This window comes from Patella vulgata, chromosome 1 (genome assembly GCF_932274485.2).
Source record: "Patella vulgata chromosome 1, xgPatVulg1.2, whole genome shotgun sequence".
NCBI lineage: Eukaryota > Metazoa > Mollusca > Gastropoda > Patellidae > Patella > Patella vulgata.
Window position 1 is genome coordinate 81,508,088 of NC_065879.2, and position 121,896 is coordinate 81,629,983.

General features: G+C 36.1%; 7 protein-coding genes across 11 annotated transcripts in view; 3 read left to right on the forward strand and 4 right to left on the reverse strand.

The window, feature by feature from the left end:
• The window catches only part of LOC126824073 (PHD finger protein 20-like protein 1), a 22,032-nt gene extending 19,326 nt beyond the window's left edge, over positions 1-2,706 (reverse strand). Inside the window, exons 1-2 of the mRNA XM_050553254.1 lie at positions 2,663-2,706; positions 199-406 (exon numbers count right to left, since the gene is read on the reverse strand). Of these exons, the coding sequence (XP_050409211.1) occupies positions 199-406; positions 2,663-2,701 (247 nt within the window). The 5' untranslated portion in view covers positions 2,702-2,706. The remainder of the gene's footprint in view (positions 1-198; positions 407-2,662) is intronic.
• Positions 2,707-5,387: 2,681 nt separating this feature from the next.
• On the forward strand, positions 5,388-25,920 carry LOC126824449 (protein smoothened). Of its 2 annotated transcripts, XM_056098317.1 has the most exons (11): positions 5,388-6,797; positions 14,453-14,665; positions 16,036-16,214; positions 17,481-17,697; positions 18,950-19,073; positions 19,774-19,866; positions 20,939-21,047; positions 22,092-22,274; positions 22,904-23,040; positions 23,722-23,859; positions 24,839-25,920. In XM_056098317.1, the coding sequence occupies exons 1-11, from the start codon at positions 6,333-6,335 to the stop codon at positions 25,474-25,476; spliced, it is 2,496 nt and encodes an 831-aa protein (XP_055954292.1). In that variant the 5' UTR covers positions 5,388-6,332; the 3' UTR covers positions 25,477-25,920. The 2 variants fall into 2 exon arrangements, with proteins under 2 accessions (XP_055954292.1, XP_050409641.1); XM_050553684.2 differs by lacking the exons at positions 5,388-6,797; positions 14,453-14,665; positions 16,036-16,214 and adding an exon at positions 16,321-16,356.
• Positions 25,921-31,256: 5,336 nt separating this feature from the next.
• Positions 31,257-37,896, reverse strand: LOC126824986 (uncharacterized). The gene is made up of 4 exons (XM_050554431.2): positions 37,612-37,896; positions 36,006-36,170; positions 34,610-35,012; positions 31,257-33,827 (listed from the first exon to the last, which is right to left on the reverse strand). Exons 1-3 carry the CDS (start codon positions 37,865-37,867, stop codon positions 34,618-34,620), a joined length of 816 nt encoding a protein of 271 aa, XP_050410388.1. The 5' UTR covers positions 37,868-37,896; the 3' UTR covers positions 31,257-33,827; positions 34,610-34,617.
• Positions 37,897-42,245: 4,349 nt separating this feature from the next.
• LOC126825038 (uncharacterized) lies at positions 42,246-50,191 on the forward strand. Its single transcript, XM_050554460.2, has 3 exons — positions 42,246-42,543; positions 44,039-44,191; positions 45,808-50,191. The coding sequence occupies exons 1-3, from the start codon at positions 42,282-42,284 to the stop codon at positions 46,044-46,046; spliced, it is 654 nt and encodes a 217-aa protein (XP_050410417.1). The 5' UTR covers positions 42,246-42,281; the 3' UTR covers positions 46,047-50,191.
• Positions 50,192-52,864: 2,673 nt separating this feature from the next.
• On the reverse strand, positions 52,865-77,389 carry LOC126824235 (pseudouridine-5'-phosphate glycosidase). 2 transcript variants are annotated; one of them, XM_050553433.2, is made up of 19 exons: positions 77,318-77,389; positions 75,974-76,159; positions 74,464-74,575; positions 73,673-73,758; positions 73,250-73,341; positions 72,564-72,675; positions 71,302-71,408; positions 70,580-70,709; positions 69,785-69,905; positions 69,294-69,379; positions 67,360-67,514; positions 66,710-66,769; positions 65,952-66,113; positions 65,405-65,533; positions 63,178-63,292; positions 61,484-61,627; positions 59,471-59,607; positions 58,361-58,440; positions 52,865-57,212 (listed from the first exon to the last, which is right to left on the reverse strand). In XM_050553433.2, exons 2-19 carry the CDS (start codon positions 76,122-76,124, stop codon positions 56,972-56,974), a joined length of 2,220 nt encoding a protein of 739 aa, XP_050409390.1. In that variant the 5' UTR covers positions 76,125-76,159; positions 77,318-77,389; the 3' UTR covers positions 52,865-56,971. The 2 variants fall into 2 exon arrangements, with proteins under 2 accessions (XP_050409390.1, XP_055958901.1); XM_056102926.1 differs by lacking the exons at positions 52,865-57,212; positions 58,361-58,440; positions 59,471-59,607; positions 61,484-61,627; positions 63,178-63,292 and having other exon boundaries at positions 65,916-66,113.
• Positions 77,390-78,789: 1,400 nt separating this feature from the next.
• On the reverse strand, positions 78,790-102,519 carry LOC126824558 (isocitrate dehydrogenase [NADP], mitochondrial). The gene is made up of 11 exons (XM_050553796.2): positions 102,359-102,519; positions 99,607-99,701; positions 90,269-90,434; positions 88,155-88,315; positions 86,765-86,905; positions 86,225-86,361; positions 85,294-85,445; positions 84,903-85,015; positions 82,378-82,475; positions 81,696-81,788; positions 78,790-79,843 (listed from the first exon to the last, which is right to left on the reverse strand). The coding sequence occupies exons 1-11, from the start codon at positions 102,462-102,464 to the stop codon at positions 79,759-79,761; spliced, it is 1,347 nt and encodes a 448-aa protein (XP_050409753.1). The 5' UTR covers positions 102,465-102,519; the 3' UTR covers positions 78,790-79,758.
• Positions 102,520-102,728: 209 nt separating this feature from the next.
• LOC126824039 (NAD(P) transhydrogenase, mitochondrial) lies at positions 102,729-121,191 on the forward strand. 3 transcript variants are annotated; one of them, XM_050553192.1, is made up of 17 exons: positions 102,730-102,862; positions 106,249-106,901; positions 107,525-107,712; positions 108,305-108,460; positions 108,856-109,060; positions 109,800-109,867; positions 110,881-111,049; positions 112,043-112,114; positions 112,883-113,113; positions 113,551-113,730; positions 114,570-114,677; positions 115,555-115,800; positions 116,632-116,820; positions 117,362-117,513; positions 118,028-118,292; positions 119,201-119,412; positions 120,029-121,191. In XM_050553192.1, the coding sequence occupies exons 2-17, from the start codon at positions 106,274-106,276 to the stop codon at positions 120,176-120,178; spliced, it is 3,219 nt and encodes a 1,072-aa protein (XP_050409149.1). In that variant the 5' UTR covers positions 102,730-102,862; positions 106,249-106,273; the 3' UTR covers positions 120,179-121,191. The 3 variants fall into 3 exon arrangements, with proteins under 3 accessions (XP_055954453.1, XP_050409158.1, XP_050409149.1); XM_056098478.1 differs by lacking the exons at positions 115,555-115,800; positions 116,632-116,820; positions 117,362-117,513; ... (1 more) ...; positions 119,201-119,412; positions 120,029-121,191 and adding an exon at positions 115,317-115,393 and having other exon boundaries at positions 102,729-102,862; XM_050553201.1 differs by lacking the exons at positions 109,800-109,867; positions 110,881-111,049; positions 112,043-112,114; ... (7 more) ...; positions 119,201-119,412; positions 120,029-121,191 and having other exon boundaries at positions 102,729-102,862; positions 108,856-109,065.
• The last annotated feature ends 705 nt before the right edge of the window (positions 121,192-121,896 follow it).

Sequence of the window (121,896 nt, forward strand, 5' to 3'; positions counted from 1 at the left end):
TAAGAGCTAAATCTGCCTATTGCAGGTCTTTATTCCGGCTTCAAAAATTATTATTTAAATTTAGACATTTATTCACATTTCACAATAACAGATCTCATGATCGAACACACACGTGTGAAACCAATCGGTCACCCAACTCCTCCATTCTGGTTATAATTTATTAATTATAATACATTGTATATCCTTTTAATATTTTACCTTTAGATGGATGTGATTCTTGAGGACTATTTTCGGTGGCCGAGTCTTTCGTTTCTTTTATTTCACCTGTTGCTTCAGTAATAGCTAGATCTGACTGTGATTTACTCCCACTGTTTTCATCTTTTAGGCTAACCTCAGATTTTTCAGTTGATGTACTCACGCCTTCCTGTGCCATTATTTCTTCTGTTTCTCCTGCAGTATCTGTATCCTTTAATAAAATAATCAGATTAAAATACTTTAATAAAGTCATGAAATAAAAACACATGTTAACAAAGTTGTGACATAAAACACTCTGATGAAGTCACGATATCATAAAACACCCTTTAGCAAAGTCAAGACGTAAATCATGTTTTAATAAAGCCGTGACATAAAACACACTGTAAGAAAATTGTGACATAAAACACACTTCAACAAAGTCGTGACATAAAACATATTTCAACAAAGTTGTGACATAAAATACACTTTAATAAAGTCGAGACACAAAAGATGATTTAACAAAAGTTATGACATAAAACACACTTTATAAAGTCATGACATAAAACACACTTTAATAGTCATGACATAAAACACATGAAGCCATGACATAAAACACATGAAGCCATGACATAAAACAATATTTAATAAAATTATGAACTTTAACACACTTTAACATTCTTCAATAAAGTCATGACATAAAACACACTTTCACAAAGTCATGACATAAAGCACCCTCAAGTCATAATACAAAATGCATTTTAATAAATCATGACATATAAAATACACATTAATAAAGTCAAAACATAAAAACACTTTAGCAAAAGGCTTAACATAAAACACACAAAGTCAAGACATAAAACTCTCTTTAATAAAACCACTTTAACAAAGTTATTACACAAAACACACTTTAACAGAGAGTGTTTTATGTAAAACATGCTCTAATAAAGTCATGACATGACTTTGTTCAAGTCTGTTTTTTATATCATGACTTTATTAAAGTGTCTCCAAAATTTATGTAAATATATATTTTTGGATTCATAATGAATGGCAAATATCTCATTGGGCCTTTTTTTTTATTATCAAATATTGAATGGCTAATTTCAGTACAGTGTGGATTAAGCCGTGAAATATTAGATATCGATTTAAAAAATGCAAAAAACAATCAGCAAATTAAATAAGTATTGCTTCCCCTGATTTCAAGATAAACTAATGTTGTTCGTCTGTTCATAACAAACAATTACTTTCCTCCCATTTCAATTTCTGATGACATTTTGGTGTAGAATGCCAGAGGAGTGTTTGAATTTACATTTTTTGACAGGTTTAGGTGAATATTTATTTTGAAAATTACCACCTTCGTATATATTCATTTAACCAGGTGCAGATTTTGTCAGATGATTGTGACATATAGGGCTCTTAGTGGTTATAAAAATTAAAATCATTGGAGTGTTTAATAAACATATAGGCCAAGGAATAAGCATAGAAATTTTCAAATGGTGACGCTTCCCTTTAACCTATTTAACTTTTTTTCTGCTTCAAAAACATTTTAACTGCAATATCATTATGGCTTTGCTTTTACATCTACAAATTAAATTAAACATGCATCAAGCAAGAGCTAAATCTGCCCACTGCAAGTCTTCCTTTGGGCCTGAAATGTTATCTAAATTATTAATTGGACATTAATTAACTTATTCAGACCATAATCAACTCCCGATGCCATCGTTAGCCGGCAATATTTTCTGATTTCAATTAATTTTGTGATGGATAATTTAACATTAAAATGGATGATCGAGACTTAGTTTGTTATCATACCAACGTCAGTATATGTAATGACAACTGAGACTAGCCGAAAATTCAATGGCTAATATCTCGGTTCAGAGTGAAGCAATTGACTGAAATTTTCAGCTTATTTTGTTTTCATTATCTATGTTTTAACTATTATAACAAGGACTGTCAGCTCGTTATCTATTCTTAAATAATGCCCCTTTAATGTTTTACAAAGAAAAATTTGAATTACTTGTCTGAATCCTAATGCATTGCAAAGTTTAGAAATTAATTGGAGTTGCTTCCCTTTAACCTATTTATCACTCTTTACCGATTCAAAAACATTTTAACCGCAATTCATAATCGCTTTGCTTTTGCATCTACAAATTATGTTAATGTTATACAAAAGATAATACATATATATCTAACTACGCGTTGAACAATTCTGGTTGCTAGCGAATAAAAAAAATAATCTAGGCCATAGTACATGTACATGCATTAACCATCATGTTTTCATAATTTGAGAATGACGCACACGCTTCGTTATGGAAAAGAAGACCTTTTGACGAAGTCTACCCCACTTCAGATTTATTTCGACATCTAACAAGAAAAGCTGTGATTCTTTTGTAGAGTTTGTGCAATTACAAGAAAGATCTATTCGGGATGTACTCTTTTTAATGTGATCTGGAATATAATATGGAAATAAACAAAAGAAATCGGCCTTTACCTCGTCCAAACCTTGATCGACTGTCTTCGAGTCCGCCATTTTAGAAGCTTCTGTTGTCATGTCTATCATCTGTTTGGATGGGCCAAAAATGGGGTATTTCTAAAAGAAAAAAAAAATTATTGGTTATCTTGCAAATTTGTTTTAGTTTGAATGAATGTAGGAAAAGTTAAAAGATAACAGAATCACATGTCTGATCTCAAATCTAAGCATTATATCTTTATTGAATTTTTTTTTTTTTTTTGTTCAATTGCATTATCTGTTTAGGCTATTATAGATCCTTTAAATAAAACTGGGCCCAAAAATGGTTAAAAGTCTGTGTATTTGCCACAGAATATCTTTTCTTTTTAAATTATCATAAATTATAAAGGATGACAATCGATCAATCAATGTGACATTTCAGCACGTGGTAAAAAAAGGCGGGAAAAGTTGTGAAAATAAAAATCGACAGTCCATAATAAATTAAAACCTACAATGCAGATGCAGCTCTACTTTATCTTTTCTTAGCCGAACAATCGCTTCGGTTATTCTGGCGTTTGTTGTGTTGTTCTCGGGCATTGTCTGAATTACCTAATTTTAATAGAGAGAGAGAGAAATGGGGTTTAACGTCCACTCGACACAAACTAGGTCATTTCGGGACTAACATATGGTTTAATTTTATTTCAATAATTCGCTTGCGCGTAGGGGGTCTTTAGCAGTGGGAGGAAACCGGAGAAAACCCACGAGGTTGGACAGGCGACCCTACTCCTTGTCACGTACAACCGGGGATTTGAAACCGCGCCAGTTGACTCAATGACAGGCCTTATGATACATCACGCACGTGCTAACCATTCGACCATCCACCCCCACCCCCTAATTTTAATAACTCTATATATAGTTTTAAGTGCACGTCTGTTTGTTGCATTATTAAACACAGGCCCGTAGTCAGCTTGCTGTTGCTGACTGCAGAGGGGCAGTGAAGTTTTTAGGAAAGTGTGTGTTTGTGGGGGGGGGGGGGACACAGTCTACAGCAGTTATTTTAGAGCTATGGTTGGCAACTTTTTTTTCGGGGGGAGGGGGGCAAAACCTTTTTTCAGGGGGGCATTGCCCCCCCCCCCCTCTGGCAACGGGCCTGATTAAACACCTGACAAAATGTTAAAAGGTCTACACGTGATCCATAATACCAGGCCTTAACTTAGATATGTGAAACTGTAGACCAGCGTAGGAACCCGATGCATTAGGGGGTGGGGTGGGGCGATAATAAAATGTATAGAAGCTGGCTGTCCGCCAACGTAGGCTACAAAAGGCGCCAATTACTGGTTAACATGCAACGTTTCGACGATGATTCTCTCGTCATTTGCTTGATAAAGACGAGAGTATCATCGTCGAAACGTTGCATGTTAATAAACCAGTAATTGTTATTCCGTAATTAAAAAGTGGTCCAACCGAATTCCCACTCTTTGGTCAACATGAATTCCAGACAGTCTGTTGCAGCTACGCTCGTCACAGACAGTTATGAAGCTTCCACGAACTCGAGTCGTGGTGAATGCAGGACGAAGAGCATGGAATTCAATTTCTGTCCAGGTACACTGCATAGCGCATGTCCGTCTTCATTAGCCCCGTTGGAGCAGGATTGTAGGGCGTTAAACCCCATTTCTTTCATTCACACCATTTTACACCATTATATTATTTTTTAGCGATCTCGCTCTCTCTCTGTCTGTCTGTCTGTCTCTCTCTCTCCCTGTCTCTCTCTCTCTCTTTAAAAAGAAAATAACAACTACTGTCTGTGTCAATCTTTGTTAAAAGTGAATTAGTTATTAGCCTACAGCTCAGTGCAAATGCAGGCCAATATTTACATCCGTACCCTTCCTATTCATTTTAACAATGGGGAGTGCACTGGTTAACCGGAGCGCCGAATTTTGGATGAAGCCCGTTTCATAGTAGCAATGTCTATCCAGACTTACGAATTTCTATAGAATGTCAATGGGAGTGTTGATAACCCGAACAGAAGTAAAGAGCGAAGGATGGAGGCGACCTACTTCTTTTTATAAAGTTGTAAATTGAAGCCGCGAAGTGAAAAGAAACATGGCGAACCGCTGGAAATGTCAAAACAATAACCAACAACTTTAACAAAATCAATTTGCATCCAGTATCTCGAGGAATATGAACTTCAAAACATGATTTGCACGTGCATTGTGAGCAGAAGTCGAGAATTAGCGGTAAATTGTTCAACTGTAACTGTGAAGCAGGGCACTCAGGACATTTAATATTATGGTTGGATTCGTGGTGAATTGCAATGATTTAAATGATTTAATAACAGTTAAGCCCGAGATATATTTTAATGAATAACTACTTCAACGCATGCTGTTTAGGTTTGAGAATGTTGAAAAGTAATAACGGAAGAGTTAATGTGCAGATTTGTTGTAAGCGATAGATGGGATTGTTCACCGTCGTATATAGCGTCAGTTTATAACACCTTGAGCTAATAACGATTAGTTTATCACACGAAATTGTGTGGGATGATAAATATATCACTTTAAAATTATTCCAGGATATTTAAAGTATATTAATATACCACTCTGCTGGAATGGCATAATCATAGTATATTTACAGAAGACAGGTATATATAACTTTAAATGGGACATTATAATAGGATTATTTAAAATGTATATATACGACAGTGTTGGAATGAGATAAAAGTGTAGTACATTGGATACCGTACAATAGATGCTATCTTTAAAAGGTGCATTATAGTTGCATATTTAAAATAAATTTCAATTCGTTCGTTCGTTTCTGGAGTTTTACGTCCACTTCCACCTAAGGTGATATCGTAGACATCATAAATAAATAGATTTCAAAGTGCTGGAATGTAATTATACAGTTATACACCACAGATGATAACTTTACAAGTGACAAAGGGAATTATGGTTTATTGAACATTACACTAGGATTATTTAAAATATAAGACCACTATTGCAATGAAATAAAAGTGTGGTATAAACAGTTCTATACCACAGGGAATAACTTTAAAAGATGCCATTATAGTTGGATACTTTAAAAGATGCCATTATAGTTGGATATTTAAAATATATACCCCAGTGTATCAGTTGTATACCACAGATGAACATTGTGGAGTAAAAGGGAAATATAGTTTATTGGACATTACACTATGATATTTAAAATATATACCATGCCCAGTGTTGTAATGAAATATATATATGGTATTTACACTTATATATCACAGATGATAATATTAAAAGAGACCACCACAGTTAATTAAAGGGACAAATTATAAACATTGTTGAATTAGAAGAATATCATCCAATATACTAGTATATTTTTAGTATGATAATGTTGTTTTGTTATATGATAAACTATTATCTTGAACACTATTTATAAATGTGTGAAATATCAGTGTACAGTGTTCATATTACATCTAAAAAGACAACTGTTTTAAATGATTAACCCTTCTAAAGTCTATGGATATACAGCGGACTATGGCAGGCTACAATTATGACGTGTGCTTGATTGGTTGTATTTCAAATGAGCCTACACAATATTGCTATAATTTTCTAGTTTTGAAGAAGTTTCGGCATTTGGATCAGACCAATGAAATATTGGAGTAATCTAAGACAGTTTTTTATTTGAACACCCACAAAATTTTGACAGCATCCTTGTGAACATTCCGCTCAACATGGCAATAGATATCTACAATCAAAGATGGAGCAATAATGCTTTATTATTTTTGTGCCTTTTTCTCCAATTTCTGCAGACGACAAGTGTTGAACCCGGACCTCAGTGCTTCCAAAATAATTCAACATGTATACCAATTACTGTAAAACTCTGTCTAGGAGCATCCTTGCCTATTGAAAATACTTCCATTTCATTGGCTGCCGATTCGAACTCACTCGAGGAGATTTACGAAAAACTGAAATTATGGAGTGGATTAGAGAACGCCCCCCAGTGTTGGCAAGTTGTTCAGCCGTTCTTGTGTTCCGTCTATTTGCCGAAATGTGACGCAGAAAATGAGAAGGTCGAGCTGCCGAGCAGAGAGCTTTGTGAGAGAACACGGGAGCCATGTAAAATTGTGGAATCTTTTCATAATGGTTGGCCGGAGTTTTTACAGTGTGATCAACCACATTTTGTCACTGGTTGTACAGTAAGTATTTAAAAGGGAAGGGAGAGACAGAGAGTGCGAGAGAGACAGAGAGTGCGAGAGAGAGAGATAGAGAGAGAGAGGTTTAACTTCCACTTATACAAACTAGGTTATTTCGGGACTAACATATGGTTACATTACTTACTTTCTATTATTCATTTACACATACATGTAGGGGTCTTTAGCAGTGGGAGGAAGCCAGGGGACCCAGAAAAAAACCTACTTCTTGTCACGTACAAGCGATTAATCAAAACCATGCCACCTTGACTCAATGACAAACTTATGATCCAACATACACGTGTTAACCATTCGGCCACCCTTCCCCCCACATGATTTAGGGTTACGGTTTCCAACGACAGAAGTCAGGTTGTTGTTATTAGTTCAAAATACATAGATGAAACCGGGATGCTCACTCTGCCTCAAACATACATGTACAACATTGCTTGTGTGGAAGTTCTAGAGGCTAAAGTTAATATCCAATTGACTTTAAATTTTTACACAGTGTTTAAGGTCATGAGACGAAGAAGCCTATTGATGTTGAACAATTTCGATAATTACTGTCAGACTTATCACCCTTGATCAAACTGAAAAATCTTGTGGACGCTCTTAGAGGCTGAAGTTAAATGTCCGATTGACATTAAATTTATACACAGTGTTTACGATCATGAGATGAAATTTAGCCTATTGCGTTTGAAAATTTTTCGATAATTACTACCAGAGTTGTGGCCCTTGATCACTTGAGAAATCTTGTGGATGTTCTGGAGGCTACAGTTAAAATAGATTTATACATAGTGTTTAAGCTCATGTGATAAACAATCGAAACAAATTCTGATGATTTCTGATAATTACTTAATGGGTTGTAACTCGTAATCAGATTGTAGTGTGTGGTAAATGTTTCCATTACATACAAAAGAAAAAATATGTGACAAAAATGGGAATGGGACAAAAAAAATAAGGCCCTGTGTATACATTGGCGTGCGCGTAAAAGATAACTCGGCAGTTGAAATTCGATATAAGAGTAGGTTGTAGAGCCACTGTTCGGGCAAAATTTCCCTCATAGCACACTGTATGGCGTATGCCATTCTTCTTTAGCCCAGTCGGAGTGGAACAGTAGGACGTTAAACCCCATTTCATTTCATTTCACTTTAGTACAGGTTATTCTAATTAATATATCTGGGTCTTCATTATTTTTTTTTGTACACTTGGACATTTGTTAAAGTCAATCAATGGGACCGACATTCCTTCAATCTAATCGATACCCTTTCAATACAAGTGTATATTGATGAAGTCACACCCTAATACTGGTGTCTTTATTCTAGGGGTCAAACATACGACCTCAATACTAATTTGATTATCATACTCAATAGAGTACTAGACTAAATCTCTAGACGAGATTAGGCCTGATATTTGCCTTTCATGAATTTACATACAAAGAGTTTTGTATAAGTACAATATATGTACATGTATACTGGTTTGACCCAGTACCCTGTTTGGTTCGGTACTTTTATATGTAATTACCAAACATGGTAGAAATACGTACATCGAAGTAAAGAAAAGAATGTGTAAATAAAACAATTTAAAAAAAACAAATTAAAAAGTTGGCTTGTTGAAAAGCTCTCTTACAGACTCATTGATAAACAGAAGTGAATCAATAACATAAATTAAACATACATTATGCAAGAGCTAAATCTGCCTATTGCAGATCTTTCGTTAGGCCTGAAAAGGTATCTAAATTATTAATTAAACATTTCTCTTAACATGACAAGACCATAATAAACTCTTGATGCCATCTGATGGGTCTGATTTCCATTATATTTGAATCAGCATATTCCCATTACATTATCTATTTTTTAACTATTATAGCAAGTAATACCGCTTTAATTGTTTTAAAATATATTCCATATGAAAAACGGAACCAAATAAATAATGTACAGGACGAAATGTTGATTCACTTGAGCCTAAAGAAGCTGAACTTAACAGGGAACCAAGTTTAACTTTGTCATATGTTATTTCTGTTCAGGGCGGTTGGATGGCTTAGTGGTTAGCATGTGCACGCTGTATCATTAAGTCTGTGATTGAGTCAACTGGGGTGGTTTCGAATCCCCGGTTGTACGTGACAAGGAGTAGGGTCGCCTGTCCAACCTCGTGGATTTTCTTCGGTTTCCTCCCACTGCTAAAGACCCCTACGTGCAAGCGAATTATAGAAATAAAATTGAACCATATGTAAGTCCCGAAATGACCTAGTTTGTGTCGAGTGGACATTAAACCCCATTTCTCTCTCTCTCTATTTTTGTTTATGTTTGGTCAAATCATTAACCATCTAGAGCAGTGATTCTCAACCAGTGTGCCGGGGCACACAGGTGTGCCGGGGCACACAGGTGTGCCGAAAGATCTTCCTAAGTGTGCCGCGAAATTTTGAACGGCACACTAAGACAATTTCTCACCAAGGAAGCCAGTTATTTGACTGATGAAATTCGAAACACTGCAATAAAGTAAGTTCATAGCTGTGTTTGACTTTTGAGTCATTCTATGTATCTATGACTAGTCTGTGTCTACGGTTGTATGCCGTCTATGACTTGCCATATTTTTATTTTCCAAAATTCAAATATTTTTCATATATATTTAGCCAGGTGTGCCGCTATTTTTTCATGTGGTCCAGGGTGTGCCGTTGGCACAAAAAGGTTGAGAACCACTGATCTAGAGTCATGTTTACGGAAAAACATGTTTTGGACTGTGATAATTTTCTACCTTTGACATGGCTCATTATAAATCAAAATAAATATAAACAAACAAATCCTGTTTAATCAAATTACAGAATAGCATATTTTGCATCGTGAAATACCAAATTATTTTAATTTTCTGGATGCAAATTGACTGACGATTTGATTTTTCACATGGACTTTTTCAATGCTAGTTGGTAAAAGTGTCCGAAAAGACATCCCAGACTACTGTAGTAGATATTCTTTTAATAAAGTACCTCAGAGTACCGGTTTTAACAAATTGACTAACAAACTGATTTCTCAGTTGGCCATTTTCATTACCATTTGGACATTGACTGATACAACTGTTCGAAAAACAGCTCAGACTAAAGTAGAAGATATTCTTAATAAAGTACTTAACAGTACGGATATTAAAAAATTGACTAACAAGTTGATTTCTCGGTCGGACAATGACTGGTAAAACTGTCCGAAAAGCCAGTCCCAACTAATGCAAAAGATATTGTTGAATAAAGTACCTCAGAGAACCGGCCGGTAGTCTGGGAGTATTGAGAAACTGATTTCTCAGATGGACATTTTCAATGGTGTAACATGGTTGGTAAAAATGGCTGAACAGACAGCCCTTACTACTCTAGTAGATATTGTTTAATGAAGCACATTGTATTCTGGATTACCATTAGACTAGTCACTAGAGTATTGATAAATTGACAATTTGATTTCTCAAATTACCAGTTGGAAATTGACTGGTAAAAATGCCCGAAAAGACAGTCCTAAATAATAGAGTAGATATTGTTTAACAAAGTACCTCGGAGTATCTATAGTATTGAAAAGTTGGCAGACATTTTCATTGCCAGTCGGACATTGTTTGATAAAAATGTCCAAAAAGACAGCCCTGACTATTGTAGTAGTTTAATAAAGTACATCGGTAGTCTGTTATATTGACAAATGATTAACATACACGTTATTCAGTAAATTTTTATGTCAACACTCATCGTGACACTTGTATTGTGTATTGAGATATAGATAATGGTATTGATATACTTGTTGTAATAAACCATACATGTATGTATACAGACAGACATGATTGATAGTTCACAGACAAAGACTTTCTTTCATTAAACACTTAATATCAAAATAGAGAGAGAGAGAGAGAGAGAGAGAGAGAGGTGAATAAAGATTTAGTTTAATCGGGGACTAACATATGGTTCAATTTTATTTCATTAATTTGCTTGCAGAAAGGAAGGGGTCTTTAGAAGTTGTAGAAAACTGAAGGACCCAAAGAAAACAAACAAACTAGGTCATATTGGGACTAACATGTGGTTCAATTTTATTTCAATAATTCGCTTGCACGCAGGGGTCTTTTATCAGTGTGAGGATACCAGAGGAGCTGGAGGAGAAAACTCACAAAGTTGGATGGGCAACTCTAATCCTTGTCACAGACAAAGACTTTCTTTCATTGAATATTTAATATCAAAAGAACTGAATCATTTCCCCAAAACTATTTTCATTTCTCATCTTTTTGTTCTTTAGAAAATATATTCTAACTTGTGAATTAGATGCATAAAGAACTTGATAAATAAGCCTTATAGTTGAGAAAAGAGAGATTGGATGGCTGAATGGTGTATCAAGTCTGTCATTTAGTAAATTGGCATGGTTTTAATTTCTGGGATAAAAAAAAAGAACATATTTGATGCTTTCTGAAAGCAGCTGATCGTCATTTGCATTTTTTGGACAATATCTATTTGATTATTTAACATTTAATTAAAGATGCATTATATAAGATTTAGAGAAAGAGCTGGCCATTCTTGCTATAATACCTGGTAGTTCAAAAATATACCGTAAAACGAGGTGACTTTGGACAATTTTCACACAAAATTAATTCTAAATTTTGGAATTAAATGGATTCCTTATTGAAAATTTCATTCAAATAACTTTATTCTGAGCCAAGTTATCACTGTTTGTAGTTTTGACAAGATGTGTGTATTGATTGTTTATTATCATAACCATGGTACTGGTATATATGGCTGAATGGTTAGCGTGCGCACGCTGTATCATAAAGTCTGTTATTGAGTCGACTGGCGTGGTTTCGAATCTCCGGTTGTACGTGACAAGGAGTAGGGTCACCTGTCCAACCTCGTGGGTTTTCTCCGGGTCCTCCGGTTTCCTCCCACTGCTAAAGACCCCTACGCGCAAGCGAATTATTGGAATAAAATTAAACCATATGTTAGTCCCGAAATGACCTAGTTTGTGTCGAGTGGACGTTAAACCCCATTTCTCTCTCTCTCTGTATATTCAAGGCATAGTATCGCTTCCACATTTGTAAATCAAATCATTAAATGGTTGAACAGTTCTAATGTAGATAAAATCAAGAGTATCCGATGGCATTGAGAGTTGATTACGGTCTTGTCATGTTAATAAATGTCTAATTAATAATTTATATAACATTTAAGGCCTAAAGAAAGACCTGTAATAGACAGATTTAGCTCATGCATAATGCCTGTTTAATTGGCTTTAGAGAATCGTCTTTCACAATATTGCATTTAGCAAGTGATTAACAATCCTTCAAATAACGATCAGACATTTTAATGAGGTCATTGGGTTGACCACGTCACTCATTAGTTATTATCGCCTGTCCAACCTTGTGGGTTTTCTCCGGGTCCTCCGGATAATGCAAGCGCGTTGTATCATAAGGTCTTTCATTGAGTCAACTGGCATGGTTTCGATTCCTCGGTTGTATTTGACAAGGAGTAGGGTCGCCTGTCCAACCTTGTGGTTGTTCTCCGGGTCCTCTGGTTTCCTCCCACTGCTAAAGACCCCTATGCACAAGCAAATTATTGAAATAAAATTAAACCATATGTTAGTCCCGAAATGACCTAGTTTGTGTCGAGTGGACATTAAACCTCATTTCTTTCTCTCCCTCTCATTAGTTATTATTAGCACTGGCCCAGCTAGAACCCAATAGATTCTATTCAATTCACAAGAAGTCCGATCAAACTATGACAATAAAAAGATATATATTGTTCTTTAAGGAGCTCATTAGGTTAACCATCACTGACCCGGAACCCCAAATCTTCCATTCACATCAAATGAAGGCCGAGCCAACCATGAAAATAAAAAAAGGACTTGATATTGTTCCTTAAAATATTGACTAGTAGTACTAACCCAGTTACAATCCAAAAGATTCTATTCATGTTAAATGAGGCCGATCCAACCATGAAAATAAAAAAGTGATTAGTATTGAACCTGTCAATGGATTAAACTTCAATCCCTCAGATGACCATGAGGGACTTTAATGGACTTGTGGAGTTGACCACCTCATTCATCACATAAACAGAAGGCCAATCCAATCATGAAATGAATAAAGATATAACTATTGATCTTTGAAATATGTAATGTTATTATTTTAGACCGATACACATACGAAGGATTAAACTTATACCCCTCAAATACATGATCAGAGGCTTTAAAGTTACAATTTCATAAATTTAAGTTATATTTTTAAAATGTATTAAAATAAAGCCCTAGAATAGATGGTATCTATAAACAGTCCTACCTTGTTAAAGAATAATCCTATTAATCCTATAATTCACTATTGCCAGTTGAGAAATTGGCAAAAATATCATTTTCAACTTCAAGTTCAAACGTTTGAAGATAGCTATTCCATGGTAGGGAATAGAAAAATTATTTCCGGGGTGAAACATTTTTGAGTGTGAGAATGATAACTATGATCGTATAATAGCAAGTTGACAACCTATTGAGCAAAAGACATAGAAATAATTATGTTTTGACTTTCTTAGAAAATATGAAATTCTCACTTTAAAGGATTTGAGAATTTGAGGGGTTGACCACCTCACATAAAATGAAGGCCAATCCAATCATGAAATAAAGAAAAATACTACTACTGATCTTTGATACGAAGGATTAAACTTATACCCCTCAAATGTGTGATCAGAGGCTTTAAAGGATATGTGGGTTTGACCACCTCACATAAATGGAGGCTAATCCAATCATGAAATAAAAAAAGATTCTATTGATCTTTGTATTAAATTATTTTAGACATATTTACGAAGGATTAAACTGTAATAACTCAGATGCATGATTAAGGGCTTTAAAAACTTGTGAGGCTTGCCATTTCTCATCATTTTATAAATGTCACTGACACGGAAATTGAGGCCTATCCAATCGTAAAAATAAAAACGAACTGACCCAGCTAAACCCATGGCTAAGATATTCTGTTCATATCAAATGGGGCTGATCCAAGCATAAAAATAAAACTACTTTTAATATTGGTTGTTAAAATACTGATTATTAGTAGTACTACTAACCCAGATAGAATCCAAAGCCAGGATTCCATTCATGGCAAATGGAAATTGAAAAATGATAATATTGATAAACTATACACATACTCATGGAAAAACAGCTACTTATTTATTTGGGGGAAGTTTCGAAGGGTATTCTCTCAACTTAAACATGCATTATGCAAGAGCTAAATCTTCCTATTTCAGGTCTTTCTTTAGGCCTGAAATGTTATCTAAATTATTAATTAGACATTAATTAACCTATCCAGGCCTACGATCTTTAGTGGATTGTAAGCCGATTTACTGCATAACTTTCCTTCTCATTAAACGATTAAATGGATAATCGAGACTATGCTGTTTATCGTACTGACTTCAGTAATGATGACCGAGGCTTATGGGAATTTCAGTCGCTTAGTTCTCGGTTCATAGTGGATCAATTTGAATGAAATTTACACCAAATTGCCTTCTACCTTATCTAGTTTTTAACTATTATAGTGAGAACTGCCAACTCGTTACCGAATCTCCCATAATGTATCTTTAATCAAACTAATACAGTAATACAAAAATTGCTCTATCCAGTTACTAAATGCCTTTCAAAGAATGATAATATTGATGTTTAAAATCTGTAATGTTATTATTTCAGACTGATACATATGAAGGATTAAACTTCAATACATCCGGAAGATGTGAATATCCGTTGATATTAACAGAGAATAAAGATAGTTGGTTTACGGATGTACCTGGTTGTGGAATACCATGTCAGAATCCACTGTTTAGTCAACAAGAACACGATGAAGTCCATGCTTTTATAGCTGTATTTGGTTGTATATGTCTTGTCTGTACCTTGTTCACTGTGGTAAGTAATTTATGATTTTATAACAGTATTTGGTTCTATATCTGTACCTTGTTCAATGTGGTAAGTAATTCATGGAATGAATGAGATAGAGAGTGGAAATGGTTAGTGCTAAATGATAAGGCCAGTTCAATTTTTCGTCATACTGCTAATCCCATCCCTAACCCTAACCCTGGACCTAGCCCCTATGTTTACCCTAACCCTAACCTACAATCTCGCCAACAATCACATACCCTAACCTTATTTACATCTCAGCGACCTTGACAAAAATTGAGCTGGCCTTAACAAATGGATTTAGCCAGGTGGAAATAGTGTTTTATGATGAGAGAGAGATAATATCTCTGTTTAAGTAGAGAAAAATGAAATGGAAGAGAGTGGAAATATCTTGGTTTGAGTAGAGAGAAATGAAATGAAATGAAATGGGGTTTAACAACCTACTGTCTTGCTCCGACTGGGCTAATATGCCAGCCATACAGTGTGATATTTGAAAAATTTTGCCCGGACAGCAGCAGAAATGAAATGAAATGGGGTTTAACATCCTACTTTGAAGCACTAACTGCACTAATTTTGCCCGTCAGCAGGGTTTCTGGCTGCTATTCGTTGAATTCCAAATGTTAACAGTTCTTTTATGTGCATGCCAATTTGTATATAGGACCTCGACTTTTCATCCTATCTAAATAACTAGACACTGTTTCTTGCCTGGTCCTCCATGTGGGCATTATTGTCAATGGAAAAGCGTGCTGGAAAATTTGAGGAACTCTCTCAGACAACACCAGGATAGGCTCAGGGACCTCATGGTTAGTGATTCAGCATCTAATCTAATTAAGTCACCTTGGCTAGTAAATTCATGAACGTACTGATGACATTTGTCAAAATTTTGCAACACTGTGGCTTAGCGAGTAACTGCAAACACACACATACATACATGTTCCTGAAGCAACGACCGTGAGTTTTACAACATCTAGACATTGCTACACTGCTTTGCAATTCCCGAACTTATAGCTGTGTTATCTCCCTTTACCGCAGACATGTGAACAGTAGCTTCCAATTAGAGGTTGTGACACAAACACACTCAAATGAAATATGGCAACCTTCACAGAAACCCTCACGTTGAACGAACCTTGCACTTTGCAACTCAATTATCACAGGTGACATTTTAGCTTGAAGCATGAGACTGTATTCCTGATGATAGAGGAATCTGATAGGGCCCCAAGCGGGGTCAGCACCCAATCGGAATTAGTGCCAGAATATGCGGGGTATTACGTGAAGGGGTTGATAAGATGTACGGAGTTAAAGCGAGATCAAGCCTTCTATTGAAGATAACACATGTCATGCTTTAACACTAATCACAAATTTTGTTCTTTGTTTTCCAGTTAACTTTTATAATAGATTGGAAGAATGCCAGTCGTTATCCAGCTTTAATATTGTTTTATATCAACGCCTGTTTCTTCGTGGGAAGTATCGGATGGTTGGCACAGTTTGCTGGTGATGCCAGACAGGATATCGTCTGTCGCTCTGATGGAACAGCTAGAATGGGAGAACCGAGATTAGGGTAAAAACATTAGAGTTTTGATTTTGATAAGAATTCACGATTTATAAAATATTATTAAAGATTCCATGCTTAGCTATAGTATTATTGTTATTCTCTGATGTCGCTCTGATGGAACAGCTAGAATGGGAGAACCGAGATTAGGGTAAAAACATTAGAGTTTTGATTTTGATAAGAATTCACGATTTATAAAATATTATTAAAGATTCCATGCTTAGCTATAGTATTATTGTTATTCTTGCAACTGCCACATCAATATGCTCATATTCACTTTACAAAGACATATTAGAGTTCATATTAGTTTTGAATACCCCAATTTCACTGAAGTTGTCTTATTTAAAGACTTGAAAATTTAGAGCTATAGAATCCCTTGAAACTACAATATTGTGAATGTTGAATCTCTAATCAATCTAATTAAAACACAGATCCTATTTCGTTTCGTTTTTTATAGTTCAAAATTTTAATTTTACTTGTCTTTACTACACTAGGATCTGGAAGAGTTGTTATCATTGACATGTTCTGAAAGATGGGAGGGAATAGCTAATGAAACGGTCTGTTCCGACGAGCTTTAGGCGTGTTTTGCCCGAAACTGTGGGTAATCCACTCTAGTAACATCAATGCTGATTGGTTAATCAAATGTCTGATGTCATAGGGTCAAAAGCTGCTCGTATGACCTCTGACATGACCTATCGCTACAACCGGTCAGATCTTCATGTAGTGTAGGGCATCGAAAGTATATAAAAAAAAAAAAAAAATGAAATATAGATCAGTATTTTAATCAGATTGTTCTCTAATAGGAATATCAATCCAACAATGGTTCAATTCCGTTTAGTTTATACAAAGATAAGACGAATTGAAAATTTCCATGGAACTATGCAGTATAGCAATCATATCAATCCAACAATGGTTCAATTCCGTTTAGTTTTTACAAAGATAAGATGAATTGAAAATTTCCATAGATCTATGCAGTATAATAGGTGAAAACTACAATATTGTGAGTGTTGAATCTCTAATAGGAATATCAATCCCACAATGGTTCCATTCCATTCAGTATTTACAAAGTTATGACAATTGAAAATTCCATCGATCTATGCTGTATAATAGGTGATGACAATCATAGCAGAAAACCCTTCACACAAAACTCATTTTATTTAAAAGTATGAAATTTCTAACCTTTAGGAAAAATAAAATTAATGCAGCCTAGCCACCTAGCTAAAATTAGGAATAAGCCATTTAGTCCCAATTCCTGACACATTTGTTTATTTTTAGGTCAGGATCGACGTCATGTACAATAGTATTTTTAATGGTGTATTATACGATGATGGCAGGAGTGATATGGTTCGTAATGTTAGCGTATTCCTGGCATCTCACCTTTAAATCATTGGGAACACCTACAGATTATCTGTCGAGTAAAACAGCTTACTTTCATCTCATCAGTTGGCTACTACCACTAGTATTATCTATAATATGTCTTTCTATGTCAGAGGTTAGTATTATCTAGATTCTTTCATGCTACACCAATTTTACATCTCACTTTTCTAGTATTATCTAGATTTGTTTATGCTACACCGATTTTACCTCACAAGTATCATCTAGATTTTTTCAAGCTACACCAATTATACCTCACAAGTATTATCTAGATTTTTTCATGCCACACCAATTTTACCTCCCAAGTATTATCTAGATTTGTTTATGCTTCACCAATTTTACCTCACAAGTATTATCTAGATTTTTTTATGCTATACCAATTTTACCTCGCACTATTCTAGTATTATCTAGATTTTTTCATGCTACACCAATTTTACCTCACACTTTTCTAGTATTATATTGATTTTTTCAAGCTACACCAATTTTACCTCGCAAGTATTATCTAGATTTTTTCATGCCACACCAATTTTACCCCACAAGTATTATCTAGAATTTTTCATGCCACACCCTGCACTATTCTAGTGTTTTCTATATTTTTTCATGCTACCCCAATTTTACCTCGCAGTTTTCTAGTATTATCTAGATTTTTTTAGAGCTACACCAATTTTACCTCCACGATTCTAGTAATATCTAGATTTTTTTTATGCTATACCAATTTTACCTCGCACTATTCTAGTATTATTTAGATTTTTTCATACTGCACCAATATTACCTCGCACCATTCTGCTACACCATTTTTACCTCAGGCTATTCTAGTATTATCTAGATTTTTTCTGCTACACCAATTTTATCTCGCACTTTTCCAGTAATATATATATATATATATTTGTTCATGCTATCACGGGCTTAACCATGTAATCTTTCTTTTGATTGGTTAATTAATAGCAGTTAATTAATTAACTGACTAGAAATAATAAGATTGGCAAATTGGTTTCAAAGTTATCATATAGTCTCATTTGAACAGCCTGCATAATCAGCAGATTGTTGGTGATAGTCCGAGTGGTATATGATTTATATAATATAGTCTGAGTTGTATATAATATAGCCTGAGTGGTGTATGTTTTATAGTCTGAGTGGTATATAATTTATATAATATAGTCTGAGTTGTATATAATATAGCCTGAGTGGTGTATGTTTTATAGTCTGAGTGGTATATGATTTATATAATATAGTCTTGAGTGGTATATGATTTATATAATACATGTATAGTCTGAGTAGTATTTGATTTATATAATATAGTCTGAGTGGTATATGATGTATATAATATAGCCTGAGTGGTATATGATTTATATAATGATCTATTATTACAGATTGATGGTGATAGCTTGAGTGGTATATGTTTTGTGGGGTATATGAAACATGGTATAAGAGCAGGGTTTGTTTTAACACCTATAGCTGTTGTATTAATAACAGGTCTCTTCTTCCTCTTGAAAGGTAGGCGATAAACTTCTCCTCTGATCTCACAGAATACACAGAGCACATGAATACAATTATTGTTTTCTACTGAGCGACATTTCTATGTGCTTGATGAAGACTTGAGATTAAATGAAATGGGTTTTAATGTCCTACTGTTCTGCTCCGCCTGGGATAATGAAGACAGGCATATGTCATACAGTGTGCTATGAGGGAAATTTTGCCTTGACAGCGGCGCTACAGCCTACTCTTATATCGAATTCCAACTGCCAAGGGATCTTTTACGTGCACGCCAATGTGTACACAGGGCCTCGTTTTTTGTACCATCTGAATGACTAGACAGCTGTACTTGTCCGGCCCGACTGTCCTGCACCACTGACAAAGGAGAACCACGGCAGAAAATCCTGATGAACTTTCTCGGCCAAGAGTGGGAGCAAACCCGCGACCTCCAGACTAGCGAGCCAGTGTCTTACCAACTTAGCATGAGATTGAAACTACACTGCTTAACTCCATAACAAACCTTATGGTCTGAAGCGCACACATTAGACCACTTGGCCACCAAACTACAAGAAATAAATACAGTAATTTATCTCTTGTTCATCAAGATGTTGGTCTTAAAGCTAGTTTAGATATTTTAATATCTAAAAGTCAAATCTTCCATTGTTTTTTTTCTGAACTGTCAACTCCGTTCTTTGTATACAATTCTCTAATTTGATTTCAGGTTTGATAACTCTGATCAAGATACGTAAAGAGGCGAACATATTTATTAGTCCTAAAGCTACGTCCAAAATCAGAGAAACTATATTAAGACTAGGTGAGAACATATTAAAATAAAATTGGTGCCATATAGCAAACTGTTGAAGTCGAGTGTATTAAGGAAATTAGACATCTATACTGGGCTTATGAAGACAGGCTTACACCCTGCAGTGTGCTATGAGGGAAATTCTGCCCGAACAGCGGCTTGAAGGCCTACTCTTATATCGACTTCCAACTGCCAAGGGATCTTTTACGTTAATGCAAATGTGTACACAGGACCTTGTTTATTTTTCCCATTCGAACACCTAGACAGCTGTCCTTGTCAGGTCCTCCGTCCTGCACCATTGACAAGGGAAAAAACGCTGAAAATCCTGATGAATTTTCTCGACCAACACAGGAAGTAAACCCACAACCTCCACGCTAGCAAGCCAATGTCTTACTCACTGAGCCACCGTGGCTCCCTGCTACTTGTATGCACCAACTGGGCTAATGAAAACAGGCATACCATGCATCATGCAGTGTGCTATGAGGACAAGTGAGCCTGGACAGCTGTGGTATGACCTACTGTGCCATATAGCAAACTGTTGGAAGTGTATAAGCGAAGTTAGGCATTTATATGAAATGAGATGGGTTTTTATGTCTTACCTTTCTGCTCCAACCAGGTTAATGAAGACAGGCATACACCATGGGTCAGGTCTAAATTTTATGGCCACCTGCAGATTTCGTCATGGTCGCTAGATGCATGCCAACATGTAGGGTACATGGGGCCGGTATTTTTGTCCCATGCGAACGACTAAACACTATTCCTTGTCAGGCCCACTGACAAGGGGAAATAAAGAATGCTGGAAACATTCTCAGCCAACACTGGGATCGAGCCCAAGACCTGCAGGTTAGCGAGCTAACGCCTTAGTCACTGAGCCACTGTGGCTCCTCTCACCGAGTTCAACTCAACACTGCACAGAACAGAGAAGACAAAACAGTGGCAAGAAGTTTGAATTTGAATGACATCTTGGTTTTACTCGAGACGGGACAAAACAATTGTTTGATATTTTAATGCATTTACATGAAATCTTGACATTAATCAGCAAAAATTTAAAGCTTCATTAATTCTTCTTCATTTTATCTTTCAGGTATATTTTCATGTTTAGCGTTGTTTTTTGTCTTGGTAACATTTTCCGTCCATGTGTATACGTTTGCCAATGAGAATTTATGGCGTGAAAGTTATACATCTTATTATAAGTAAGTATCCTTATATTATTATTTTAGCGTTTACCGAGATTCTATCCGGATTATCTCCCTTATTATTGTTAAATCATCTGACGTTCTAACTCATGATGTCAACTGGCAGACTATTGCCATTCAGAAGACTACCGCCTTCAAAACAGGTCACAATGTTTCTATTTCGTCTTTCTTGTAAAACATTATTTTGTTTTCCATTATGAGAGAGAGAAATGGGGTTTAACATCCACTCTACACAAACTAGGTCATTCAGGGTTCAATTTTATTTCAATAATTCGCTTGCGCGTAGGGGTCTTTAGCAGTGAGAGGAAACCGGAGGACCCAGAGAAAACCCACGATGATGGACAGGCCACCTTACTCCTTGTCACGTACAACCGGGAAATTCAAATCACACAAGTTGACTCAATGACAGACCTTATGATACAGTGCACACATACTAACCATTTGGCCATCCACCCCCCCTGTTTTCCATTATGAATGAAACCTGTATCATTACAGCCCCGGGACTGTACATCGCAATGGATGCTTACGGCTGGCCCCCGGGTCCATTCAATTTATTTGATATCTGTTGATTATTTCTTGCAATGTCTGTGTAGTTTTTCCGCAGGTTTGTCTTGTTGGTTTTGTTTTGAGTGCAGTGCACTTACTATTAAAGTCTCACTGGCGTCATTTTAAACAGACATTATGCAAGAGCTAAATCTGCCTATTGCAGGTCTTTCTTTAGGCCTTAAATATTATCTAAATGATTAGACATTACAGAACTTACCAAGACTATATCCAACTCTCGATGCCATCAGATTTATGCTCTAGTTTTAAATACATTTTCCGGTTAATGATTTGATGTAAAAATGGATAATCGAGACTTTGTTTATTATCGTAACAACAATAGCAATGACAATCGAGGCTATATGTTTCAATTTTATTTCAATAATTTGCTTGTGCATAGAGGTCTTTAGCTGTGGGAGGATACTAGAGATTTTCTATTGAACTTATAGATTCATGAATTTAAATCTTGTGTTAGTACATTATGTTTATCTGTTACAGATGTAAAGCCAATGTAACAATCGCACATTCAGATAATTCTACAGAATCCTGCCATATTGAAAATCATCCAAGTATTGTTGCCATGGAAATACATATTTTTGCATTTTTTGGTGCTGGTATCGTAATGAGTTCCTGGTCTTGGAATAAATCTACTCTCTCCTCATGGGAAAGATTTCTCCGAATGTAAGTTGACCAATTTAACAATAATTTTAAGGATAAAGCGTATTAATTTAACACCCTATCTTCCAGAAGTAAAATCTAGCAAATTTCTATTTATTTTCTTGAAGCCATGAGAAAGATTTTACAGTGTGGTTTCCCCTTTTCAGTGGTACAGGACAGGGGGCCAGACAAGGGACAGCATATATTCAATCGGATGGGATGAGAAATTGAGGTCCCGTGGCAGTTGGAATTTGATATAAGAGTAGACTGTAGCGCGGCCTTGGCTGGGCAGAATTTACCCCATAACAAACTGCATGGCTTACGCCCATCTTCATTAAATATTCAAAAGGTGCCTATTCTAGTGAGCCCAGCTAAGCGAAGCTGATCTTCTCGTGTTGTTAGATGGATCTTGTGATCGCAACAGCAGACATTGTGTTGCTGTTTGGCTGCAATGCCAAAATTTTGCGCTGGGCTTTGGTATGCGAAGACAATTCTTTATTTTGCAGCTTTGCTTAGCGGATTGTAAATCGGCCTTAACAATGCAGCTGTATCTTGACAAGATTAGATATGCAGTGAGACACAGTAACAGGACCAAATGGAGATTCTTCTTATCTCATCTTTGGTTTAATTGTCTTAATTGTCTTTTGTTTCAGGGTTTTCCGCAAGCCGTCCAATAAACCAGTCAAGTTAAAGAAACATAAAATGATCGCGCAGGCGTTTGAGAAACGTAGAGATGTCAATAATGGTCGTATGTCTATAAGTTTTCACAGTACACATGATGATCCATTAGGTAATATATTATAGAAGTATTTCAACTAGTTAAAGGCTCAATGCATCTCGATGCATCATTTGCATTTTCGCTGAAATATCAAATTTCTCACACTAAAAAAGTACTCAGATTGATTATTTTATATTTGATTAAGAAAACAAAATCAAAATACCAGACCTAGATAATCTCCCAGCTTATATTCAATCGGTTAGCCATGGTGGCTTAGTGGGTAAGACGCTAGCTCGCTAGCCTGGAGGCCGGGTGTTCGATCCCTGCATTGGCCCAGAAAGTTCATCCTGATTTTCCGACGTGGTTTCCCCTTGTCAGCGGTGCAGAACGGAGGGCCTGACAAGGACAGCTGTCTAGTCCTTCGGATGAGACAAAAAAACGAGGTCCCGTGTATACATTAGAATGCACGTAAAAGATCCCTTGGCAGTTGGAATTTGATATAAGAGTAGGTGATAGTGCCGCTGCCCGGGCAAAATTTCCCTCATAGCACACTGTATGGCGTATGCCCGTCTTCATTAGCCCAGTATAGAAGCAGAACAGTAGGACGTTAAACCCCATTTCATTTCATTTCATTATTAACTAGGCCCAGCAGGTTTCCCTGCTACCAATAAATCTCCCAGCTTATATTCAATAGGATATGAACTAGTACGTCCATCTTTAAATGTTAAAATTTTATTGACCATTAATTTACAGGTATGAAGTTTGATCTAGACAGTGCCAGTAGTCACGACATGTCATCAAACTTTGCCGCTGCCATGCCAAAATTAGTACGACGGCGTGGTGGGTTGATACACCCAGTGGCTGGAACAGGCAGAAGATACTCAGATTCAGGTTAGTTAGTCACACAAAATTGAAAGAGTCTCTCGTAGACTTTAGAATCCACAATGACAATTGCACTGACCCAACCAGGTCGTTCTGGGGTCAATCACGGCGGGGTTTGGATGGACGAATGGTTAGCGTGGGTGCGTTGTATCAAGGTCTGTCATTGAGTCAACTGGCGTAGTTTCGATTCCAGGTCCTCTGATTTCCTCCCACCGCTAAAGACCCCTACATGCAAGCGAATTATTGAAATAAAATTGAACCATATGTTAGTCCCGAAATAACGTAGTTTGTGTCAAGTAGAAGTTAAACCTCATTTCTCTCTCTCTCATCTAGTCCTTTGGGTGTAGGGGAAAACCAAATTCTTTGAAATTCTAATAGTGTGGCAGTTATTGACAGGTACGTTTTCCAGTCTGTCAATTTCACTGCCAGTCAGGCAAATATAAATGAAATGGAAGCCCTGCTTTGAAGTAAACGAATTTAGGCATTCATTCTCTAAATTTTTTCCTATAAATTTTATGGATCTATGATGCTCGGTGTTATTCACACTGCTAAAAGAAGTTGTCTTATATTTGTCCTTATAAAAACTGCCTATTATAGGTCTTTCTTTATGCATGAAATGTTATCTAAATTATTAATTAGACATTTATTAAAATGACAAGACCATTATCAACTCTCGATGGCATCAGATAGGCCTACTCAAGATTTTAACAAGATTAGAACAGTTTAGCCATTTAATGATTTAATTTAAAAATGGCGAAATGCGGCTAAGCCTCGAATATACCACTACCATGTTTATGATAATTTATGAATACACAATCAATGCACACATCTTGTCAAAACTACAAATATTGATAACTTGGCTCAGAATAAAGTAATATGAATGAAATTTTCAATATATTCATTTTGCATTATCTATTTTTTAACTATTATAGCAAGAACGGCCAGTTCTTTATCAAAATCTTACATAATGTATCTTTAAATGTTTCAGATGTTCAATCAGTCTGTTCTCGACGAATGTCTACAGATTCACAACTTGGTATTGGACCATCATTAGCTGAATTTGTTGCCTTAGTGAACGAAAAGGGTGATTTAAAAAAGAAGAAGAAAAAGAAGCGTAGAAGGTCCAAAAATAATAAAATACAACCGAAAGTGGAATTAAAAAATAATAAAACAGACAAATACGACAGTGATACGTCACTCAGAAGTCAAATGTCCACACACAATGTTCAATTCTCGTTCGAACGTCGGAGTATTGATGCTTTATCTCTGGCATCCAGTGTTCAGATCCCCTCGGATATCGAAGATATAGACATGCCCCCGGAAACAATCAGAAATCCAAGAGATGTTCCGAAACCGAAATACGATATTTTTACCGCTAGTAAATTCCTTCCAGAGAGTAAAGAAGTCTCTAAATTTAGTCGTCATTTACAAACAGTAAATCAAAAACTTTCCGATTTGAAAATAGAAATGACGGACACAAATTTTTTCCAGGGGTTATCTAATCACAGTGGAAAAACCTCCAATTTTACCAAACGTACAAAACGAGAGTCAAAAACAAAACAGCCGCCAAAAGTTCATGAATCTCGACTTAATGTGGAGCCGGAATTAGAATCATTGTCAGATTAAGGACTGTAGCGACGAGGATTCATCTGTGTGACGATGCATTCTTTTGTTAAAATATTTAAAATCTATTGTTACAAGTTCTGGGGAAATCCCCCTTTTGAGATACTGTGTAGCTGGCTAGTGAATAGACTGTAGCAATAAGGATTCATCGTTGTGACAGAGGCATTCTTTTGTTAAAAGATTTAAAATCTTTTGTTACAACTTCTGGGGAAATCCCTTTTTTGAGATACGGTGTAGCTGGCTAGTGAATAGACATATGAATTTGTTTGAGTGATAAGCATATCGTTTTGTTAAGATTTTAAACTTATTGTTAACAGTTCTTGGGAAATCCCCTTTTTGAGATACTGTGTAGCTGGCTGGTAATGTGTCTTTAAAATAGAGACAGGAATTTGTCTGAGTGATGGATGTATTGTTTTAATCTGTTGTTAAAAATTCTAGGGAAACCCCCTTTTTATACGTCCACATTCATAATGTGAACGTATTATGCCGTCGCCCCTGTCTGTGTGTGTGTGTGTGTGTATGTATGTATGTGTGTGTGTGTGTGTGTGTGTGTGTGTGTGTGTGTGTGTCTGTGGTTCGCCTACAGGGCGCAATTCTTCATGGATTTTCTTCAAACTTGGTATACTTATTCCTTATACCCCAAGGAAGATCCCTATTGTTTTTGGTGCATGCCCGACCCCCCGGGGCAGAGCCACGCCCATTTCTAGTATTTGTTTGTTTGTCGTCTACAGGCCACATTTCTTAACTAATAATCTTGAAACTTTGCATACACATTCTTTGTACCCTAAGGAACATCCCTATCGTTTGGGGTGCATGCCCAACCCCCAGGGGCAGAGCCACGCCCATTTTCTTTTCGTGTGTCTTTGTGTCGCCTACAGGGCGCAATTCTTACTGGATTTTCTTCAAACTTGGTATACTTATTCCTTATACCCCAAGGAAGATCCCTATTGTTTTTGGTGCATGCCCGACCCCCAGGGGCAGAGCCACGCCCATTTCTAGTATTTGTTTGTTTGTCGTCTACAGGCCACATTTCTTAACTTATAATCTTGTTTGTGTATGCCCGACCCCCTTGGACAGAGACACGCCCAATATTTGTGTGCCTACTGGCCGCAATTCTTAACATACCTATTTTGAAAATTTGCATACCTATTCCTTATACCCTAAGGATGCCCCCTGTTGTTTTTTTGTGATTGCACAACCCCCCGGGCCAGAGCCACACCCATCTTTTCTTTGAGTCTCTGTGAGTTGCCTACAGGCCACGATTCTTAATGGATAGTCTTTGAACTTGGGATGTGTATTCCTTATAGCCTAAGGACGGCAACTGCATGTCCCGACTACCAGGGGCAGAGCCACTCCCAATTTTTGTGTTTATCGTTTACAGGCAGGAATTCTGAATGGATCAACTTGGTACTTGGCATATGTATGCCTTATAGCCTAAGGGCGTCAACTATTGATTTTGGTGAATGCCCCGAGCCCCAGGGACAGTGCCACGCCAAATTTTTGCCTTTAGCGCCCGAAGGCCACAATTCTGAATGGATTATCTTGGAACTTGGTATACATATTCCTTATACCCTAAGGACGGCAACTATTGATGTTGTCATTTCAATAACAGGGTGGTAACTATTTACATTGTTCCATATCCAACCCCTACGGGCTGAGCCACACCCATTTTTTGTATTTATCGTCTACAGGCCGCAATTCTGAATGGATCATCTTAGAACTTATTTATTTCTTATACCGTAAAGACAGCGACTATTTATTTTGAGTCTTGCCCCGACCTCTTGGGGCAGTGTCACACCCACTTTTTTGTTAGTACTTTGTCTGTAAATTTGGAAAAACAAACCCAACGCCTAGCCTTCTTTGCCTCTGATCACATTACAGCCATTTCATATTTCATTCTCTTCATTTTAAAAAGTACCATATCGATCAAAGCTGGAATGTGGACGTATATTGCAGCGTTAGCGGTGCTCTCGTTGAGATACGGTGTAGTTGGCTAGTAATGTCTCTATTTAAACGTGAAGCCAAAACCTTGGTGTTATATAAAAAAAAGTGCATTAGATAATACAGGATGCTATGAATATTTCTTTTTGTCTTTTATTGATCATTTTATGTATTTCTAGGTGCTTTGAGTTCTATGTCTTCATTTCGTCATACACACAGAAAGAATTTATTTTAGTTAAAAGGAATATATTTCATAAAAAACGGATAACTTAAAATTTAAAAAAATAAACTAAATATAACAAGAAGTATGGCTCTAGTGAGTGCACTATTGTTGGTAGATTTGGACCCAATTTTCCTGGCATCAGTTAAATGAAGTGGTAATCAAATGAAGTGTTTAATACATGGCTTTAGTGATGATCAATTGAACTGTTTAACACATGGCTTAGATGTGATCAAATTAACTATCTAACACATGGCTTAGATGTGATCAAATGTAGTTTCTAAGATAGCATGTGGCTTAAATGTGATTTTAAAAATACAGATGTGACGTCATCCTTTGATGTTGGTGTACCATTATTTCCAATAATGTAAGGGCAACTTCCCAATCGTACATTATCTATACTAGATGAAATATTGGACTCGCGTGACATATTTCATTGAAAAGCATGTGCGGGATAGTGTCTGTATTTTAAGTGGTTTAATGGTCTCAAGCTAAAGACATTGCGTAATATATTGAAACAACACTCGGCTTACGCCTCGTGCAGTATCAATATATTACTTAATGTCTCACTCTCGATCATTAAACCATACTTAAATGAAGTATCTCCGATAGCATGTGGCTTAGTGGTGATCAAATGAAGTGTTTAGTGGTGATCAAATGAACTGACTAATACATAGCTTTAATTATGATTAAATAAAATGCTTCTGTATAATATATCAGTTAAGTATGATATTTCATTGGATTGATACCAGTCGGAAGTACACTTAAATCTTATTCTTCAAAATATATCAGAGAACCTACATAGTTTTTGTCTATATATTTTTATATACATGCTTTCAATATATTAAATTATTTTTCATCTATGGATGTCTTATATACTAATTTTGTTATATTATGCACTGCTTTTTATACCAATTCATATATAATTTACTAAGAAGAAAGATTTACTGTTTCCCTCGAATTATAATGTATATTTCAATCATTTGTAAGTCTTTAAATTTGTCATAATACAGAGTCTGATAATTTGTCATAAGAGTCTGACAAAATGTCTTGTTACAGAATCTGATAATTATCATAATACAAAGAATTATGATTTGTCATAGTACAGAGTCTGATCATTTATCATAATGCAGTGTCTGGTAATTTGTCATATTACAGAGTATGATGATTTGTCATATTACAGGGTGTGATAATGATTCCGAGTATGATAATTTGTTTAATTAGTATGATGAAATCTGAAGTTCTACTTCCATGATGATTTTAATGATAGAATAAAATGTTAATTTGATACATTGTATGATAGTTTTAACACAAATTTCGGTTGAAATCCATCCTCTTGCGTCCATGATGATTTATACAAATGTAGAACCATACATGTACTACATAATTTTGATAAACAGTACAATTTAAAGGTCACCGGAAAGCTTTAATTTTTTTTTAAAATAATGCAAGTGATTATGTCAACATATCCTTTCCACAAGTATAACACGAACATATATGAATAATATTTTTAGCCTTATAATACAAAATTTGATCAATTTTATCTACATAAATAATATGTTAGTTTTTATGCACCCATAATGAAATAAGGTTGTATATTGAATGTTTCGTTGCCTGGCAACCTATCTTGATATCTGTGGAAATCCACCTGTTTGCTTCCATCCAGTTCTACAAATTTGTAATCTGTAGATTTATATATTTTAGTCCCATGTTTTGAGATTTTGTAAAGCATAATAATGATATGTATTTATATTTTAAAGTACAAGTTCTAAGTTTTATATAGCCTTTTTATCAGGTTTATTGAAATTCAAACTGTTCGAGATTTTGTTAAGCATAATAATGATTTATGTATCTTTATTTTAAAATACATGTTTTGAACTTTATATATAAATATTTTATAGCCAATTTATAAAATTTATTGAAATTCAAACTGCATTTACCAGTAAATCTGTTTTATAGAAACTGTGCGAAAATGTGATTGTTTATTATTCGTGTATATTAAGATTGTTTTAAAAGTATGATCAACATTTTGTATGTATACACTGTAAAGTTGATACTGTTCACTTATCAACAAATGACTTTTACTAAAATCTTAAAATACTGACATTCAGCACGAGCTTTTACGTCACATTAGTCCAATATCTCACTGGTTTGAATAAAGTACTATTGGCAAGTTGCCCGTACGATTATTTGAAATAATGGTACGCCAACATCAAAGGGTGACGTCACAACTGTATTTTAATTACTATTAAGCCATGAGAAATTGGATATTTTAGCTTATTGTCTCATCATATTTCAGTATAAAGGAGTATTTATGGTTAGTGAATGGCGTGAAAAATAATATCTGTTTCAACAGATCTTCCATTTAAAGAGATTTTTAATATTATGAATTTTTCTAGAAATTTATTTTATTGCTTTTATTTTATATGTTATCAAAATGTCTTCCAACTAGCAAGATAAATTTTTAAGGTGTAAAAATTACCCTCATCAGCTCATTATCCCAGTTGATAAATAAACTCCCTTTCATCATCCTTTCCAGTGAAACATAGTGCCTTCACAATAGACTTCCATCGATTCCCGTCCAGAATTAACTTTCTTTGCAATCTCCATGAGATTTTTGGAAAGAGCAATCATCCGGAAGAAATAATAAGCAAAAGTTTTAATAGATCTACGTAAACGGTCAAAACTATGCACTGAATGAAGTAATTTTAAATATATTCATTATTTTAAAGATACATTCTGTAGGAGCTAGCTGTTAAAACAGCTATCATGACCTTAGTATGTAATAATAATGAACAGAATATTTTGTTATGTGGGTTATTGTTCTCATATACAATTCTACTGATATTTTTTTTAAATGTATATTAAAAAATAAGAAACTGATTTATGTGAAAATGATTGTAGTTTCCTGCCATGAATTAGCATTTTACATAATATAGTTGAATTAGCATTTTACATAATATGGTTGTTTGTGTAAATTGTTGCACTGTATTTCTATAATTGAGATCTGTTTTAAATTTACTTCCATAGAAATAAAAGCATATTTTATTGAAGTTTTGTTTCATAGTTCTAGTCATTGAATTTAATCTGGTTTCAGCATACCCTGTCATGTGTACTTGATTTTTCCCTACCAAATTGAATCCTGTTGGTATGGGCATTAGTACATGTGCTATATCTATATATTACGCAATGTCTTGCACGAGACCAATAAACAACTTAAAATACAGACACTATCCAGCTCTTGCATTTCAATCAAATACGTCAAGGGGGTCCAATATTTCAACTAGTATAAATAATGTATGCTTGGCAAATTGCCCGTACCATTATTTGAAATAATTGTTGGGCTTCAAATGTAATCTAAGCTATCATTTAGACATTTATTAACATGATAAGCCCATAATCAATTCTCAAGACCATTGGATGGTAGAGATTTAAATGGATTAGAACACTCATGAAATTTTAAGATTTTGCGATAAAATAGATAGTCGAGACTAAGTCTCGCTTGTCCAGAAATACATCTTCCAACAGTCTTCCATCCTGATTTGACCATACCCTTATTCTTGCCAGACTCTCCCTGTCTTACCCCACCGACAAGGGATTATTCATTAACTTAACACACAAATTTTTTAATGTAAGATTTATTATAAAATGATTTTATAAAATGATTTACAATATATACAGATGATTAAAATCTAGAGATTATACAACTTGTTATTATAGAGACCTATATTTGACTGTTACAGCAGAATGAGTCGCAAGTCTTTTACCATTCTGCACACCGAGATCAATTTACTTCATACTTCGAGAATAGATCTCTGCCCTGAACGGCCGCCATATCCAAAATTTAGTGTGCTATTTTGTAATGTAGTTCTATTCCGTTTCATATCTGTCATATGCACAAAGAACAAAGACACATTTTCAGTTTTATTGAATGGGTGTGGAATAACCACTTCACAAAATTCTCAAACTATAGTGTTTTTGACTAAAATCGTCCATTTATGACTTAAAATGTCAGTCAACTAGCTTAGTGTCTGTTCTCAAACGGAGCTAACTGTAGACAGGCAGCCTAGATTTAGTATGGTCTTTTAGCAGGCAAAAGTTTAGATTTTGACTCATTTTGCTGTCACAGGTCATATTTTCTAATTATTGTTTAAAAAAATATATTATATACATTTTAATCATTACAGCCACATTCTGTAAAATAAGGAATCAATATGCCAATACAACCAGGGCTTTCACTTTTAAAATTTCTAGCCATTTCAAAAATTTATTACATCAATTGAATCCAATAGCATTTGAATATTAACCTAGTAAAATCAGCATTGGATGCCAGTACACAAGCCCTGCAGGGACATACCTGGCTCAGAGCAACGAGGGGGGGGGCGGAAAGTGTTCTCAGGGGGTGCTGTAAAATTGACGGACAATTGTTTATATGGTCAACAATTTTTCATAGGGGGGATTGGGGGCGAAACTTTTTGCAGAAGTCCCCCCAAGTTACGGGCCTGAAGCAGTTTAAGATCTAAAACAATTAATATTCAACCCTGGAAGCAATATAAATTTCATTCTGTCACTAAAAGAAAACCTTTTACCTCATATTCTTTACATTATGAGATATTTTTTTTTTGAAAGCTATCAAAAACTATTTAAATCTATAATCAAAGCTATCTGAATATATATACATTACATAATTTACTAATGTATGGCAAGCATTTAAAACAATCATTAATTCAATTTCTACCAGAGAGAGAGAGAAATGGGATTCAACATCCACTCAATACAAACTAGGTCATTTCAGGACTAACAAATAGTTCAATATTATTATAATTTCAATAATTCGCTTGCGCGTAGAGGTCTTTAGCAGTGGGTGGAAATTGTAAGACCCAACCATCTGGTTTCTACCAGAGAACCAATCAATTTGAATGGAATGGAACAGATGGAGTCAACGGTCTCATCAACACAATATTTTGGTAATTTTGAGACAAGAGAGAGAGAGAGAAATGGGGTTTAACGTCCACTCGACACAAACTAGGTCATTTCGGGACTAACATATGGTTTAACTTTATTTCAACAATTCGCTTGCGCGTAGGGGTCTTTAGCAGTGGGAGGAAACCGGAGGACCCGGAGAAAACCCACGAGGTTGGACAGGCGACCCTACTCCTTGTCACGTACAACCGGGGATTCGAAACCACATTTTGAGACAAAATGTCTATTTCTATGCTTACATGCGTAGACTATAATGCTGAGAAAGAGAGAAGTGAGGTTTTGACATCCACATGACACAATCCAGGTCATTTAGAGACTAAAATATGGTTCAATTTTATTTCAATAATTTGCTTAGTTTGTGTCGAGTGGATGTTAAACCCCATTTCTCTCTCTCTTATTTAACTACTTTTAGTTTAGTTTTGTGAGAGAGAGAGAGAGAGAGAGAGAGAGAGAAATGGGGTTTAACGTCCACTTGACACAAACTAGGTCATTTCAGGACTAACATATGGTTTAATTTTTTGATTTCTATAATTCGCTTGTGCGTAGGGGTCTTTAGCTGTGGGAGGAAACCGGAGGACCTGGAGAAAACCCACGAGGTTGGACAGGCGACCCTACTCCTTGTCACGTACAACCGGGGATTCGAAACCACGCCAGTCGACTCAATGACAGACTTTATGATACAGCGCGCGCACGCTAACCATTCAGCCATCCAACCCCCCCAGTTTAGTTTTGTGCGTAAACTCTCAACTGTTGGCTTACTAAGGACCTTAAAATTTAAACATATGCAGATTGTGTACACATTTTGAAAAGCAAACCAACACATAACTAAATCAAATTAGCACTTAATTTTTAACAAAATCCAAAGGATCATTTTAAGTAAAATATTTTACAAGCTATTTCATTTGTCAAGAAGACACACTAACTGATTGGACATTTTAATACCAGTAGGACATTGAGTGGCAACTAAACAGCTCTGGTAAAAAATTACTTCTAAAACAGCATCAGTATATAGTCTTTACTATAATGATATGAAGGGGACTTAAATATATACAGTTAAAAATATTATGACACGGATGTTGATGAAGCCTATTTCAAAATATGGAATGTTTTTAGTTTATGTACAAATATTTTAAATTCAAATAGTCAAAATTTGAATAAATTGCTAAATACTTCATTATTCTTCCCTCTAATATTCAGGGATCAAATTCTTCTGAAAGTGAAAAAAAATGTAAAATTGAAAAGATTACTATTATATTCATACAAGTATAAAAGGAAAAAATATTAATACAAATTTGGCTTCAAACAAATGGTAACTTGATTAGTTTGTCATGCATTTACCAGTATTACTCATACTCCTTGCAGTGTTTCGTTTGATTCGAGAAAATCACACTTAACACTACTGTAATGAAAGCAAATTTCTGTTCCAAACACCTCAGAGTAAACGAAGGGCTGTCATGTTGCTGTACTTGGGATATATTTGATTGAATGGGAAGAACAGACACACTCCCTCAAAGGCTCAAGTATCAGAAGCCAATCCAGCAATGGCCAGAGAGGGATTTCTTGGGCCATTGCTTCAGGAATATGGTATTACTTGATGAAATCCAACATTTTAAATACAAATGGCCATCTTTCATAATAAAAGAGCAGTTTAGAAGCCATTAACTTCTGATTTTAAGGAAACTGGTTTAAATAAAATTGCTGTCAATCAAAAGACAATTTCTATCAATTTTATTCCATGATGTGTGGTGTATAAATTTTGTTTAATGAGGTATCAATTTTGTATCAAATTTGTTCCATCCTGTTTGGTGTATCAATTTTGTTCCATAATGTAAATGTATGGTGCATATATTTTATTCCATGATGTGTGGTGTATAAATTTTGTTCCATTCTGTATCTATCTTGCTCCATGCGTCAGTTTTATCATTTTGTTCCATGCATCAATTTTAATCAAAATGATCAAACAATCATTCAATTGAAACTGTTAAAACAAACCTTTTGTATTAAACAAATGACTCTCCAACTTTAGTCTGTTTAGTCTGTTCCTGTGCAGGATATCTGTAATTGCTACTATCCCCACTTCTTCTCTGCATCTCCTGATCTCTGGCCATCGCCATCTCCTGGGCAATCTCTCGTTCTCTGGCAGCTTCCATCTCCTTAGCTCGAAGTTTATTTTCTCTAGAATTGACTCGATCAGGATTGTCTGCGTAATTTTTTTCCTTATCTTTAAATATGAGGGCGTTGACAAATGAAAACATGCCACCAAAAGCGTTGAAGAACCCGGATAGCACACAGAATCCGTAACCCCAAGACAAGTAATTCATCCAGGGTCTGGGCATCCATTTTGGATCGTTACACATTTCAGCAAACACCAATGCTATCAAAAACACCAATAACGCTGAAAAAGAAAAGAAGAAAATTAGATCAGTGGACTCTGCATTAATCATCTTAAGGTCTGTCATTGAGTCAACTGGCTTGGTTTTGAATCCCGGTTGTACGTGACAAGGAGTAGGTTCGCCTGTCCAACCTCTTGGGTTTTCTCCGGGTCCTCCGGTTTCCTCCTACTGTTAAAGACCCCTACGAGCAAGCACATTATTGAAATTTAAAAATTAAACCATATGTTAGTTCCGAAATGACCTAGTTTGTGTCGAGTGGACGTTAAACCCCATTTTTCTCTCTCTCTCTCTCTCCCAGAGAAAACCCACAAGGTTGGACAGACGACCCTATTCCTTGTCATGTACATCTGGGGAATCAAAACCATGCCAGTTGACTCAATGACAGACCTTATGATATAGAGCGCACGTGCTAATCATTTGGGCATCCAAAACCCCATTTTGAAATGTAAAAAAACGAAATAAAACAGGATCTGTGTTTTAATCAGATTGCTTGGAATTGTGACCTCATATCAAAAATCAAATTCCGTCAATAGATGCGGAATTGTTCAAGGAGAGAGAGAGAGAGAAATGGGGTTTAACGTCCACTCGACACAAACTAGGTCATTTCGGGACTAACAAATGGTTCAATTTTATTTCAATAATTCGCTTGCGTGTAGGGGTCTTTAGCAGTGGGAGGAAACTGGAGGACCCGGAGAAAATCCACGAGGTTGGACAGGCGACCCTAATCCTTGTCACGTACAACCGGGGATTCGAAACCACGCCAGTTGACTCAATGACAGGCCTTATGATACAGCACGCACGTGCTTACCATTCGGTCATCCAACCCCCCTGAATTGTTCAAGGAACAAGCACGTTGAGTTCCATGTCAATCGTTTATCAATTAGTGAAGCCTTACGCTATTTTCAAGAGCGTCACCTAGGCAATGAGAATAACAACAAACAGATGAGTAGCGTCTGGGGCTTAGTTCTTGGACCATAAATATGTAAATGACTTACATGCTAGTAGTAAGGTAAAACTGGCTACAAAATACATTAGTGATCTCTTCTTTTCAAATAATTTCTCATATAAACGATCCGAGAGATATACCACGAGAAATAGAATAGATAAACCATCAAGTATCAGAGTAAAAATAGACAACGCCTGTATACCCATAAACCATGCTGTAAATATACAAATATAACAAATAAAAATACAAATATAACAAATAAGTAAACCATCCATGCTGTAAATATATAAATATAACAAATAAGTAAACCATCCATGCTGTAAATATAAAATAAAAAAATATAACAAATAAGTAAATTATCCATGCTGTAAATATAAAAATGAAATGAAATGAAATAGGGTTTAACGTCCTACCTATCTGCACTGACTGGGCTAATGAAGATGGGCATTCAACATGCAGTGTGTTAAGGGGAAATGTTGCCCGGACAGCACTACGGCCTACTCTAATATCAAATTCCGACTACCAAGGGTTCTTTTCCATGGAAAGAAGGGACCTCGATTTTCTATCCCATCCAAACGACTAGACAGCTGTGGGCCTAGTATTTGACTGTGGTGCTGACAAGTAAAAAGTTCTGCATAATATTCCCTGAGGTTTCTACCCTTCAGTGGTGTGTGACGGAGAGCCAGGTAAGGAACACCACCTAGTCAGTTGGATGGGATGAAAAATCAATTTCTTGTGTACCTGTTGGTGTGCATGTAAAAGAACCCTTTGCGGTTTGAAATCGATGAAGATTATGTAGAAAAACTGATATTCCTGCAATACTTCCCTCATATCGAATTCCAACTGCCAAGGGTTCTTTGACATGGAATTAGGGAGGAAGGGACCTCAATTTTCTATCCCATCCGAACAACTAGACAGCTGGTATTTGACTGTGGTGCTGACAAGTAAAAAGTTCTGCATGATATTCTACGAGGTTCTACTCTTCAGTCAGGTAAGGAACAGCCCCGAGTCAATTAGATGGGATGAAAAATCTAAGTCTTGTGTACATGTTGGTGTGCACGTAAAAGAACCCTTTGTGGTTTGAATTTGATGAAGATTATGTTGAAAAACTGCTGTTCATGCAAAATTTCCCTCATGGCGTTTGCCCATATTCATTGGCCTGATTGGTACAGAAATGTAGGATGTGACAGACCAAATTTTGGACTTCCTGGTTTCTCAAAAAGAACCACTGCCCAGCTATACATGGTAGCCAGATCATAATATATGTAACTCTCATAAAAGTGTCTTCATTAGCCAAGGGGTACAGAGATGTAGGATATCAAACAGCTTGTAAAATTATGAGCTTTATTGTTGTGTGTAGGTGGATATAGTTATCACCTAAGAACCACTGCAATGTGACCCGCAACCTGGCAGCAATATTATCGTTCGAATATAATCCTTTGACAGTTAAATAGATAATTATTATGATTAATTAAAACAAACTTATCAACGGAGTTATCTTTCTTGAATACAAATAACTCGAAATCTGAGTCACCAAAAATCAGTTGTTATATATGGTCAATTTCAAACTGCTTACCTTCACCCCGACCCTTATTCATTTATATTTTAAAATTATCAAAATATATTTTACATTTTTATAAATGATACCAACTTACAGGGCATAAAATATGTCTTTACTCCATCAAATTCCGACGAATGAATCCACCAACAGCCGACATAAGTTTTCATGTTCGGGTCCCCTGGCATCACATAGCCCGCCAAACAGATGTGCCATAGACCAATATTCGAAAATGGGCTGTGAACTCTGGTCCAAGATTTGTACCAATATGGACTAGCGAAGGCAACAAACATCAACACAAACGCAACGATAGCACAGAAAAACGCCAAACGGTAAAACGTTTGCGTCGCCATTTTGAAATTACTGTTTTCACCTGAAGAAGGACAAGTCTATTACAGATAGGTGTGGAGGGGTGACAGGTGATAAGATATTAATTTCATTTGTTATAGAATTAAAACATGGATCACAAATTATCATGGTTTATACTTATTTATTTAATTTATTTTATGATTCTGAATTTACAAATCTACTTTAAAAATTTAAAAGACTTTTTTTTTAATAAGAGACAATAAGGAAAATTAACAGTGACTCGCGTAATGAGTCTCACTTTGTGTATTGCATTCGAATAGAATTTTGAATGAAAGGGCTGGATAATCATTCAAATAATAAATACCTTGAGAATGATGTCACGATGAATCTTGTCTTTGTAATTCACAGAGGGGGTGAACTGGGACGGATTTTCCCTTCTCTGCCTTTTTTATCGCATGACACGGACATTTGGAATTCGTTATAAGAGTAGGCCACTAGCTGTGCCGCTGCCCGGGAAAAATTTCCCTCAGAGCACACTGTATATAACGTATGGCCGTCTTCTTTATATCCCACTCGGAGTAGAACAGTAGGACATTAAACCCCATTTCATTTCATTTTTCCTTTTATACATGTATCTACCCGTACGAAACTTGAAAGTATTTACCCCAAAAGTATTTAAAAATCTGCTAAAGTGGTTATTTTCTGACGAGTTGATGTTATGATGGGCTTATATGGGCCATAAAGGTGCCAAACAAAGAATGTCCTTTAGAAACCAGGAACCGCACCGCACTTACCACGTGACATCCATACAGACTAAAATATTTCTGGAATGTCCGTGTTTGTCATGAAGGTTGCGGATCAGTTAGATTTAATTTCATCAAAGGAGATAAACCGCCTAGTTCCAACGGATATCTAATGCCAGTGATGTAGGAGAGAGAGAGAGAAATGGGGTTTAACGTCCACTCGACACAGACTAGGTCATTTCGGGACTAACACATGGTTTAATTTTATTTCAATAATTCGCTTGCGCGTAGGGGACTTTATCAGTGGGTGGAAACCGGGGCCCCGGAGAAAACCCACGAGGTTGGACAGGCAACCCTACTCCTTGTCACGTACAGTTGACTCAATGACAGACCTCGTGATACAGCACACGCGTGCTAACTAATAATTCCTTCGAAGACCAAAAGTTGTTGTATGGGACTGTGAAAGGATATCTGACAATTCATAAACAAAATTGACTGTCACTGGATAAGAGAACACGAAAGAAAAATAGAAAAAGTCCGTGCATTACCATGTTTTTATAAGTATAGAATGAATAAACACCCGTGAATGTACGAACTGTTTCTATTTTTCTCGTGTTCTCTTATCTAATGACATTCAATTACCTTTTTGAATTGTCAGATATACTCTTACAGTCTCATATAACAACTTTTTATCTTCGAAGGAATTTTTAGTGAGCAGAAATTCGCCCATGTATCTGTTATCACCCGTCACTTCAGCCAGTTTTATAGAGGGATAACTCGTGTTTCCCTTTTGCGTTCGTCACTTCCTATTGTTGAAACATTGATTACTCATCTATCGTAGCAATGATCTCTGTGAAAAAATAATATTTGGAACGTGTTTAACCAGTTCTATCACATATGTGATAATGACTGGCACCAATATTGTCCTTTAAACCCCATTTCATTTTACTTCATTTCCCATTCCGTTCTGTTTATTGAAGATGTATATTCCACTTTGTTTATTAAAGATATATATTCCACTTTGTTTATTAAAGATATATATTCCGTTTTGTTTTTAAAGATGTATATTCCGGTCGGCTTATTAAAGATGTATTTTCCGTTTTGTTTATTAAAGATGTTTATCACCCAATAATACATTCTACAGTAGATATCGCTTGTGTGATATATTTCATAATCTACTGCGATATCTCCTTGGTCAGTTGAAAAGGAACTACTTTTTATTATTTTCAAAGAACAGTTCATTTCTTATTAAAAGTAACATTTTTTAAAAATTAAATATGAACTATTGTTATTCAATTGACCTTGATGGAAACACTGGGTCAATATAAAGGACTTTGCAATGGTTGAATTGCTGTCACAAAATGATGTATCACTACGCCATAATGTTCAGTAAAAGTGAAATCTACAGCAAAGAATTATATTTATCTATTTGTGGACGTAAGAAGGGATTGGGTGATAAATAAAATCTCCTACTCGTCTTTTTTGATATAAGACTGGTAGGAGATTCTCTATGTATTCCGTTTTGTTTATTAAAGATGTGTATTCCGTTCGGTTTATTGAAGATAGGGACCTTTCGCATCGGTACGAAAACGAACACCAAAACGAACATATGTTCGTTTTCGTTTTCGTATCCTCTTACACGCGGTTTCGCAATCCGACGTACGATAATAGCTAGATGGCGTTGATTTCCACTTCATGAACTTCTCGGTCAAGGCAAAGTTTTCAATCGATTTTTTGGCAGATGTACAACAAATCAAGAGGAATATTGCTGTTGAGCACATTCTACGAACTCTAAAAAATGAACAATATACATAAAGCCTCGAAAAATGGTGGAAAATTCAATATATATGAGACAAGAAACATATTCGTTTGCATACCTACGTAAATCCAGCTCCATACGCGTAACGTTTTTCACTGGCCGAACACTCATTACGGATTGACGTCACAAGTACACACGAATCGATGACGTTTTCGTTTTCGTATTCGTTTTCGTACCGATGCGAAAGGTCCCTGATGTGTATTCCGTTCGGTTTATTGAAGATGTGTATTCCGTTCGGTTTATTGAAGATGTATATTCCGCTTTGTTTATTACAGATGTTTATTCCGTTTGGTTTATTAAAGATGCATATTATGTTAGGCTTATTGAAGATGTATACCTCGTTCTGTTTATTAAGGATGTATATTCCGTTCGGTTTATTGAAGATGTGCATTCCGTTCTGTTTATTAAGGATGTATATTTCCTGAATGTACAACATTATTAATGTGTATTGCATAATACCGTTACGTATTCCAAGATGTGTATATTCTGCATAACATGAAATGTGGTTTAACGTAATGTTGTGCACCAGTAGAGCAGAATGGGAGATTTGCACAGGAACGGCGCCTAGTCGCTCGGATAGGACAAAAAAACGAGGCCCCGTGTACACGGTGGCGTGCAGATAAAGGAACTCCTGGCAGTTGGAATTCGGTAAAGAGTAGGCGGAAACGCCTCTGTCCGGGTAGAATTTATCCCACAGCATACTGCATGTTTGTCTTTTTTCATTAGTTCGATTGGTGCAGAAAAATTGGAGGCGTGGTTTCACGAGGGCCTGGCAAGGACAGCTGTCTAGTCGTTCGGATGGGAGGAAAAACGAGATCCCGTGTACACATTGGCGTGCACGTAACATATCCCTTGGCAGTTAGAATTCGATATAAGAGTAGGTCGTAGCGCCGGTGTCCGGGCAAAATATCCCTCATACACATTGTTTGGCGTAAGCCCGTCTTCATTATCCCAGTCGGAGCAGAACAGTAGGACGTTAAACCCCATTTCATTTTACTTCATTTCCTATTCCAACGACCATAGCCTGCATCCGGGGAAACCAACGACTTACCTCGTTGTTAGTGAGCCAACTCACCAATTGAGCCACTGCGAATCCTTCGGTGCATTTTATTTGCAATCATATAAGATGGGTTTTATTAACGTTACTTTACGGTTTGACTATAATCATTGTTAATTATCATAGTAGCCACTTGTCAATGTTGTAGGACAGAGGGCCTGGCAGGGGACAACATATAGTCGTTCGAATGGGACAAAAACGAAGTCCCGTGTATACATTGGCGTTCACGGAATATAAACCTTGGCAGTTGGAACTCGATATAAGAGCAGGCTGTAGCGCGGCTGACCGGGCAAATATTCCCTCATGGCACACTGTATGGCAATTAGGAACAGCGTTTAGTCGATCGGATGGGACGAAAACCCGAGAGTCCTGTGTTCTCCTTTGTGTTCACACCCTTGACAGTTGGAATCCAACTGTTGTCCGGGCACAATAGCTCACTGTACGGTATGGCTTATGCCCCTCTTCGTTAGCCCTGTCGGAGCTGAACAGTACCGTAGAACGTTAAATTAGACCCCATTTCATTTCATTGTCAAATCATCCCAGAAGCCTATATATTGATCGTTAAACCTAACTATGAATTAGTTCCTGTAATTTTTATCCCACGAACATCGTAACGAGCTTTCGTGCATTATTCAACGGATGACACAGTTATGTTGTTATGTTGTTATCAAGGTAAACTGTTACCTGCTCAAGAAAAGTCGACTGGTCCAGAATGTGTCACCAATCTAGTCTCGAATATACAAGTCTTTGTCCTGAATGGAGTTTTACCTGTCGTACTGGAAAATCAAAACTATCTCACCTATTTTAAGATTACAAACGCCTAAACTATCTGTTTCAAAATGGCGTTAAGAAAAACCTTAGTAGGAATTTTTGGACTTATTTTTACGATCCTTGCATTCATATGTCTCTTGGTGGCCTTTGCGACGCCGAACTGGATCGAGTCGTTCCAGGATCGATCCAGGGAATTTGTCAAAATGGGCCTTTGGGAGGCTTGTTTCGACAATTGGACGTATTACAAAGATTACCTGGGAAAAAGATATCAAGGTTGCTGGTGGATTTTCTCATTTGAATACAGACCAATCTGGTCATACCTGAATCCACGTAAGTATCAACTGTCAAAGAGCTGTTTTTGAAGTTTTCATCAGGTGCGCTTTTATTAATTAACCTGGTACAGGTGTAAATTGTCGGTTTTCTTTGAACGCGATATGAGATTTTAAGAAAAAAAACTAATTATTCAAGATGGCTTCCATAATTATTATTTCATGTTATATAAATAGTATTTATATCATCATAAGAAAATGCCCATAAATATTATTTGTTAAAGGGTATCTCGAAAAATATATTTTAAATAAATTTTTAAAAAGGCAGTTTCCAAACCACAAATTTATATGACATATGTGGAAAATGACACGGTAAAATTGTTGGGCTTTAGTTTATGTTTGTGAAATGGAATGAAATGGGGTTTAACAATTAATGCCCCACTTTTCAGTACCAACCAGACTAATGAAGACAGGCATACATCATGTGGTGTGATATGAGGGACATTTTGCCTTGACAGCGGCACCATGGCCTAATCTTATTTCAAATTCCAATTGCCAAGGGTTCTTTTTTGGTCACACCAACGTGTACATGAAACTGGTTTTGCATTCCATCCAATGGACTAGACACTTTCCTTGCCATGTCCTCGGTCCAGCACCACTGACAAGTGGGAACCACACTGGAAAGTCCCAGGGAACTTTCTCGACCAATACCTAGATAGATTCCTAAACCAACTGGTTAGTGAGCTAGAGCCTTATTCACTGAGTCACCATGGGTTTACATTATAATATAACCTGCACAGCCAGCATAAAATAGATTTGACATTTGTACCATTTCTGAATTGAAACGGTATACAGACAACTCATCCCAATATAAGACAACTCATCCCAATATAAGACAACTCATCCCAAGTTAGAAGACAACTCATCCCAACCTTAAAACATGGGTCGAGATATAAGACAACTCATCCCAACAAATGTAAGTGCTAGTTATATTTGTGTTAATACAATTGCTTTCTTCGAAGAAAACTCAGACCAATCTGATTTTGTTATAAAAATCCACGCAGTTGAAGCTGTTCCAACTGTGGAATTCTTATAGAAACCAAACTGTTAGCAACAACCAGTTATTAAAAAGATGTATAGGAATCTATTGAGGGACAAACTGACAGACTAACTGACTGAAGAAAAAACTTATTAAGAAAATGAAGAAAAAAAACAACAGATAAATGTATGTGTTGATGTAATAAAACGTATTATTAAAAAATTGTTGATATCTCGACTCATGTATTAAACCAAACAAAACTAAGTTGGAATGAGTTGTCTTTTATCTTGGGATGAGTTGTCTTCTTTCTTGGGATGAGTTGTCTTATATTGGGATGAGTTGTCTTTGGGATGAGTTGTCAGGTATTCGTTGAAACGTAGCATGTTGATAAAATTCAGAAGTAGTATTTCCAGATTAGTGTTTTAATTTTATTATAGCACAAATAGCCAGCTCTTTATCTAAATCTTAAAGAATGTATCTTTAATTATAATTTGTTGTTGTTTTTTATATATTTCAGCATGGTTATTGGCCGTCCAGGTTTTGCTCACCCTGACATTTTTGTTGATGATGGTGACCATTTTATTCGTGGCATTCTATTTCCTCCATTGTTGTCCATTAGCGAAAGCCAAAAATTATGTAATGGCTGCCACGGTGATGGACTTCATTTCAGGTCAGTATTGTTTGTTTTCAATAAAATTAAATGTAATGGGGTTTGACATCCTACTTTTCTGCAGTACAATCTGACTAATGAAGATGGGCATATGCCATACAGTGTGCTGTGAGTCAGTTTTGCCCGGGCAGCGAGACTATTACCTACACTTATATTGAATTCCAACTGCCAAGGAATCTTTTAAGTGCTTGCCAATGTATACATGGGACCTCGGTTTTTTCTCTCACCCACTTGACTAGACAGCTGTCCTTGTCAGTACCTCCGTCCTACACCACTGACAAGGGGAAACCTTGTCAGAAAATCCCAATGAACTTTCTCGGCCAATGCAAGAATCGATCACCCGACCTCCTAGCTAACGAACCTGTGTCTTACACTTAGCCACCAAGGCACCCAAGAGGTTGAACAGGTAAACCTACTCCAAGTTGTCATGTTGAAGCTTGGGATCAAAACCGCACTAATTGAGAGAGAGAGAGATGGGGTTTAACATCCACTTGACACAAACTAGTTCATTTTGGGACTAACATGGTTCAATTTTATTTCAATAATCCACTTGCACATAGGGGTCTTTAACAGTGGGAGAAAACCGCCAAGGTTGGACAGGTGATCCTACAGCCGGGGAATCAAAATCACACCAGCTGACTCAATGACAGACCTTATGATACAGCTAGCACGCACTTACCATTCGGCCATCCAACCCCCCACCCCCCCTAACTAATTGACTCAATGGCAACCCGTATAATCTAAAGTTCACCACCTCCTATAAATTGTTCAAGGGGACACCTTGGTAAATTGGGGATCACGTGGCTAAGTGGGTAAGACGCTAGCTCGCTAGCCTGGAGGTCGGGTGTTCGATCCCTGCATTGGCCGAGAAAGTTCATCCAGATTTTCCGGCGTGGTTCCCCCTTGTCAGTGATGCAGGACGGAGGGCCTGACAAGGATAGCTGTCTAGTCCTTCGGATGAGACGAAAAACCGAGGTCCCGTGTATACATTGGAATGCACGTAAAAGATCCCTTGGCAGTTGGAATTCGATATAAGAGTAGGCCGTAGTGCCGCTGTCCGGGCAAAATTTCCCTCATAGCACACTGTATGGCGTATGCCCGTCTTCATTAGCCCAGGTTAGGAGCAGAACAGTAGGACGTTAAACTCCATTTCATTTCATTTCATTTCCTTGGTAAATTAAATATAGTGCTGTAAGGGGGAGGGGGCTAATGACATCATTTTTGAAGGTCACTAAATATGCTGTGTAGTAATTTGGATGGGACAAAAAAAAGCGAGGTCCTGAGTATACATTGCCAAGCACTTAAAAGATCCCTTGGCAGTTGGAATTTGATATAAGAGTAGGCCATAGTGTCGATGCCCAGGAAAAATTGCCCTCATAGCACACTTTGTGGTGTATGCCCATCTTCATTAGCCCAGTCGGAGCAGAAAAGTAGGACGTTAAACCCCATTTCATTTTATTTTCCAACCTCTTGGTTTCCTTCCACTGCTAAAAACCCTACGAGCATACAAATTATTGAAATAAAATTGAACCATGTGTTAGTCCCAAAATGACCTAGTTTGTGTCGAGTTAAAGTTATCCTAAGTTTGAAATTCCACGTTTCTTTAATTTTTTCAGGATTGGTGATCGCCATATGCACCATTGTATTTGGTGTGAAGGCAGAAATTGATCGTCAATGGTTACCACAACCCGATTCAAACTACTTGTCATGGTCATTTGGTTTCTGTGTTTTGTCCGGATTCTTCAGCTTGTTTGGAGGAATGTGCCTGTTGGTCGAATCAATGCGTCTGTACGTATCCAATAAAAACGACAGACGAGAAGAAACTTACGGCATGAGAGCATCAAGCCATTGTTAATGAATATCAACTTACCGACCTTTCGAAAGACTTTTTATCATTTTCAGTAAGGTTCATTGTGATTGGACAGAGAGGTTGTCACATGACTTGTAGCTTGCCATATAAACAAAAAGAAATTAGTCAAGTGGATTATAAAGTTGAAATTGGAGAAATTATTTATGTGATGCATTTCTAGAGCACATAGGCCTACATGTACAAGGAAGATTTTATTTGTAACCACAGTATTTAGATTTAGGGCAACTGTTTATTGGGACACTATGGAGATACTCGATTGAAAGTTTCGTAATTAAATTTTTTATATTCCCCAAAAATCAAGTATAAAAGGAGATTTCGGGCTACAATGCATGCACTGGTTACATCAGAAAATATCTCAACTAATCCTAACAGCTGAAATATATTTATTGTGTTTAATTCCGTCACGATTCTTTTCTCAAAATCTGTTAATTCGAGACAATGTAGACTAGCATTCAAGCATCCACCATATGTATCATAAACAAGCAAAAATCCTTAGTGCCTTTAAACAGCTTCAGGTCATTGATGCTTCGAAAGTTTTTACGAAGTACCGTAATCGTAACTCAGACGAGATAATCTTTATTCGTAAGTACTGTGGGGGGTTGTATGGCCAAATGGTTAGCACGTGTGCGCTGTATCATAAGGTCTGGCATCGAGTTAACTGGCGTGGTTTCGATTCCCTGGTTGTACGTGACAAGGAGTAGGGTCGCCTGACCAACCTCGTGGGTTTTCTCCCACTGCTAAAGACCCCTACGCGCTAATTCTATTCAACCATGTGTTAGTCCTAAAATGACCTAGTTTGTGTCATGTGGACGTTAAACCCCCATTTCTCTCTCCCCCTAAATACTGTGTTTATGAATAACCTCTTCCTATATTTACTGTGTTTATGAATAACCTCTTCCTATATTTAACATGATGTGCTGTTAAACGGTGCAAAACATGTTGAAATTTGGGGAAGTTTCATTTCTAAATTAAATCAAATTTAACACTAAGAGACAAAATGGTACATTTATATAGAATTTGAGATTTTACAAAAATTAAGTAATTTTTTACTTGTCCAGAAATTTTTTTAGGTATAAAAATGAAAAAGATGTTTTTTTGAACATTGAAAGACAGAAAAGTATATTTATATATATTAGAATAATTAGGTTTGATTTTATTTTTGATAATATTAATAGTTATAGTGAGTTAGTAAGTTAGGGATGTAGATCTAAACCTATTGACCTCAGAAAATGCTGAAATGCTCATTATTTTAGCATTCTTAACCCTTTAGCTCTTGGTACATATAAATATTGATTATCACAATTCCTTGCAGGGCCAGTTGTTTAAAATGCAGGGCTCAATTTGGGAGGCTCGAAGTTAAAGGAACCCTAGATACAGGCAGTTGATACTACTGTTGCTTAGAACACCCTCAAACCGCACAAGATACATGAAAAGTTCTTTGTGTTCTAGGACAGTATATTAGCTCTTGGGAGGGTGGGGGGGGCGAGAGGAGGGTATCTAAGGAGCCCTCCCATAGTTACAGGCGGACAAGGTGCTAAAGGGTTAGCATGGAGGCAATGCCCTGAAACCTAAAATTGGTGACCACTTCAAATTTTTAGTTGAGTGGGCTACATCCCAGATTGGATCATTATCATTTATAAATAATTCATTTCGCCCAAAAAACACAAAAAAGCTTCATCTTATTCTTCATCCAGTTGAATTATACCGAAACAAAATTACCCTTTTTCTTAGAACTAAATCATTTATACCAATTTCTTTGCCTTTATAAGATGGCAGCAATTGACAGAGGCTTCGGAAATATTTTCCAAAATAAATATTTTTTATTGTATATACTTTTAAGTGCTACTTTGAAGTTATGATTGAATTTCTTTAGAATTCATATAATTAACATTCCAATATTATTCTGTGTAATTTGTCAAAATGTTCAAAATGTTTTATTTATTAATTACCACTTTATGATCAATTCTTAAAATCGCTGATCACCAATATCTAACTTTTCACTTCTTAAACCATGGTTAAAATTGATTATTTAACACTTGGTTAAAAAAAATAAAGAAAATAGCTGCTGGCTTGAATTCAATTAAATTAAAAAAGGCTAACTTTAGGTGGCACTGGCTTTTTGACATTATCTGCAGATGGTGCTGACTTATCAATTCATCATACTAAATAGAATTGAAGCATTATTTGACTGATACTTCTTTTCGAGAATCAGATTTAATAATATTGTAGTTTGCAAGGGATTAAAAATATCTCAAATGGCGATCAGCGTTTTTAATTACTACTTTAATTTTATTTTGATGTAAAACACAGCACTTTTTTGTATAACAATCCTGAAAATCCTGTAGCTGCATTCTAAAAAGAAACAAAAATGTTCATAATAACACAACTCTATGGATTTACTACTTCTTGGTTTATTACATGCAACGTTTCACTACTCTTACAGGTATCTTTATAGTACATTCATGAGTAAAACAATTTAACAATCATCACATTAATTAAGACTTATAACAACAACCATTTTTGTTTTGAATATGACTTTACTCATGATCATTAATGAATAACAAACATACAATTATAGTAGGCTACATCCATGAGTAAAACATTTTAACAATCAAAACATCACATTAATTAAGACTTAAGTAACAATAACCATTACTTTACTCATGGATGTACTATAAATGTATAGTTGTTATTCATTATTGATTATTGCTTGATAAAGGTACCTGTAAGGTAGGGGCAGATGGTGTCTCCCCTAGCAAAATTTAAAAAAAATCCCAACGAAATACACAATTTGGAATATTTCCTAGATATTGGCATCGATGCAAAAGGGGAGAAAATTGGTGCATGGTGCTTGGGTATGGCTAGCATCGAATGAAAAGTACCTATAGAGTGGGGTGGAAGTGGGACATGCACCTTTTGAAAATAAGAAATTGCTATATATGTATGTTTTGTTAGGTTTGTTTGGCATTCTTCCAAATAGTTTATGTTGATTGTAGTTCTCTTTTATTTTATTTTTTTAAAAAAACAACACTATTCTCACATTTTCAGCAAATCACTATTTTATAAGACTGTAAATATTCGAGATCATTTTTAAGAATTTGTGACCCTCTCCCACAAAACCAGGCGCTTGTCGCACAACTTCATTTTGTACTACGGGCACAAAAATTTTTTATAAACTGTATGCCTTCTTGTTGCTGTGAATGAGCCGAACTCAACTCCAGATAATACAACAAATTTAAAAAGAATTGCATTTTTGGAGAGCTTAGGCTGTGGACTATTCAAATATGCTGCCAGCTCAATTTTTACAAAAATGACCAAGAGCCTGGTTTTGTGGGAGCAGCTCACATTTTGTATTGTATTTGCAACCTACTATACATGCTCAGTGAGTGAAAGCATTTAACATATTAACCGACTGCTTCTCATTTACCTTGAGTCAACTAAAATATTATAGCTACCCTTGGTTACTATTTTATCACAATTTGGAGCCAATCAAAAACCAAATCTCATTTTTAGTTACCCTTGGTTACCATAATTGTTGTATTACTGGTTGATTGGGACTATGTATTCGAACACTTTGTGAATAATTTGATAACTATAAAATTGCCTGTTAGGCCACTTCTGTTCTTCCGGAATACGTTACCTATTTCTTGGAGAAAAAATAATAATTCAAAAACCAAAAATACTTGGTTACTTTTCTCGAAAGCTTTTAGCCACATTTTCAAGTTTTGAAATTCTAAATAAAATATTTTTCATGAGACTCAAGTGGGGTTTTATTTATAACTAAAAATTAAATTGACTTTACCATACTAGTAATTTCTGTTTGGACTTCGGAGCTAATAAAAAGCAAGTTTGGTTAGTCCCAAAATGACATAGTTTGTATCGAGTGGACGTTAAACCCCAATTATTTCTTTCTCCATCCATCCTTACTAAGAATAGCTAAAATATTAGAATCACCATGGTAACTTTTTAACTATTTCATTCATTTACTAACCTGTAAATATCTATTTTAAATAGAAAATCGGATGTATATATTATTATGTCTTCTAATAATCCATCTTAATCATAATTATTTTCATCTTATTAATTTTTGTACATTGGTATATTATATATAATTAAACATTTCTTCTCTTCTTCTTTCTTTTCAATTTTTTACGCCCATCAAAATGTTGTGTACTAGATGTTCTCGCCACACCCCTGTCTGTATGTTGGATCGACATACACAATTGGTTGTTGACAGCTATCACCCAAGAGGAAAAAGTTAATTGATTTTCAACTATTTTTTCGATAACTTGAACAGCTCAGTCATCTAATTGATTACTCCTACTTGATTTTTTAAATATTAGCCAAGGAAAAACTAGAAGTCTACCATATTTTAATAATTTCTGATAATTACTATTACTTCATGGGTTGCTGCGATTGATCGGTAATTAATGTCTTGGTGCTCCCATTGCTTAATTAAAGAATCAAAATGTAACACCCTTTATGGACTGCTCAGACAAGTTAACTGCTTTGGAGTTTTGTTCTCAGGCAAACTATCTTTTTGTTTTTTATTTAATCTGCTTTAAAAGCTTTACTGCCTTTATTTCGATTGACCTCTTCAGACAGCTGGTAAGTTCATAAGGATACGGATACGGAATTATTTACATGTAAATATTGTTTTAGTTAAACAATATGCAACTGAACGAATTGGCCTGCTCATTTGAATAGCCTTGCTCTCCATCTTTCTTGCTTCTAGCTATGCTTTAAATTGCCTCAACACGCTTTCCCAGAATTTATTGCAGTACATGCTGCATGTGCTGAATTAAACATACTATAAGAAAGCTAATCGCATAGAAGAAATGACAGAAGGTGGAAAGGGAGGAAGAAAAGCCGTCTCAGAATTGAACATGAAAACCGCCATATATTCCTTATTGGGACGCAGAACAGTATGACGTTAAACCTCATTTCATTTCATTTCCTTATTAGACTATTAGCCCATGGGCCTTGTATTATAAGGTCCATGGTTAGTCGAATCCTCAGTTGCCATTAAGAAAATTGTCACTTCACCTACAATATGGGTCAGTAAGGAGAATTGCAAACATCTGAAGAAACGACGAATGATCTAAAAAGGAGATGGAAGACGAAACCAGCTCCATATAAACCCAAATGAGATCACAGCAAAAGAAAGTCAAGAAGCTTCCCGTCAATCATTTTTAAAAAATCACTATAATCCCGTCATAACTTACTTTAGCAAATCTTGCCTATTAGTGATAAAATATGGCAGTCATTTTTGATGTTACTTCCTAAATATATCGGGTGATTTAAAGTTATGTAATCAGGGTTATGGTTAGTTTTAGTTTCTGCATATATTGAAGTTAAAGAGGGAGTGACAACAAACATGAATGCCAAATATTCTATATTCTAGAAATAACTCATTGGTCAGTAGTCGTTAACTACCATAGCTGGTGTAGCGACCTTAATCCTGTGTATAATTTTTGGTCATTTATCATATGTTAAATATATGTAGGGACCTATTGTTCATCTGTAGGCTATTTAAGTATCTATAAGCCTGGTATGATCTAGAATCGACCAGAAGAATAGGCCTATAAATAATAATTCAAAAAGATTATACAGTATAAGAAAATATAAATAATAATAATAAAATGGGTATTATCTTAACTTTGTTAATAATCATTCAATGATTTGGGCCCTTGGTTCAGTGATTGTTTTTACCAGGGATTGATTCGTTTTTTTATATATTTAAAGACCGGTGCATTTAACCCTTATTTTTTTCTTGTTTCCATGGGGGAATCATGTGGCTAAGTGGGTAAGACGCTGGCTCGCTAGCCTGGAGGTCAGGTGTTCGATCCCTGCATTGGCCGAGAAAGTTCATCCAGATTTTCCGGCGTGGTTTCCCCTTGTCAGTGATGCAGGACGGAGGGCCTGACAAGAACAGCTATCTAGTCATTCGGATGGGACGAAAAACCGAGGTCCTGTGTACATATTGGCGTGCACGTAAAAGATTGCTTGGCAGTTGGAATTCGATACAAGAGTAGGCCGCTGCCCGCGCAAAATTTCCCTCATAGCACACTGTATGGCGTATGCCCATCTGTATGCCCGTCTTCATTAGCCCAGTTTAGGAGCAGAACAGTAGGACGTTTTAAACCCCATTTCATTTCATTTCTTTTCCCTGGTGTTACCAATAAATCTAAAATTTACATATCAAGGGTTAAATATGCATTATGTAAGGACTAAATCCGCCTATTGCTGAATGCAGAGTGCTATGAGTGAAATTTTGTTCGGACAGCAGCGCTACAACCTACTCTTATATTGAATTTCAACTGCCAAAGGATCTTTTGCATGCACACCAATGTGTACACAGGACCTTGTCTTTCCATCCCATCCAAATGACTAGACAGCTGTCCTTGTCAGGCCCTGAATCCTGCACCACAAGGAAAACCCATGGCAGTTGAAATTTGATATAGGAGTATAGTAGGTCACAGCACCACTGTTCAAGCACAATTTCCCTTATAGCACAGCACACTGTATAACGTATGCCTGTCTACATTAGCCCAGTTGGAGCAGAAAAGTAGGACGTTAAACCCCATTTCATTATATTTCAGTTCATTTGATTAAAGCTGCAGTACAAATCGTCTACTATATATTGCGCAGATATATTCTAGAAGTAGATAGTTCTCTGCATTCTGGATTAAAATACATGTACATCCCTGTCAAGTTTATTGCTTGGGGATTACTATCTTTGAGAGAAGAAAACTTTACATCTTAATTAAAATGTACAAATTGCAAAAAAAAACCACTGCACACTTCTTGAATCATAAATTTATTTCATGGATTGATTTGGTTGGCAGTTAAAGATGGGTTCCCAGAAAAGTATTTATCGGGTGGTTATTTCCAATAAAAGTATGGCAATTTTGGTATATATGGAAGGTAGAGATATCCAATCTTACTAGAAAAATACTGGATTCCCCGAAAAAAACTCATGGAGCGTATACAGGACAAAAATGTAAGGGTTCCCCTAATCAACAGCCCGACTATTAAGAGTTTCTGCACGCGTAATGTCAAAGGTCACACGCGAGCATTGAGCACTTGATGTACAAGTTGATAAACTTTATGAAGAGTTAGACAACATCGTCTTATGTATGCAATGAATTCTCCTCTGATTTCCAAGACGTGACGTAAATATGACCTGGTTTGATCGAATTTTAATAGCAGGGCATTCCTTCGCAATTACAATGTATGAGAAGGATTTGAAGCATAATTATGACAAATTAATTAGTTTGAATATGTTTTTAGTCCATATATACCATTAAATCACCCAGTTTGTACGCGGGAACCCATCTTTAAATCATTAAAAATTATAATGCTGTACAATAAAAACATTGTATAGATTGGTCCCTGGGAAACGAGTGCAAATTGATGTGTGATATTTATAATGGTGTTAGATCTTTTTCTTAAGGTCACCTCCTGATTTGGTCAAATGTCGGGAGATGTAAACAGGGTTAGTGCTAATCCCAACCCTAACCCTGGACCTAGCCCTAACCCTTACCCACAATCTCTTCAACAATCACATGCTCTAACCTTGGCGACATCTCAGCGACCTTGATGAAAACTGGAGGTGGCTTAAGAAATAGATCTAGCTATTTATAATGGATTTCAATGAAACAGACTGGTTATGAAAACAACCATACTAGCCCATTTGGGATGTCATTTGCAGTATTGCCCAAATCCAAGGGTTAGTTCTATTTGATAAGGTCAACTTCAAGTTCAGTCAATGCTCACGAGATGTAAACAGGGCTTGTGCTAATCACAACCCTAACCCTGGACCTAGCCCTAATACTTACCCTAACCCTAACCTACAATCTCACCAACAATCACATGTCCTAACCTTATTTACATTTCAGTGACCTTGACAAAAATTGAGCTGGCCTTAACAAATAGATTTAGCCAAATGCAAGGCTGAGATGTGAGCGGAGAAGAACCCTAATACAAATCTAGAATTATAAATTTTTCGTATTGAAATAAGCACCCTGCCGTGCTTGAACTTCTACCCAATTTCCTTGCCTGAACGTCTAACCAACTGGCATGAACATAGATAATTTAACAGTGGTTTATAAACCATGATAGAAAACCACCAGATTATAAAATATTGTGCTAACCAGCGGTTGCCGTGCAATATACGCCCACATTTTGCAAAAGATGGATAGAGAAGAAGCTAAAAAAAAAAAAAGTGATTTTTTGTACAATCAGGGGTCATAATCCAGGACGTTATGGTCCGATATTAACGAATATCAAAAGGAACCAAAATCTTTGGGTTATAAACACACATTTCAAGTTTCATCAAAATTGAACACACATTTCAAGTTTCATCAAAATCGAATAAAAATTGTGATCTCTAGAGTGTCCACAAGCTAACATGATTTTTCGTACAATCAGGTGCCATAATCCATGAAGTTACAGTCTGATGCATGCCAAATTCGACCGGAACCGAGATCTTTGGGAGATAAACCTATATTTCAAGTTTGGTCAAAATTGGATAAAAATTGTGACTTGTAGAGTGTCCATAACAGATGTACAGGGGCGTATAAAAACTGTGTGTTTACTGTCTTTTGTATATCAATATTAGATATTATACAAGATATGTGACTAACCAGGTTCTAAAAACTCTATGAAAAAAGTAGTTTAAACATGCATGGGTGGTTATATAACCATGAGCTCAGTTGTCAAAAGAACATCTTTAACTGCATGAATGTGATCTATTCATAGTCTAAATTCTCATAAAAGAATTTTTAAAAAAGAATATGGCTTGGTGTAGGCTATTTATAGTTATACAAAATATATTGTGCAGGCTATATTTATAGATATATTTTTTGTACAGGCTATATTTATAGCTAAAGCCCCTCTATAAGTGCATAAATATACAGTGAGCTGTTCCACTGTAACCCGGGTATCATCTAATCTTGTGTATCTAGCACTAATCACCCCAAACCATCTAATTTGTACTTGTCTCCAGTTTAAAGCTGACTGATTAATTTAAATAATGAGTGTCCAATTTACAAGTATTTAATTTCCTGATCACTGTTCAAAAATTAATCATTATACATCATTAATCAATTGGGTTGTTTATTTTTTAACAGTAATCAAGAAATAAAACGCTTGTAAATTGGACACTCATTATAAAAATCGAATGGTCAGCTTTAAACTGGACTGAGTACAAATTAGATGATTTTTGGTGATTTTGAATGATTTTTAAACAAAGATTTGATATTAATCGAAAGTGACAGAAATAATGCTAGATACACAAGGTTAAATGATACCTGGGTAACATTGTCAGGTGAGAATATAAAATATTAAAATAATGCTTTGGTCTTTACTGTGTATGTATTTGTCCACTAAATATATTTTGGATTTACATAAAATCAACAATGGTGTAAGGCCAACAAAATAAATACATGTGTTTATGGTTACTTGGCTCAAAACAATAGGGTTGGGTCAGTCAGAAAAAATATATATTTCTTTCGTAGTGTTTATATTATCTGTTTTCTAGTATTTACTGAAATGAAATGAAATGAGGTTTAACACCCTACTCCGACTGGGCTATTGAAGATGGACATATGCCATACAGTGTGCTATGAGGGAAATTTTGCCTGGGCAGCCGCACTATGGACTACTCTTATATCGAATTCCAACTGCAAAGGGATCATTTACTTGCACGTCAGTGTGTACATAGGGCCTTGATTTTTTGTCCCATCCACTGACAATGGAAACCACATTGGAAAAATCCCGATGGAACTTTCTCGGCCAATGCAGGGGTCAACCATGCCACCTCCAGGCTAGTGAGCCAGCGTCTTACCCACTTAGCCACCCCTAGCATTTCTGATTAAGGTTCTGGAAAATAATATAGACACGTCAGCGAGTGTTGGAATTTGTCCACTGAAAACTAGTCAAGACAAGTACAGGGAAAACATTTAGGGTTGGCCGGGTAACCATAAACATAGGTATTTTTTATTTTGGCCTAATCAATTAAATCAGAAACATAACAAAATAGATTCTTTACTGAATCATTGTTGGCATCAAATTATAAATGACTTAGATAATTTAATGACTTAGATAATTTAATGACTTAAGTAATTCAATGACTTAGATAATTGGTGTAAATTATTTATATAAAAATACTGTCAGTGTAATAATAACTATTTGGTCTCAGGATTTCATTTTGTGTGATAAAAGTATTGGTACAAAACAAATGTAAAAATATTATTGCATAATTCATGACATATTAATTTCAATATACAGTTATTATAGATATCCTCTGCGTAATTCATGCCATATTAATTTCATAACGTAATGATTATAGATATATTGTGTAATTCATGCCATATTAATTTTAATACACAATTATTATAGATATACCTTCATAATACATGCCATATTAATTTCAGAACACAATTATTACATATATTCTGTGTAATCCATGACATATTAATTTCAGAACACAATATTACAGATATTCTGTGTAACTGATGACATAATAATTTCTATACACAATCATCATTGATATACTTTGTAATTCATGGCATATTAATTTCAATACACAATTATTATAGATATCCTGTGTAATTCATGACATATTAATTTCAATACACAGTTATTATAGATATCCTGTGTAATTCATGAACCAGTAATTTCAATACACAATTATCATGGATATACTGTGTAGTTCATGAACCAGTAATTTCAATACATAATTATCATGGATGAACTGTGTAATTCATGAACCATTAATTTCAATACACAATGATTACAGATATCCTCTGCATAATGCAATGATCATTAATTTCAGTATAAAGATATTATCGATATACTGCATAATTCATGTCATATTAATTCCAATAACAAATCTGATAACAAATCTAAATATTAACAGATAGAGATTTTAAAGGTTGTGGATTTTTCTGGAAATCTGGTCGGATTAACTTTGGGTTCAATCCTGATAAAGATTTAATCCAGGACTGTGAGAAAATATGAGGAGTAATTGTTTTAGGTACAGCCTCTCTGGATAACAAGGATAGTTTAGCAGCATCCAATCCAACTCTAATACAACTGTCAACATCTAGACCTTGAATCACTCCATTTATAAACGCCGAAGTAAAACTGAAAAATAACAAGACAACTTAGTTAAACACCTGCATCTATGCACACCAAATCCTATGGAAAAAGGGGGGTTGAATGGCCGAATGGTTAGCATGTGCACGTGCTGTATCTCACGGTCTGTCATTCCCCGGTTGTACGTGACAAGGAGTGGGGTCGCCTGTCCAACCTCTCTCCAGCACTCCTTGTTTTATGAGAGGTGTTTGGTGGTGAATATTCTCAAGCTTGTGCTTCATATTGTAGATCTGTCATCAATGCAAATCATGTATTATATCCCACAGGGTGCCAGTTAGCATCTGTCGGTAAATCTGACACTACTAACATTTGATACAGAATTGGAACCCGCACAGCATCAATCAGTCTTATGGATTATAATGTTATTTATACGCCCGTATTGAAATACGAAAGGATGAACCCTGTTGATTTCCAGCAATCTAATATTTTCTGGTACCGAGGGTTAGATGGCCGAATGGTTAGCATGTGCACACGCTGTTTCATAAGGCCTGTCATCAAGTCAACTGGCATGGTTTTGAATCCCCGGTTGTACGTGACGAGGAGTAGGGTTGCCTGTCCAACCTCGTGGGTTTTCCCCGGGTCCTTCCACTGCTAAAGACCCCTAAACGCAAGCGAATTATTGAAATAAAAAATTGAACCATGTGTTAGTCCCGAAATGACCTAGTTTGTGTCGAGTGGATGTTAAACCGCATTTCTCTCTCCCCCTATGGAAAAACTAGGTCATTTTGGGACTAACAAATGGTTAAATTTTATTTCAATAATTCGCTTGCGATTAGGGGTCTTTAGCATTGGGAGGATACCTGAGGACCCAAAGAAATCCCACGAGGTTGGACCAGTGACCCTTATCCTTGTCACGTACAACCGGGGAATCAAAATCACGCCAGTTGACTCAATGACAGGCCTTATGATACAGCGTGCATGTGCTAACCATTCGGCCATCCAACCCCCCTAATTAGCAAAAGGCACAACTAATATAATAGTTTGATGTTTGCACAAAGTGTCACAAAGATAAAGTGTCTTATTCAAGGACACAATTATTTGACACACAGCTAGAGGGAGAATCAAACAATATGCAACCATGTGCTTATGTGGTTTCCTGGACTTATCTTACAATAAACCTGAACCTGTGTACTCACCAATCTCCAGCACCAGAAACACTGACAGGGTTATTGTCAAGCTGAGCAGCAGGATAATGTTTAACTTGTATAACATCTTTCTGTAATACAGTATATAATCAATAATAAAAATCAGGGAAAACCCACGAGGTTGGACAGGACACTACTCCTTGTCGTGTAGAAGTGGGAAATGAAATGAATGGGGTTTAACGTCCTACTATTCTGCTATACAGTGTGTTGTGCGGGAAATTTTGCCTGGGCAGCGGCACTATGACCTACCCTTATACCAAATTCCAACTGGCAAGGGATCTTTTACGTGCACGCCACGTGGGTCCTCGGTTTTTCGTACCATGTTGGAAAATCCCAATGAATTTTCTTGGCCAATGCAGGGATTGAACATGCGACCTCCAGGTTAGCGTGCCAGCGTCTTACCCAGCCTCCGTGGCTTCCCCGCATTCCAAGTAGGAAATTGTTGAACTAGCAGAGTTGGCCAATCGCAATCTGAAAATGACCTTTCGACCAATATCTAGTGTAGTAAACACAGCTAAACGATGAAAATTAATGGTTTAAATAAGTTCAGTTACGATATACATTCATATTGTTGACATATATGTCTGTCTTTAAAGATCATGTCTTACACAATACTAAAACCATCTAGCCATGTCAAACTACCGACAACACAAACAGTTTTCTACCCGTGAGATGGATAAGGACCCCTAACTGGCTATATGGTCACATGACTTACTTGTTCATGACATCCAGTCTGGAGGTCGCGGGTACGATCCCCGTGTTGGCCGAGAAAGTTAATTCGGATTTTCCGACGTAGTTTACACTTGTCAGTGGTGCAGAACGGAGGGCCTGACAAGCTGTATGGTCGTTTGGACGGGACGAAAAACCAAGGTCCTGTGTACACATTGGCGTGCATATAATAAAAATCTCTTGGCAGTTGGAATTAATAGGCTGTAACACCTCTGTCTGGGCAAAATTTCCCTAAAAGCACACTATACGGCATATGTGCATCTTCATTAGCACGGTCAGAGCAGAACAATAGGACGTTAAACCTCATTTCATTTTGTTCACGACATCATTTTATCTTATGTCAAATCTATTAATCACTTATTGTATACATACCCCATGTTGAAACAGCAGAACACCATGTTTACCAAGAGTTACCAAGACAACAGGAACTGTTTCAGCCAATCGTAGACCATGTGGTAAACAGAAGTTGATGACATCATCAAGGCACCGGTCTTCAACACTATATAGATCTGTAAGACAATTAATTAATTCATGATCAGAAGTTCTTTTGTCTAAGTTTCCTCACATTTTAAGCACCCATGACATTTTATAGTATTATCACAGTTGAAGTCATTGAATGCAAAGTTTGTTAGAATGCAACCATACTTCAATCCTCTGTACCATTCTGCACACAGAGATCAATCTACTTCATACTTCGAGAATAGATCTCTGTCCTGAATGGCCACCATATCCAACAATTAGTATACTATTTTGTAATGTGTTCCTACATCCCAAACTTAGGCTGCCTATCTACAGCTAGCTTCGGCTGAGAATAGGCCCTAAGCTAATTAACCGACATTTAAATTCCAACATCGACGATTTTAGTCGAAAACACTGAGTATGCTTTTAGAAAATTTTAAAAGTATTTATTTCTCTTCTATTGTCATATTGAATGAAATTAAATATGTTTATTTAGCCGCTGTGTGTATGAAAGATGTCAAATTAATCAAAGCCGAATCACAAAATAGTTCTCTAATTATTCAATATGGCCGCGCCCATGAAACATAATTTCACAGAGGCGGTTTTGTTTGCGAAAACAAATTTAGGAGTATCTAACCTTGTTTTGAAATATAAACAGATTGAAACTCTAAAGACAGTTTACAATGGTAAATAGTCTATTGCAATATTACCCATAGCACATATTATATATCGCTTTTACGCAGTGTCAGGGACATGCCGTGTTTACATAAAACACACGTGCGTGGGTTATTTTTACTTTGTTGTCTAAACAAAGCGGTGTCGAATCGATAAGTCCCGCCCCAAAATGATCACATGATCGTTTTAAATGGCGGATAATCAGTGCAGTGTCACATTCTGGGAAGTATGACGTAGATGGGTCGCTGCGTGCAGTATGGTGTTCCTACTCCAATTCACATCTGTTCTACAGAAAAGAACCTTTTCAATTTTATTAAATGAAAGCAGAATATAAACTTCTTAAAATTCTCAAAATATACTTAGTGTTTTCGACTAAAATGTCGATTTTGGACTTAAAATGTCATTCAACCACCTTAGTGCCTGTTCTCGGGTAGAGTTAACTGTAGACGGGCAGCCTAAGTTTAGTATGCCTATGTACTTACTAAGAAACTAATTGTACAATTGTGCAGTAAGGGAAATTTTGCACAGACACTTTGCTGGATTAACAATGGTGGGGGCCCTAGGGCCTTCAGCATGTTGGGCTGGGGCCCCCAACCTAACACAAGTGGCCAGAACTTTGGCACTATTATTCCCTACATATGAATCTAACTGTCAATCCGTGATAAACAACGGGGAGACCTTGCAATGGAGAGTCATATCCGCAAAGGCCGTATCAATACGACATAGTATCCAACCCCTCGGAGAGCCCCAGCACTGCAACTAGCAGATGGAGCTTCGACCGACCATTCTCACATCGCTGTTGGGCGTTGGCGCAACTGATATTTTCTGTTTTACAGTAAATGTAGGATAAATATATAACCTGTGGATGTTTTACAGTATATGAATGATAAAGTATAACTTGTGGATTCTATACAGTATATGAATGATAAAATATAACTTGTGGATTCTATACAGTATATGAATGATAAAATATAACCTGTAGATGTTTTACAGTATATGAATGATAAAATATAACTTGTGGATTCTATACAGTATATGAATGATAAAATATAACTTGTGGATTCTATACAGTATATGAATGATAAAATATAACCTGTGGATTCTATACAGTATATGAATGATAAAATATAACCTGTGGATTCTATACAGTATATGAATGATAAAATATAACTTGTGGATTCTATACAGTATATGAATGATAAAATATAACCTGTAGATGTTTTACAGTATATGAATGATAAAATATATAACCTGAAGATGTTTTAGGAGAATCTTGTAGAGCGCCACTCATTATCTGTAATTCGTTTATATTTGGTGATGTATACATTAGTTTTTTATAGGCTTCTGTCTCAAAAACTTCACCGGCCTTTAATATATCAGTTGGCTCAAAAAACACTGAAACATAGATGGCAGCCCAAATAAATGGATACTGTCTATTGGTTACTGCTATTGGGTACTTGATCCCCTAACTGACCGACCCACAAAGCATTCTCAGACTTAAGTTAAGAATATACTCAAAATTGTTCGCCTTATTTTAACTAAACTTTTGTTGTTTTAATGTATCAAATACATCAATAAGAAATTTTTGCATTTGTGGATCAAAGATATTTTTCATAAACAGTGATTGAAGGTTGAGTAAATTCTTAACTTAAGTCTGAGAATACCTTGTGAACTCTTTGGACTGATCAGGGATTTAAGGGCATGGCATAAGTTACTTGTCTTGTTATAAGTAAAAGAAAATGAAATGAAATGGGGTTTAACGTCCTGTTTTGCTCCGACTAGAGTAATTAAAGATACATTATGTAAGATTTAGATAAAGAACTAGCCATTCTTGCTATAATAGTTCGAAAGTAGATTATGTAAAAAGGAATAATTTGAAAATTTCATTCAAATTACTCTATTGCATGCGAAGATATTAGCCTTTGAAGGTTTGACAGACGTGTGCAATAATTTCAACCACCGTACTGGTTGATCGAAGCTAAGTCTCGGTCCTCCATATTTGATTAAATCAAAGTATCGCTGAACCATTCTAATCTATTTAATATCAGAGAAATCTGATGCCATCGAGAGTTGATTAATGCCTGGATCAGTTAATTAATGTCTAATTAATACTTTAGAAAACATTTCAGGCCTACAGAAAGACCTGCAATAGGCAGATTTAACTCTTGCATAATGCATGTTTAAGACTGGCATACATCATACAGAGTGCTATGTGGCCAACTCTTATATCGAATTCCAATTGCCAAGGGTTCTTTTAGGGCACACCAAACGACTATACATTGTCTCTTGCCACTGACAAGGGGGAACCTCGTTGGAAAATCCAGATGAACTTTTTCAGCCCACACCGGGATTAAACATGGGACCTCAAGGTTAGCGAGTCAACGTATTACTTGATGAGCCACTGTGGCTCCCTATAAGTAAAAGGGATGAGAGAACTTACATAGGCATTTGCCTGTTGATCAATCTGATTCAGTTTTTTGAATAAAATATTGTTTAAAGTCATAAGGGATGTTATAAAATAAAAGTCAAATTTTTTATACTGCGTAGTCTAACCTACAGCATCTTCAACAGAAGGCTTGTTCTCGCTTTAACTTTGTACATCTTATCATGTCCTTCACGTAATACCCTGCATATTTCGGTACTAATTGTCTACTGACCCAGATTCCTCGACCATCGCAAATACAAAGTCTTGCGCTTTCCAACTAAAATGTCTACTTGTGATAATCGAGTTGCAAAGTTCAAGGTTTGTTCAATGTCAAGTTTTTCATGGAGGTCGCCATGATGATTTGAGTGTGTTTGTGTCACAACCTCTGATTGGACGCTATAATTCACATGTTGTTCCCATGTTCAGACCAGTCTAGTAACATCTAGATGTTGTAAAACTTGCAGTTGTTGCTTCAGGAACATGAATCTACAATCTATTTCTACTGAACTGCACAACATACCTGGAACATTATATTGTGAACTGATATCACAAGCTGTTTCTATAGCAACTGTTGATATATTACCATCTAGTATCACCATAGCAGCCTCTTTAATATCATCTTCATATTCACAGATCTACAATACAAATGGGAGTCATTTTTAGTTTTGAGTTATATGTGAGAGAGAGAGAAACAAAGATGGGGGTATAACGTCCACTAGGTCATTTCGGGACTAACACATGGTTCAATTTTATGTCTATAATTTGTGTGTGCATAGCTGTAGGAGTCTTTAGCAGTGGGAGGATACCGGAGGACCCAGTGAAAACCCACGAGGCTGGACAGGTTACCCTACTCCTTGTCACCTACAAGCGGGGAATCAAAACCCAACCACTTGACTCAATGACAGACCTTATGATCCAATGCGCACACATTTAACCATTTGGCAACCCATCCACCTAGAGATATATGTGAACTATCTGACAGGTTGTGGCTATAAACAGCAGGTTTTCTTTCTCTTTAAAGTCTGTGCTTGGATTAAATGGAATCTTTTTTTTAATTTACTCACAGGCATCTTGAAAAATGATTACTGAATCACAGGGATGCAGCCATGATTTGGTGAGTGGTGTAAAAATATATTTGGCGAGCGGAGGGAGTCAAAATTTTGCGAGGGGGGCGTGGTCTTTTATGAAAATTAAACCCTTCTTTGTGTATTTTCAGAGCATCTGCTGCCTTTTGTATTTGGTTCAGTGCAAATCAACTTTCCATTTATATATTCAAATTTTACCAAATTCACTTAATTTTCATCAATGATACAGGGATCTAAAAACTTTTTGACACCACCCGACCGAGCATAAAATTGTCCCGCCCCACTCTGTTTCTCTGGATAGATAAGTTGAGGACCTTTCGGTATTTGTTGTTTTGTTGGGGTTTTTTTTTTCAAATATTACTTTATTACTTTGAGATTAAAAATTAAAACGATTCTTAAAACGGTGTTTGTGTTTTATTTGAGTACAACGAACTATGACAACAGGTAGATATTGATAATTAAAACACGTTGTATTATTTAACTTGTTTGTAAAGTTGTACGTGTCTCACGAATATTATTATTATTACGGTGGAATGAGAATCAGGTCAGGCAGAAACTGAGAAAGCTCTCATCGTCCTCCTAGTCCTACTCTCGGGCCGTAGCAAATCCACGGTCAACACAGGTAAGAAATAAAATAAGAAACGTCGTGAAAATTTGCAGGCACGTGTTGGACAATTACAACACTCAAACCTTTAACACTGGAGTGCTGTAAATTGGTCTGGGTGACCTATTTACGGCAAATAAACAAATATAAAGACCGTAGAATAATTGTAAAAGAAATAGACCTAGGCCTACACATCTTCTAAGTATAAATAAACAAAATACCAATACATCTTTCTTTAAACTAATTTGGGATGATAGGGTCTACTATGGCACACAAAAATAAATTATGCCGTTTAATTGCCGTGGTAAATTTTGAGCGCCGAGTTTGTGTACAGAGAAGGACGAAGGGGTTTAAATAGTAAAATACGACTGGGCGGCTTTCTTCGATTTTTTCTTTGTGCTGGGCGGCAAAATAAAGTGCCGGGCACAGGCACCCCCCGGCGTGGCTACATCTTTAAAAATGTGCCTGCAAAATTTTTTTTTAAAGGATTGTGCCTGCGCACGCCGTGCGCATATGCGCGGAAATATCGATGCCTGCTTGTCAGTGGTGCAGTACAAAAGGACAGACAAGGGAAAGTGTTTAGTTGTCTGGATGGAACAAAAACAAGATGCTGTGTGTACCATCGTGTGCATGCTAAAAATGCCTTGACAGCTGGAAATCAAAATAAGATTACGCTGCAGAGCCATTGTCCGAGCAATTTTCCTCCAGCAGATTGTATGGCATATTGCTGCCATCATAAGTTTATTAAACTCCATTTCATTTTTATTTCATTTACAGAAAGAGAGGGAGAAATGGGGTTTAACATCCAGGTCATTTCGGGACTAACATATGGTTCAATTTTATTTCAATAATTCGCTTGCGCGTAGGGGTCTTTAACAGTGGGAGGAAATCAAAGTACTCGGAGAAAACCCATGAGGTTGGACAAGCGACCCTACTCCTTGTCACATACAACCAGGGAATCGAATCCACGCCAGTTGACTCAATGACAGTCCTTATGATGTAACCATCCAACCCCCAATATTTCATTTGCAACAAATGGTGAAAAGTAAATAATTTACCATTTTAGGAGTAATCTGTTGATGTATATCCATATCCCCTATACCCAGTTGTAACTGACCACTAAAACCTAAAACAGCACAATATGTAGCAGTTGAATTATTCTTTAATCTTTGTACTCCTCGTAAATCCTGTAATAATAAAAATAAATCTCATATCAATCCTATTACAAATATATCTCATAACAAAAATAAATCTCATATCAATCCAGTAAATAACAAAAAAAAATATCATATCAATCCTGTTATAATAAAAATAAATCTCATATCAATCCTATTTTAATAAAAATAAATCTCATATCAATCCTGTAATTATCAGAAATCACTGAAGATCAAAAGACTTCTTTATCACATGGTTCCACAAAGTGAAACAAGGGCCATAACTCTAGAAGAAATTCGTCTAATTTAAAAATTGAGTACAATGGATGGATGGGGGCAATTCCATGTGGGCATATAAAAATGACTAAGCTCATACCATGTGCTGTCAATGTGATATAATAAATGACTATCATACCATGTGTTGACAATGTGATCTAAATGACTATCATACCATGTGTTGACAATGTGATATAAATGTATCAGCATGAGAATCATCTCCTACAGCTGATATAAACAATGGTTGAGCACCAAGTCTACTTAAACAATCAGCTAGATTTCTTCCTACTCCACCAAATGATTGCTGTATACTTCCAGGATTAGTTGAACCATTAGACTGAAATAGGAGTTAATAAAATTCTGTTGTCATGATTCACATTTGCAATGTATATCATTTGAATAATTTCCCAGTCTGATTAAAATATGGGGGGTTGGATGATCGAATGGTTAGCATGTGCACTCTATCATAAGGTCTGTTAAGGTCTGTCATTCAGTCAACTGGTGTGGTTTACATTCTTCGGTTTTACATGACAAGGAGTAGGGTCACCTGTCCAAACTCATGGGTTTTCTCTGGGTCCTCCGGTTTCCTCCCATTGCGCAAGACCCCTACGCGCAAGTGATTTATTGAAGTAAAATTAAACCATATGTTAGTCCCAAAATGACCTAGTTTGTGTCGAGTGGACATTAAACCTCTTTTCTCAGTTAACTTTGCCAGTTGACTCAATGACAGACCTTATGATGCAACGCACACACGCTAACCATTCGGCCATCCAACCCACCCCACCTAGGAAGGAATTATGATCATGATGGTGGAAGAATTATATCTTTCACAGTAATGTAATAAAGTTAAATACAATCGAGTATTTGGCATTCAAAAGTGGTCAACATTTGCCAGTTAACATAAATAAAAAAAAACAACAACTTGTAAGTTACCTGTATATCTGTGTGTTTCATTCTAGCATTAAAATCAACAACGGTACCACCAATAACAACCTGTAATATACAAAATATAAACTTGACACCAATAACAGCCTGTAATATACAAAATATAAACTTGAAACCAATAATAACCTGTAATATATAAAATATAAACTTGAAACCAATAACAACCTGTAAAATATAAACTTGAAACCAATAACAACCTGTAAAATATAAAATATAAACTTGAAACCAATAATAACCTGTAAAATATAAAATATAAACTTGAAACCAGTAATAACCTGTAATATATAAAATATACACTTGACACCAATAACAACCTGTAAAATATAATACAAAATATCCACTTGGCACCAATAACAAAACATAGACTTGAAAAAATGTGGGTTTCTCATTTCATAAATTGTTTATATTGTCTGCAGAGAATGCCAAATGCTGTGAAATTTTTAATTCTTCATTGAATGGAATTTAACATTTTTGGAGATTCAATTTCCACAAGTCTGTTGTTTGCTTGGAATAGACTAGCTGCTTCAACATTATAAATAAAATAATAATTTGTTTTATAACATTTGAGGAATGAAAATTATAAGATTCTATCACAAAATAAACTGAATAAATATATTAATATATTATGTGACACTTACTGGACGTTTTTTCTTAGCACTACTAGAGTTGTTCTTCCTGATGACATGTGAACGACCGGTCGTATCAGGTACATTTTTATTATTGTTGATCAGTTTATTGAGTTGCCAGGCAACCTTACTTCCTACCACAGCATTGTTTTTAATGAGAGCAATATCTTTAATATGTCAAGGTATATGTAAAGCATCCGTTTATTGTTAGATTATCCATCTCAGATATACTAATATAGCCCCATTACCATATATATTTCATTTTTAGACTCCGATACTGATATATCATCCCAAATATAGTGGAAAGCATAAAATAGGTTAGTTCTACAAATTTGATTCTTAGTTTCATATATACTGATACAGTTCCACACATCAATCTCAGATATACGGATATATCGTTCCATTTATATTTGATAGAATATTTTTTTTTTTTTTTTTTTACAGATTTTTTTTTTTTTTTTTATCTTTCTTTTTTTTTTTCTTCTTTTTGAGTTGTGATAGGTAAAAAGGGGAGTGTCAGGGGAGATAATTCTGTAACCATCACTTATATTAAGTAGATTTTGTATATCAAGTAGATATCTTATAGCATCTTTTGGATGGTTATTCATGTTGCCATGTTTGTTATCTTTACTGTTTTCAATAAGGTTAAAATCACCAGTAATAATATAAGAATGTTGTGGATTATGAATAGTTTTGACAAATTCAAGAAGTCTCTTGTAGTAATAAGTTTTCAATTCTCTCTTGCAGGGACCATATATATTGAATATTTGAATAGTTTCATTATTTGCATTTACCTCCAGATGTTGGAGCCTACCTGCTAATTCATCAGGTGTATTGTAGAGTTTATGTATAATGTTTGGGCTTAATAATAGGGCAATGCCAATCTTTGTTTCATTATATGCAGTGTATAAGTTATAGCCAGTTTCGTTTTCAACATTTTTTATTTGATGGACATTGGATTTTAGAATTTCTTGTATACAAACAATATCTAGTTTGTTAAATATATTGCTAATTTGTTTAATCTTTTGAAGATTTATTGTAGAGCGTTTATGGAGTAAATTAACATAATAATTAGGTAAATAATAGGGATAGAAGGCTTCATTGTTAACTAATATGGTTTCAAGAACTTATAACGTCTTAATTTGTTTGATCTCTAAACTTCTGTTTCGGTAAGCGGGGATTCCGCTCGCGCCCTTTTATCATCTATTTCTGTTTTGGATAACCTATCAAGGCTTACTGTGTCACACTTAGTGACTGTAGAGTTATTTAACAATGAGACATCAGCGTCATAGTTAAGATTTGACTGCGATGTTTCAGGGATATCATGGGATGAGTTGTCAATGATACTGTTCTCCTCTAAATAACTTTGATCCATTTCAATGGCCATTAAGAACATTTCGTCCCTGTCTTTAAAAAAGCACAGGTAACCTCAAATAAGAACTGTGTTATAAGCTTTGTTAAACAGACTAAATAACATAAATAAGAATTGTTGTATAAATCATGTAAAACAACTCAGATAACCAAAATAAGAACTGTTGTATAAATCTTGTAAAACAATAAGAACTAATGTATACATATTTTAAAACAAATAAGAACTGTGGTATACAGTATTGTAAAACAAATAAGAACTGTGGTATATGTATTGTAAAACAAATAAGAACTGTGGTATACAGTATTGTAAAACAAATAAGAACTGTGGTATACATATTGTAAAACAAATAAGAACTGTGGTATACAGTATTGTAAAACAAATAAGAACTGTGGTATATGTATTGTAAAACAAATAAGAACTGTGGTATACAGTATTGTAAAACAAATAAGAACTGTGGTATACATATTGTAAAACAAATAAGAACTGTGGAATAAGTATTATAAAACATATAAGAACTGTGCAATAAGTATTCAAAAACTTATAAGAACTGTGGTATAAGTATTGTAAAGGATACTAGCTTGTAAAGATCCACCATGTGTTAATTCATGAACTCGTTTTAATATATATGGCGTTACTTCTTTTCCTACCACTTTCTTCTCTCTAGAAAATATATATTTGTTTCACATTTACTTTCTTTCTCTTAGGGGTGGGTTAAGAGGTTATGGGAACTGGGTTCTAATTCCAGCATAGGACAATAAGGAACATCATGACTTTGTAAAGGCCTGGTTCTCACTTGTTAGAAAAGGCTCCAGATGGACTGACAAAGAAAGTGTCTGGTCGTTCAGAAAAAAGATATACAATAAGTCTCTGATCTTATGAATTTGACTTTTTGCCCTGTAGTGCTAGCACCATACATGGTTTAGTCATCACTTGCGTTCTCTTCTTCAATGTTTGTCGACAGTTCGTTTGTGACAGCAATTAACTTGACGAAGTAGAGTCGAACTTGTTCTGGAAGGATGGAGTCACTAGATTTTGATAGCATTCACAAATATGTGGGTATCATACCTGGATTCTTTGATAGCTATCTGTATAGCTTCTTCTATTTCTTCTCCAGCATCAGCAAATATTTCTGGTATCGGAACACCAATTAATATACCATTCTTTAGTTTTAACTCATATTGTGATGCTGAAATTGATATGATAAACTTGTTGATATAAATGTTTCTGGTATCAGACCACCAATTAAAATACCATTTGCTAGTTTCAACTCATATTGTGAAGCTGAAATTTATATGATCAACTTGCTGATATAAAGGATTCTGGGATTGGAACACCAATGGTTGTTTTATTTTTGTTGAGTTATCATTGTGGACTTCTTAACATGTTTCTGTCTTCACCTTGTTTTTGTTTGGGGTTTTTTTTTGGGGGGGGGGGGGGGGATTGGCTGAATGGTCTATAACATGCACTTTAGATCATAAGGTCTGTCATGGTTTTTGTCACCTGTCCAAGCTAGTGGGCTTTCTCTGAGTGGTCTGGTTTCCTCCCACTGCTAAAGACCCCATCACACAAGATAATCATTGAAGTGACAGTTTACCATATGTTAGTCCCAAAATGACATCCATTGTGTGGATGTTAAATCCCATTCCATTTCTCTCTTATGGACACAGAGATAACAACAGAATGCAAATTTCAAATGCATAATTCTCATTACTTAAATATATCAGATTCGTCTGTTCGCGAGAAACATCACGATATGTGAATGATTTTAAAAACGTATTTTATACGTTTGTGAACAAAAAAATACTATTATAAAAGGAAAAATAAAATGGTTATCCCATTTGTGAATTTGTCAACTATTACCGTAAATCAACTCAGCTGCCTGGATTTCATTGTCGACATTAAATGGTGCCCGAAGACCACTAGATGGAGTAAAGAATGCTGGGAAATCTTTATCTTTACCAAACGTAGCAACGCAAACACCCTGGGTTTCCTGTAATATATTAAACAAAATTTCAGGAATTATTATGGTTTAATCCTCTTGTTACTGGTAATAGGTACAACATACACAGTTCTGGTTGGTCCTTTGCTTGGCACACTCCTCAAAAAATGCATCATTTTACTACACCTTATCATGGTGCGAGATAATAAAATCCGAGAAAGTTCATCCAGATTTTCCGGTGTGGTTCCCCCTTGTCAGTGATGCAGGAAAGAGGGCATGACAAGAACAGCTGTCTAGTCGTTTGGATGGGACACACTGGCGCGCACATAAAAGATCCCTTGACAGAATTCGAGATAAAAGTAGGCCGTAGTGCCGCTGTCCGGGCAAAATTTCCCTCATAGCACACTGTATGGCGTATGCCCGTTCTCATTAGCCCAGTATAGGAGAAGAACAGTAGGACATTAAACCCTATTTCATTTCATTTCATGTCACTAAATTACAATATCAAAGAGGGACACACTAAGCCTTTTTTTATAAACCAATAGTTGTTAATCCATACAGTAATTCTGGTGTAATACTAGAATACTCTAGTGTTTTCCCCTTTAATTACTAAATACCAGTGAAAGAAGTTCAGGAAACCTACCAAATATTCTAGAGTTTTTTCTATATCTAATATAGATTTAACTCCAGCAGACACCACTGCTACAGGAGTTCTACCTAATTCTGTTAAATCAGCACTTACATCCATAGCTAAAATACAAATAAAATTATTATATCTAATATTTTAACTGTAATAATAGTTATTTCCTTAACCTCAACTTTAATAATAGTACTGTTATTTCCTTGACCTCAACACTAACAATAGTTATTTCCTTGACCTCGACTCTAATAATAGTTATTTTCTTAACCTCAACACTAACAATAGTTATTTCCTTGACCTCAACTCTAATATAATAGTTATTTCCTTAACCTCAACTCTAATAATAGTTATTTCCTTAACCTCAACTCTAATAATAGTTATTTCCTTGACGTCAACTCTAATAATAGTTATTTCCTTAACCTCAACTCTAATAATAGCTATTTCTATCGGTCTATGCAAACCAGGATAAAGTGTCATCATTAATCAACTTTTAATCATATTAATCTAGACACCCTAAAGCCTAGGACAGACAAGAGTATTTTGGCCAATCGTACCGATTTTTAAAAGTGCTTGAAAAAATCGCCTGTGTGCTTGTTAACGGCCACAACAAATGTGCTCGACGAACCATTTGCCCAATCGATTGCCCATATCAATATCATGCATGTTAGATATTTTCGGTCGAATATTTTACGTGGCGATCGATTTGCCGGAAAATCCACTCAACTGTCTGTTTCGAGCAAACCATTTTTATAAGTAATAATAATAATAATTTATTTTATTAAAAAGTCACAAATCAGTTGAATATTTACAGAGATTATACTACATGATACAAATGATTCCTGGCCAACATAGGCCTATGAGACACTACAGATAAAACATTTAAATAATATGATATAAAGCAATAAATACCGGTAAAACAATTAATTACATAATCACATTTATTGAAAATATCTATTCAAAATCATAAAATTCCGTACTATATCCAAAACTATAAGGCAAAAATAGGGATAAAACAAAATATGTATATAAAATACCTATTCTAATAAGAAAATTTCATCCAGTATGTAAAATTCTAAAACCATTTTTATAAGTCAATCGGAGACCTCATTGATATCAAATGATCTCCAAAAGGCTTCTACATGAGTCACATGATCAACGTAATTTACATGCAGAGTGGCGTACACTCTCGAGACTATCGCTACATGTTCTCCATTTGTGATTGGCCATAAATATTTATCATCCAATGTTAGTTAGATAATACATACTGTGTTGTGCACCTCTATGGACACCTCCTATACCTCCAGTAGCAAATACATCAATACCAACTTGATTAGCTATCAACATAGTACTAGATACAGTTGCACCACCACTTAACTTCTACAAATATACAATAACATAAATACACATATACTACACAAATACACATATACATAAATACACATATACTACATAAATACACATATACCATATAAATACACATATACCATATAAGTACACATATACCATATAAATACACATATCCCATATACTACATAAATATACCACATACTACATAAATATACCACATAAATACACATGTACTACATAAATCGCATATACTACATAAATACACATATACTACATAAATACACATATACCATATAAATACACATATACTACATAAATATACCACATAAATACACATGTACTACATAAATCACATATACTACATAAATACACATATATCTCACAAATAACAATTCTTTAGAAATACTGACTTCACTTTTAAAATCTCTTCATGATCAATGGCTACCTGTTGGGCAGTCAACCTTACTTCTTGTCATGTGCAAGATTGGGAACGTAATCATGCTATCTGACTCAATAACAGACCTTATGATATGATGTACACCTGACCTGTTACACAATTTGGGCACCCAAACTCCTGTTTTTACAATAGGATATTTAAATTTACCTTTGACATTGCAAAAGCGAGATCTCGTCTGGAAATCTTCACTAAATCTCTTGTTGCAGAACCCAATCGTTCCATATTGGTTTGATCTAAACCTGTAAAATTAGCAATAGCATGATGCAGGGTGTGCATTCTCAGCTGAATGTTAGAGCATTAGAAGAATATGAGAGAGAGAGAGAGGAAATTGAGGTTTAACGTCCACTTAACTAGGTTATTTTGGGACTAACATATAGTTCGATTTTATTTCAGTAATTCGCTTGCATGTAGGGTTCTTTAGAAGTGTTAGGAAACTGGATAAAAGAATATGACATGAGTAAATGTGGTTTTAGAGTAGTTTAGACATTTCTTATATGAAGGTAGAGCCGGTATAAAGAGTTTTAAATATATATATTTGATTATAGTTATTTGAGAAGTGTAGAGACTCACCAACATGGACTTGGCCTGCAATAACACCAATAGTAGCTGGTATACAACCATTATCACGTACTGTTTCTTCTACTTCTAATGCTGTCCTATAACAAGATATTTGTTCTTAATCTATATACTGACCTTGGTCAAATAACAAGTTTTATAAACTTTATCATGAACTACATGTACATCCCTCTAATTGCCTGTTTCTGAAAAGGGTTACCTTAAATGCCCTCAGATCTCAAGAATCTGTCAAATGGATAATAATATTACTTTGTCAGGAAGTAATTTTGTATGTCAGAACAAATGTTCTTGCCTCTGCGTGTACACATTGCCTAATCTCAGTTTAGAACAAATGGCCTAGTCTTGGGGTGAACAAATAACCTGATCTCAGGGTAGACCAAATGGTCCGGTCTCAAAAGTAGAACAAATGGTCTGATCTCAAGGTAGACCAAATAGTCTGGTCTCAGAATAGAACAAATGGTCTGATCTCAAGGTAGACCAAATAGTCTGGTCTCAGAATAGAACAAATGGTCTGGTCTCAGGGTACAACAAATGTCCTAGTCTCAGGGTAGAGCAAATGGTCTAGTATCAGGGTAGAGCAAATGGTCTAGTATCAGGAGAGAACAAACAGCCTAGTCTCAGGATAGAACAAATGGCCCAGGATAATCTTGGAGTGAACAAATGGCCTTGTCTCGGGATAGAATGAATGAAATTTATGGGGTTTAATATCCTACTTTTCTGGATCAACAAGGTTGTTGCAGAAAAATAAAATGTTAAAACCCATGTTAGTGAAAAGTGTAACTTACTGTAAATTTTGAGGATATGGCATGCCATGTGTTATTATTGTACTTTCTAGAGCAACTACAGGTTTACAGTCTGATAGAGCTTGTGATACTTCTTCTGATAACTGTATTCTTCCTAAAATAATATAATATAAATTATAACAACATAGTTAAATATATCACCCCTAATATAATAACATAATATATCTACAATAAAATCTTATATTTATAATCAAATCTTATATTTATAATCAAATCTTATATTTATAATCAAATCTTATATTTATAATTATAACAACATAATTAAATACATTCATAATGGCATTATTTCTTTTATTTATGATAAATTCTTATATTTATGATAAATTCTTATATCTATAATAAATTCTTATATTTATGATAAAATCTTATGTTCATAATAAAATCTTATGTTCATAATAAAATCTTATGTTCATAATAAAATCTTATATTTATGATAAAATCTTATAATCATAATAAATTCTTATATTTATAATAAGCAACGTTTCCTTCTACTCTTCAATTTCCAACAGGCATGGGTATTTTGTTATGTACATGCCACTGTGTACTGTGTACACAATTGAACCTTGGGGTTTTTTTTTCTTCCAAAGGACTAGACACACTCTCCTTGTCAGCAATGCAGATGCCACCCATGACAAATGAAGGCTGAGCTTGAAAAATCCTGAAGGTTGTTCTTGCCGGGATTCACACTTAAGACATTGCTCCAAATTACATAATCCACCAAAAGAATTGTTTCATTATCATCACAATTCATCATTTACATCCAATCGCAAAAACTAAATATTTATTCCGTTGCCAGGCCCTCTATCCTTCACCAAGGGAAAACAAGGCCGGAAATTTATGCGGAACTTATTCGACCAACCTCCTGATTAGTTAGACGGTGCCTCACTCACTGAGTCGTTCTACGTTATTGATATAACCAGATCTGCTCTATTTACACATTCAGCTGGCAATTGCTTACCATTTTGTTTTCCGATTTTGTTTCCCCTTGTCAATGGTGCAGGACGAAGGGCCTGACAAGGACAGAGGTCCCTGTGTACACATTGACGTGCACATAAAAGATAACTTGGCAGTTGGAATTCGATATAAGAGTAGGCCATAGTGCCGTTGCCCGGGCAAAATTTCCCTCATAGCACACTGTATGGTGTATGCCCATCTTCATTAGCCCAGTCGGAGCTGAACAGTAGGACGTTAAACTCCATTTCATTTCATTAAAGCAGTCAGGCCTGGAAATAAGGTACCTGTCACTGACAATGTCAGGCACAGATTCAGGCTTTGTCAGGCACAAAACCTCTGGTGCCTGTCATTTTATCTGGCACTGATTTGTCTTTATTATTGATATTATTAATACATGTCCGGCACTAAGTTGAAATGTCAGGTACTATTTCATTAGTGCCTGACATTTTGTCAGGTACACGTAAAACCGTTATTTCGATCCAGACCTGCAAGCAGTCTATGTAGGCTAAACCCCATTTCATTTCATTTCATTTCTTACCATTTTGCAAACTGTTGGTTTCACTAGAAACAGAAATTCTTCTATTAAAATTCTGTAGACATGATATTTGTGACATCCACGAAATTGATAGCACATCGCATTTTAGTGGCTGGATACATTTTTGGCAAAGAATCTGACCTAAAAATCTCATCTTGAACAGATCCAGAATTATATTCTAGTCCATAGCTTGAAAACAGAAATATTGAAAATGATGAGTGGCGGGGTGAATGGGGATAAAATATTTACCCTAATTTAAAGCGGCATTCGGTAAGATTAGATAAAGAGCTGACAGTTCTCGCTATAATCTTTAAATAGATAATGAAAAGAGAATCACTCTGAGCCGAGCTATTAGCAATAGAATTAATTAATGTCTAATCAATAGTTTATATAACATTTAAGGCCTAAAGAAAGACCTGCAATAGGCAGGCTTGGCTCTTGCATAATGCATGTTTAAATTTCACACTCTAAATATATATCAATTCATTCAATATTTGAGAATAAAATATGATAGAGAGAGAGAGAAATGGGGTTTAACATCCACTCGACACAAACTAGGTCATTTCGGGACTAACATACGGTTTAATTTTATTTACATAATTCGCTTGCGCGGAGGGGTCTTTAGCAGTGGGAGGAAATCGGAGGACCCGGAGAAAACCCACGAGGTTGGACAGGCGACCCTACTCCTTGTCACGTACAACCGGAGATTCGAAACCAAAAATATGATAGATTCCAATGCCTAACATTAATCAAGGTTTTAAATAGTTCACAGATATCCCTATTCCCTGACAGTTTGATGTAGCGAAGTTTACTAGTGTTGAGTGGTTTTGGGTTGTCGAATTGCTTATAAGGATGTCAAGGACAAGGTTTAAGCAAACAAAATTAAAATAGGCAATAATAGACTCCACATCTACCAATATGATATGACAATTTAGTCACATGCAGTTTCCTAGTACACATTCAAATAAAACACTTCAAATAAAGAGGAGCACGTGTCCTTTAATCCTTTCATAATCATTATGTGCCACTGCCCAAACCTGCAGCATACTGGTTGTCAAAAATGTTGAACTAGCCTGTGAATGTGTATTTGAAATGTTACAGCTGAATAAGTCATAGAACAAGATTGACAATATTTGTTTATATTGTCAAGATTAATATCATTGTCCTCTTTATCTTTTTGGGTCAAACGTGTGCCCACTCTAGCCTAGGAAATTAAAAACATAAGGACCGTACCTTAGCGAAGTTAATGAAGTTCTATAATTTATCGCAAAGTCAACCAAGTTAAATATATTTGTTGAAAAATTAATAAAGTTAAGGTAAACTAAATTCTTACGAGAGGAAACTTACTAAAAATGCGATTTTCTTTGTCAAAACAGGAAATTGTACACACACTCAAGTTTTACAGCAGCCGACAAGAAGTATAGACGGAAGTGACGTTTTAAAGAATATATAATTTTCATTGGTTAGGGCAGCAGGTGCGCGATATTTGATTGGATAGAAGAAATGGGTAACGTTAAAACCCACCAGAGACTGATGACAGCGAGTATGTACAAAACATGTATTCGCTATTTGTTAATGTACTTTTCTTCAAAGTTAGGTTATACTATGCAAAGGACATGGCTTTTTTTGATTAAATTGTAGGCAAATATTGAACTATTGTTAATTGTCAGTCGCAATACTATATTCCTTTTGTGTATGTAGACTTTTGTTAAATATAAAATAAATCTTTTTGGTAATTATAGCTTTTTGCAATTTTCTATCAATTCCAAAACGCAACATGCGCTCATTAATTTGAATAGATTCTGACTGCCAAATGTATGGTTTGAAACATGGTCACCAAAATGATGCTTTCCTATATGGGATTTCAAGTCCACAATATTAATATGTAGGCCTAAGAAGACATAGTGAGAGCATAGTTTCCAGTATTTTACATGTATATTGACTACATTTTTTAAAATGTAAAGCAGAGAATTTAAGAACTGCACAATTTTAGGATGTCTTGGAAGTCTCTTATAAAATTTAACAGTTGAAATGTAGTACATTTCTGACAGAGGTTTTGAATTAGCTTCTATATAAATCTAAGTTATTTACTGCAAATACGAACATGGAAACAACCAAAGCAGGCCCAGCTGTGTCTGACAATGCCATTAAAATTTAATGTCTTCAAATTACAAAAATACACCCAGATTTTCAACATTCAAATGGTCTTTACTAGTAATTTTGGTCAGACTGAACATCTAAGAAAACTTGACCTGAAATTGCTGGAATTATAATACAAATGTGACCTTACCCGTTGATAAACAATAATAAGGGCACTGCATGTGCCAACCACACATATATAAGATGGTGGAAAATATTGGATTTGCAAATAGACTTCAAAAAATTTATGACATTTATAAGTTGTGCAGGAGCAATGGTGGCTCAGTGATTAAGACGTTGGCTGGCTAACCTTAATGAGGTCTCATGTTAGATCCCTTCGTTGACAGAGAAAGTTCATTAGGGATTTTTCGTCGTTCGTCCATGTCAATGGTGCAGGACAGTGTATAGGCATTCGGATCTGACATTAAACAAGGGCTCCTGTGTACGTGCACATAATAGAACACTTGGCAGTTGGAATTTGAAACAAGAGTAGGCCATAGCGTAATTTACCCGATATCAACCTGCATGGCATATGCCCATCTTCATTACCCAAGTCAGTTCAGAAAAGTAGGACGATTAACCCCATTTCATAAGTTATGCAGTATCAATATTACACAATACCCCTGCCCTCTTGACCTTTAACCACACACACATGATATTCTACAAGAATACAAACTCTCTTATTCTATTTTTATGTAAATTTTAATGGTTTTTTTCATTCATCTAGCACAGTCTAGCTACGCTAGTGTTACATAATGGCACTCGTCAATTTATAACTGTACATAACAGGTCATAACTCTTTTATAGCACTATCAAAACAAGATCTAAATAATATATATATATATATACATAGCACTGGTTTCTATACTCAAAGGCAGAAAATGTGATGAACAGATATATGAAGGAATTAATACTTGAACAGAGATAAAGACGAGAGTATCATCCTCCACAGGTTGCATGTTAATAAACCAGTAATTGTTATTCCCTAATAGATTTTTCTTTAATAAGAATACAAATACTGCATCAAAAGATTACTTCGATACTGCATCTGTTCTGATTTAGCGAAAGTGATTTACAGGGAAAATGTATATAGTTTTGAGAAGACATAAAAGTGATAGGAGAAAAAATATTTAGCCATTTTAATTAAAATACTGAGAAGAATAATCTTTTGATTATGAGCACCAAGAATTATTAGTTGTTGAAGTTGAGATTAGTAATTGGATTGATATGTACATCTAATTCTAGCTACAAATTACTTCTTTAAATTGTAGCTTCTTGTATACATTGGAAGAAAATTTACAAACAGGTTCTTTTCTTGTATAATTGTTTGACTAATCAGATCTTTTAAACAAAAACATAGTTAAATCACAAAATTGCACAAAAAGAAAAACCTCTGTGAAATGTAAATTTACAATCAAAATTTAAAATTATACAAATTTAAAATTTATTTTGTTGAGGAAACATGATCAATTAATTTAAAATTGATTGATTAATTAATCCTTAAATTAAATCAGATTTTTTTTTATTGTTTAATTTAATGTCCATGAACATGAAAGTGAAAAATAAAATGGGTAGCTGCCCTTCTCTACCAATTATGTCTAAAAAGATCTAAGTTTTATATTTAAATAATTAGCTAACAGTCAATATTGTTATTGTTGAGCCCACTGTTTGTCGAATTCCTGTGCTATGGCATTAAGGAAATCCATTGTGTTGAGATAATGACTTGGTGTTACGCTGAAAAACAAAATCAAAATTAGAAAGATAAAGAGAATGAAGTTTATTAAGTATTCTAGGTCTAACAAATGGTACATGATGCCATTCAGTTTTTTTAAGAGGGTAAACTTTCCCTTAAAGGACAATATGGGTGTCAGTCATTATAAAATATGTGATAGAACTGGTTAAATACATCCCAAACATAACTTTAACAGAGATCATTGCTACGGGAGATGTGTTACAAGCACGTGAAGAAACGGGAAGTGACGACAAACATGACAAACACAAGTTATCCTACTATATAACTGATTGAAGCAACGAGCGATAACAGACAAACGATCAAATTTCATTTCACTGATAATTCAGTTGAAGATGAAAAGCTATTATATGAGACGGTGAGAGGATATCTGACAATTCAAAAAAAGAATTGGCCGTCATTAGATAAAAGATAACGAACAAATTAGAAAAAGTCCGTACATTACCATGTTTGTATTAAGAACAGAATGAATAAAAACGGGGGAATGCACGGGATTTTTCTATTTTTCTCGTTTTCCCTTATCTAGTGACAGCCAATTCCATTTTTGAATTGTGAGATACCCTCTCACCATCCCATATAATAACTTTTCAACTTCGACGGAATTATCAGTGAAATGAAATTCGATCGTTTGTCTGTTATCGCTCATTACATCAGTCAGATACATAGGATAACTTGTGCTTGTCATGTTTGGAAATGAAATGAAATGGGGTTTAACGTCCTACTGTTTTGTTCCGAACTGGGCTAATGAAGACAGGCAAACGCCATACAGTGTGCTATGAGGGAAATTTTGCCCGGACAGCGGCACTACGGCCTACTCTTATATCGAATTCCAACTGTCAAGGGACTAGACAGCTGTCCTTGTCAGGCCCTCCGTCCTGCATCAATGACAAGGGGGAACCACGCCGGAAAATCTGGATGCACTTTCTCGGCCAATGCAGGGATCGAATGTCATGTTTGGCGTCACCTCCCGTTTCTTCACGTGCTTGTTACACATCTCCCGTAGCAATGATTTCTGTGTTAAAAAACATATTTGGAATGTATTTATCCAGTTCTATAACATATGTAATTATAACTGAGACCCAATATTGTCCTTTAAAGCTACTGTATAGATGGGAACTCGGTTTTGCGTAACATCCGAACGACTATACTTTGTCCCTTACCAGGCCTGCTGTCCTACACTACTGGCAATGGGAAACAGCATCTAACAAATCTTGATGAACATGCTCGGCCAACATCAGGATCGAACATGGGACATCCAGGTTAGCGAACCAACACGTTTGAGTTACCGCTGCTTCAAATTTAGGGAAGAAAACCAATAAGGGTTAGGCAGATGATTCTACTCCTGATCATAAACAATAATAGTACTGAATTGAGTATGATTAAGTGTGTAATGCTACTGGGCCAAGCCTGGAAACAAAGCACCTGTCACAGACAATGTCGGGTACAAATTCAGGCTTTGAAATGCACAAAACCTCTGATGCCTGTCATTTTGTCTGGCACCGATCTATCCTTTTTATTGATATTATTAATACATATCCGGCATGAAGTTGAAAATGTCAAGTACTATTGTCATGTAAAACTAAAACCGTTATTTCCAGGCCTGCATGGGCAAGTTTTTCCTTACACCTATTCTTTATATTCAAACTATGAAGGATTCTTGTACACTCTGGACAAGTGAGAACATGGTTGAAAAAAATTATAAAGGTTCTTCTCGTCCCCACTGGGATTCAAACCTGGGAGATTCTATTCTAGAGGCTAGTAGTGCCCAGTCTCTCAACAACTTTCATTCCCAAGATTTAATAAAACATCTTCCTACTGTATGAATATAAAACTTACTTTTTAAGACCATGAATACAACCAGCTAAATCTTTTGTCATTTTACCACTATCAATGGTATCAACACAAGCTTTCTCCATTACAGTTGCCCATCTAAAAATAAACAGACAAATCAATTTTTCTCCTCAAATGTATAGTGTTTGCAGAAATTAAAAAGATTTACCATCCTACTTTAGTCCTGAACCAGACATTAATGTTTCCACTTACTATTCGTAAAAAATCCTACAGCAAAGGTATTATTTTCTTTAATACATGCACGTCAACGTGTACACATGACCTCAGCTTTTCACCTGTTCATCCTGCACCATGCTATGGTAAAGCTGTTAACCTAAAATCTTTTCCCATTTCAGTTAGCTTCTTTATTCGACAATATTTGTTCTCAATCACATCTCAATTTATACCACATTATGTAAAATTCTCAGTGTGACATGATTTTCGTACCATCAGGGGCAATAATCCAGGAATTGCATGCAAAAATCAAAACAGATCTTTCTTATATAAATTTTTGTTTTTTTAAGTTTCATCAAAATCAGATAAGAATTGAATGGACATAATACGTCCACATGAAAATATTGGCATTTAAAACCAAAAGCCTATGCATTTTAACATTAAATTTCTAAAAAAACAAACAACCTGACACCGACAGAGTGAATCTGATGACACACCAGAGTATATTAATTACCTTTGTAAATCTTGGTTTCCATCAAGTTTACCACGATGTTCCATTCCACGAGTCCAAGCGTAAATACTAGCTACAGGATTAGTACTGGTGGCATTACCCTGATAATATATAAAATAATACAAAAATACACTAATATTAGGCCACACAAAATAAATGTCTTGTTTCTCGGGCAACTGACAGCTGAAACTGTAGGGAGGGAGGGCGGTTTCTTTTTTTTTTTTTACTCATTGATGGTGCAAAATAAAATTTGGCTATTGCTGAAAATTGTTGGGGCGGGAGGGCGGTCTTTCTTTTTTTTTTTTTTAAATGAGAAAGTCATTACTAGTTTACGTTTTTGCTTTCCGTTATATTCAACTTTATTGTACATACTTAAAACATAAACCCAAAATCAAGTCTACTAAAACACTGAGACTGAACACTGACTGAAAGGAAAATAATTTTCCATATTTAATTCACATAATTGAAATTGGTTTAAAATAAAATTCCATACGACTATGTAATAGCCCTCCATAAAGACAACAATATTTTTAAAAACTAAGCCTCTTTCACCAGGTGTATCATAAATAATAATCATGGTAAACAGTATTTAAAACTAAATCTAGTATCGCCGGTTTATTTATAATTATTTACCGAATTCCAACCAATGCATGTCACACCGTGTCATCGGTATTGGAGATTGCCGGAAATACTGTTTCTTGGGATATTCGGTGTGTTTCTCAGGATATTCGGTGTTCTATCCGGTGTTTATATTGAATGACTATTTAAATCTAACTAACAACTGGTCAGTAAAACCATCAAATCGGTAATCCAATTATTATTTTCCGGATTATCGAAACTACCGTAAATGTGCTAATAATGACCCAGATTCTAAGGTATGCATTATGACGACTATCGTCATCGTATCGTATTCTTAGCTATAATTAATTAACCTGTTCTACGGTTCATTATTTTATCAATAGGATTTTCCAAACAAGGACCGACTGAAGCCGGCAATAATGAGCCGATTACGATCGAATGATTGAAATATTGTCGCCAATGACTTTTAACACGAATCAAATTCTAGTTTATCAGGGGAGGTAATTAATATCACGTGATACAAAATGGAGGTTCTTTCGATATCAATAAAAAAAGGCAAATCTGCCAAACTTCGCCATTGTTCGGATAAAAATAACAGCATGTTCATCTGAATCAGTTTTAATACATTTGAATAGATATACATGTATGGCGGATGTAGGTACATGCGGGATATTTTTTTTACGACTTGCTTGTCGATGTGCGGGCGGGCGTTACATATTTATTTTTTTTCATCAAGACTAATAAATAGACTGCACGCGCAACCAATTTTGCGTGCGGGCGGTGCCCGAGAAACAAGTTATTTTATTTGTGTTGCCTTACTATACTTATTTTGTTTGGGGGGAGTGGGTTGGTGCTTATCTTAAGTCTAGGCTGTTTGAAATAGAATTGCAACTGCAGCACATGGAATCAAACTGTCAGAGTTCAGTCTGTCCTGAAGACATGTATGGGCAGAAATGTGACATACTCAAATATTTTAGATATGATGATTGACTGAGATAGTTCAAGGTTTAGCAGTCAACCCCTGGACTCAACTGACATTTTTGGAGGGAGATAGAGAAGTCAATTCTGAGCCCCGTTTCTCGAAATCTTAACTAAAGATAAAATCCAAATTTTAGTAGATACTTCAATATTGTTTGGCTAAGCACTAAAATCAGTCTAATATTATCCAATCAAAATACTAAAATTTGGATTTTTATCTTAGTTAAAATTTCGTGAAACAGGCCGCAGGACCATGCAATCAAGTATACCCCTTTCTATTGATCACATCTTCTGGTACAATATAATGGGGCATAACTCTTGCAAACTTGTCAAGTTCAGTGTCCTAAGCCACTGATTAGATTGATAATGCTTGAAAAAAACACATGCTCTTAATACTTCAAACAATCTACCAAACAACGACTGGACAATCCTGAGGCCGACTCCATTTGCCACTTCCAGAAGCAGTAGAAGCTCTTCCAGAAGACTCGTCCAGACACTAGAAGTAGAAGTATGGCTGACAGAATCAGTTTATCTACCTCTTGACATTATATACATCCAGGTTATCTGCCATTTTGTCTTCTGCCTCTTCCAGTCTGGATTATCTTCTGAGGACGGAAGAGTCTAAATCAAGTGTGTTGTGCGATTCTTCCAGTAGAGAACGGAGACTAATCGAGTTGACCTTCTGGTGGGTTTAATTAGAGATGGAGAGAAATGGGGTTGAATGTCCATTTGACAAAAACTAGGTCATTTTAAAACTAACATATGGTTCAATTTGATTTCAATAATTCGCTTGGAGTGGGAGGAGACCTGATCAAATCCATGAGGTCTTACCGGCAACTGTACTCATTGTTACGTACATGTGGGAAATCGAAAGCAAGTGACTGGCTTCATTGACAGACCTTATGATTTCAAGCATACGCATTAACCCATTCCGACACCCCCTCCCCCCTTTAAAAGTCAAGATGGTGTACCTTCTGATGTTCTCGGTAATGTCTGGTAACCGTACCATGAGCAGCTTCAGCTTCTATTGTTTTACCGTCTGGACAAACTAGCACACTAGTCATTAAACCAAGGGAACCATAACCTGGATAATCATGAACAAAATGTGTTTATTTCACTGTCTAACTCATGTAAAATACTTCAGGAATGAAGATGAAATGAAATGGTGTTGAACGTCTTACAGTTCTGCTCTGACTGGGATAATGAAGACGGGCATACACCATAAATTTTGCCCCGACAGTGGCACTATGGCCTACTTTTATTATATCGAATTCCAACTACCAAGGGTTTTTTTGCATGTACACCAATGCAATGATCTTGTTTAGACTAACCCTGTGTTAAAATATAAACAAAATGACTAACCTTGTGCAACAATATCAGATTGTACGTCACCATCATAATTCTTACAACCCCACACGAAACCACCGGACGATTTTAAACATTGTGCTACCATATCATCAATTAAACGATGTTCATACCAGATCTTTAATTCATCAAATTTAGATTTATATTGTCTGAAAATACAATAGAAATATATATTTACAATTTAGATTTTTATTGTCTGAAAACACAATAGAAATGTATCATAGTTTCAATTTAGATTTATATTGTCTGAAAACACAATAGAAATATATCATGTTTTCAATGTATTGTGCTATAAGGGAAATTTTGCCCAGACAGCAGAACTACATGGAGAAACCGAAATGAAATGGGGTTTAACGTCCCACTGTTCTGCTCCGACTGGGGTGACTGGGCTAATGAGGGAAATTTTGCCCGGGCAGTGGTACTTTGGCCTAGTCTTATATCAAATTCCAACTGCCAAGGGATTTTTGACGTGCATGCCAATGTATACACAGAACCTCAGTGTTTCAACCCATTCGCACAACTAGACAACTGTCCTTGTCAGGCCCTCCATCCTGCACTACCAACAAGGGGGAAACCATATCGGAAAATCCCGATGAACTTTCTCAGCCAAAACAGGGATCGAACATCCGACTTCCGAGCCAGCGTCTTACCCACCTACCCACCGTGTCTCTCTACATGAAGAAACCACAGCAGAAAGACAGTAATTTTCCTAATGAAGACAAACTTTTTCAATCCTCAATCCTGGGATCTGGTTGGTGAGCTATTGCCTTACCGAGCAACAGGAGCTCCCATATATAAGGACATGAATATAGTTTAAAAGTCTGAACACACTATTTCGGTTCTTTTGAGACAGTTATTTTTTTCTATGGCCACATGTAAATGCTATGTAGGATAATTTTGCTGGGACAGCAGTGTTAACGCTACTTACTTTTGGTAAATTTCTTCAAATATATCTTTAAATCGTCCATCATAACGTTTCAAGATGGTGTTCTTCGTGCTCATGTAAAGTGGCCATTTTTTCATGATGGCGTACTGGAAGCAAGCATGGGCAAACCCTTGGATAGACTGAAAGAAAACAAATGAAATAGTTTAAGTGTTCTATGAAGGAAATTTTGTCCGGACAGCAGCACTACAGCCTACACTTACATCAAATTCCAACTGCCAAGGGATCTTTTATGGACAAGTCAATGTGCACCTTGCTTTTTTTTTTTGTCCAGTCCGAATGACTAGATTGTCCCTGGCTAGGCCCTCTGTAGTGCAACACTGATTTCATGCCCTAAAAGAAATGAAATAGGGGTTTAGGTTTAATATCCTACTGTTCTTTATTGAACCACTAAGTCTAAGTGCACCGTGGGGTTTTTTTTTGGTCCCACTCAAATGTCTATAGATTCTCCTGCACCACTGACTAGGTGGAGCCATGCCACAAAAGAAATGAAATAGGTGTTTAATATCCTACTAGTGTACGTACCTCATCAGTATTGTACATACACAATGATACACCACCCTCGGTAAAGTTATACACCTCCATTCTATTAGGGGAACCCCCTGCTGGGGTATATACCATTTCTAATTTACCTGGACCTGGTGCTACAAAATCTGTTGCTCTGTACTGGAAGAAAAAAATAACATTCACAATTTTGATACAAAAACTGGATAAAAGTATTGAATTAGATTAATCAAATTTCGTTATTAACACCATTAAATTTCAAATTTGATAAACCATATGGTAAGACTGAGCATGCACAATCCCCTCTGGTGCGTGTCATCTCGTCCAACACAAGATTTGTATTTTTCCAGCATTTTTATTGATATTTCCATGTGCGGTACAAAAATGAAATGGGGGTTTGACGTCCTGCTGTTCTGCTCCAACTGGGCTAAAGATGGGCATACGCCAAACATTGTGCCAAGAGGGAAACTTTGCCCAGACAGTGGCGCTATAGGCTACTCTTATATTGAATTCCAACTGCCAAGGGATCTTTTACGTGCACGACAATGTGCACACAGGACCTTGTTTTTTTTTGTTCGATCTGAATGTCCTGCACCACGCCGTAAAATCTCGATGGACTTTCTCGACCAACACCGGTAGCAAACCTGCGACCACCGGGCTAGTAGTCTTCGGTTCAAAGACGAAAATGTAATTCAGAAGATGGGCCTGATTTATCAATAGGCATAGAAGGCCATTGGCCAAAGGCCCACCCGTATTTGGGAGCCCAGTGATGAGTTTGGCCAAATTTCTATTATCATACAAGTAAATAGTTTCATTTAATGAATGAATGAGAATAACACATGACGTAGCCAAAAATAAACTTAATAAAAAATAGTTTTGTAAAACGACTAATATCGGATCAATTTAATCATGCTCCTCCCCCCCTGGCGATTATCTTCTCACAATGTACAGGATTTTTTTCTCCCGAGATTCCAAAAATCTGTTTTTACATTTATTCGAGAGAGCATTTTATGTAAGTCAGAATCGGCGAGACGTATTCTCATCATGCAATTATAGTTCCAGGTTGTGCTGCATTCGAAATATTGTATTTGATGCTGTACGCGCGACAACGAAAATGTCAGCCATTGCTGCCGTAAACATGTTGCTATTTGTTTATTTTATCGATACGCATTTTAAGAGTATTGGAACACGTGCCAATAATTATATCCACTTTATTAACTCTAAAATAGGTTGAAAATAATTTGATAACAAATCTATTAGCTAAATTACACCTTACAATATCCCAAATCGATGTTGATATGTTTATATGCAAAGAGTTGCGTCCCTTAGTTCTGGCAAGAAAATGCGGTAGAAATCGATTACCGCGTAATGCAGTGGAGTTGACAGGTCTGACAATGAGCTTTAGATTTACCTGATCACCAAAAGCATGACGACCAATGACAATAGGTTGAGTCCAACCAGGGACTAGACGGGGAATGCTTTGACAGATGATAGGTTCACGGAAGACAGTTCCTCCCAAAATATTACGGATTGTACCATTAGGACTCAGCCACATTTTCTTCAGTTTAAATTCTGAAAACAAAAAACAAACCGAGTTCATTAGTTTATAGTTTAACTTTTGTGAACCAACTGGACTAATCTGATTAAAACACAGATCCTATTTCATTTTGTTTTTTATAGTTCAAAATATCATTTTACTTGTCTTTACTACAATAGGATCTGGAAGAGTTGTTATATAACCTGCTGATGTGAGGGATTGGCCAATGAAACAGTCTGTTGCGAGTTCTTGACGAGCGATTCACAGAACTAGAAACAACGTTCATAGGTTAATCAAATGCCTGACGTCATAGGGTCAAAAGCTGCTCGTATGACCCCTGACGTGACCCCCCATTAACACTGGTCAGATCTTCATGTAATAATAGAGGCCATCGAAAGTATAAAAAAAAACGAAACGAAAAATAGATCTGTATTTTAATCAGATTGGGCTAATAAGACAGGCATATGCCATACATTGTGCTATGAGGAAAATGTGGCTGTGATATCAGCGCCACAGCCTACTCTTATTTCAATTTCTAAACTGTTGGTGGATCCTTAACATGCTTACAAAATGGTATAGACACTTTTCTTTCTCCAACACTGACAAGGGTTAACCAAAGCTAGAAAGTTATGAAACATTCAGCATTGAAACAGACATTCTGGTTAATGAACCAGCGTCCTACTTAATATTGCACGAAAGAATTAACTTCAAAATTTTAACTCCGACATACAAAACATTACGTAAAACAGCACCAAGATATCTTCAGAATCTCTTGACACACTACCAACCAAAAAGGTCACAGATCCGAGAATAAATTATTGTTAGATGTACCGATTTATAAGATGAAGAAATTTGGTTCATTCGAAAATGTGAAACATTGTCTATCTTCAAATCAAATGTGTTTAGTCACTATAACTAACCCACGTGAACACTTTCATGCGCCTAGAGCATCCCAAGTGGGATGAATTGTTGTGCAATATAAATTTCGTTATTATTATTAACACATGCAAAGCTGGGGTTTAACATCCTCTAGACACAAACTAAGTCATTTCGGGACTAACATATATATGGTTTAATTTTATTTCAACAATTCGCTTGCGCGTAGGGGTCTTTAGCAGTGGGAGGAAACCGGAGGACCTGGAAAAAACCCACGCGGTTGGACAGGCGACTACTCCTTGTCACATATTTTCGGTGATTCGAAACCACGCCAGTTGACTCAATAACAGGCCTTATGATACAGCGTGCACGTGCTAACCATTCGGCCATCCGACCCCCCTTACTTGCCAAGGAAGTTACTCCATCAAATGCACCATCTGATTTGACACTCAAGATATATTAGACGTCATTCACATTTCTGTTCTTGAACACTTGATACTATTACATTGGAAACTCACAAGTTCAGATACAAAGATCATTTGTAACTTTTTAAAAATATTTATTACATTAAGTCAGTGCTGATTTTACTATTCAATTACTTTAAGTCAATCTTTGAAGGGGGGTTGGATGGCTGAATGGTTAGCGTGCGCGCGCTGTATCATAAAGTCTGTCATTGAGTCGACTGGTGTGGTTTTGAATCCCCGGTTGTACGTGACAAGGAGTAGGGTCGCCTGTCCAACCTCGTGGGTTTTCTCCGGGTCCTCAGGTTTCCTCCCACTGCTAAAGACCCCTATGCGCAAGCGAATTATTGAAATAAAATTACACCATGTTAGTCCCGAAATGACCTAGTTTGTGTCGAGTGGACGTTAAACTCCATTTCTCTCTCTCTCAATCTTTGAATAATATTCCATTCCAACTTAATGACCGATTTTAGACAGATTTCGGTGCAATTTCAGATATCTAAGAATAAAGCTATTAAATCAATAGAATTTCTGTTTTATTTTTAAATATTTAATAAACATTTAATAAATATCACAGTCCAGGAAACAATAGTTTTAATTGAATAATTAATCATAAAAATTCAATCCGAATTCAATCACTTGATTACCTACCTTCAACTCTTTCTTCATCAGGTGTAATGGTGGCACATTTAATACCAACATTATATTTCTTGATGGCCTCAGCAGAATCAATCGTGACTTGATCATTGGTCTGATCCCGATATGGTAAACCCAAATCATAATATTTACAATCTACATCTAGGTAGGGAAAGATCAACTGAAAATAAATAAACAGTTTTATAATTTAGGAATGAAATGGGGTTTAACATCCTACTTTTCGGCACAGTTGGGCTAATGAAGACCTGCATATGCCATAAGTGTGCTAGGACATCTCAGGGATTGAACAAAGAAACGAAATGGGGTTTAACATCCTACTTTTTGGCACAGACTGGGCTAATAAAGACCCGCATATGCCTTAAGAGTGCTATGTACTTTGCAACTCGATTGTCACATGTAGACATTTTAGCTAGAAGCGCGAGACTTGATAATCGTAACCATATTTTTAACGAAGGAATCTGATAGGATCACAAGCTGAGAGAAATCTAGGTTATTTCAGTTCGATCGAAACCATGCCAATGACAGACCTTGTGATTTAAACAGCAAATTTTCGACTATTAACTTACACCATTTGGCTACACAACCCCCCTTATAAATTACAGAACTCCTGTCTTCTACCTACATAGTGAAATGAAATGAAATGGGGTTTAACGTCCTACTGTTCTGCTCCTAACCTGGGCTAATGAAGACGGGCATACGCCATACAGTGTGCTATGAAGGGAAATTTTGCCCGGGCAGCGGCGCTAGGGCCTACTCTTATATCGAATTCTAACTGCCAAGGGATCTTTTACGTGCATGCCAATGTGTACACAGGGACCTCGGTTTTTCGTCTCATCCGAACGACTAGACAGCTGTCCTTGTCAGGCCCTCCGTCCTGCATCACTGACAAGGGTGGAGCATGCCGGAAAATCTGGATGAACTTTCTCGGCCAATGCAGGGATCGAACACCCAACCTCCAGGCTAGCGAGCCAGCGTCTTACCCACTTAGCCACGTGATCCCCCCTCCCTGTCTTCTACCTACATAGTAAGTGGTTTGGACAGCCATATGGTTTAACTTGTGCACATTAGATTAAGGTTTGTCATTGATTCCCTGCTTGTACCTAACAAGGAGTAGGGTCGTTTGTCCAACCTTGTGCGGTTTCTTTAGGTCCCCAAGTTTCCTCCCACTGCTAAAAACCATAGCACGCAAGAACATTATTGATATAACATTGAACCATATGTTAGTCCCAAAATGACCTGATATGTGTAGTGAACATTGAACCCCATTTCTCTCTCACCTACATTGTATATAACAATATACACATGTCGGTATGTATTATAGTTCAGGTAAGACCATTAACTCACAGGTAAAGGTAAGAAACTATTTTAAGATAAGTAACACCTGCCATATGTTACCTGATCCACATCCACACCTACACATGTAGAATTAAGACCTATACACACTTTTCATTTCAGATTTACTATAAATTCTATCAGGGTCTACAGAATGTTTAAAATGTTTTGCAAGTTTATTCCAGCATACTTGATATTGTCAGATATCAATGAGGAAGTGTTGTACAATATACCGGTAATACAAATATATTTTCTGACAATAATTGGTTTAACTATATATGTAGTATAAATAAACTTCCCATGTGTTCAGGCCTTTACAGAGTAGATCATGCTAACTTACATGATTTCAAATCTGATGGAATGTAATGTAGTTATCATTGAATAGATGTCATGCTCTGTCTGCATGCTCTTGGTAAATGTAGAACCCGATTTCTCAGGGTATTATTCAATGATAAAAATGCATTAAGGACCTTGATAAGCTTTGCAAATGAAATGAATCAATGTGAAGAAAAAGATGGATATGACAAAATGTCGGGCACTTATAAACTAGCATTTGACATTTGTACAGAACATGTGTTAGGTATTAGAATTGGTGTCAGGCAACAAATGGATTGTGACCTCCAAGGATGGAATTTGTGCCTGACAAAATCTGTGACACATGCCTTATTACCAGGTTTTCTTTGACCAGTTATATTCATGTGAAATATAACAAACGACCCCTGTACAGTGGCAGGTCTACTCCTTGGTCCCAATTTTTCAAAATATTGACTAGAAAACCTGTCTTTAATATAAGCATTGAGGTGAAACACCAGAAAATACTGAGGAGCCTTCTAGGCCAAAACTGGGGTCAATCCCACGACCTCACGGTAGGCGAGTCAGTCTCATACTGCCTCTTTAATATAAGCACTGGATGACCTCTACTCAAGAACTTATTCAGTGATAAATATGACGTACACTTAATAGTAAAACTAAGACCACTATTGACAATCATGGAACCGGGACCACAGGGTTAGTGAATAAGAACTGGATGATCTCTACTCAAGAACTTGTCCAGTGATAAATATGACATGACGTACACTTCATAGTAAAACTATGACGACTATTGACAATCATCAACTATCAATGAACTGTACTACATCCTAATCTAACCAGATAATGACACAATGATAGCTGAATTCCAACATGTAGAATTTCTCCAAAAAGATAAAACACAACTAAAAACAGATAAAGATCTATCTGTATCAATAAGTGTAGGCCCTACTTAAGTATCCAAAACAGATAAAACCTATGTGAATCATGAAATGTACTAAGTATGCTATGTTCTCTAGCAACCCTTTTTCTTTCTAGAACTGTATGAAATAATTATCAATTGTTAACTTAAAGTGTCATTAATAAGGACAACATAATTATGTTAACTTAAAGTGTCATTAATAAGGATAACACAATTATGTTAACTTTAAGTGTCATTAATAAGGAAAACATAATTATGTTAACTTAAAATGTCATTAATAAGGACAACATAATGATAACTTAAAGTGTCATTAATAAGGACAACATAATTATGTTAACTTAAAGTGTCATTAATAAAGACAACATAATTGTGTTAACTTAAGTGTCATTAATAAGCACAACATAATTATGTTAACAGCTTGAAATATTAGTCCCAAATGAAATATTAACTGGAGAGGAGAGAGAAATGGGGTTTAATGTCCTCTCGACACAAACCAGGTCATTTCGGGACTAACATGGTTCATTTTTCTTTCAATAATTCTCATTTCAATAAACTTAACTTCAACGCAATGATGCACAAGGGGTACATAGAGCCCTAAATATTGAGCATAGAATGTTTTAAAATTAAAGTTAGAATTACTTTCATTGGGTGTGTACAAGTAACATGTAATATATTTTTGGTATATCTTATAAGGGACAAATAATTGGTTTTTATTGTAATAATAGGCTAAGTTTATGTGAACTATAAACGACCTATCAATACTTTAATAAAGCTGGTATTATCTCTAGTATAATACAGGTTATATGATATACGCTATTGTTATATAGTTTGATAATTAGTATACTCGTATATTTTAGGTTATATGATATACGCTATTGTTATATAGTTTGATAATTAGTATACTCGTATATTTTAGGAAATACTGGCTACAGCAAGATCTGACCTGTCAAATAACCTGGTTTATCAGCACGTGAATACCTAAACAATTTATTTGACAAATCCACATGAAGCCTTATTTTTTTAAAGATTTTAATCAGTGTTTGAGTTTTTTGTAATAGTTGCCCACCATGTTTGGCAATCAGAAGAGCAGAGCAGAGAGAGAGAGAGAGAGAGAGATGGAGCTAAACCTCCGTCCACAACACAAACTAGGTCATTTCGGGACTAACATATGGTTTAATTTTATTTCAATAATTCGCTTGCGCGTAGGGGTCTTTAGCAATGGCAGGAAACCGGAGGACCTCGAGAAAACCCACAAGTTTGGACAGGCGACCCAACTCCTCGTCACATACAACCAGGGAATCTAAACCATGCCTGGTTATCCAATGTCAGACCTTCCGATAAAGCGCGCACATGCTAACAATTCGGCCATCCAAGCTCCCACCGGAAGGGCAAGCTTGGAAATGAGCCACCAGTCACACCCGATGCCACCATTTCTCATTTGAGGAGTTCACATAGCTAAAATAAATGAAATGGGGGTTTAAAGTTATGACTGGACTATGAAAACGAGCATACATCAAGTACTGTGCTTTGATAAAATCTGCCTCAGAAAGCTGCACTAAGGCCTAATTTGATCTGCAACTGTATGGAAATTGTCCCATCCAAATGCCTCTAGAAGGCTGGGTTCCCTTGACATATCCTCCATCCTGAATGACTGACAGTGGGAAACCAGGTTAAGAATCCTCTCTAGTTCAACACCTGGATCAGAAATGGAGCTTCCTGTTTTGTGAGCCAGCACCATACTCACCGAGCCACCGTGGCTTCCCACAGAAGACAAACTTATGCTTGACACCATGCACAAGGCTATGCATTTACTCCCAATAGCGTAACAAGTGTGACTGACATTGTTTTGATTTATTTATGTGAATTGAGTAAAATTAACATTCCTATCATGTTATTTATGAAAGGTATATATTTGAGCTGTTCCGACAGAAAAAAAAAAAGTTACCCTCACATAATATTTAAATGTTATAGTGGCCTACACTATAATTCTTTCTAATATCACGCTCCATATGCATGATCTAACAAAGTTAATTTTTTTTATTTAATTTATAGCAGTTGAGAGATTGTGCATATATGTGCAGTAGAGTTATTTTAGTATAACTTGAGATTGGGTAAATACACATAAGAAATAGAAAGTTATAAAAGCTATCATTGTCTATGTACACATAGATATATATGTATCGAATCAAGGTTAGTAACACAGTTATTTTAGGGACCCTGACCTTATTTTACACAATATCTATTCTTCCTTATTCACTTACATTTACATGTATTCAATTACATTCCCATTTAGTTCACACAGTTCATAATACAATTACCATAGTCTTATTAAAAGACCTCGTGCACCATTTTAAGAGAAATGGGGATTAAGGTCCACTCGACACAAACTAGGTAATTTCGGGACTAACATTTTTCAATTTTATGTCAATAATTCGCTTGTGTGTAGGGGTCTTCAGCTGTGGTAGGAAACCGGAGGACTTGGAGATAAATTGCAAATGAAATGGGGATAAATTGCAAATGAAATGGGGTTTGAAGTCCTACTGGTTTTCACCGACTTGGCTAATGAAAATAGGCAAACTCCCTACAGTGTGCTATGAGGTACATTTTGCCCGGACAGCGGCAATACAGTCTACTCTTCTATCGAATTCCAACTGCCAAGGGTTATTTCATGTACACGGCAATGAGTACACAGGACCTTGGTTTTTCATCCCATCCCAACGACTATACATTGTTCTGCACCACTGACGAAAGAGGGATCACACCGAAAAATCCTGATTAACCTTCTCGGCCAACACTGGGATTGAAAACTAGACTAATGAGCCTAACCAGTTACATAATTGCTATTTCAATCAAACTCAAGTACGGTATGTGAAGGCAGGAGTCTATACGTTAAAGTATGTAAAATAAAAAATGTCAAAAAATAACGGCGAATACCGTATTCCCAGAAAATGTCCATACATAAATAAAACAAAGAATTTGTTAATTTTTTTAAAGGAATATTATTTTTACTATGGTTTCATTGCTATTGCATGTATCTACCCAAGAAAACAATATATCATACACTAGTTTATACAGAGGTCTATTGAATACCCTTAGGCTTAACTTAACCTTCAAACATATTAAGGACACTAAGCTCTTTAAGTATTATGATGAATAATATATACATGTAAGGCTGACCTTAAAAATATCTTTGTTTCGCCTAACGCGACCGACTAACTAAAACCACCCCCGACTTAAATTATTTTATTGCACTTTTCCACGATCTTTTTATTTTATTTTGTGTGTCAACCTGAAATATATCACGAGAGTTATTTCCCTTTACTATGGCTATGGTTTGATTCATTATTGAAACTGGTTGATCAAGACGAAAGCGTCATAGGTGTCGCTTCTCAACAAAATGGTTGCAGACGAATACACGTCCATTCCCATGAAATGATTCTGCTTCTATGTCTGTGGTGCGTAGTTTTAAACATGACGACGATATTTTCAATATCCGTTTTCGAGAAAAATGAAGGCACAACCCGCAGTATCGTTAAAAACGTGTTGAAGGAGTTTCACACTTCAAGTTCGTGGCAAATCGTGTGCGAGTCGGGCATCACGAAAAATTCCAGATGTCATTCACTCATTGATTTTTTTGCCAATTGAATAAAGAAGACGAATGTTTCCACCCGGAAAATTATTAAGCTGTCAAATTAGCTCTTAAGTTTAATAAAAAAAACTTTCAGTTCGTTACTTTTTACGTCAGACCCCAAATTCATTAAACAAAATTAATGAATCTGTAGTATACAGCTAATAAGTTTTCTGTATTGATTTCTCTAACTTTAAAAAAAAAATCTGAAAAAAAAAACCGACCTACCGACCCTTCTCCTCGATTGTGGGTCGGGTTTGGTGAAACAAAGATATTTTTAAGGTCAGCCTAAGAGTACATGTATGTTACAAGGTCAAAGGTCATAACATTCAGCTGACTTTACAACTTGCTACAAAATCCATTCAAGCGTCAAAAATACCAGGGATTGTCACAAAATACAACAAAGAGTGTTGGCAACAGTATGTCAAATTCCTAAATAGGAGATCAGATCAATGAGAATTTGAGATAATCTGCCCCAGAAAGAGTAAGCATACCCTGATTCCTGCCTCACATCAACCAATACTCCTTTTCTGTCCTGTCACTTAAAAAGGAGTCACAGTGGCTTGGGGAGCATAGCACTCGTTCAAAAATCCAAGAGGTCCTGGTTTTGGTCCCCGATGCCAAGACAAAAGTGTCTAATCAATCAGCACGGATGTTATACGAAGTCTACTCATGGACAGAAACATAAAAGAATCTTGACTGTAAGAGTTTAATGACTAGTAGGAGTAGGTGGAAACGCTGCTGTCCAAGCAAAATTTCCTTCATAGCACACTGAACCATTCTCGGTATCCCCCAGTGGTATCGTTCTGTTCTACTCCACTAACCTCTGGGTCCATCCACAGTTTTTTTCACGAATTCAAAATTATCTGCCCTTGACTGTAGCTCGATTCTACGAACCAATCAAAGATAGGTTGCCAGGCAACGAAACATACGTCCACAGCAGCTAAATCGTCCAAGCGGTCGACAAGGGTTGTCGCATATTTATTCCTTTGTAGGTAATTGGGAGCCTTTACAAGACAGTTCCATACAATTTAGATTATAATAAACGGAAATTGCTGAAATTCAATAGGTGTCTTCGTTTCACTAATTTAAGTAATGCATTTAAATTTCAGAAAGATCGAATGATAACTTTTGACGTTAGAGCATTCACAAGGTTCAATAAAGTAAAACAACGGCCATAACTCTAGATGTACAAGATAGGTTGCCAGGCAACGAAACATACGCCCACAGCAGCTAAATCGTCCGGGCAGTCAACAAGGGTTGTCGCATATTTTTAATTTTCGGTAATGAAACATTTATAATACACTAAAATCTGATTATAAATTTAAAGTCAATCGGATATTAACTTTGGCCTCTTGAACGTCCACAAGATTTTTCAAAGTGATCAAGGGACATAACTCTGGCAGTAATTATCGGAAATTGCTAAAAATCAATAGGCTTCTTCATCTCATGACCTTAAACACTGTGTATGAATTTAAAGCCAATCGGATATTAACTTTGGCCTCTAGAGTGTCCACAAGATTTTTTGAAGTGATCAAGGGCCATAACTCTGGCAGTAATTATCGGAAATCGCTGAAAATCAATAGACTTCTTCGTCTCAAGTACTTAAACACTGTGTATAAATTTAAAGTCAATCAAGCTTGTGGACGCCGGACCGCCGGACGGACGGGGGCGACGACAATATACGACCACATTTAAATGTGGGCGTATGAAAACGGAAATTGCTGAAATTCAATAGGCTTCTTCGTTTCACTAATTTAAATAATGCATATAAATTTCAAAAAGATCGGATGATAACTTTTGGCGTTAGAGCGTTCACAACGTCCAACAGTGATATAAACGGAAATTATTGAAATTAAATAGGCTTCTTCATCTCACCAATGTGAACATATATACCAATTTTAAAACAATCGGATCATAACTTGTGGACGACGAACGGAAGGGGCGACGGCAATATAAGTCCACATTTCAATGTGGGTGTACAAAAAACAGTTTACATACTAGTCTTAGCGTCATGTTTAAGTTCACCATAATAATCTTAGTTGCCAAAAAAATACAAGTTACTTCAATTTGCACACTCAATTGGTCGATAAAAATAGACGTATCAAGGGTGGATAATTTGACGGTCTCTCCCAGCAGTTAGAGGAGTAGAATGGAACGATATCACTGGGATACCAAGAATGACTGTGTGCCTGTTGGACATTACACTAAGTCACTTTAAATATTGTAGATACAGTCATTGCTGTCAATCTCATTTCTTACTTTAATTATTGTAGATAAAGTCATTGCTGTCAATGTCACTTGTGAAGTGAATGTTTTATGTCAAGTGAATTTTTCATGTGTATACGTGTGATTATTATCATCTTCATATACTATATGTCAAAATACACTGAAGCAATTATCATTGAAAGAAAAGCAGAGTGAGTGAGTCAGTGACCCAGTTATTACTTCACAATATAAAAAACACAGGACAACTGGGCGTTTCTGTTTAATTAAAATAAAATAATCTCTCAGCATGAGAAAAGCAATATACATTGTATAAACAAACATTAAATAATTATATTATTCAAATGAAATGGGGTTTCGAATTGAGAGAGAGAGAGAGAGTAATGGGGTTTAACGTCCACTCGATATAATTTTATATCATTAATTTGCTTGCGCATAGGGGTCTTAATCAGTGGGAGGAAACCGGAGGACCCGCAGAAAACCATGAGGTTGGACGGGCGACTCTACTCCTTGTCACGTATAACAGGGGTTGGTCATCCAACCCCCCCCGTTTCAAATTGAACTCAATTCCAGATATTTGATCGGAAAATACAACAAATAAATTTTTTTCTGCAAAATCAAGCAAGTGGTACCATTATTCTCTCATAATATTGCTGCCAGTCTGGAAATCTGGTACATAGGCCTAGCAACTTGTCATTCTGATCGGCAATTATTCCAGTGCCTTGTGTGTTTTTGATATTAATACATTTCACGTACAGCTAAAACCGTTAATTTCCAGGTCTACAGATCTTCTTTTAGAGAGTATCGGATTCTCAACTGGATACTTGATTGATTAGTGAAAAGTCCTACCGATTATGGGGTCGTTATCAATACTACATGTATTTAATATAGGTTTGATGTAATAAATTATAATACCTGTTCCTTGATTTTCTCCCAAATAATACGAGTCATTTCATCTCCGTCCAATTCCACAACAGGGTTGGCAACCTTGATACGTTTCTGACCAGCATCTACAGGAAAAAAAACAAAAAAGACATTAGTTTGATAAAAATCATACATATTTAAAATTTAAATTGAGTCATGTCTGCCGGCTGGGGTGTGGTATCCGTCAATATTGCACAAGAAATAACAGTATCCTCTGGGGTACAAAAACAATATATTTATACCATTAGGAACGGGTTTTCTCCACCAGGGGCTGGCAAAATTTTGAGTTGTGTGGGACATGTTACGGGTTGTTTAGCAGCTGTTTGACACTGCTTCATGGGCATTATCGTTATGATCATAGCATTGAAAACCACATTGACAGTGAAAACACATGATTTTTTTGGATTTTTTATTTGTTCATGGGGTGGGGAGAGGGCACAAAAACTCACACTCATGTCATTGAGTGACCTAAATTTAGTCCCTTGCCTGTCGGGCATAAATTCAAGCTTTGTTGAGAACAATCGCCATGGTAATGGTTCCTGTCATTTTGTCTGCATAGATGTCTTTTTTAAGCATATCTATGATACAATACACAAGGCTGCATGGTGCTCTCAGTGGGCGCTTTTATGCATTAATAAAATTCAACTATCACTGATAGTATTAGTAGCAATGCAAAAGCTCGCTAGGGGCGCCACTGATACTATTTTTATCACTGTCAAAAAATCTGACCGTAAAATCTGCCGTTTTTGTTCCGCGACTTCGGGAAGGTGTATGACTACCAACACCGATGACTTCTTACTTTTCGTGAAGTGGAGAAAACTGAGTTTGTGTCGAGCGTGGTTTGGACATTCAGAAACGTATTTACGACTGATTTTTTATATTTTGAAAAAATAAAATTATCAGACAAAGGCAAAAACGACGCTCGTCACTGAAAGTAAACATATTTTCTCATAAAATGACCCCTTTTCTAGCTATATTGACCTGTATTTCATTCACCAACCGTTGGAACTAGTGCCAGAGCTCGGGAAAACAAATCATGTGGAAGAAAAGAAAAGATAACTCCCCCCGATGTGGGTGCAGACCACGGCAGCTTTCTTGTTATTGTGAACGTGTCAAACCAAGTTTCCCTTTTGCTAACAGTGAGCTGATTCTCAGGCATGATTTTCACGTGCATTTTTTAGGGGTATAAAGTCTTTTGCATGGTTTGAATTCTTTCTCTTGTATTGTAACAATATTTTATTGATTCCAATAACACTTCCCTAAAATTAAATTTGTTTAAAAATTATCTCTTGAATTACTTTCTCTTTTATTGGTGATCAAATGACAGCCACATGGAATCTGATACAAGAAAATGAAATGGGGTTTAATGTTCTACTCCGACTGGGCTAATGAAGAGGGCGGGGGCGTGGGTGGGGGGAACACGCCATTATAGTGTGCTATGAGGGGAAACTTTGCCAAAACAGCGGCGCAACAGCCTACTCTTATTTCGAATTCCAACTGTCGAGGTTTCTTTTATGCGCACATGGGGGGAGGATGGTGTGTATAACACAATGAACTTGCTCAGCTAATGCAGAAATTGAACACAGCACATCAAGTTGAGTGAGCCAATATCCTACCCACTGAGCTACCGTGGCTGCCTGTTGCCAGAAAAGAGAATGGGCTAGATGAGTATGGGATGTCCAGTGCTCCATCCCCAGAATTCACTTTGTTTTGCGGATCAGAGAACCTGACAATGATAAGTTGAATGAAAAACAAGGTCGTACGTACATACGTATGGATTAGCGGCGAACATTAAAGATCCCTTGATACCTACAAATCGAGGAGCCGTCTAGGAAGTTGGATTAATTCTGCCAGCATAAAGCAATACCCGAAATTTGAGGTCCATCATATGTGAATTCTATCTTTAAAAAGTCTTCAACGCAAATTAACCAAATTTGGGTTGTTTATCCATGTTGCAGACCCCATATCAAAACAAATAAATTGTATAGCCCAAATTTAAAAATTCCAATAGATAGTTAATGGTCGGAAGGATATTTCCTGAAAATTTGATGCCAATATCTTCAATAGTTGCTGAGAAATGGTCTTCGGTCATCTCTTTGTCATATTTTTAAAAAAAGTGTATACCGACATCCATCAATTTGGGGTCTTAAAAGTGCAATAACTTTATTTCTTAACCAATTTTTAATTTTTTTTTTGTTTCTTAAATGGGAAGGGGGCTAGAATGCTAGTAAGTATTCAGTTTTAGTCAGATTCAAAAATATAAAAAAGCTTTTGCATTGCTAGTATTAGTAGCCTATCAGTTACTTATCTTTAAATCTTAATCTATGAATTCCAACATTGTTTCGCACCAACATAGACACTGACTTTCACTAACTCACTGATAGCAATCACTACCCACAAATCAAAACACTAGATTTTACCTAAACAGATTTAAATTTGTAATACAGTTTATTCAATCCAGCCAAAAATCGATTTTCAATGACCCAATTCTGAATTCCATAATAAAACGTCAACATTTCCAATACATCAATTCAAAACTGACATTTTCATCAAATAATGATAATAAATAAACATACACCGATTTGTTTATTTGTTTAATTTCAAGAAATAAAATTTGTCTTTGTCCGTCCTTCATAAAATAAATGGCCCACTCTAAAAACCAAGCCGCGTGCACGTGCACCACTTGTTCGTTGTAATGTCGGGTTTTCCACGGTGCGGAAAAAATTAATTATGCCATACTTACAATTTCTTTTTTGAGTTGAATTGACAGCAACCGGTGCCAAAAAGTTCTGTAAACTATTGCCTACACGGCACAGAAGTTTAGAAGCTGAGGCGACGGGGCTGGCCATGTTTCCAAAGTGCTAGGTTGGAAAGAAAACGTCAAGTGGCATGGGCTACGATGTAAAATACCGAAAGGGGTGATGGACTGTTAATTGACCACTTGGCCACTTAACGAACCATGACGCTAATCGGGTAAACAGATTGCTTGCACTTTATTTGTTTACTTTCACTAATGCGTTGATTATCTAGTGTATTATAATGTAATTTCAAGCCCGATTAGGCACGGGTTAATATCTACTCCTCCTATGTAAAAATCGACTCGTTCACCGTGTTGGGTCATGTGCGCAATATTGGCTAACTGATTGGCTGTGAAGTGACGATTGCGCGGAAGCTGTATCGGTGGAATCGAAGTCAACCTAAGTAAAGGTGAAAATAGTTTGCCCAAATGCGGCAATAATATCGAAATGTAAGTGACATTAATTGATTTTAAAGTATAGAATTGCTTGTGACAGTTATCATTAACATATTGCAAAAATATTTAGTCATATATTGGTGTGCATTTGTTGAAAACCTAGGTTACAGATGGGTGTTCTTGAGAAATGAACACGTTTCCATTCACATGCTTCATTCTAAAACCGGGATTTCTGGACCAATTTAGAATTAAAATATTAAGAATGTTAATGATACACTGGCACTAGTCTATGTGACATCACTTAGATCAAACGGCCCTGTCCTTCATTATGCAAAGTAAGTGGCTGTATTTTGTCTAATAATTATTTTTATGAGCTTTGCAGACGACTGGAACACGCTGAAGGTCATTATTCTATTGCCGGTCAGCCCACTTCTTTTTTAGCTTACTTGACACAAACAACCTTTTTAGGCCTATCTGTAATTGAATCGTACAGTGAAGTGACAGTTACTTTTTTAGCAATTGATCTAGGCCTATTATATTGCTGGCCTACATGTTATCAGTATTAGTTTACTGCCCTAGTTCTTTTTTGTTGATTTGAAATGAAGGCAGGTAGGCTACCAAACTGATCAGCAGTGAATATTCGCTTGCCCGCTACAAAGTGCAATCACTAGACTGAGACTAGTTTTTGTAGTGAGAGGGATGACATCAGTGCTAAATTCTGAAACATTTTTTTAAAGGACGTATTAGAAAAATAAAGGCGTTTGAAATATATCTGGATAAAAAGATTTCCTATTTAGTGTAAATGAGTACCGTACATAAAATACTTAAATAGTACTAATAGTAGACAAAGCTGTAGTGTAATATGAGTAAGAGTCTAAGAGGCAGCATTCTGCCCGGACCAGATTACGTTACCATGTTAAACCTCCTTTCATTTTTTATTATCAAAAATTAATGAAATGGGGTTTAACGTCCTACTGTTCTGCTCCAACTGAGCTAATGAAGAGGGCATACGCCATACAGTGTGCTATGAGGGACATTTTGCCCAGGCAGCGGCACTATGGCCTACTATTATATCAAATTCCAACTGCCAAGGGATCTTTTACGTGCATGCCAATGTATCCGAATGACTAGACAGCTGTTCTTGTCAGGTCCTCCGTCTAGCACCACTTACACGGGGAAACCATATTGGATAATCCTGATGAATTTTCTCTGCCAATGCAGGGATTGAACACTCCAGACTAGCGTGCCAGCGTCTTACCCACTTAGCCACCGTGAGTCCTCATTATTATTAACATGTCTGGTGAGAAATGTTAGTGCCCAGTGTTCAAATTCAGATATTTTTACCCAGGTTGATAGTGTCGAAGCTATTAAACATACATTACGCAAGAGCTAAATCTGCCTATTGAAGGTCTTTCTTTAGGTCTGAAATATTATCTAAATTATTAGACATTAACTCATCCAGACCATTATCAACTCTCGATTTTATCGTAATCCTGCGATAATTAATGGATTTGATGTAAATGGATAAACAAGACTTTGTTTATTATCGTACCAATATTAATGGCAATCGAGGCTAGCCTAAATTGAATCTCTAATATCTTGGTTCGGAGTGAAGCAATTTGACTGAAAATTTTAACATATCATTATCTATTTAACTATTATAGTAAGAACTGTCAGCTCTTTATCTAATCTTGCCTAATGTTGTATTGTTCCTAAAACGCACAGCAGAGAACATATTACCCCAGTTAGAGTATTATAATAATTATTTTATATTGATTGTCTGTTGCGTATCGTGCTGGACCTTAAGACACAGCATGGTTCCCTCTTGTCAGTGATGCAGGACAGAAGGCCGGACAAGGACAGCTGTCTAGTCATTTGAATGGTACTAAAATCCAAGGTCCTGTATACACATTAGCGTGCACGTAAAAGATCCCTTGACTGTTGAAATCAATATAAGAATAGGCCATAGTGCTGCTCTCTGGGCCAAGTTTCCCTCATAGCACACTGTATGGCGTATGCCCATTTTCATTTGCCCAGTTCGGAGCAAAACAGTAGGACGTTAAACCCCATTTCATTTCATTTCTGAAGACACAGCTAAGATAAACTTATTTATGTGATCCTGTGATTCTCCATGTTACTTGTTTGGTCAAAGTCAAATGTACAATGTAGGCTACATAGTACATATTAGGGCTGCAACGATTCACAACTACCTCGATTCGGTTCGATTATCGATTTTAACCATTCGATTCGATTATCAGCTACAATAGCCAGTAATTTTTCCTGTGTATAATTCATTAAAAACAATGAAAACACAAGACTCAAATTCTCTTGAACACTTTCATTGGTTTGACAGGTTTGTTGTGTTTCCTGTTTTATGGGATATGTCAGTGTAGCATACTCTACAAGTTGGCACATCTTTAGAGTTTTCTTACACCAAAATGATCCCAAACTTTAGATTTCAAATGACCAGGTGGTCGAGAAAGTACGTCGTCTGCCATAATTTTACCTTCCAGTCGTGTTTGCTTGACTACGGGTAATAATCGTTAAACACGAAAATATCCGAAGATAATGACCGGAATTATCAGCTAATGAGATCGTTTAGAATTTATATAACGATTACCGAAGCTATTGACCTAAATTAACATCCAATGAACATTCGGTACGCCACCAATTTTAAGTAAATTAACTTTCGTCAGCATACGGAAATTGTTTTAAAGGGAGGTCACTCTGTTATAGTTATGTTTTCGAATGACATTCGTGTCTTGTTAAATAACATAAATTAAGAGTTACGTAAAAACAAAGTTTTTTTTAAATTTTAAGTGGACTTAATTGCTTCAGGTCTTTCATTTTTTTTTTCATATGGTAAGGTGTACATTGTTTTTATTTGAAATTTAATTTGCAATTAAACCGAATCGAAATTTGAACGTTCTAGATCGTGGATCGAACAGAGGTGGCTAGTGTCGGTTATCGGTGCACCGAACTGAATCGTTGCAGCTCTAGTACATATCCTATAGTTAGCAGAAAGGTCATTTGCATAGATCTCTCATTATGGAATGAAATAACAGACAAAAACTAGAACTTTTCATCAGATCTTTTAATTAAATCAAAATTAACTTAGTGTCCATCATAGCACACTGCATGGCTTATTCCCATGTTTATTAGCCTACATGTATGAGGGAAATTTTGCCCAGACAGTGGCAGTACAGCCTTCTCTTATGTCGGATTCAACCATCAAGGGTTCTTCAACGTTGAAACCAATGTTTAGACATGGCCTTAGGGGGCGGGGGGATGTGTACAATCCGAATGACTATACATGTCCCTTGCCAGGCCCTCTGTCTTGTATCACTGACAAGGTGGAACCACGCCAGAAAATCCCGATGAACGCAAGGATCGATCACGGGCCTATTGTACTATTTAAATTTTAAACCTGTATATTTCAGTTGCTGCTAGCTGCCTGCTGTCAAGATGTTGCTACGAGTCCAGCAAGTTCGATTTCTGGCTGACAACTTTGGATCTCAACTCAACAAATTTTCTGTCCGAGCTTCAAGAGGTTTGAAACCAAACAGTCGTCAGTATTGTCAAAAGGCAGAGAAGGAACTCCCGAAAGTTACTGGAACCCCTTACAGCAATATCACCATTGGTATCGCCAAGGAATCTTTCCCAAATGAGAAGAGGGTTGCCGCAGTTCCAGCCGTGGTACAGGTCTTGACAAAGAAAGGTTTCAATGTTAATGTAGAAGAGAATGCTGGTATAGAAGCCAAGTTCAAGAATGATGATTACGCGGCAGCAGGGGCCAACATCAAAAACACCCAAGATTTATATAAATCTGACATTTTGTTGAAAGTTCGTGGACCAAGTCTGGCAGAAGTGGATCAGTTTAAAAATGGCGGAACACTCATCAGCTTCCTGTACCCCGCCCAAAACAAAGATCTGGTTGATAAATTGGCCACCAAGAATTTGACCGTGTTTGCGATGGACTGTATTCCTCGAATCAGCCGAGCTCAGGTTTTTGATGCATTGAGCTCTATGGCCAATATCGCTGGTTATAAGGCAGTTATTGAAGCAGCAAACAACTTTCCACGGTTCTTTGCAGGTATGAAAACCTCGTTATGGGTTCTTAGTCTCGAAAACTCCCAAGTAGTCCAATCTTTTAACTCAATATTAATTCAAATTCCAAATATCAATTTCCCATTTCAAGGATAGTCGTAATTAGGAGTTGATATTTTTTTTTAGGGCTTAAGTCGTGAATTGGTAAAACATGCACTTAAGATCTTAAGGCCTGTCATGAATCAAGTGGCATGGTTTCGATAAGGCATAGGGTCACCAGTCCAGCCTAAAGGGGTTTGTCTCGAGTCCTCTACTTTCCTCCCACTGCTAAAGGCCCCTTTGCCTGTCCTACCACATGTGTTTCTCCGGGTCCTCTGGTTTCCTCCCACTGCTAAAGACCTCTATGCGCAAGCAAATTATTGAAATAAAATTGAACCATATGTTAGTCCAGAAATGACCTAGTTTGTGTGGAGTAGACATTAAACCCCATCTCTCTCTCTCTCTCTCTCTCTCCCCGCTAAAGACCCCTACAAGCAAGAAAATTCTTAAAATAAATTAGACCCATTTATTAGTGTTAAAATGAACTACTTTGTGTCGAGTGGAGGTTAAACCTCATTTCTCTTTGTTTGGTACTGTATTAAGTAAAAATCTAAATGTTTGTTATTACAGGTCAAATTACTGCTGCAGGTAAAGTTCAACCAGCAAAAGTTCTGGTTATTGGTGGAGGTGTGGCTGGTTTATCGGCCATTGGTACAGCTAAAAATCTGGGAGCCATTGTCCGTGGTTTTGATACTCGTGCAGCTGTCAAAGAGCAAGTAGAATCATTTGGCGCCGAGTTTCTGGAAGTCAATATAAAGGTATTTATTTGAGCTAAATTGAAAGAATTAGGGATGTTATTAAGATGGTTTCCCCAGTTAACAACTATTCCCAATCCCAGACTTAACAAGTTGAGGGTGGTGATACTTGACAAGCTGAGGAATGGTAACATTCAACAAGCTGAGGAATGGTAACATTCAACAAGCCTAGGGGTGGTAACATTCAACAAGCTGAGGGGTGGTAACAGTTAACAAGTTGAGGGGTGGTAACATTCAACAAGCTGAGGGGTGGTAACAGTTAACAAGTTGAGGGGTGGTTACATTTAACAAGCTGAGGGGTGGTAACATTCAACAAGCTGAGGGGTGGTAACATTCAACAAGCTGAGAGGTGGTAACATTGACAAGTTGAGGATGGTAACATTGACAAGTTGAGGGGTCGTCAACTTTGCCTAGGTTAAGGGTGGTAACATTTGACAAGGCAGTAACATTTTACCAACTACAGGGTGGTAATCGTTCAGATTGATAAGTACAAAGTTAAGATATTGTAAAAATGTTCCTGCTAATTTGTAACTGCATCTCTGATTAAATCTAAACTTGTTTTTACATGCCTCTGATTAAATATGTATTTTTACAGGAATCTGGTGAAGGTACTGGTGGTTATGCTAAAACTATGTCCAAAGAATTTATTGAAGCAGAAATGGCCTTGTTTGCTAAACAATGTAAAGAAATCGATATCTTATTAACTACAGCTCTTATCCCAGGAAAACCTGCTCCAAAACTGATCTCAAAGGTCAGTTCTGACATTAAAATATTCTTATGATCAACACAAGTCTTTCATTCCGGGAATATCAACTGGCCAATCTGTATTTCGTTTCGTTTTTTTTATACTTTCGATGGCCCACACTACATGAAGATCTGACAAGTTGTGTCAGGGGTCATACAAGCGGCTTTTGACCCTATGACATCAGGGTCACCCTGTATTTATGCTTTGTATCGTTTTTGAAATGACACTCACTGCACATAAACCAAAATTATCATTATTAAAATTGATTTGTTGCAATCAAATTCACAAGAATTATCTCCCTTTAGTCTTCATGAATCTCCAAAATAAATGTCTGAAGAATTTATGAAGCTTTCAATTCTGGTTTTGTCCACAGATGTTATTCCATTTTTATTTTGATATAGGCAATGATTGAATCCATGAAACCTGGATCAGTTGTGGTGGATCTGGCCTCGGAAGCTGGTGGAAATATTGAAACAACTAAACCAGGAGAACTCTATCGCTATAACGACGTCGTCCATATTGGTTATACAGATTTCCCTAGTCGTCTACCAACCCAATCTAGTTCCTTATATGGAAATAATATTTCTAAATTTCTTTTGTCTATAGGTTAGTAGTGTTTAGTAGATTATGTACGTTCAATTTTATGAAAGGTAAACTTGTCAATCCTTTTCAGAAAATATTGATATAGATAAATATGCAAATTTAATGGGATTTGATTGCATTTAGTTTTCTCTAAAAAAATGTGGATGGCCACACAAAAAAAATATTCTGGTTCTCAGATACTGCCACGTTTTTATACGCCAACAGTTAGTGGTGTCATGTTTAAAGGACAATATTGGTGTCAGTCATTATCACATATGTGATAGAACTGGTTAAACACGTTCCAAATATAATTTTATCACAGAGATCATTTCTACGATAGAGGTGTAATCAATACTGCAACAATCGGAAATGACGAACGCAAAAGGAAAACACGAGTTATCCCTCTATATAACTGACTGAAGTGACGAGTGATAGATACATGGGCGAATTCTATCGTAGCAATGATCTCTGTGATAAAATAATATTTGGAACGTGTTTAACCAGTTCTATCACATATATGATAATGACTGGCACCAATATTGTCCTTTAACTCTTTAGTACCTCGTACATGTAAATATTGACTACCTCAGTCCACCTGAGATATGTGAATAGGTTTCTGTATTGTAGGACCACTTTGTCTGAGCCACAACTATGGATTTGATGGTGTAGTATCAAGCGGTCTAAGCACTAATTGGTTAACTAAAGTATGGTCTCTCAAATAAAATGAAAAGTATTTTTAAAATGTTTTTTTTAATATTGCCAGGTGAAAAAGAACATTATAATGTGAATTTAGAAGATGAGGTTGTAAGAGGATCCATTATCTTGCATGAGGTGAGTTTCTGTTTCGAGATTTGTTTCAACATTAACCAGCATTCCGGGGGTGGGGTGGGGGGTCTACTTGACAAGGAGTAATGTCATCTGTCAAACATTGAGTTTTCTCAAGGTCCTCCGATTTACCCCCACTGCTAAAAGACCAATACATGGAATTATGTCTATAGTGTCAAGCCCAGTCGGAGCAGAACAGTAGGATGTTAAACCTTATTTCTCTATCTCTCCCTCTCTCCAGCATTCCTTGTTTTATGAGGTGTTTGGTGGTGAATGTTCTGAAGTTTGTGCTTCATATTGTAGATCTGTCATCAATGCAAGTCATGTATTATATCCCACAGGGTGCCATTTCGCATCTGTCGGTAAATCTGACACTACTAATATTTGATACAGAATTAGAACCCACACAGCATCAATCAGTCTTATGGATTATAACGTTATTTATACGCCCGCATTGAAATATGAAAGGACGAACCCTGTTGATTTCCAGCAATCTAATATTTTCTGGTACCGAGATAGGGGGGTTAGATGGCGAATGGTTAGCACGTATCCCCGGTTGTATGTGAAGGGTAGTAGGGTCGCCTGTCTAACCTCGTGGGTTTTCCCCCCGTCCTCCCACTGCTAAAGACCCCTACGCGCAAGACAATTATTGAAATAAAATTAAACCATATGTTAGTCCCGAAATGACCTAGTCTGTGTCGAGTGGCTGTTAAACCCCATTTTTCTCTCTCTGGTACAGAGATATATTATTTGTCCAGATAATGTTGTGAACATGATAGAGATAAGCTTTCTTGAACAATCCTAGATTCTTATTAAATATGGGCATTCCTTGAGATATTGCTGCTTTGTGGGTTCATTTCCACTCTTTGTGTGGCCTATCTTCTTTTGTTAAAAAAAAAAAAGGACCCAATTTGTTTGCTGACCTTTGAACCATTTCGAATGGGTTTCATTTATTTTCATCCTACTGCTAAAGACCCTGTTTAAACCAAATTGTATTGTTATAAAATATTTATTTTCAGGGTAAATTGATGTGGCCCCCACCAGCACCTAAAGTTGACCCGGCAGTCGCCGCAGCTGCTGCTGCAGCTCCTGCACCTGTAGAGAAAGTACCCCCACCCCCACCTAACTATTTTAACATCACTTTAAAAGATTCTTTAGTGTATACAACAGGGTTTGGTACTGCTTTAGGTAAATATACTTTGCGTGAACGTGTGTTCAGGGGCCTGTTTTCCCGAAATTTTAAGTAAGATAAAATCCAAGTTTTAGTAATTTGATTGGATAATATTAGGTGGATTTTAGTGCTTAGCCAATCAATATTGAAGTATCTACTAAGATTTGGATTATATCTTTAGTTAAGATTCTGAGAAAAGGGGCCCAGGTTATGCTGACTTAAAAGCGTGTATTTGACAAGACCATTTCCACACAGCAAAGATGGTATTTTATATGAAATTATATATTACTGTATTTGGGTATGTACTGATATTTATTGATTATTGTTAGCTTAATTATACACTGATCAGGAGTGAATACTCGCTAAGCCACTACAATCACTGAGAGGGATGACATGGTTGCGGGTTAATTAGCTCGCAATATTAACTTTTTTCAAGGAAAGGAGTTTAATATAGTCTATGCCTGTTCCCTAATCCCTAGTCATATACAAATCTGAAAAAAAATATTGTTTAAAAAAATTTAAAAAAATTTGTTTTGAACTGTTAGAAAAATAAAGATGTTTGAAGTATGTCTAGATAAAAAATATTTCAAATTTAGTGTAAATGGGTATATGCATCATTTAGCTTGTCATTGAGTCAACTGGCATGGCTTCAATTCCCCTGTTGTGAGTGACAAGGAGTAGGGTTGCCTGTCAAACCTCGTGGGTTTTCTACGGGTCCTCCGGTTTCTTCCCACTGCTAAAGACCCTACGAGCAAACTAAATATTGAAATAAAATTTAACCATGTTACTCCCGAATTGACCTAGTTTGTGTCGAGTGGACATTAGACCCCATATCTCTTTCTCTGTAAAGGTCATTCATCTTATACAGAGGTATAAAAAGTCGCTTTCGAAATACCTCTGTGAATACCGAACAGTTATCTGATCAGAGAATATGAAAAATATTCCACCTTTTTCCTAGTAATATTTTGTTAATAATTCTGTCTTGTAATTCAATATTTTTATTTGAACAGGTTTGGGTATTGCCTCACCTAATGCTGCCTTCACTACCATGGTTACTACTTTTGGTTTATCAGGAATTGTAGGTAGGTTCAAGATTTGTTTATCGTGTTGATTGGTTATAGATTGTTTTGTCGTGTTAGTCTTTAATGTGGTAAGTAGATTGGTTGAGCTAGGGATTTTGTTTCCTTCTTTAACCATCTTGTCTGGCTGATAGTGAAATTAAACATCTGGAGAATTTAGCTGTCCAGCAATTTACATGCCATAAAGTTAGAATTTCACCTAGCCTAAGCGGCGGACACTCTAGCCGAAAGACATCCAAATTCATTCGGCCAAATGCTTCGGCAAACCGGACACACTAGGCAAATATATCAAACATGCTTGATTTATGATATTTAGGCAAATCATTCGAGCGAATTTGAAACACTAGGCTATCTTTGGCTGCATTTGATTCGGCTAATGTGTCCATCGCTTTTGGTACTCTGCTAAATATAAATTAAATTAAAAAGCAATCCTACCTGGCCCCTTTTATGACCTCATAATCATATACCGTGTTGTTGGATGTCAATTTCATATAACTGTTTCCTTTTAATAAGATGCAGGGGTGGGGTGGGTGGCCGATTAGTTTTGATTCCCCACTTGAACGTGACAAGGAGTAGGGTTACATGTCAAAACGCGTGGGTTTCTTCCACTGCTAAAGACTCCTACATGCAAGCGAATTATCAAAATAAAATTGAACCATATGTTAGTCCGGAAATAACCTAGTTTGTGTTGAGTGGACGTTAAACCTCATTTCCCTCTCTCTCTCCCCTTTCCTTTAATCAGTGTCATGTATGTTTATTTGTATATTTCAGGTTATCACACCGTCTGGGGTGTCACACCAGCTCTTCACTCCCCACTAATGTCTGTCACTAACGCCATTTCTGGTATAACTGCCGCAGGTGGTTTGTTATTGATGGGTGGTGGATATTACCCATCAAACACCATTCATACGTTAGCTGCCTTGGCTGCATTCATCTCTTCTATCAATATTGGTGGAGGCTTTGTCGTCACACAAAGAATGTTGGACATGTTCAAAAGACCTGGTATGTTCTGGACTTGAATTTTTATGTTTTCCGATTTAGTCTTGAAGTCTGTATCATCTTGAATCTGATGATGGAACATTTTCATTTGCAAAGTGTTTTGTTGTAATTCTGGATAACTTAATTCAATAATATTAAGTCTGGGTGATCATGAATTGGGAATTGATTCCAATCCCATTAGGATGGCTAAAATATGTTATTATTATTCTGATTTCTTTAAATTTGAGGAGGGGGATGTTTCAATCATCATGCATATTGTTATTGTGAAACTGTTAAAATGGAGGAAAAAAGTTAAATACCTGCAGTGGTATATTTGGGTTGTATACCATTACAAGTTTTGAGTTGAATCTAAGCATGTAGTAGACTTTTCCAGGTTTTTGTGTTTAATGATATATTACCAGGGTTACTGTTGTATCAACCAATGATTGTCCTTGTTTCAGATGATCCACCAGAGTATAATTATTTATATGCTTTACCAGCGGCTTTATTTCTGGGTGGTTATGGTTACCTAGGTAACACTGGTAACTATCCTGATATACATCAGATGGTTTATCTTGCTGCCGGTTTATCATGTGTCGGAGCTTTAACAGGTCTCTCATCCCAGAAAACAGCCAGAATCGGTATGTATTGTACAAGGTCACGCTTTTTAAGGCTATTTGGGTGGCCAAATGGTTAACATGTGAGGTCTGTCATCGAGTCGAAGTGGCGTAGTTTCGATTCCTGGCTTGTATGTGACAAGGAGTAGGGTTGTTTTTTGTACCTCTTGGATTTCTCACAGTCCTCCAGTTTGCTCTGACTGCTAAACACCCCTACACGCAAGCAAATAATTGAAATAAAATTGAACCATGTTAATCCAAAAATGACCTAGTGTCAAGTAGACGTTAACTTCCATTTCTCTCTGTTAAAGCTAATCTGGGTGCAGATAAGATTTGGAGTGCAATTTTATGGAATACAATTACAGTAATACTGATCAACATTTTAACTTGGCTTGATATCATTGCTTGACAAAACTAGAGAAACCTTGTTGAAACTGCACGGCTTGATTTAACTTAGAGCGATGATATCAAAGTTTTGTTGGAAGACTGCATGATAAAATTGTCCAGGCAGCATCCTCCAAAGCGAGCATGTATGTCATAGTGCCAGAACTCTCTTCTGTGGAAATTAACTGAAATTCATTTGACTATTGTTTCTTCAGTCAGCCAAGTCTAGGTTTCTATCCTTGAACAAATCTGTTGTATATTATTATGTTTTAGACATGTATTATATGATATATTACTAGGTAGTGTGCTGGGTATGATAGGATTAACATCGGGTATAAAATGTATTATATGATATTTTACTAGGTAATGTGTTGGGTATGATTGGAGTAACATCTGGTATAGAATGTATTATTTTAGGTAATGTGATGGGTATGATTGGAGTAACATCTAGCATACTATTATGTGATGTATTATTTTAGGTAATGTGTTGGGTATGATTGGTGTAACATCTGGTATAGCAGCAACTCTAGGAATCATAAAACCTAATCTAGATACATTGGTACAAATGTCTGCGTGTATGGGTCTGGGTACGTATATTTATTTTAATTTATCGAGTGCAAGACGGAGAGCCGGAAAAGGACAATGTCTAGTCACATGGATGGGATAGAAAACCAAGATTGGAATTTGAAATAAAAGTAGGCCTTGCTCTGCTGTCCTGGCAAAATGTCTCTCAGAGTACACTGTATGTATGCCCATCATTAACCAATTGCAGAAAAATGACGTTTTCATTTTATGGCATGTCTAGTCTGGAGATAGACTGTACATTTCGGATAAATTCCACTGGATAACATGTTCCCAAATTAGCCGAAGTAATGATCCGTCTATTAAAATAAATCGACTTTTTCAGAGACTGGCCAATGACTTAAATAATTGAAATTAGAAATGTTGTCATTCATCAGTATTAATTGATATCCATTTGTTAACATAAATTATATTTACACATCTGGGGCCTGTTTCACGAATTTTTAACTAAGATAAAATCCAAATTTTAGTAATTTGATTGGATGATATTAGGTTGATTTTAGTGCTTAGCCAATCAAAAATGAAGTATCTACTAAAATTTGGATTTTATCTTTAGTTAAGATTTCGAGAAACGGCCCAGTATTAACTGACATCCAATTGTTAACATAAATTGTATATATATATATCTGTATTGTATTTTACAGGTGGTTTAATAGGTGATATATTAATCGATCTGATTGTATTTTACAGGTGGTTTAATAGGTGATATTGTATTAATCGATCTAATTGTATTTTACAGGTGGTTTAATAGGTGATATTGTATTAATCGATCTAATTGTATTTCTAGGTGGTTTAATAGGTGATATATTAATGTATCTGATTGTATTTTACAGGTGGTTTTATAGGTGATATTGTATTAATGGATCTGATTGTATTTTACAGGTGGTTTAATAGGTGCTGTAGCTGCTAAACGAATTGAAGTAACAGATTTACCACAGATGGTAGCCTTATTTCACAGTTTGGTCGGAGCAGCTGCCGTATTGACATGTTTCGCAAATCATCTTCTAGAACAACCACATTTCTTAACGGACCCCGCTAGTAACGTGATTAAATCTTTCCTCTTCGCTGGAACATTTATTGGTGGTGTCACATTCACTGGTTCTCTTATTGCTTTCGGTAAATTACAAGGTAGGTTTGTGATGAAAATTAATTGTCCCTGCCTTTCAAAGAAAATAGGGGACTATTTAAAAGTTTTTTTTGTCTGTCTGTCCCTCTTTTTATCGTGAACATTTTATTCTTAGATTAAGTATAGATAATCAGTTTGATTGCTCAATACTTTTGAAAAAGATAATCCATGTGTGTCATCTATTTATTTTGGGATTTCGACATCAGTCTTACTGTTGGCTTGTTTCTTTTCAATGAAGTTAAAGTGAGTCTATAAATAAAAGATGGCCAAGTAATATTAATTATCGAATTGTTGTATTTGGATAAGGAATTTCAGTATGGGGTCAAATCGTAGACAGTATGCCCCACCATAATCTAAGCGACACATGAGGTCAACCCGAGTCAGTGCTTAATTTTGACTGGAATCAAAACACGTTTTGGTCCTAATTGTTGTGGTTGGGATTCCCTCCCGATGTTGGTCAAGAAAGTTCCTCAGGATTTTACGGCATAGCTTCCTTCTGGTCAGATGTGTAGGATAAAAATGGGAACTGACAATTTGTGTCCAGTTGTTCGAATGGGATAAAAAAAAAAAAAAAAAGAGGTCCTTGGTTGTGTCTAGTTGTTTGGATGGGATAAACAAGGTCCTGTGTACACATTGGCATGCAAGTAAAAGAACTCTTGGCAGTTAGAATTTGAAGTAAGAGAAGGCCATGTATCTTCATAGCACACTGTATGGATTATGTCTGTCTTCATTAACCAAGTGTAGGACATTAAACCCCATCCATTTCGTTAATGTTGGTTAACAGATTACATAGAAAGTAGGATTTTATTTATTGATTTATTTATGTATTACAGGTGTCCTGAAATCTGATCCTCTTTTGTTACCCGGTAGAAATATTCTCAATGCATCTATGATGGCATCGAATGTTGCAGCATTTGGTACCTATATGTACAGTGATGAACCTAACACTTTACTCACTATGTTGGGTATTACTACAGCTATGTCCAGTGTTATGGGTGTAACTTTAACAGCAGCTATTGGAGGTACCATACTTTTATTTATACAATTAGCTAAAAAATTATATTCAATCGATTCAACTTATTTAGGAAACGAAACCAAATATCAAAAGAGTTTACCCCCTTGTTTTTATCATCCGAATAGGATGCCAAATGAAGCGATATTCATCATGACTGTAAATTTTGGAATAGGCCAGGAATTCAAAATCTGTCGACGGACATATTATGTTAGTCTCAAAATAATGAAAGTATTTTCTTGATGTGACATTAAACCCCATTCAATTTTATTAGATCTTTAGAATTGGTTCACTTAGTAATATCATGGTTTTTACAGGTCCTTGATATTCCAGTAGTAATTACTGTATTAAACAGTTATTCTGGTTGAATATTAAACCTGTTTCTCTCTCTATAGGTGCTGACATGTCAGTATTTATTACCGTATTAAACAGTTATTCTGGTTGAATATTAAACCCTGTTTCTCTCTCTATAGGTGCTGACATGTCAGTATTTATTACCGTATTAAACAGTTATTCTGGTTGAATATTAAACCCTGTTTCTCTCTCTCTAGGTGCTGACATGCCAGTAGTAATTACCGTACTAAACAGTTATTCTGGTTGGGCATTATGTGCTGAAGGTTTTATGTTAGATAATAATCTGATGACTATCGTCGGAGCTTTGATTGGTTCTTCTGGTGCCATTCTATCATACATCATGTGTAAGGTAGGTCAAAGGTCAATTTAGGGGGCTGGTCGAATGGTTAACGCATGTTATTGAAACAAGAGGCATGTTCTCGATTCCCCGCTTGTATGTGGCAAGCGGTTGGGTCACCTGTCCAACCTTATGGGTTTTCTCCGGGATTTTCCAATTTCCTTCCACTGCTAAAGACCCCTATGCACAAATAAATTAATGAAATAAAATTGAACCATATGTTAGTCCAACAATGACCTAGTTTGTGTCAAGGGGACGTTTTACCCCATTTGTCTATCTCTCAAAGATCTATCTTCAACCATAAAGAGTTATAAAGCTTTATCATTTGCATTTTTCAGAAAATATAAAATTTTCCACAGCTTGTTTATAATGTTTATAGACGAAACAATTGTACACAAAAACAGCCCCAAACTCTGGTCAAGATATTATAATAGTTGTGCCTTTTGTTGTTGGACATTTTTAATCCTGAAAGATTTTTCTGGTACTTTTAAACTTGCCTTTGATATTTTTTGACTTTGTATTGCAGGCTATGAACCGATCTCTTCCTAATGTTATATTGGGAGGATACGGAACAAGTTCTACCGGAACAGGAAAACCCATGGAGATTACCGGAACTCATACCGAGGTGAATGTTGATCAAGCTGTAGAGATGATCGATGAGGCTAAGAATATTATTATTGTGCCAGGTTATGGTTTATGTGTAGCTAAAGCCCAGTATCCTATAGCCGAGATGGTCAGTACATTAAGAAAGAAAGGACATAATGTTAGATTTGGTATTCATCCTGTAGCAGGTAAGTAGTTTGATTAATTACACTTGGGCGTCAATATAACAGCTGGTGGTTTAACATCCAATTTAATTGTTAAATGATGATGGAGCATCATTACAACACTGTTAGTATTAGCTGTTTAACATCCAATTTAATTGTTAAATGATGATGGAGCATCATTACAAGACTGTTAGTAATAGCTGTTTAACATCCAATTTAATTGTTAAATGATGATGGAGCATCATTACAAGACTGTTAGTAATAGCTGTTTAACATCCAATTTAATTGTTAAATGATGACGGAGCATCATTACAAGACTGTTAGTAATAGCTGTTTAACATCCAATTTAATTGTTAAATGATGACGGAGCATCATTACAAGACTGTTAGTAATAGCTGTTTAACATCCAATTTAATTGTTAAATGATGATGGAGCATCATTACAAGACTGTTAGTAATAGCTGTTGGTAGTGGTTTAAAGTCGATTTAATGGTTAAATTATAATGGAGCGTCATTAAAACACTGAAATGGCTGGTGGGTTAACATCCGATTTAATTGTTAAATGATGGAGCGTCATTATAACACCGTTTGTAGTTGCTGGTGGTTTAAAGTCTGCATCCAAATTAGTCCTAGTAAGCTGTAGTGGCTGAGAAAATTCCTCAGGAGTTGGCCAGCATCGTGTGCCCTTGTCAGTGGTCCAGACATACACATTTAATATCTCAAGACTCAAATCCTTGTCCCAAAAAAATATATATAATACTTTCTCAGATTCTAGATTATGTCGTAGAAATTATGGATTAAAGTTTCCATCAAAACATTCCAAACTCAAATCCTTGCTTGATTCTCGGCTTTAATAAATCAAAATCAATAATATTTCATCTTAGAGTTGAAGTTACACATTGTTTCCATAGAAATGTTTGTTGTATATTTTAGGTCGTATGCCTGGTCAGTTAAATGTATTATTAGCTGAAGCTGGTGTACCATATGATATAGTACAAGAAATGGATGAATTAAATGATGATTTCCCACAAACTGATCTGGCTCTTGTTATTGGTGCCAACGATACAGTTAATTCAGCAGCAGAAGAAGATCCAAATTCCATCATTGCTGGTATGCCAGTTCTACGAGTCTGGTTAGCAAAACAGGTTAGTTAATTAGTTGTTTTTTAGATTTTAACTCCTGATAAACTTTACAATAAAATATAGTATAACACGAGGGGAGAGAGAGAAATGGGGTTTAACGTCCTTCGACATAAACTCGGTCATTTCGGGACTAACATTTGGTTTAATTTTATTTCAATAATTCGCTTGCGCGTAGGGGTCTTTAGCAGTGAGAGGAAACCGAAGGACCCGGAGAAAACCCACGAGGTTGGACAGGCGACCCTACTCCTTGTCACTATTATAGTGAGAACTACCAGCTCTTTATCTAATCTCCCATAATGTATCTTTAAAGGACAATATTGGTGCCAGTCATTATCACATATGTGTTAGAGCTGGTTAAACACATTCCAAATATATTTTTAACACAGAGATCATTGCTACAATAGATGAGTAATACAGGTGTCCCGTATCGGAAGTGACGAACACCAAAGGAAAACACGAGTCGCCAATCTATATAACTGACTGAAGCGACGAGTGATAACAGATACACGGCCGAATTTCTACTCACTAATAATTCCTTCGAAGACCAAAAGTTGTTATATGGGACTGTAAGAGGATATCTGACAATTCAATAATAATATATGTTTGTGTTTTATTTCAGGTAATTGTAATGAAGAGGACATTAGGTGTAGGATATGCTGCCGTAGACAATCCTATCTTCTTTAAAGAGAACAGTGCTATGTTGCTAGGTGATGCCAAGAAAACATGTGATGCTTTATTGACTAAAATCAAGTCTGCAGAGGCTGATTAATAAATTGACAATATTAGGAACTTTATACATATTGGTATTTTTTAGTGTATGCAAGTGCTGAGAGTGAATTTAAGATTAGAAATTTGTTAAAATCTTTGTTCAAAATTGGTTTCTGGCTGTTTGTTTTCATGTAGTAACTAAGTTCTATGAAATAAATCTGAAATTTCTGATTTTAATTGTCTAACAAATGAACTCAGACAATCTATTGTACAAGAATACGCATATAATTCAGAGTGAGTATTGTTCTCCAAATCAATATTCAAGACTTTCTCAGCTCTGAGACAATGAAAAGCGAGAAATAAGATTTGATTGTGGATGAAGTAAGACCCTTATAATTTTGAAATAGGCAGTGTTTATTCTAAATAATATTCAAGACATTTGTAGTTCTGAGACATTTAATAACAAGAAACCTTATTTGAATGTCGATGAGACAAAGAATGAACCAAGTTCAACCGAAACTATGGTCAGAAACTGATTTTAAACATCAAATCTAGTTGTTAGTTATAATAAAACAACAGGATTGTATATTTTGTATTTGTATAAATAGAGAAATTATGAAAATATAAATTATGCATCTGATTACTGTGAAATTTATTTATAACAATTTTATAAAAAGCTCAAATCATAATAATAATCTTGATTTGTATTTCCTAAACTTACTGAAGAAAGAACTTAATTTATGGCTGGAACCAAAATAATGCTAGAAATTTTGTTAAAGTTTTTTTGATGGAAAATTGTACAATTTTGTAATTGTTAATAGTGCTATGACAATATGCCAAATGAATCGGACAATAAAAAAGTGCTACATTATTTGAGACAAAGTTTCAATAAGTTATTCTATTAGATAGTAATAAGTCTTCTAAAGATGAAAGGAAGATCTGAGTCATGTGACAGTCATGTGATATTTGTTCTATTAATAGTTATGACATCATACTATGGTTTGTAAAGTTACATATAGAAGAACTATTTTATAGTCTGTGTGATAATACAGTAATAAACCATAGACAATATAATATATAGTTATTTGTTATTATTTGATTGTGGGGGAGCAGTTCTGGAACTGTGAGGTTGGGGACCTGTTAGGGAACTGGAGAGGACTGGAAGTTGGGGAGCAGTTTTGAAATTGTGGTAGGGTTGGGTGCAGTTGGAAACTGGACTAGACTGTTAAGTTGGGGAGCAATTGGGTAACTAAACCAGATACCAGACTAAGGGTGGACAGTAGTTAGGGAACTGGACCATAACGTGAGCTTAGAGATCAGTTATGGAACTTCACCATACTGCGAGATTAGGGAGCAGTTAAGGAACTGAACCGTACTGTGAGGTTGAGGGGCAGTTAAGGAACTGAGCAAGTTCCTCAGTATTTTCCTACATGGCAAGGAACAAACCCTGGTCGTTCGGATGAGACAAAACAAATGAGGCCCTGTGTACACCTTGACAATTAGAATTTAATTTCACTCACAATACGCTGTTTGACATATGCCGGTCTTCATTAGCCAAGACGGATCAGAAAAGTAGGACCTTCAAACCCATTTCATTTATTCATTCCTATTAGCACCAATACAGCCACTGGCCGAAATAGTGTTTAACCAGGATGGGAGTGATGAATGAGACACGTTGGGCAACTGGTGTAGAATGTCATCTGATCAGACAACTCCACTAGAATGTCATAATGGTTAGACAATTTGTCTAGAATTACCTATGGTTAGCAATCTGGGGCC

What these genes read in the sequence shown, in the direction of transcription:
- LOC126824986 (XM_050554431.2), bottom strand. Translation starts at nt 37,867, where the DNA reads ATGGCGACGCAAACGTTTTACCGTTTGGCGTTTTTCTGTGCTATCGTT. An exon ending in AAAGACATATTTTATGCCCT is followed by an intron (nt 36,171 to 37,611) that starts GTAAGTTGGTAT and finishes GTATATTTACAG; the next exon opens with CATGGTTTATGGGTATACAG. An exon ending in TTTTACCTTACTACTAGCAT is followed by an intron (nt 35,013 to 36,005) that starts GTAAGTCATTTA and finishes TTTCTTTTTCAG; the next exon opens with CGTTATTGGTGTTTTTGATA.
- LOC126825038 (XM_050554460.2), top strand. Translation starts at nt 42,282, where the DNA reads ATGGCGTTAAGAAAAACCTTAGTAGGAATTTTTGGACTTATTTTTACG. An exon ending in CTGGTCATACCTGAATCCAC is followed by an intron (nt 42,544 to 44,038) that starts GTAAGTATCAAC and finishes TATATATTTCAG; the next exon opens with CATGGTTATTGGCCGTCCAG. An exon ending in GGTGATGGACTTCATTTCAG is followed by an intron (nt 44,192 to 45,807) that starts GTCAGTATTGTT and finishes TAATTTTTTCAG; the next exon opens with GATTGGTGATCGCCATATGC.
- LOC126824235 (XM_050553433.2), bottom strand. Translation starts at nt 76,124, where the DNA reads ATGAGATTTTTAGGTCAGATTCTTTGCCAAAAATGTATCCAGCCACTA. An exon ending in ATAGCTATCAAAGAATCCAG is followed by an intron (nt 69,380 to 69,784) that starts GTATGATACCCA and finishes TATATTTTCTAG; the next exon opens with AGAGAAGAAAGTGGTAGGAA. An exon ending in TTCTCCTAAAACATCTTCAG is followed by an intron (nt 59,608 to 61,483) that starts GTTATATATTTT and finishes ATTGTCTTACAG; the next exon opens with ATCTATATAGTGTTGAAGAC.
- LOC126824039 (XM_050553192.1), top strand. Translation starts at nt 106,274, where the DNA reads ATGTTGCTACGAGTCCAGCAAGTTCGATTTCTGGCTGACAACTTTGGA. An exon ending in CTTTCCACGGTTCTTTGCAG is followed by an intron (nt 106,902 to 107,524) that starts GTATGAAAACCT and finishes TTGTTATTACAG; the next exon opens with GTCAAATTACTGCTGCAGGT. An exon ending in GTCTGCGTGTATGGGTCTGG is followed by an intron (nt 114,678 to 115,554) that starts GTACGTATATTT and finishes TGTATTTTACAG; the next exon opens with GTGGTTTAATAGGTGCTGTA.
- LOC126824449 (XM_056098317.1), top strand. Translation starts at nt 6,333, where the DNA reads ATGGCAATAGATATCTACAATCAAAGATGGAGCAATAATGCTTTATTA. An exon ending in ATGGGAGAACCGAGATTAGG is followed by an intron (nt 16,215 to 17,480) that starts GTAAAAACATTA and finishes GTTTATTTTTAG; the next exon opens with GTCAGGATCGACGTCATGTA. An exon ending in TGGGAAAGATTTCTCCGAAT is followed by an intron (nt 22,275 to 22,903) that starts GTAAGTTGACCA and finishes CTTTTGTTTCAG; the next exon opens with GGTTTTCCGCAAGCCGTCCA.
- LOC126824558 (XM_050553796.2), bottom strand. Translation starts at nt 102,464, where the DNA reads ATGGCCAGCCCCGTCGCCTCAGCTTCTAAACTTCTGTGCCGTGTAGGC. An exon ending in TGATGAAGAAAGAGTTGAAG is followed by an intron (nt 88,316 to 90,268) that starts GTAGGTAATCAA and finishes TTTTGTTTTCAG; the next exon opens with AATTTAAACTGAAGAAAATG. An exon ending in TGTATTCATGGTCTTAAAAA is followed by an intron (nt 79,844 to 81,695) that starts GTAAGTTTTATA and finishes TTTGTTTTTCAG; the next exon opens with CGTAACACCAAGTCATTATC.